Raw genomic sequence first — 112,030 nt, 5'->3', positions numbered from 1 at the left:
ATAAAGAATCAGATAACATAACACTGAAGAACTACACAACTCTTGATCGTTTCAATAAGAATATAACTCTTTTTAATGTTGGCTAGTTTTAAGCACATAACCACAAAATGGTCTATCTGGGTTCTGTCTACCACGGGAGATCGACTCCTGAATTTTCGGATTGTAAGTCACGAACTTTATCACTGACAAAGGAGAAGAGGCGAATTTATCTCCTATTAGTTATTATTCCGTTGACCACATACAAATAACTTTAACATAATAATTAAGGAAGATTTGCGACTGTTAATGAGCATAATTCTTAAAATCCGAGAATGACATAAAGTAATTACAAAGACATTTAAAACAACTAACTATATTACTTAATAATGTGCAACATAAATAGATTAAATAAGCATAACTTAAAATTAATCCTACTTAGAAAATGACTAAATGGGATTAAACGAATGATACCTACACGCATGATTTGCTTGAATATATTCATTAGTAACATCAGTAAACAAGTTATTACCAAGAAAGAGGTGCAAACTGTTTAGGCTATGTACAGTTCATCGCACCCACTGAAAAAGTAGCTAACAACATTGTCTGGGTGTCGATCAGTAATTAATGTGCCCGCCTGAGGTCCGCATGTTCTGTTGTCGCCTAAGAAAATTGAAAATGGGAAAAAAATCAGACTATTTACTTTGGAACTGTTTCTGTGTTATAACAGTTATGAATTACAGTAGCCCACGAGTTGGCGGTAGATATTGTTGACTGATTGTTATCCCTCTAGTTTATTTCTTCAAAACTGCAGACGGCTAGTGCAGGTAGCCTTTGCTTGTTTGTATTTTGAAATTAGGCATAAAGCTACACAATAGACTATCTGTGCTCTGCCCATCACGGATATCGAAATCCGGATTCTAGCGGCGTAAGTTCCCAGACATACCTCTGTGCCACTAGAGGACCAAATAGCTTTTGAACAGCTTTGTACAAAATCACGTCACATCAAACACGCTCGCCCTTTCAGCCGTGGGGGCGTTATAATGTACGGTCAACCCACTATTCGTTGGTAAAAGAGTAGCCCAAGAGTTGGCGGTGGATGATGATGACTAGTTGCCTTCCCTCTACTCTTAACACTGCTAAATTAGGGACGACTGGCGCAGATAGCCCTCGAGTAGCTTTGCGCGAGATTCAAAACAAACCAAACCAATAAAACAATAAATACAAAGTATCTTCTGTCACGTTTTAAACGTAAAATTCATTCACATTATCGGAAACCCAACGATATTCTTGATAATAATTAGGAATTTATAAGTTTTTCGTAATATCACAACCTTTTTAAAACTTTAATGTCTACTAAAAATTGTTTAAGATAATATTGAAAGGTTTTAATGAATGAATCGATATTAGTTATGACTCCACTCAAACTCTTACTGTATTTAGTTAATACTAGCTATTTACCAGATTAATATCGTCTAACATTACGTCATTAAATAAATTACATTAGTTTTCTCACTCAGTTCAATCGTCATATTTATGATTGTTCTCACCACTTTTCTTGAATGTGCTCAAGGACCCAACGGATTGTTTGTATATTTACATTAAAAGCCACGTTTTGATGCCCGTGGGGGGCAGAGCATAGATAACCTAATGTGCTTAACTACAAGCAGACATTTTTATGAATATTATAACTAAGTTTTCTTGAATCTTGTCGACTCTATTTTTCGTCTGTTACAGATTTAACATTATTTATTATTTTATTATTTCATTAAGTCACAAAGGTTTATTAAAGTCCTATTAGTCGTGTCAGGTAACTTTATTGTATGTTTATATTCTTACAAGCTATATATATTTCAATATATTAATGCTTTTTATTATAGGGTTTTTTTACACGACGTAAAAATATACAAAGTCTAGAAGTTTCATGAAACAGAACACAATATACCGTGATAACAAGAAACTCACTTGAAGCAAAAATATATTCTCAAGACGGCTTGTATGAGTATTTAAAGTTTAATTGAAAACAATAAAAACGTTGTTCTGTACTTTATGTTAATTACAGTTTTAATACCCATACCATCCGGCTTAAGTACACAAGAGTACAATATCAAAATTCCAAATTGAGTGAGTTATCAGGTCATCTCATAAGTAATGTCTGAAAATTTATTGCAGAAAGTGCATTCATTTCTGTCTTTGTAGGATGCTTTAATGACTAAAATATGTAGTAGGACTTGTATAAAAATGTTCAGACAAATAAAAGAAACTAACCCAACTCCACTTTTTCAGATCATTAATCAAATAAACCCTTATGAAGATGGATGTGTCTGAGGAACACATCAGGCATATAATGCTTTATGAGTTTACAAAAGGCAATACTGCAGCAGAAACTACACGAAACATTCAAGGTGTTTATGGTGTGGAATCTCTCAATGAAAGTAAACGTTGAAAATGGTTTCAGAAGTTCAGATCAGGTGACTACAGCTTAAGTGATGCGCCGCGTTCAGGTCATCCTGCTGAGTTTAATGATGACTTGCTGCTGGCTGCACTTGATGAAAATTGTGCTGTAACAATTGAAGAACTAGAACCGAAGCTTAATTCAACCCATTCAACAGTTCACCGTCATCTGCAACAGCTTAGAAAATTGGTTTCCCATGATTTGACAGAAGCCAACCTTAGATCAAGAGTGGACATTTGCACTTCTCTGTACTATCGTGAACGTAACTCACCTTTTTTGGATAAAGTAGTGACTGGAGATAAAAAAATGGATATATAATAATAATGTTAAGCACTACAAAAAATGACCCAGTGCGGGTAAACTGGCTAAAGAACAGCCCAAAATGTACCTCTACCCTTGGAAAATCTTGTTAAGCAATTGGTTGGATATTGTTGGTATGATCCATTTTGAGTTGCTGTCACTCAATGTAACGATTACATCTGACTTCTACTGTCAACAGTTAGAGTGCTTGAATGTTGCACTGAAACAAAAGAGGCCTACTTTGATCAATCGTAAAGGTGTTGTATTACACCAGGATGATGCACGGTCCCATACAGCAATGATCACATCTGTAAAGATTGAAGAACTAGACTGGGAAAACTTCCACATCCTCCTTATTCTCCAGACCTTGTCCCATCTGATTATCATCTATTCCAAAGTTAGCAGAACTATCTTGATGGAAAAAAACCCATGAAAGTGTCAAAACTACCCTTTCTACATTCTTTTCCTCCAAACCCCAAGAATTTTATAGAAGTGACATTCAGAAGCTTGTGAATCACTGGCAAGAAGTAATTAATAATAATGGAACATACATTTTTGATTAAATATTAAAAGTGTTTGAGATCCTTTCTTTTTTTCTGAACCTAAAATCGGACATTACTTAATGGATGACCAGTTGGAATAAATCCACCAGACCAGTATAAGTTATAGAGTTTCAGTTAGACAGATTGAGTTAGTTTGTTACTCAACAAGGTTGTTCATTACTCATCAAGCAAGTAAGTTAATCAACTTGTTTGTCATCGATACATTAAAGATAAAATTTTGGAAATGTGTAGCACGTGTTTGATTGTGGCTTAAGTGTAGCTTATTTTCAAAATTTTTATTGAAATATTGTTTAATGAGGGTAAGCCTAACATGAAACGTAGCGTATAACCTGTATAGAACATTACATTGGCATCTGCCTTATTCACTCAATGACAGATCATGTAATAGAACTTATATCAGAAAGGTTTGTTTCTTGAATTTTGCGCAAAACTACATGAGGGTTATCTGCGCTAGCCGTCCCTCATTTTGCAGTGTAAGACTGGAGGAAAGACAGTTAGTCATCACCACCCACCGGCAACTCTTAGGCTACTCTTTCACCAACGAATAGTGAAATTGACCGTCACATTATAACGCCCCCACGGCTGAAAGGGCTAGCATGTTTGGTGCGACGGAGATTCGAACCCACGATCCTCAGATTACGAGTCGCCTGCCTTAACCATTTGGCCATGCTGGGCTATATCATAAAGGAGAGGTTGGTGAAAATAAAATAGTACTTTGTTTAAATTTTAATATGGTAACAAGATCATCAAGAGAGATCTGAAATTTGCTGAAGAGGACAAAATGGTGGAAAAAAGAAAAAGTACAAAAGATCAGAGCTTTAAAATAAAATTAGCTGTATTGATGGGATGAAGGTCAGCTGAGAATAAGCCATCTGCCTTTTATGATATAAGGAGTTTAAAACAACAAAAATGCGGAATTACTGATGGTAGGCTTTGCAGTATACTGATCAACACTGGTTATATAGCAACAATTATTTGACCTGATTAGGTGAAGGGTATTGGGAAGCTACCTCCAAAAATAAAGAAAAACGGATTTGAACAATAAGTAAAGAAAAGTTCCAACAATAAGAAAATTGGAAGTTAATCTCTCTCTCAGAAGATTTTAGAGACCTCATTTTTAGTGGGTATCAGAGAAACATGCGTATTGAGAATCGATTATGCGCTGAGGCATAAATATAAGATTAGAACAGATGCAAATAGCTTCACAGAATGTCACTAGAATATCTCTGTACACTATATAATAATCACAACACCGGAGGTCGAACTTCTGATGAAAACATGGAAGACACTTATTGGACTACTATGAATGAAATTTTATTACCAGGACTTACTATAAATAAATTGAAATCCAGTAACTTGAACATATTTAACATCTCTTGCGAGCTCGTTGGTTAGATGAATTATCATGGAACTTAAGAATGAAAATATTATTAAGGAAATGAGCACAACAAATTATGTGATTTGAATAGTTTCACGATGAGACTTTGCAAGATGTGAAGTTTTGAAGGTGTACTTGTACATTAAAGAACATCAGAAGTAATAACGTTTGTTATGAGTTGTGTTACTATTGGAATTATATCATGAACTTTCTACATTTCAAAGAGTAACAAGGTATTTTTTCTCTCTGAATATCCTGAAACGTTGTGTTAACGTACATGGATGGCATAAGTAAACATGAAAAAACTTGGTTATTGTTTTTTAAATGCTAAGAAAAGTTCTGAATCGGTTGAAGAAAGAGAATCATTAGCATAATCGTCAGAAGTGTTAATTATTTTGTGAATATCAGAAAGAGAGCTTCTACAGACACACCTAAGATTGAATTTGTTTAGAATTTGCCAACATTAGAGAATTTTGGTTTTTAAAGACTGTACTCTTTCTGTGAAGCTCTCCGGTGACACAACAGTATGTTTGTGGACTTACACTTACTACATCTTTCGAAATGAAACAGACCAGAACAACAGTCCTTTATCCATCTTTCAGCGGAATGGTGGAGAGTTGCAACTATACACACATTTAAATCACTTAGGGATTTACATGTGTCTGTATTTTCTTATAGTCTTTGTTTTCTTCTGAGTCCATCAAGGGATTTATGAGGATAAACATAAGAAAACGTTGGATCTTCCACTGTTACTTATAGATACTTATAGATAAACATAATAAAACGTTGGGTCTTCCACTGTTGCTTATAGATACTTATAGATAAACATAATAAAGCGTTGGATCTTCCACTGTTACTTATAGATACTTATAGATAAACATAAGAAAACGTTGGATCTTCCACTGTTACTTATAGATACTTATAGATAAACATAAGAAAACGTTGGATCTTCCACTGTTACTTATAGACACTTATAGATAAACATAATAAAACGTTGGATCTTCCACTGTTGCTTATAGATACTAATAGATAAACATAATAAAACGTTGGGTCTTCCACTCTTACTTATAGATAAACATAACAAAACGTTGGATCTTCCACTGTTGCTTATAGATAAACATAAGAAAACATTGGATCTTCCACTGTTGCTTATAGATACTTATAGATAAACATAATAAAGCGTAAAACGTAAAAAGACTCCAAAATATAATTCTGATCTAATGTTACATGTTTAATCCTTTCAACAAATTATTAACTGTGATTAAAATTCATATTTTGAAATTAAGAATACAGTCTAAACAGAATGAAGATTTAGCTATGGATTCTTCTTTATCTGTGTTATTATTTGTTATGTCAATGTTGAAATAGAAACGTTAGTAAAAAAGGCGAAACATAAACATAACCTTCTTGAAATGCTCTTAGAAGCAATGGAAAAGTCAGTAGATAACCCTAACATTTACAAACCCAGAGTCTAATTAGTAGTTTACTTGAGAAGATGGTCCCAAAACACCTGTTCAAAATTATAAATAATTTTTCAGAAATCTAAAGCGCATTTAAAAGATATAAAAGAAACACCTGGTGAGACTAGCTGAAAATATAAAAGCTATGTTTAATAAAGAACTCTCCACAGCTGCATGTTTTCATGCTATTCATTAAGCAGTTGATTATGTTTTGCACAGTAGGCTTCAGTTGTATTGTCTAAGAATGGACTTTTATAATAAAGTATCCTTTGATTTTCGTACTTCCTGGTTGAAAGGAAAGTTAGAGAAAATGTTGAAAGCATCTACTCTGAGTAGTTTGTACTCAGGTGTAATGCAAGAGGGATTGTCAGTCCTCTTGTCTCAATCGTCAGTACCATTTCATTGATTGACAAAATTTGTTACATCGTACTTTAATATGCTGATAATGTTTCTATCTGGGCGAATTCACATCATAGGTACAATCTCATTTATACCCAAAATAAAAATTGATATAATAAGCGGAACATTCAAATAAAGACTAAAAGAACAACAAGAAGTCTGCTTTTGATGTATACGGAACTACATTCTAGATAGCCAGCCAAATAACATTTCTTGGTGTCACTTACGACTTCATATTTGCACGAATAAACAATACTGATTCTATTAGAAAGAGAATTTGGAAGAAAAAAAAGCTATTTATATTGGAAGTCTAGCTGATTTGATAACTCCTGGTTAAGTAGATTTTAATGCGGTAAGTCAGCACAATAACAGGAGATTTGATAAGGATATTTATTGTAAAATGAAACTGAATCCCCAATAACTGAGTTGCTACATAATTGTGTAAACCCCTCTGTGAAGCCAGATAGACACCACATTTGTCCATTCTCCTACTTCAACAAAGTATTAATAAAAATGATCCCATATGCATTCTTAGCAAATCGATTAAACAAAAAACTACCAGAAAATATATTTCTCCAATTAAAATTTTAACTGCATTTAAAAGGCCACTTACTGCTAGTTTGTCTTTTTTACACTCGATATTTTATTATTAATTTTATAACTAGATTGTTCAGGTTTATATCTGTAAAATACTGTATGTCAGACGTAAGTGAAGTTTTAATCAGATAGGCTCGTTTTGTTAATGTTTATGGTCTGAGAAGGGCTGTGTGGAAGAAATCGAATTATCTACAGTGAGAAAAGCCTAGGAAACATAATTAATCAGCTGCAAAGTAACATTTACAATCAGCCCCGCTCAGGGGCGTAGATTTTTACACCCGATGAGGAGGGATGATTTTTACAATCACTTATGTGGACTGTTTAATTTGCAAATTGGTAATCTCTGATTACGCGAACCTGAAAGCTGTAAACATGCAGTCACAGAGTAATCTTGTTGCCACGATACTTGCCTGTATACTTAGGCCTACTGACTGATACTTACGAACTATCGCTTAGATCGAAAAGCTTAGAAGCACGCTTATATTAAAAAGGTACATTTCGGCTACTGAAAAAGCCTACATCTAGGCCTAATTATGTAATTCGATTGGTAAGAACACGAGAATCACAAGAACAAACACAATTTGTAGGCCTGTGATGCAATAAAACGATTCAACAGACCAAACTGAAGGGGAGATGATTGTATGCACCATACCCCACCTAAAATGAAGGGGGATGTATACCCCACCCCTCAGGATATATGCCCCTGTCCCCGGTCGTTATTTACAGAAGTATAGTCCCTTGCTGTGCTTGAGATTTTCAGATCATCCACCATTTTGGGCTGAACCAAAGCTCAGACACAGGCTTTAACGTGTGTAAACAGAAAACAACAACAACATTATTTTGCAAATGATGTTGTTCAGGAAAATATTATAAAAATGATTAAAATAATAATTATTTTTATGAAGTTGCCTTATAAATCCCAATTGGTCTAGAAGTGTAGGTAACTTGCTTACACCATCTTAAAAGTTAATTTACTTTGTGTCATATTTGGGTCAGATACACATGACGTTGAAAAGAGAGGGTGATGTTGATTCGTCATTTTCTTTTCTCGACGTATTTGTAGTCTTATTATTTCTACTTCTTGTTTCAAGAAAGAAAACGTATTAAAAAATTCATCACTCACATAGGCCCCTGACTAATGTTTTAACAGTATATGCAGGAACTGGTGTAGGGATATTTCTGCCATTTCTGTTCCCTGTGTCACTGTTTCGAAGCAAATCGTGTAAACTTTGTTTGTTTATTTGTTCTTCATTGAGCAAAGATACATTGAGTTATCTGCTGTGTTTACCGCGGGGAATCGAATCCAGGATTTTAGCAATGCTGTTCCATCAAGAAATCAGTTTCTTAGGTATATGCTCTCTTATCCCTCTTCCTGGCTACTCTCCTGCTTTACATGATTTGTCCCTTTGCAGGATAACGGTACGTTTACGGAATTAAAATGCTAAAATCTTAGATTTGATTTCTTAGAAGAGGGACAAATTATGTAAAACAGTACTAGTAGTAGAGCAGCTAAGATGAGGAATAAATGAACCTATGCCTTTGTACGAAGCTGGTCCCCTGGTAGGACATAATTTAGTCTATGAACCTACAATACTAAAATCTGGGATTATATTCCCAGTGGTGAGCACAGCAGATAACTAAATGTGGCTGCCACTACTCACACACTCCAATACTTATGAACCTCATCATTCATCCAGATTGTTTCTGAGCAAACACAATTTAGTCATCAGGTTCTTAAAATTTCTATGCCGAAGTAGAAGCAATATCCAAATTATATTTCCTATCCACCACTTTCTTAAATTTAGTACTGGCAAATTCAATTACAATAAACTTCCAATCCATGTTGAATACAGGTACCACATCCTCAAGGACCGACACAACAGAACTATTTTATTAGGTTTATAATTACAATAAACTTCCAATCCATGTTGAATACAGGTACCACATCCTCAAGGACCGACACAACAGAACTATTTTATTAGGTTTATAATTACAATAAACTTCCAATCCATGTTGAATACAGGTACCACATCCTCAAGGACCGACACAACAGAACTATTTTATTAGGTTTATAATTACAATAAACTTCCAATCCATGTTGAATACAGGTACCACATCCTCAAGGACCGACACAACAGAACTATTTTATTAGGTTTATAATTACAATAAACTTCCAATCCATGTTGAATACAGGTACCACATCCTCAAGGACCGACACAACAGAACTATTTTATTAGGTTTATAATTACAATAAACTTCCAATCCATGTTGAATACAGGTACCACATCCTCAAGGACCGACACAACAGAACTATTTTATTAGGTTTATAATTACAATAAACTTCCAATCCATGTTGAATACAGGTACCACATCCTCAAGGACCGACACAACAGAACTATTTTATTAGGTTTATAATTACAATAAACTTCCAATCCATGTTGAATACAGGTACCACATCCTCAAGGACCGACACAACAGAACTATTTTATTAGGTTTATAATTACAATAAACTTCCAATCCATGTTGAATACAGGTACCACATCCTCAAGGACCGACACAACAGAACTATTTTATTAGGTTTATAATTATTCATTTTATTTTCTTTATTGAATTATTGCTATGGTAAATTTCAAATATGCCATTAATTTAATTAATCTTTACATACTCATTAGATGATCTTATTGATAATTTTGGATAATTACTGACATTATTTTTTAGTTTATTCAATTCATAACCATACTTGGCCAAATGGCCTTTTGTTGAAGAATGTAAGTGTTCATTACTTCGAACCATACGTTTACCATGTTTTAATTAAATGAAGTAGTTATGAATCGAGTTTATAATGCTATAGTACTGTGACATAAGTGTGTGAAAGAAGTTCATCCAATCTGTTTTTCGCAGATGTTATGTGTGATATTTAATTTGTAACTAAAGCTGATTTTAGAAGGTCTCTTAACCTGTAGGAGTCAAACGAAGTTTCTTTTATTTGCTATAGATCTGCATAAAAATATGAAACCAGTATCGATTACCCTCAGCTGGTTTGATGTGCTAGTGAAACAGTATATATTTCTTCTAATGCTCTGTACATTATATAACCATGCAATATCTACAAGTAATCTGAGCTCTCGCCAGAGACTAATATAATCTCTTTCACAATCGTTTACAAAAACATACAATATTAATTTCGTAAAGTTTACATTCACTCTATTCAAAATTTCGTTAGTCTGAAATATGCAAGCAGATGAGATCGAATTTAGGAAATTGGATGCGATGCAAAGAAGTGTTGCAGTTACCAATATTCGAGTTAGAAACAAAAGTACTTCAATAAAATGTTCGTCCTATTAACCTCATAAATCACACTTTACTGCCAAAGTACTCACCTCTCAATGGTGTTCTTTCATGAAGATGCAGAGCTTTCAGAACGAAGATTTTCTGGACTGTGTTTTTTTTCACAAAATGATATATGAGTTTATGTTGAGGTGGGTACCACATTCAACGACATAAAGCATCAAGCAAACGTTGTAGAGCTTCCTCGGTGATTTTTATTGGTTTAACCCGTGAAAACTGCAGAGAAAAGGCTTTACAAAGCTCAGAAAAGATATCTTGTTTTGCAAAATATTTAGAACCACTATATTGTGTGTTGCGTAGAATTTGGGACAGGGTCTGGGTTTTATAGTCAATCCCACTTTTAATTGATAAAGAATAGATCAAGGTTTAGCAATTATTTACATGGACTAGGTAACATCTCTTTAGTCTTATCACTTCTAAATTAGGGACTAACATAGATGACTTTCGAGTACCCTTGCATGAAACTCAAATAAATAGATTTGAATATCTTTGTCAATTTAATCCAATTGCAATAAAATAATTTGTATACAAATTTGCTCCAGCTATCTTCTTCACGTTCGATATATTAAACAGTATTTGTTGTTTCACATTACTATGGATATGACTGGCACTATGGTATCAAAATACCCGGCAAAGACTCTTTCAGGTTTTGTTTTGTGAATACTTTATGTTTTTTTTATGGGACAGTGGAGAGTGAAATGGGTAGCTTGTTTTCATTGATATAGTTAACAAACTTGCTCTCGTTCAATAAAATAAATATGTTTTTTTAGTGAAAATTAACTTGGAACATTTTGGAATGCTACCATCGACAGCATATTAATTAACATTATTATATATCATCTGCAGTATTACTGTACGAAAATTTACCACTTAAAAGGTTTTCTCTTGGATTAGGCTTTCGTAGTAGCAAGCTCTGTTTATTGGTTAATTTTTAGAACTTCAGAATTTCTTTCAAATATTCTTAGATTATTCATTGTATGTTTTATGTGTATTTTCTGAAATACTATCGAGTAATGGTTCCCCCTGATTCAGGAATCTCCAAACCCAAATTCTTTAAATCATTTGTGGATGTCTTCATTTTTTTCTGAGAATGATAAATAATGTTGTATTTTCAGTTTATCCAATAGTCATTGTATTCAAAGGGTTTCCAATAAGCAAAAATGAAATGAGGATCCACTTTCCACACACATAACCTAGTGTCTAACATGCTGTACTGTAAATCTGATGTTGCACAGTTCGCATCAGTTGCCACAAAAATATAAACCACATTGTGGGGCCTTAGTTGAATAATAATAATGTTCATGTTCCTCTAACTGATTACAGTAGCTCCAAGGACAGCTAGCACAGACAATCCTTTTGTATTAGGTTGAGGAATAATTCGTGAGCGTTTTTAAATAATTTCATTCAAGCATTACATGCAAGACTATACAATACTTCAATGCATGAACACATTACACCCAAAATATTTATTATGATACTTTATTTCATGTAATACCTAGGTATATAGTATGCATTGTTGTAAACGAAATTGCAAGAAATTAAATGCGAAAAGCAATGGTGTCGAAAATGCTCGATTTTGTCCACTTGACATTCCATTTATTGAGCTGAAAATGAAAGCAAAAATTAAAGACATATGAAAATCAAACACACCATCTATTAGAGCAAAAAATTATCTACCAAATGACATGAAATAATTTGCGAAAGCGTTTCATTTATGAATATATTTTTTAACTTAAAAAACGCTCACGAATTATTCCTCAACCCAAAAGTTGTGCGTGAATTTCTGAGATACGTAATAAACTTTTGACCTTTAAACTCAGTACGTTTTGGAAATTATGATATATATACGTTATTTTAGAGGATCGTTCTTCTTGCGTTTGGATAGAAAGTACAGCAAATAGAAACACATTATTTTATTGGAATCATGCTGAGATACCTTATCTTTAAATTAAGGATCAATATGCAAACCTTGGTCATTATTAAGTTAAAATGCTAATGTACAAAACATGGGAAGTTATTCTCATTACAGATCACATCATCACACAGGAATTGAAAGGAACATTAACTAAATATGATAGAACAATAAAAATTGTAAACATTAACACTTGCTAAGTAACCTACCTGCAATAATATCCATTAAAACTAAACGAAGTGCAATGAATTGTCTTTAAAGCCAACATTTGTCCCTCAATCAGTTGTGAAATATTTTACAGTTTTTAAACGTCCATTTCTCCACCACGTAAGTGATAACAAACCATTTTGTTATAAAAATATTTTTCAGTGGAATAGCAGAAAGTTTAAGAACTTACAATGCTAAATCCGGGGTTCGATTCCCTATAGTGGACACAGCAGACAGCTCGGTGTAGTTATGTTCTAAAATAAACAAATAATTTCAGAATATTTTTGTTTCTGAACCGAAACATCCACATCGCCCACACATCTCATCCAAAGAACTGTTCCGGAAGAATGCACAAAGTATAATCACTGCCTACTTATTCAGATAAACAGGGCTTATGTGAGTGGATAACGATTAATGTACAAAGCTTTACTTTATCTGAGTGGGAACTATTAAAGAGTATTATAAAATTGTTAGTTGATAAAGGAGGATATAAACTTACATTTTAAAAGCAAGCATGAGTAGTTAATGAATATGATAATTCTATATTCAGACTCTGGTGGTATGACTAAAACCGTGAAATAGTTCAATTTTTTTACATTTGAACCAATTTTGAAATTTGAAGTTTCCCAAGCCACTGACAGCAATAACAAGTAAACACGAAATTATTGGACCAACGTAAATTTTCTGACAGCAGTAACAAGTAAACATGACATTATTAGACCAATGTAAACTTGCTGACATCAGTAACAAGTAACCTTAAAGTTACTGGACCAACGTAAGCTTGCTGATAGAAAGAACAAGTACACTTGAAGTCCTTGAATTATTGAAAACATGCTTATGCAATAAACAAATAAATTACAGGAAATGTTGTTCCAGGAAAGTCCAATGGGAGACGCCAACAAATTACTGTCCGAGATAACAGTTTTTATGAGGTTAACACGTCAAGGTCGAAATGAAGTCGTTTAATATATTACAACAGGAATGGCATGGACACATTCATTCCAGAGTATCTAGAAGAACAGTGAAAAGGAGACTGACCAAGCAAGGTTACATTGCAAGAAGGGCTATCTATCTGCAAACTAATATTAACTGAAATTCATTACTGTCACTATGTTACTTGGGAAAAACAGCATGCCAACCTACAGTTGGGATACTGGTGGCATGTCATCTTATCAGAAGAATCCTGTTTGTAGCTTGTTAAGTCTGGTGGTATGATTCGTGTTTGTCTCATGCCTGGAGAACAGATGAGGGAAAATGTTCTTCCCACATGGAAAACACATGAGGTGGTATAGTACATGTTGGGCATGGTGAAAACTGCTCTCTGTATACCTCCATTGAAAAGATCAATGATGTTTCCTAATGACATCACATGGATACGGTATTTATGCTATATGCTAAAGCCCACAGATTAACTCGACCAGAAAAACGTTACAAGATTGACATGACGAACAAAGTCACCAGATTGTGATCTCATTGAGAACTGTTGGGCTGAGCTGAGTCAGAAAATTGCTAACCACGACACTAAATCACCTACTGTAGTTGAGTTGCTGTCTTTTAGTCACCAGTTGGATAAAATTATGGTGAATTACATCAATAACCTCATCTACAGCATGCCATATCGTCTTGTTGATGTTATTAGAGTACAATGAAGATGAACCAAGCACTAAGTTTGATATGATCTAAGTTTACAGATCCTATTTATAGTAACTTAATGTTATATTTTATTACTATATATATATATGTTTTGGTAAGATTTTTCTTGATAGGGAAATGCTGAATTGCACATCTTTCTACAAATGTCTAATAAATTTGTTTGTTCTAATAATCACTCATGATGTTCATTGTACCTGTCTCATTATAAAACTTACTTAAGTAGATGTTTAATGGAGCATCCGTTTCTCAGCTTGACTGCACTAAGTGCATTTGTATTCCATTTTAATAATAATGATCTTATTTGTTACAAAATATTCAAAAATCTGGCCAAAATTTAGATTGTAGTGTTTGAATTAGTATATTCAAGACTTTAGGTGCAACATAGCATCTGTTACAGCTTTAAACAGCAGTTGAATGCCTTTCTAGGTTAGTAATGGCCAACATGTCTATTGAACAACAGTTACAGGGGATTTAGCAACACTGGGTGATGATAACGACGAATTAGTAATCATTACATCTGTGGCACCAGGTCATCATATTTCGCTGGTGATCGTGGATTATATTTGAAGATTATATTATTCCTCTTAAATTGCATCTCCATTCAGCGCAGACTGTAACAACCAACCATCCTTGCTGAGAACTTTTATCAGTGCAGCTACAGGATATTCTACAACGAAGAGAATATGGAGCAAGAATCAAAAACTGAGAGTTAACTGATGGTATTTCATAACCTTAGTCCTTATTTCCAATGTCACAGGTCATTACATCCAACAGTTACTCTACCTCACCAAATTTCTAGAATACCAAACCCTGAGTGTCACTGTGGAACTTATGTATAACTTACTAATACCCTGCAATAGTTTATCTTAAATACCATCCTTCACTACAAAGTGCAGATTATCAACTTTGAACAGCAGCAGATCTGGGAAAGCCTTTGTCTCACTTCTTCCCTCAGCTCCAGATTAAAAAAAAAACAGACTCCATTCTATGACTTGTGTATGTGCTTTTTCAGGAAGTAGATTGCGGGCCTTGTGCAAACTACGAAATTATGTTAATTAAAAGCCAGTTGGGCCCGACATGGCCAAGCGTGTTAAGGCGTGCGACTCGTAATCTGAGGGTCGCGGGTTCGCATCCCCGTCGCGCCAAACATTCTCGCCCTTTCAGCCGTGGCGTTATAATGTGACGTTCAATCCCACTATTCGTTGGTAAAAGAGTAGCCCAAGAGTTGGCGGTGGGTGGTGATGACTAGCTGCCTTCCATCTAATCTTACACTGCTAAATTAGGGACGGCTAGCACAGATAGCCCTCGAGTAGCTTTGTGCGAAATTAAAAAAAAAAAACCAGTTGACATGTCCTAATAATGATGCACCTTGAACTCCAATTCCCTTCTGATGTTTAGTCTATGCAACAATGTAACTTAAGAATCAGTTTCCAGCAGGTATCATAATGTCCTATCCATGCCATGCAGGTATATATCCAAGTCTTACATGGTGTTCTTTGGAAAACAACTCACAAGAGACAGATTACATACTAAGTGTATAAATCCATGCCCAGGCTGCATTTTTGAAGATGCTGCATCCTACCATCAGCTTCAATCTTTTCAGATAGTAGATATAAAAAATGAAATATAGAATGGAAAGAGAACCATTCTGAGAACAACAAGCAGAACGTTAAACTCCTGAAGGAAGGATAAGTCAACAGTTCGGTATACTATTTATACTTAAAATACAACAAACAAGATAAAAAGTCAAGTTGGATTAATATATTTGACTAAATGCTTAAGAATATCCATATGGGAGTCAGAAGTCTATACTATGCCCTATCCCATCTGAGATAGTGAAACCGATAAATATTGAATGAAGTGGTGAAGAAAATACAAAAATAGTCAAGTCCTAACAAAGATTTCGGAAACGGAAAAGTATTACAAATATTGAACTAGGTAATCAGATTGAGAAAAAAATAACAAGCCCTAGACAACTCTTAAAACAACAAAAATAAGAGAGGGTTATTTATTAAACACATTGACAAACCTTTAGCATAGTAAATGGTCTAATTAAACATATTGACAAACCTTTAGCATAGTAAATGGTCTTATTAAACATATTGACAAACCTTTAGCATAGTAAATGGTCTTATTAAACATATTGACAAACCTTTAGCATAGTAAATGGTCTTTTGTTAGCTGTGAAATAGAAGTTTCTTCGACAATGGAATCTGCTAACAGCCGTCTGGACATAAGTGTGGTGGAAGCACCAATATTATAGAGTTTGGTTTATTTTGAATTTCGCGCAAAGCTACTCGAGGGCTATCTGTACTAGCCGTCCCTAATTTAGCAGTGTAAGACTAGAGGGAAGGCAACTAGTCATCACCTCCCACCACCAACTCTTGGGCTACTCTTTTACCAACGAATAGTGGGATTGACCGTACCATTATAACACCCCCACGGCTGAAAGGGCGAGCGTGTTTGGTGTTATAAGGATTCGAACCCGCAACCCTCCGGTTACGAGTCGAACACCTTGACCCACTTGGTCATGTTGGACCAATCTTTTACGCGTATAATCTTCTGATTCTTAAAATTGTTAAGCAACTAGAAAAATAAAGTGGTTTTAAAAAATAGTATGTCTAATGTTAACGACAAGTGCAATGTTTCAAAATGTCTGTAAGTACCGTCAGTAGAACACCACGATGTAACCTTCATTGTTTTATTATCTCCGCAGAAGGACATACAATGTTTTACTTCTTCCTGACACTTTTCAATGGATTTACTTGAAACTTTGTACAGTTAAACATGGTCCAATATGTTCAGATGTTTTCTTTTAGTTAGACATTTTTAAAGATTTTAGGAAGTGATAGGTCAAACAACCCAAAAATGTATATTTTAACTCCTGGGCAGTCATATATACAGCAAACAAAATTAAAATTGGCCAAAATATAAATGTTCTTTTGTCTGATACATCGACATGAGAAAAGTTGGATTTGTCCATTTTCAGTTTCTCTAGAGAAAGAAATCAGATCTCACAAAAAACAACAACATAATTCGTTATTTTGGGCCAATTAATCAACCATACTTGGTGACTATTAGTCAGGACTATAACTAGATTGGTAACTGTGTGTCAGGAAGAGAGTTAAGTTGTTGACTATTTGTCAGGACAAGAACTAGGTTGGTGACGGTTTCTCAGGACGAGAACTAGGTTGCTGACGGTTTGTCATGACGATAACTCGGTGAGTGACGGTTTCTCAGGACGAGAACTAGGTTGCTGACGGTTTGTCATGACGATAACTCGGTGAGTGACTGTTTCTCAGGACGAGAACTAGGTGAGTGACTGTTTCTCAGGACGAGAACTAGGTTGGTGACGGTTTGTCATGACGATAACTCGGTGAGTGACTGTTTCTCAGGAGGAGAACTAGGTTGCTGACTTCGTCAAAACTAGAACTAGATTGGTGACTGTCAGGACAATAACTAGCTTAGTGACTTTGTCAGAACGAAAACCAGGTTGATTATTGTCTGGACGAGACTTTAGTTGGTGATTATTTGTTATGATAGGTAATAATAAAGCCAAACGTGATACGACATTTTTCCATGGACTATTCTGCAGATACTACGAGCTAAACTTATATCCAAATTATTAAGTAAATGATCAGTACATTAACGTTTCCTTCATGGAGCAGAAAGTTTTCTCTTGTTCTTTAGTATGTGGTTTTTAATAATTTTCTCACTGTCATAACTTTCACGATTTGTGAATAAATAGGTCATGCTTGTAAGAAGGCACTTTATTGGCTAACAGTTAGAAGCAACAGAACAACTAAAACCAGTAACTAAATTTAAACTAAAACCAGTAACTAAATTTAAACTAAAACCAGTAACTAAATTTAAACTAAAACCAGTAACTAAATTTAAACTAAAACTTGTCTATACTTTGGCTCCTAGAGTGTCACACCTCACACCAACGTCGTCCATGATGGTGATGCAGTTTCACCGGTCGTATATTCCATACAGATATGTATTTAAACTACATATATACACCAAAATCTTACACTGAAAACACAGAATTAATGAACACACACATAGAACAATTAAATATTTATCAAAATCTGGCTTTCCTTCGAAATCTCATTCGTTTTGCGCACATTAACTGAAGTACGTATTACCTGAGAACTTTACAGTGGTTAACCTTACATATCTCACAAACTGCCATTTTTAATTTTTTTTTAATTAACAACAAGTGGAAACATTAATGATTGAAGAACTCGCCTTTCAAGCTACGTTTGTAAATACTGGTAGATTTTGTTTGAAGATTTATAAGGTTAATTATAACCTGAAATATTTTTTTCTTTGAAGCTTCCAAGTGAGTGTCTTTAGTGTTTTTTCTGCCTAGTTTTCCGTGTAGTACATCTCAAAGTATGACGTCCAAAAGTGCTTATGGATTTTCTTAGTCGTCCATACCAGGTACCAGATACTTTTTTTTTTTTTTCTAAACCAGAAAATTAATTTACAATAAATAAATAAATATATAATTTCATTTACTTTTGATAATTTTACTTCACGTAATTTATACAAGGAGGGTTATGTCTTTGTGCATTAAAAATATATGTATTTAGTCTAGATTTACACAAGGAGTGTGTTATATCTTTGTACATTAAAATTAAATGTATTTAGTCTAGATTTACACAAAGAGTGTGTTATATCTTTGTACTTTAAAATATATATATTTAGTTCAGATTTACACAAGGAGTGTGCTATATCTTTGCACATTAAAAATATATATTTAGTTCAGATTTACACAAGGAGTGTGTAATATCTTTGTACTTTAAAAATATACGTATTTAGTGTAGATTTACACAAGGAGTGTGTTATATCTTTGTACTTTAAAAATATACGTATTTAGTGTAGATTTACACAAGGAGTGTGTTATATCTTTGTACATTAAAATATATATATTTAGTCTAGATTTATACAAAGAGTGTGTTATATCTTTGTACTTTAAAAATATATGTATTTAGTCTAGATTTATACAAAGAGTGTGTTATATCTTTGTACTTTAAAATATATATATTTAGTTCAGATTTACACAAGGAGTGTGTTATATCTTTGTACTTTAAAAATATATGTATTTAGTCTAGATTTACACAAGGAGTGTGTGGTATCTTTGTACATCAAAATATATGTATTTAGTTCAGATTTACACAAGGAGTGTGTTATATCTTTGTACTTTAAAATATATATATTTAGTTCAGATTTACACAAGGAGTGTGTTATATCTTTGTACTTTAAAATATATATATTTAGTTCAGATTTACACAAGGAGTGTGTTATATCTTTGTACTTTAAAAATATATGTATTTAGTTCAGATTTACACAAAGAGTGTGTTATATCTTTGTACATTAAAATATATGTATTTAGTCTAGATTTACACAAGGAGTGTGTTATATCTTTGCATATTAAAATATATGTATTTAGTCTAGATTTACACAAGGAGTGTGTTATATCTTTGTACATTAAAATATATGTATTTAGTCTAGATTTACACAAGGAGTGTGTTATATCTTTGCATATTAAAATATATGTATTTAGTCTAGATTTACACAAGGAGTGTGTTATATCTTTGTACATTAAAATATATGTATTTAGTTCAGATTTACACAAGGAGTGTGTTGTATCTTTGTACATTAAAAATATATATATTTAGTTCAGATTATCTATATTTAGATGAAAACTACAGTTGAATTTTTGTTATATACTCTCAAGCCTCCAGTGGCACAGCGGTATGTCCGCAAACATAAAATGCTAGAAACCGGTTTCGATACCCGTGGTGGGCAGAGCACAGATAGACCTTCGTGTAGCTGTTGACTTGACTTCAGACATACAATATATTGTCAATAAAGTTATATCCTAAAAAGTGACCTTTGAAGTCACGCAACCGGTTGAAGAAATTAACAAGAAAAAGAAAATAGAGAATAGTCTGATACTTCAGTGTTTGCACTCCCCTCTGTAGTATAGTGGTATGTGTATGGATTCACACCACTAGAAACCGGGTTTCGACATCTGTGGTGGACATAACACAGATGACCCATTGAGTAGCTTTGTGTTTAATTCCAAACAGACAAACTTCAGTGTTTTGTAATTCGTAACCACTAGTGGATGTTGTTGTTTGTTGTTTTGAATTAAGCACAAAGCTAAACAATGGGCTATCTGTGCTCTGCTCATTACGGGTATCGAAACCCGATTTTTAGCGTTGTAAATCCGCAGACATACCGCTGAGCCACTGGGGGACCCAGTGGATGTTACCAGTATTTTGGTTACTTAGACACACACACACACACACATATACAATAAATAAAAACCCGAAACAATTTAAAATTTGATACTGTTTATCAAATATAACACGTGATAAGAAAGCACTGATTGTGAATATTTTCAGACATTTTTCATTAACCATTGCTAACGATCGTGAATTTGTAAACTGTTGTCAAAAGTACTGAAATACGTGATGGATAAGACTTGTTTGTTCTAGTGGGTCACACTTATTTATTATGAAATTATTTTTGGTTTCTCACTATTAAAATTCTCTAGTGATCTAAACAGATATAATCATTACCATAAAGACATAAATATTTCTTTGTTAAACAATTTTCTTTACAAATTAAGCTAATCTTATATATCCTAAAGTTAAAACAAATCTGACAACACAAAGCGTCGTGCTATTTTAATACGTGTGTTTGTCTTTTTAAAATCTCTGAATTTTTCCATGTATACTATTATTTTTATTTTAACATATTTTTTTTTATGATTCATAGATGTAAAACTTGAATAATAACAACTTCACTTTCACGAAATATTTACGTATTTACTTTAAATATTAAGTATGATTCCATGCGACATAACTAGCTAAACTTACCGAACTTTGTAGAGCCACCTTTCGGTGAAATCCGCTTGAACAAAATAAAAAAAAATTATTTATATATAATTTGTGTGATGTTGTTTTATAGCATACAACACTACGAAAATCGTAAATATTTGAAATCGTCGAATTCACACACAGAATATTTGTTTTTTTAACGAGAACAAAGTTATAAAAATGTCTGTAACCAACATATTTCAGTTCAAAACAGGTTTTGGTTTTTTTTTATCACTGAGATTCTTTTAGTTGATTTTAAACCGACATCCTGTTTGTTATTGGAGCTGCAATACTGAAATAAAATTATATTTATGAACTATATCATCAGAATATGAATTTAGGTTTTTACAGTGTTTGAAGAACTAACAGCATTAGTGTGAGCCCGCGGTAATTTTTCGTACTTCCAACGTTCCAATCTGTGGTTCAATTTCCCTTGGTAAACAAATTGAGTGCAGATAGCCTACAGGTTGTGACTTCAATGTCGAGTTCTAAACCTTATTAATTCTCCATTTATACAATGGTGTTATATAAAGAAGGACGTCAGCTAAAATACACTTTGTTAAATTTCTCACAGACAGTGACATAACACACGTTTTTGTGGACAAACGAACTGTTTCTGATTTTGAAACCAACCAGTGGCGGCGCCAAGAAGATGCCTTGTGGTGTGAGGGGCTTGAGCCCCCCAAATGAGCCAAGCCTCCCTCAGCCCCCAGTATTGTTACCTACATATATTCATAAAATATGGAAAACACAATCCTCCTTATTCCTTAACAATTAACATCAAAGACACAGATCTGTAGAACTCAACGTCTTCATTAAGTCAGAAGTATGTGTCATGCGTCCCATAACAACGTACTGAATGTACTGAAACTCATGTGTTGTATTGTCGCTCCCTGTGTAATGCCATTCTATCTTGAGCTTTGACGAAGATTAGACAGCCACGTTGATTTCAAGTTACAACAGATCATCAGGGATTTTACTTGATAAACCAAAGGTTTCACAGGTATTTACCCATTAATTTCATTTATCTTTTATTGAAAAGTAAAACATAGCATGCATGCGTAAGTGTATTGTGTGTAAGTCAAAACTATGAAGCATTTATCCAGTATTGTGTCCTCTGTGAGATCATTTTGCATTGTGTATCAGCCATCCAAAATTGTACTGATGATTGTGGCATACACTTAAAATTGTGACTTACAATCCAATTAATGTTATACTTATGATTAGATAATAACCTTACATGTTAACTGACCAAATAATATTTCTAAACAATTCTAGAATGAATTCACTACACTATTCAAAGTTATATAAACAAACCAGTTTACCTACAATGTAAATTTTATAAGGTAATTTGATACAAATGTTTTATATTAATTCCCTCCAAACATGTCACTTTAACCACTGAGCACACATTGGTCAGTTTTATTAAATCTTTATTTTGAGTATAAACATTCTCTTTTCTGACTGTCCTTTTCCCTTTAAACACACTGACGTAAGACAGGCACTTCCAATTCACCATACAACATCACAGTTGTAATAACATTTCAAGTGCTATAAGTTATTAGAGATTTATCTAATGTCGTATTTTCCTATCCATATACCTTACGAGGAATTCACGTTGACTCAGACCAAAACAAATTGACAGTTTTTGAAGTTGCTTTAAGGACATCACTTTATTCAGTTAATTTTCTCTCTAAATAAAATGTGACACTACAACAACGAGAAGAAAGTTCACGAGCAGTTTTATCTTTACGGTTACAATAATTAAACGCCAAGCCATTTAAGTCAGTTATCTAAAATAATTTCGCAGCAAAACCTTGTCAAGTGATCTTACATCCAATAAATTTTATCCAGTGACCTTAAACCCAATAAACCTTGTCAAGTGACCTTACACCCAATAAACCTTATCCAGTGACCTTACAGACAAAAAATATCACCAACTGACCTTACACATAACAAAACCTCATCAAATGACCTTACATAAAACAAAATATTACCAAATGACTTTACACATGAAACCTCATTGAATGGTTTTGCACGCAACACAAAAAAAACCTCATCAAGTGACTTTACAGATAACAAAACATCATCAAATGACCTTAAACACAACGAAATCTTATCAAGTGACCTCACACGAAACAAAACCTCATCAAGTGACTTTACAGATAACAAAACTTCATCAAGTGACCTTACAGACAACAAAACATCATCAAATGACCTTAAACACAACGAAATCTCATCAAGTGACCTTACAGACAACAAAACTTCATCAAGTGACCTTACAGATAACAAAACTTCATTAAGCGACCTTACTAAAACTAATTCAATTCATATAAGATGGTAAGTACAGTTGGTTTCCAAACCAGAGAAAGTATTAATGTTTACATTTAGTGAAATAAGTATGTTACGGAACGATACTGTATTTTCGGTAGCACTTGTACGGGATATAACGCATTTCATAAATTAAATAAGAAAGAAAGTACGTTCTAATACATGAAATTATCACTTACCTCTTCTGCAGTGACCACACTCTCTGCTAATACATCCTTAACGTACGACCTGGCATATTCTCTTACTTTGGTTGGACTACGGTCAATACAGTCTTCACCCTACATGTGATAATATTTCTATTATACTACAGACAACAAAGTACGTACTCTTACAAATTGAGCCAGAACGTAATACCGAGTACATTAAAATACGGATTCATGTTACTTACAGATAGATTTTCAAGTGCAATGTTTTGTGATTCCTGAAGATATGTCATGTCTGATGCAGCTTTCCTTTCACTCTAACGTATTTGGTTCAAGTGGGTCACAAGTACTATCTAATAAACAATATAGGTTATATTAGTGTAAGCATTGTTATTTATTTTATTTTATGAATTAATACTTAATGGTTATTTAATTTTTATAACAATAGTTCAAAGATATTATTTTAAATGTGACGATTATGACAGGTTTGATTGTGGTAACTTGTTGTATGAAATCAAAATGTTGTAGTATGGTTGATGTTACGTTACTCGAATATTCCGCTGTTCACGTAATTTGGTGAACGTTTAAGGCCTCAGTGAAGATATTATAAATATAGACGACAAAATGAGCCTAAGTCAGAAAATTAGTTAGCGAAAAAAATGTGAAGTTAGCTGTTGTGTGAGTGATTAGCCTGAATGAATGATATTTTAAAGTGAGTTTCACAGTTTAACAGAAAGGAGAGTAATTTGTCTTGTAAAAGGCTGTTCTAAAGTGATTGAACATGTCTGTGCGACATTGACGAAAAGGAAACAATTATTTAAAGTCCGATATACAACTGTGGCAACCCAGGTTGTAATGTATGTAAATTATTTACTGATAATATCTGTAAAAGTAGAGAAAAATAGTTTGTCTAGTCGGTTGGATTCTAAAGTAACTGAATCAGCCTAAGTGGACTTTTGAGAAAAAAAAAAAATTATTTAGAATTTGAGATATAACTGTGATTTCCGTGGTGTAAATAATTTTTGTAAATACATTTGAGTCGTTTTAAATATCTTATTTTAAAACGAGTGGAGTGTTTGCTGTTCGTTTGTTGTGGAATTTATCGCCAACAAATCACAGGCACCTATTGTACATTAATCCTTAGCGCACACATATACATACGTAAAACCTTGAAAAACTGCAATATAAACTTCATTATTATTATTTTATTGAGGTCATATTTAACTTCTTTCACTGTAGGTGGCGTGTTTGTAGTTAAGCACAAACTACACAATGGGCTATCTGTTCTCTGCCCTCCTCAAATATCAAAGCCCAGTTTCTAGCAGTATATGTCTGTGGACTTACCACTGCGTCACTTGGGAGACCAGTTAATAAGTATATTTTTTCTTACTACACGTTTCAAAGTTAGCTTTTTGTACTCTATATATCTGATATTCACATTAATGTTTTTTAAACGAAAATCAAAATTATACTGAGTTAACATACAAAGATTGATGAAGGTCTGAAAAGTGGTAAAAACGTAGTATTGTATTTGGGAAATAATCAAATTTATATACGGCACTATGTGAAGTTGGGACCACCAGGATCTATGTTCTATATTCAAACCCACACGCCTCAGCATGACCAGGTGGTCAAGGCGCTTGACTCGTAATCCGAGGGTCGCGGATTCGAATCCCCGTCACACTACGTTTAGAATTCGTAGAGGTACAGATCACACAGGTAACATTATATAACCGTTTTGTTAAAAATATAGCAGGAATTCTAAAATCAAGCGAACACAGACACATTGAAAGAACTGGATATATATGTGGATCTGTATAAATTCTTTACCTTTCTACCTTGTTTACATTACGTAAATAAACGTAATTGTTTACTTTCGTGATTTGCTATTATTATATAGTAGGCTTTTGTTGAATGTCATTCGCCTTGCACAAAGTAAAGTATTAGACAACTTATGACTAGGTGGTTAGAGTGCTCGACCTGCAATCTGAAGGTCACACGTTCGAATCCCCTTCCTATCAAACATGCTCGCCCTTTCAGTAGTGGGGCGTTATAAGGTGACGGTCAATCTCACTATTCCTTGGTAAAAGAGTAGCTCAAAAGATGGCTGTGGTTGGCAATGACTAGCTGCCTTCCCTGCTAAATAAGGGAAGGCTAGCGTAGATAGTCCTCGCGTAGTTTTACACGAAATTCAAACCAGACCAGATAATTTATCATGGTTTAACTTAGATAGCGCTACCTGCAGTAACGATGACATAATACACATTAGAAAAACAACCATAAGCTTTCTGGACAAAATACTCTATTCTTCAATGTTTCGTTTTACAGCTGCTTAGGGCCCAGCATGGCCACGTAACCAGTTAAGGTGCTCGACTCGTAATCCGAGGGTCGCGGGTTCGAATTCCTGTCACATCAATCATGCTCGACTTTTTAGCCGTGGGAGTGCTACAACGTTATGGTCAATTCCACTATTGCTTGGAAAAAGAGCAGCCCAAGAGTTTGTGGTGGGTCGTGACGAAAACACTGTAGTCTTACACTGATGAATTGGGGACGGCTAGCGCAGATAGCCCTCGTGTAGCTTTGCGCGAAATTCAAAAGAAAGAAACAAGCAAACGATAAAACTGCTTTCAGAGAGTTCTACACAATGTATTAAGCTTTAGTAACAGACTAATAGCATTATGATCTTAGGCTGGTTTATGTAATAAAATTATGTTTCAAAGTGCTTGCGTGTATATGATACATTGTTGTAATACCGTAGCTTTTAAATACTACTGGTATCATATTCTTGACGCACTATTAGAGAGGTAGGATTGAGTAAGTCATGTAATTATTAATATTCGAAACCTCAGGACTTTAGATTAAAATGTCCCTGCCAAATATTATTTTAAAAAATACTATTTATCAGAAATAGAAACATTTAAAAACTGCATAACTATACTATTTGTATATACAATTGTTATAGCATAAACAAATAGGTTCAAATATGTCGACTTTAATAATTCGAGGTCAACGTTGTTCTGTAAGGAAAGTTTCTTGAAATTTCTTTAATGCGGTTCAGGACTCTGGCGAGAAGTTTACAAGAGAAAAATGATAGAACCATATCCAGAGTTGGTAGGTTCAATTTTTAAGTGAAAAGAAATAAAGATATGTTTGTTTACTTTCTTTAGGGTGATGTTAAAACAAGGCTGCGAAGTGATAAGTATACTGTTCACATGATAGAAATGTATGTATATATATATATATTCTGCAGTCATTGGGCATTTAATACCGTAGAATTCAGTGTAGTTAATACATTGTTTAACTTTCTTTTTCATTTTCGCTTGCAAGTTCTTAGAATTAAAGATGTTTGAAATGTTCCCCTATCTTATTGTGTAGGGGGTGAGTTAGCGACCAGAGTCTCTGTATTTGACTGTTCATTTATTAAATTTGTCAGATGATAGTGGATATTTACCGAGTTCAGTGCATGTGGTGATTTAGTTGTTTAACTGCTGCAGTCCAAATCAGATTTGTTTAGTTCTTCAACAGCCCTCTAGTGGCACAGCGGCATGTCTGTGTACTTGTAACTCTTGAAACCGGATTTCGATACCCGTGGTGAACAGAGAATAGATAATCTATTGTTAATGTGTAGATTTGCGCTTAACTTCAAACAAATAAACTCTCTAATAATTATTGTTTCTTAAACAGATTTTGAGATGTAACTTAAAATGAAGGAAAACAGAATTTTCTTACTGGTTTCCAAAATATAGCAGACTGCCATAATGAATCTTCGGGTTCAGATAGAGAAAATTTATGTTTCTATTTGCTTCGAACCAGCAGTGCGTGTGTGGAGAGAGGTGGACATTAAACCTTACTGCAATAGAATGTTCTTTTCTAGAACCCCAGTTCAGTGACCAAGGAGGGCAACAATCATCCATTATTTAATGGTGTTTTATTTATACAACATAATTACACCGTAAAACATTCATCTGAACTATGGTATAGCTTTTAATTAAGATACTTTTTATTTTTTTATGTGATGCCTTTGAATTTCCTGGGTTTCTTATTTGACGTGCATGTGAAATATTGAACTTTCTAGAGACATTGTAGACATTTTATGTAAACATAAACATGTTGTCTTTTGTATGTCCATGTAACTTCTTCGCAGGATATGGAATTGGTATGGAAGTTCATTTGGTCCATACGGGAGTTTGTTTGTTTTGTTTTGGAATTTCGCACAAAGCTACTCGAGGGCTATCTGTGCTAGCCGTCCCTAATTTAGCAGTGTAAGACTAGAGGGAAGGCAGCTAGTCATCACCACCCACCGCTAACTCTTGGGCTACTCTTTTACCAACGAATAGTGGGATTGACCGTAACATTATACGCCCCCACGGCTTGGAGGGCGAGCATGTTTAGCGCGACGCGGGCACGAACCCGCGACCCTCAGTTTACGAGTCGCACGCCTTACGCGCTAGGCCATGCCAGGCCCACCATACGGGAGTACATACAAATTTTTGGTTTTTCATGTTTATGGACGTTGTTTTGGATTTTTCTTTTACCACTATTTAGCTCCCTTTAGATGGATATTCATCAAATTTGGTACGAAGGTTTCTTGGGTCCATGCGGAGATACATTAGTGATTTCACATATGGGTTTTGCAGTTTTTATGGTCGTTTTTTTTTTTTTTTGCAATTATATATAACGGAATCAACTTTTCATGTCCTAACATAACCTTTTATTAATCACGAATTTACATAACTTTCAGGAGTTATGGCCCGGCATGGCCAGGTGGTTAGGGCGCTCGACTGGAATTAAACACAAAACTATGCAATGGGCCATCCGTGATCTGCCCACCACGGGTATAGAAACCCAGTTTCTAGCATTGTATATCTGCAAAAATACCACTCTATAATAGTGACATTGACACAAAGAACAGGTTAGTAATTTGACAAAGCTGATAAACATTAATAGCTTTTTCTTCAAAATTTGTAGACATTTTACGCCGCGTGCGACAAGACAGCCGTGAAAAACTGCAAAATTTGATAAAGAAATCGAGATAATGGTTCTCCAGTCCACATATTATCTATGATTCATAATATGAAATGGATTTAGTATTGTTTTTGTTGCCGTTACTCATAGGAGTTTGTTTTAAATACTTGGATAGATAAAATACAAAAACTGCGATTACTCAACTGACCATACGAACACCCTTAAGTTGGAGTTGGACGTAGAGTTTACCGCTTAAAGTCAAGTATTATTTGATGGTATACTTAATTTTAAAATAATCTCCGTAGTTTGACGTAAAAACGCTGTCAAGCAAACCATCGAATATATACATATAATATTTTTCTTAAAAACTTATGATCATAATCTTTTTAAGACATCAAATAATCCAAGTACGCTATTGATAGCAATATTTAACAATAAGCCTATGAAATACTATTCGCGCCATGATGATAAACATTTATCGCATATCTTTACTTAACACTAAGATCGTTTAAGGCCTAAGACCAGACTACGTCAAATCTAACTTAGGCTTAATAATACTTGTAGTCAAAACTAAATGCAAAACCTTGTGTTAATAATATTATATATATATATAAATGTATATATATGTATATGTAAAAGTGAAAATGCTGACAGATGTAAATACCAGTGTAAGCACTAATTTTCTTTAAAACGTTAAAACTCACGCGTTACGCCACTACACCTACGCTAAGTAGAAAAAATCAAAGTCACCGCTAGGCGGAGACTGTTCATCTGTATCAGTTTGTTTGAGCGACATTCATTAAATTACGTAATCTGTGTAGCTATGTTCTTAACTTCAAAACAATAACAACAAATAATGTGTAAAATATTATCTTACTTTTGCTAAATCAAGAAATGTTTTACATTTGCGTCTTGATTGCACATCTTGAGGAAGTATTTGTACAGCGAAATTTAAAAAGCCTATTTTTTTAAAATTCTGTTAAAGTTTACAATCATTGTAATGTTATAGTACAATAATCCTCCTGCTATTATTCTAAAAATGTTAGAATGATTTACTTCAAAGATATCTAAATATCTGTTTAAGCGCATCCCTAATTTTGAACTGATAAAGCGCAAGAAAAGTAGCTGCCTAATAAGCACTGTCAACTCTTGGCCCGACATGGCCAGGTGATTTGGGCTTTCGACTCGTAATGTAAGTGTCGTGGGTTTGAATCCCCGTCACACCAAACATGTTCGCCCTTTCAGCTGTAGGGGCGTTATAATGTAACGGTCAATCCCACTATTCGTTGGTAAAACAGTAACCCAAGATTTGACGTGGGGTGGTGATGATTATCTGCCTTCCCTCTAGTCTTACACTGCTAAATTAGGGATAGCTTTCGTGTAGCTTTGGGTGAAATTCATAACAAACAAAAATCTTAAGTACAATGGAGGTATATTTATTATGTACCTTAAATTATGTAAATTAAAAAAAAATGAAAATCTTATTTATCTTACAAACAGTTGAATAAAATAATACGTGTTATGAATAAAGTATACGTACGACACTCAATATTTTTACCTCACTAAAAGGTATCGGATGTCTTAAATAATTAAATGTTGAAAATTTCAAACATTATCGCTATATATACTGAAAATGAAAAGAAGTTACATCCGAAAATTTTCGAAAATATTAATATTTCCAACAACTAGATGGTGCTTAAACCGTCAGGCCGAGATTTTTTGCCGAGAAAAAGTAAAGCTGTACAAGGTTATTCGTGACTTTCTGACAACAGAACGCGAACCGTGAACCCTTAAATTCACAATCTGATTGCTGATCATTAGGCTTAGTCCTATTTTCCCCCACTTCATGAGGTATGGAGGAAATGATTTTTTTTTTTGACATGTAGCTTTGTGTGATACGTTTATCAATTGTATTTAATTAAAACTAAATGTAAGTTTTGCATATTTTAAAATAAAAATAGATATGGAAACTAGAGCAAAGATACTGCTAATAATATTCTGTTATTTATATTTTTCACTTGTAATAAAAACTTTATAAGTTTCCATAAAATTTCACATTTCAGCAAAGAAAACTATAATATATTTCTAAAAAAATTGTTTTTAATATAAAGTATGTTTGAACGTAAGAGATCATAATATAAGTTGATATATTAAACTAGCAAAATCTATTAGAATATATAAAACGATTTGATGTATCAGACCAACAAACTCCATTGAGATGTCAAAGATCACGAGATAAGTTGATCTATTGGACTAACAAACTCTGTTGAGGCGTCAAAGATCACGACATAAGTTGATGTATTGGACTAACAAACCATGTTGAGACGTCAAAGATCACGAGATAAGTTGATGTATTGGACTAAAAAAACTCTGTTGAGACGTCAAAGATCACGATATAAGATAATGTATTGGACTAACAAACTCTGTTGAGACGTCAATGATCACGAGATAAGTTGATGTATTAGACTAACAAAACTTGTTCAGACGTCAGAGATCAACAAATCAGTTAGTTTACTAGACTAACAAACTCTGTTGGGACGTCAGCAGTAATAAATTACTTGTGTCAACAAGATGGAAATAAATAGTCCTCTATTTATTTATTGGTTTTGAAGTAATACATAAACCAGGCATAAAGTGTAATTTAAAAAAAAACAAAAGTTTTGTTTTCCTTCATAGCCAAACATCTGAAAATTCAACCACTTTCATTTTTGTCTTTTAACTTTACTAGGTTGCTTGTAATTATACCGTGCTAATTCAGATTTGATAAATGTGTACAAAATTTGTGATATTGTTTAATAAATAACCCATATTTTTATCAATATACCAAATTCAACTTTGTTAAATAATGTTGAACTTTACAGATGTGTTTTTGGATTTAAATTTTCCAACGATTGCAACTTGTTCAGCCTCTAAAGTTTTTAGCATTACGTAGAAATATTAGGAATTTTTTTAAGTAGAAACTTCTCCATGTTTATTTTAACTCTTTATAATCTGTGATTGGTATAACTAACCGAGATATTTCATATTACGCAGCGTTGTCAACGTAATATATTATAACATTTTTGTGATAAATAAATGTGAAAAAAATCTCAAACGTGATATTATAATATACATTTAATTAAGTTTCTGCTTATTAGTGTAATTTCTTTTAAAATTGTTTGTTAAAGTAGATTTTGATTTTGTTGTATAATTACAAGACAGTTAGTTAGAATAAAAATCACTAGATCGCGCCACAAATACAATTTAAAATGTCTCACTATCAGATACTTTGATTCGGTTTGAATTTCGCGCAAAGCTACACGAGAACTATCTGCGCTAGCCGTCCCTGATTTAACAGTGTGAGAGTAGAGGGAAGGCAGTAGTCATCGCCACCCACTTACAACCCTTGGGTTACTCTTTTACCAACAACTGCAACGTTATAACGACCTCACGGCTTAAAGGACGAACATGTTTGGTGTGACGAAGATTCGAACCCTCGACTCTCAGATTAGGAATCGAGCGCCTTAACCACCTAGCCATGCCGAGACTACAGCCCTTGTGTACATCTACGCAAGCATACGAAACGAACACAATCTTAAAGAAAACGTAGGAATCTGATATATCTCGTTGTATAAACATTATCGCTAAAGGAAAAGACAATTTGAGATCCTATAAATAAGTACTTTCAGAAAAGATATCAATATTTTTATTTATTAATATCTGAGGGTAGTTTAGTCACATAAATTTCTTTTTTTTCCTTTTTAAAACTATTGCTCGTGCCTACATTAGTAGTTTTTATAGTTTGATCTGTGCTTTGATTTATAATACATATTGTTCTTGGGCTAAAATTTAGTAAAAACTTAAGTGGCTTGATACTTTAACAAATGAATAAAAGGTTAAAACGATACATAAAAACAGATTTATAATACACGTATTTGTATTATTAAAATATAAGTGTATTTGTATTATTAAAATATAAGTATTTGTATACCATTAAAATATAAGTGTATTTGTATTATTAAAATATAAGTGGGCACTCGCTAGTACAGCGGTATGTCTCCGGATTTACAACGCTAAAATGAGGGGTTCGATTCTCCTCGGTGGGCTGAACAGATAGCCCTTTGTGGCTTTGCTATATATGAAAAACACACAAAATATAAGTGTATTTGTATACTATGTTTTTCGTTTGATTTTTAATTGTCGATATCTTGTCACAAGAAATGTTATTGATGTCACATTGTAGATTTAGGTTAGAATATATTGTTGAGTTATACTTTCCTTTAACCAGCTTTACCTACGTAAAACCCCTCAAATATCTTAGAGTTATATTTCTACATAAGTCCACGATTCTAGAGGTCAATATAAACTTTATTTAATAATTTTTTATCTTTTACCTGTTCGTATGCAGACAGAAATTTCCACATAATTTTGTTTTATTCTATTTTTGAAACCTGTTTCCAAATTGTAAACATATGTTACGTTACATATCCTTACATATGTATATATACCGATGAAACTATTAAGTTCTTTAGTATCAGGTCTGGCATGGCCAGCTGGTTAAGGACGCTCGACTCCCAGTCTGAGAGTCACTAAAACCAAGCCAAACTTTCATACTGACGGAACAAGCAATATCGTGCATAAAATGGGATCATTTGTATTTCCCGTTTAACATATCTACAATAGGTCTTCATACGGTTTATCCTTTCATATAACTTACCTTTTCTTGTATTCCATCTGGATATGGTTGACCTCTTTCTAACTTATGAAACATTTTGATCGGATAAATAAGTCAATGAATCATTTTTATTTAGATCATTATAAGTGATTTTTATTACTTCTATATAATTGCTTTACAATATTTTTCTATGCATTATTAATCTGATTTTTCACGGTTTTTTAAAAGTAGGTTTAAAGTCTATTTTCCTCATCGTGATTTTTACACATTCATTTTGCGCATATTTATAAATCTCTCTTAGCGATGAAGCCTTTGTTAAACATTGTTAGTGTAAAATAAAATACAAAATAAATAAAATTATTATTAAGAGAATTATAATGTGTAATTTGTGACGTAACCTCACACGAACTGCACAAATAGCTCTAACATTCAAGACTATATTCATACAAACAAAATCAATTTCTTTAAAATATTCATACTCGCCTTTTTTTATTAATTAACTTATTTGGTCCTAATTAACAGAAACCGTTTGTTGTTGTTATTTCAATACCTCAAATATAGTTTTGACAGTCTGTTTTTTGGTACATTATTTGAAAACCAATGTTTTGTAAAATGGGAAGGCGTCATAAATTATCTAATATAATCCGATAAAAACGCTAGGCAATTATCTTGTAGCCTGCAGGTTTATCTTTGGCACCATCTAAGGACCTGTTAGTTCCAGTAAAAAAAAAACTCCTCCAAGAAAAGGGTGACTTTTTTATACCACCATGGGAACTCGTGTTTTTTTTAAAGCAGGACGTGCACAAGACTGCAGCACGTCTTGGAATGTGAGTAAGGGTAACCTGCAACTTGTCCATCAATACGGCTGACTGTAAACTGATCGCTGTGGTATTTCACAAGGCAACCTTTTGACCCCAAAGAATCATGTATCAAGACTTGGTTTGCTATTACCACAAGACATGAGAGGTCGATGTTCTGTTTCCTTCGAGCAGTGGGAGGTTATAGGTTTCACGGACCACAGTGTTTACTTTGGATTTGCATTATAAAAAATAAAAAATTGATGTTGTTCAGTGCTTTGCGTTTAAGAACAAAAAAGGTTATATCTTACCTACATGAGGATCTAAATTGTATTGACTCGCTAACTAAGAAAAACTCATTATGAATGTTTGTGGTTAAAATAAACTTAAATACATGTATTTGTATTACCTATTTCTTTTCCTAACCCCTTTTTTTGTCAAACACATATGAGCAAAACTATGCTGTTTCATTTATTGTTTGTGTCCCTTCTGAATGAATTAGGCGTTTAACTTGTAATTTGAGGGTCGTGGGTTTGAATCCCCGTCGCACTAAACATACTCACCCTTTCAGATGTGGGGATGTTATAATACGACGGTCAATCCCAATATTCATTGGTTAAAGAGTAGCCCAAGAATTGGCGGTGGGTGGTGATGACTAGCTGCCTTTCATCTATTCTTGCACTGCTAAATTAGGGACGGCTAGCGTAGATAGCCCTTGTGTAGCTTTGCGCGAAATTAAAAACAACAAATATCTGAATGAATTTTTGATTAGGCTTCGTAAGTATATACGTCTTTAATAACATTCTGTAACACAGATTTTATTCCTGGATAGTATGTGTTATATCTTATGTTGTAAAAGTACAGAAAATGACCATTATTCCCTTCAAATTTTTCTTTTGTGACCTGGTAATGAAATTTAGAAATTAACCTATTTTATATGTAAAAACGGACAAATTTGCACATTTTCATTTACATAAGGTCTGAATAAAACAACATATGAATCAAGATTTACATGTATTTATACTAAAGTTATACAAAAATGTTTAGAAGTGAGTAGTTTTTCGAGATTTCCAGACTGTAATGTAAATCACTTTCACGTATCAGCCCTCAAAGATAGTCTTCCATCATGTTTTCGTTATACGCTTCTTGGTCACGAAAAGCAAAGTTTAAAGAGAAAAATATGTCTTTTCCATTTACTTCAGGCATAAGCAATTGGGAAATAACACTTTCTGCCCAGGAACAAGAAAAAGTAAAAATTTTATTACATAGTGCAATACATCTGAAAAAATTGAAAGGTTTTGTTTGTTTGTTTTGTTTTTTGAATTTCGAGTAAAGCTATACGAGGGTTATCTGTGCTAGCCGTCCCTAATTTAGCAGTGTAAGACGAAAGGGAAGGCTGCTAGCCATCATCAACTCTTTGACTACTCTTTTACCAACGAATAGTGGGATTGACCGTCACATTATAACGCCTCCACGGCTTAAAGAGCGAACATCTTTGATGTGACGAGGATTTGAACCCACGACCCTCGGATTATCCTAGGAATTTACTGAGATTTCATAACTTTCTACTAAAACTTGACTAATACAGATATAAGTGCCTTTTTTTTTTATATCAGACCTTTATCTGTTAGAATAATTATAAAAACTTAAGGTATTTTTGTTAACTGGACAGGATGGCGTTTTAGGACCTTAATTTTTACTTCCACATTTGTCAGTTCCACATTCAACTTTCTTCAAGACCAAAATCTTTGGTCTGACTATGCGCAAATTTGGGCTTAATTTTTTTTTTAGGTTCAACCATCCTGATCTGAATCAGAGCACGTTCACACCTGATGATGTTCTGGTTTTGCTTTGTCCAATTCACTTTTGCTTTCAAACAATCACCATATAGAGATGTTATTTATAATCGCTAGGTGATCGGGAAGAGTACATGGGTTAATGCCTGCTTTGGGAACTACTGTGTGAAGGCTGGGCAGCATGCATCGTATTGTAGGTGACAAGTCCAGCACAAATTCCAAATACCTCAGTTTTTTTATTTTATCTTTCTTTACATTTACCGTTTAACTAAAGCTTATTGTAGTATATCAAGTTATTGGTAAACCTATGTAAAAATAAACAAAAACTCATGACGTAATTTTAATTTTTTGATCAATTAAAAATAATTGTCACCGAATGCTTGTCCTTCCAGTTGGACAAAGATGGGGAAAATGGATTATATGTGGCAGCTAATTTCACTATTCCTCGGTAAAAAGAGTAGCCCAAGAGTTATCGGTAGATGGTGTTGACTGACTGCCTTCTCTCTAGTCTTTTACTGCTAACAATATATCTCAGGACGGCTGATGTGGGTATTAACACTTTCACCAAAATATAGCAGAGAACAACATTTCGACCTTCTTAGGTCATTATCAGGTTAAGAAGGAGAGAGTTTGCAACTGACGTTGCCGGGCACGTGTCCCTAAGTTGCAAACTGTACTAATAAGTACTAATACCTATACCAGCCGTCCTGAGATACATTTTTTACTTCAAGTGGGTTTCTTGTCATCTCGAACTACTTTCACTGCTAAATTAGGAACAGATAGCATAGATTTCAAACTGAACAATAAGTTGTTTAATATGTGCCACATGTGGTTTTGTCTTTATTAAGGCTATAGCTGTTAATTAATATATTGTATACATATGTATAGAACTGACATTAAGTGGAAGTTAATTAGACCAGTCATTAAACCTCCTGGTTGATGACCTCACATTCAACGTTTTAGTTTCCTTAACCGTGTGACAAACGCAATTTTATTTACGAAGTAGCAGCAAAACACGGATTGTGTTACAGTAAAACAAGGGGTGTTTGTGGTTCGTCTATTTGTTTCAACACTTTAAATTGGACTTAACCACTGTTCAGTTTCCAGTTATCTGTTTATATCCCCAAGGAACTACAAACAAGGATTTATACCAATCTTTTGAAATTATATTTAAACGTTGTTTGTTTTTGAATTTCGCGCAAAGCTACACGAGGGCTATCTTCGTTAGCCGTTCCTAATTTTGCAGTGTAAGATTAGAGCGAAGGCAGCTAGTCATCACCACCCACCGCCAACTTTTGGGCTACTCTTTTACCAACGAATAGTGGAATTGATCGTAATATTATAACGCCCCCGTGACTGAAAGAGCGAGCATGTTTGATGCGACGGGGATTCGAACCCGCCACCATCAGAATACGAGTCGAATGCCTTAACCACCTGGCCATGCCGGGCCGTTTTTAAACGAATTATATATTATATATAATTTCGGTTCATTTAATTTCATGTTCATGTGGGTCTATGCTCACTAAAACAGGCAATAACTGTAATAAACGTTGAATTGCAAACATAAAAACGTTACAGAATGTAGTTTTGTTTAACGTGTACAATATGTATGAATACATATGTATCATAGGTTAGGCAACAACAGGCAAAGTAGTTTGTTCAGTTTATTCAGGAATCCGTTTATCCTCAACTCTTTGAAGAACCAGGATGAAAATAATTTCCCGGGCCGTTCTAAACAACCGTTTCATTCCTGCCCAGGACATACCCTAATTAACTCAGTTATACAATATTAAATTTAAACGTTTCGTTCTTAAAGGGCGGGAATCGTTCAGGTCATTCGGCGTCCCCTCTTGACTCAATTGTGAGATCGTGAACTAAAATTTATAAAATTCTGGGTTTTAGAACCCACTATTGGCACAGTGCAGGTAGAAACAAAGAGATAGATTACGCACGTATTTCTAAAAGAGTTACCGATATCTCATCTTACAGAAGCGTGGCGTGGTATTGTTTGGTTGTTTGTTTTTGAATTTCGCACAAAGCTACTCGAGGGCTATCTGTGCTAGCCGTCCCTAATTTAGCATTGTAAGACTAGAGGGAAGGCAGCTAGTCAACACCACCCACCGCCAACTCTAGGGCTACTCTTTTACTAACGAATAGTGGGATTGACTGTCACATTATAACGCTCCCACGGCTGAAAGGGCGAGCATGTTTGGCACGAACGGGATGCGAACCCGCAACCCAAGATTACGAGTCGCACGCCTTAATACGCTTGGCCATGCCGGGCCCATGTGGTATTGTCAAGACGTCTTAATGTGTGAGCAATAATTAGATGAAACAATTACTTCCATACAACGCTTATTCGAGTACTTACTTGAAAATTATACGTGTACAAAAGTTAGTTGAAAGCTTGGGATATCTACACTTCTCTACAGTCCCGACATGGCCTGTTGGGTCGCGGCTTCGAATCGCGGTCGCACCAAACAAGCTCGCCCTTTCAGTGCTGGGTGCATATAGTGTGACGGTCAATCCCACTATTTGTTGGTTAAAGAGTAGCCCAAGAGTTGGCTGTCGGTGGTGATGACAAGCTGCCTTCCCTCTAGTCTTACGCTGCAAAATTAGAGACGGATAGCGCAGATAGCCCTCGTGTAGCTTTGTGAGAAATTCAAAAAAACAAAGCTTCGCGATAAGAGATGATAAAGAACGAGTGTATCGATATATATCTGTTTATCAGCTTGCAACACATGAATATACAACGCTTAGTGACGTGATTACTTGTGACGTTAATGACGTAATTACTTGTTCAGTTCTTTATATAAAAGTATAGTGGGCTCGTCCTTGCAGAGATTGGGAAGTTTTACAAGTGATCGTGAACTACAACAGAATACATATAATTATTATTTAATTAGAAATTTGGTAACCACCCCTCTACTTGGTTTGAACGGGCTAAAGAGACTGAGCCTCAACAAACGACATGATTTTTAGCGCAGACTCGACCAGGTTCTCGTATTTTCCGCGGTTTAGTAAGCAAGCCAAAGCCGCGTGAGCTGTGCGTGGAAGCCGTCGTAAATCACCAACCCCGCGGAAAGAGGCGAGCGTTCGTCTACTGATCGCCGGGAAACCACTCCAATTGTTTGTAAATTTATGTTACCGTCTCCCAGGAAGTCGTCGCTTCCCCACTCGAATAGATAGATCTCTGTTGTCCGTCTTAGCGATCAGTACAGACATTGTAAACATACTACAATCTAGGGCTAAACAAACCACAACAGCAGGAATTTCTGTAAAAGAGGTAAATGAATAATAATTATGAAATGTATCAAAACATGTAAATGTAGGGACCGATATATCACATTGAAGGATTGTTTGTTTGTTTGTGAATTTCACGCAAAGCTACACGAGGACTGTCTGTATTAGTCGTCCCTAATTTAGTAGTGTAAGACTAGAAGGAAGGAAGCTAGTCATTAACCCCCACCGCCAACTCTTGGGCTACACTTTAACCAACGAATAGTGCGATTGACCGTCACATTATAATGCCCCCAAGTCTGAAAGGGCGAGCATGTTTGGTGCGACGGGGATTCGAACCCGCGACCTTCGGATTGCGAGTCGAGTGTCTTAATCGCCTGGCCATCCCGGGCCCTGAAAGAGTGTTACTTTAGGAAATATTTGTAAACACTTATGGATTAGGCCCGGTATGGCCAGGTGAGTTAGAGTGTTCGACTCGTAATATGAGTGTCGCGGGTTTGAATCCCCGTCGCACCAAACATACTCGCCCTTTTAGCCGTGGGGGCACTATAATGTGACGGCCAATCCCACTATTCGTTGGTAAAAGAGTAACCCAAGAGTTGGCGGTGGGTGGTGAAGACTAGCTTCCTTCCCTCTAGTCTTACACTGCTAAATTAGGGACGAATAGCGCAGACAGATCTCGTGTAGCTTTGTGCGAAACTCATAAAAAAACAAAGAAAATTTATGGGTAAACGCAAAGAATAACATGTGATAATATGCGAACCACATTATACTTGCCATATTTAATGCCAAAGAGGCATTTTGCCAAACGGTACCATTCATCATGCCGATTTGGTTTTGGTTTCCCTAGACGTTCTAACGTTCGAGGCCCTATTCATATTGTCAGTTTCACGAACAACAGCTGTCATGGTGTGAAATAGATTAAGTAAGATTAGTGCATTTATTATCAACCCTATTTAAGTCATTTATCAATTAGAGTTTGTTTTTTGTTTGTTATTTGGAATTTCGCACAAAGCTACTCGAGGGCTATCTGTGCTAGCCGTCCCTAATTTAGCAGTGTAAGACTAGAGGGAAGGCAGCTAGTCATCACCACCCACCGCCAACTCTTCGGCTACTCTTTTACTAACGAATAGTGGGACTGACCGTCGCATTATAACGCCCCCACGGGTGAAAGGGCGGGCATGTTTGGCGCGACGGGGATGCGAACCCGCGACCCACAGATTACGAGTCGCATGCCTTAACACGCTTGTCCATGCCGAGCCACGACCTTAGCTACTAATACATTTATGATTTGGTCTCATGTCAATTAAACCATCATTTCAACTTTAACGTCTGGATAAAATAATAGGAAAAACATTTCCATATTTATTCAAGTTCTCGTCTTCGTCTGCCACTGAGGTTCGATTTTAAAATTACCGTCTGATGCAACGTTCAACTGTGTTTCGTAAGACAGTCAACAATACGTCTCTCTGATGGAAGGTTGCTTATGTTCTTACGTTTTTCTGTTGAAAGGTATCTTAATGTTGTTACGTCTCTCTGTTGGAAGGTTGCTTACGTTCATACATATTTCTATTGAAAGACATATTGATGTTGTTACGTTTGTCTGTTGGACGACTGCGTGATGCTATTAAAGTCGGTGCTTTAAAGTAAGCAGTAATACGCGTAGCTTGCTTTAGGTATTCTATCCATTCAGTGTGAACATGTTTCATGATGAAAAGGTATTTTCATCATAATCTGTTGGTTTCTTGGTTGAATAATGTTGTAGAAATGACCAGCTGTCAAATACTATAACTTGGTGAGAAAATGTTGTAACTGTAATAGTCCAGATAAGTTGCACGTGGTCAGCTGGTAATCAGGTGTGTGTGTACCATGTTAATCTATATTGCATAGTGGATGACTATTTGAGGTTAACGTTCTTTGTGATATGGAAACATTGATGAGTGTGATTTCACCTTATATATACAGTAAAGTAACCAAAAACTGTTTCAGAAATTAACTGGTTAAACTCTGCTGATGTATTTAGTAATATATATCATTTTTTGGGCTATATCCTACATCAGAACTAGGGTTTGACTATTTGCAACAAATAGTAGATAGAACAGCATGATATTTAGATTGTAACATATTATGTGATAGTAAGCTCGTGACCCGTATATGCACAGACTAACAATACTGCATTACTTTGTAAGAATTAATTGATAATAATTTAAACTCTGAACACCGAATTAACAACTGACCAACAGGTTGACAGTAACAGATAAACAGGCCGCATCACGCACGTACTGCTCGCTTCTATCACTCAAGTCTAACTTGCATTATAAATGTGTGTGTATGCAGCCTGACTTTAACTGAAGTAACTTCAAGCATTGCTTATTGAAATCTCGTTTATAATGTTTTGTTTTCTGTCAGATCGTGATCTGCTCTGGTACACATTCCCGTTAAGGAAACTTTATAGCTAAAAATCTGTCAGCGCAACATCCGGGGATCTCTTCACATATTTCACTCTGTATAAAAATGGCTTATAATGCTGTTTTCTGTGGAAGTTTCCACCAGAAACGTTTTAACGCGATAATGTAAGAAAGGTCGTCTCGTCTGACTGGAAGCGAGAATCTCGATTAAAGTACCGTTTTCAAACTCTAAGTGCCATGTCAAATATCGCATGAACAAAACGTATGATCTTCAAAACGCCTATGGTGACACTGAATTCTCAAAATCATGTAGTTTTCAGCAGCAAATTTTGTTCCCTTGTCGCTATATTAGCGATTAGGTAAAGCGTTGTAGTATTGAGAGTTATATTACAAATGTCCCCTAGGTCCGGCATGACCAGGTGGTTAAGGAACTACACTCGTAATCTGAGGGTCGCGGGTTCGAATCCCCGTCAAGCCAAACGTGCTCGCCCTTTCAGCCGTGGGGGGTTATAATGTGACGGTCAATCCCACTATTCGTTGGTAAAAGAGTAGCCCAAGAGTTGGCGGCGGGTGATGATGAATAGCTGCCTTCCCTCTAGTCTTACACTGCTAAATTAGGGACGGCTAGCGCACATAGTCCTCGTGTAACCTTGCGCCAAATTCAGAAACAAGCAAACAAACAATTTGGTAACGATCGGGACTAATGTGATTGTTAAGTTTGACACGATATAGTAAATGTTGACCGGTGAGAATGTTTAATTACCAATCGAAACGGAAGCGTAAAACTGTGAGCGAAACGTTGTAAACTGCCTAAAAGTATCAGAAAATTTAACATAGATGATCCCCTACAGGCTCTCGATTAGACGGCGGTAAGTTTACGGATTTACAGAACTAAAATCCGGGGTTCGATTCTCCGCGAGGACATAGCATATATTTCTACGTGGCTTTGTTCTAACAGTAACTAACTCAACAAACCCTGTATGAACTATGATGACTGTGTTTTGAATAAATCGAAATAAATGTCGTCTCTTATATTTCTAAGCAGTTCTTTCATATACCCAATGTTTTTTGTTTTGTTTTATTATACAAAATATCCATAAATATATGATGTATTTCTAAAGAAGTAATGAAACGTGTCTTACAACTGGAAACCAGTGTAAGATATTACATGGAGTAAAGTTTGTGTTTCTAAGTCGTTAAAGGAATCGGTTAATTTCTTCTCACCGATTTTCAGAAATCTAATACATTTACGTAGGAAAATAATATAAACTTTCTCATTATGGTTTGATAATGTCTATGTATACTGATGCTTTACAGATTGTAAGTATGACAGCAATACCACGTGTCTGTCCTACCTCTCAGGTTTAATAACTCGGCTACTATTAAAGAGTGTTTCTCTATATTGAATTATTATCAAACATTTCTTAAGAAATTGGACGTTCTCTACTTTAAGTGCAAGAATTTATTTAAATAATACAAACATTTGAATACAAAAATACATGCATTAAAATACGCATAGCTTTAAAATGGTTTCCATGTTTGTTATAATATATTTCTGAATGGCACGTTCCTTGGTGGATAAGGAATACGAGATGCAGGTCGCGAGTTCATATTACTTCACCAAACTTGCAGCTTTTTCAGCTGTTGGACGTTATAACGTAATGGACGATCCTTCTCTTCATTGGTAAAGGAATAACTCAAGAATTGGCAGCAGATAATATTGATTCGCTGCTCACCCTCTAGGCTATCATTGATAAATTATGGGCGGTTAGCACAGACTGCCCTCGCGTAGCTTTGCGTGAAATTCAATAAACAACAAGCAAACAGACAACCAAAATTTACATCTGAAAGTACACCTGAATGACATTTTCAAGTTTGTCATAAATTACTTCTCAAAGGCCCGGCATGGCCAGGTGGATAAGGCACTCGACTTATAATCCGAGGATCGAGGGTTCCCGTTATACCAAACATGCTCGCCCTCTCAGCCGTGGAAGCGTTATAATATGACGGTCAATCTCACTATTCGTTGGTAAAAGAGTAGCCCAAAAGTTGGCGGTGGGTGGTGATAACTAGCTGCCTTACCTCTAATCTTACACTGCTAAATTAGGGACGGCTAGTGCAGATAACCCTCGTGTAGCTTTGCATGAAATTCAAAACAAAATAAACCAGACCAATTTCTAAAAGGATGAAGTTTTCCCAAGTTCCTCAAACGTTTCATTAACAGGTTTATCTTTTCTCAGAACCAACATTTAGTGTTAGCTTATATGGTGGAAGAAAAATTAACAACTTAACATCTATTAAGTGAGAAAATTGTGTTGGAAAATGATTGTATCTCTCATAAGAAATTCACTTATGTGTATGAAAGTAATTAGCCAATAATTTCAGGTTATAATTCACTGGACGTTTTGATATTTCTGAATATCGAAACCGACACATTGTATAAACATTCACACCATAATAAGATCCACAAAAATAAATAAACTAGAACGTGAGAAAAGTGTTTGTTTGTCTACTTTTTTTAATTTTGCGCAAAGCTACACGAGGACTATCTGCGCTAGTCGTCCCTAATTTAGCAGTGTAAAACTAAAAGAAAGGCAGCTAGTCATCACCACCCACCGCCAACTCTTAGACTACTCTTTTACCAACGAATAGCGGGATTGACCGTAACATTATAATACCCCTGCGGCTGAAAGGACGAACATGTTTAATGTGACTGGGATTCGAACCCGCGATATTCAGATTACGACTTAAGCGTCCTAATCACTATTTTTATATTTAACATGTTAATGTGGTTAACGTGTTAGAGGAAATTAACGCCGGCCAAAACCAGTTATGTATTCTCGTTGCAGTACGTTTGTTTCTGTACAGTTTAAGAGGCGTTGTAATGTCCCTAATTTCAAACCAACGTCTTCAGGGTTGCAACCAGTTCTCAGCAACTACGTTTACTCTTCACGTTATTATTGTTTAGGAATATACTTCTCCTTTTTGTTATTGTATTAAATTGTAGGTCATTAAATTAGTTGTTTCTTATAACAAAGCTGCAAAATGGGCTATCTTCTTTCCGTCTACCGTAGGGAAACGAACTTCAAATTTTAGCGTTGTGGGTCCATAAATTTACCGCCAACCCACAGTTAAATATTATATGTCAATATTTTTAGGTCCCTTTTCAAGGCGACTATCGTTCAGCAGAGCTAAAAATTCAAAATAAGGAAGTATGTGTCTGTGTATGCCAGGTTTAATGTGTCATTTTAGGCTTATCTGCGTTTACAGTAATACCCAGTCTGGAAACCTGGAGGTATAAAATCGAAACTAATTTTAATAAAAATATAGTGAATTATCTACTTCAGATTTTAATTACAAATTACTTGTATCAAACTCCATGTATTATTGTAAATTGTTTACTTCATGTTTTAGTATTAATAAAGTAAATATTTCATTTACAAGGGATGTGAGTTAATAAAATACAATAACGTCTAATGTACAAATATTTATCAAACGTTAATGTTATATGAAATTCTCATATGTAATTTGGTGTTGTATAAAAAGAATTGTTTTCATCCCATTTGTAAATAAATCTTTCGTTAAAGAAGTTCATATTATAATTTGTTTAAAGGCATCGGCGAGAATCGAACTCGCGATCTCCTGTTTACGAGACAGGCGCTTTAACCAACTAAGCCACGACGCCTGTTATAGAAATGCATTGCCACCTATTCGTATGTAAAATCCCCGTTCTGATTTTCCAAGATACCTAGTAATGATAGCAACATTTGTTTTTTAATAACATAGTGAGTGACTAGGCGGCGCCATCTGGTGGTGTTCCTATTCAGAAAATTAGGTACGAGTTTGTTAAGTGTGAGCTAACATTGACACGTGCCACAGGAATTAGCTTGTAAGGTGACATAATTGTTAGCTGTGTAAGGCTGAGAATGATTCAGACGAAAACGGAAAGCAATTTCAGAAAATGTTTTTGAATTTTAATTTTTGGTACGGGAGTGTGACGGATTTAATATTATATATTTATTTTAATATACATATTTATATTATATAAGTATATATTTATATATATATGTGACTCATACTGTTGATTGTGTATCACGAAATTCTCGCATTTTCACGAAATTTCTTTCAGATTCTCGCAAGTATGAATCAACAATATATTTTTAGCAAAAGCTCCAGAGTATCGTCCGTATTATTGAGTTAACTGAAATTCCTAGAAATTCGCTTAACGCTTATAAAAGATAATCCACGCAACGCATGGAGAGACAGAAATATATTGTTGGTTTGCTACATTTGGTTTACTATAAACCTCGGAAGTTATAACTGTAATTAATGCTTATTAATCGGGAAACTACACACATTTGACCAAGAATATTTACAAATTTCGAACATTCCAAAAACATTTAATTTTAATGGAATAATATCAGACGTTAGTATTTTTACAAAGACATTTTATATAACTTCAGTGGAGAAACACTCACGTGTGATCAGCGAAGAGCCAGCTAGCTTCCTGTTAAGTGAGCTGTACCTGTATTAGCGCAGAATTAATTCACTCGTCGTGAACTCTCGCTATACAGTTCTGAATCAGATAGAAGACTCAATATTGTTTGTCAGTTTGTGAGAGTTTTGTATATAAATCACTATTTATAATAATTATTTGTAATAACTGTTACTATAAATTGTATTATTGTTTATATATAAAAATATATTTCTGTTAAGAAAGAAAGCTGTGTATCGATCTTGTTGACAAATATAATAAATTTAACGCATATTAACATTTAATTAACTTCTGATTTCTATTATTACTGAACTCAGTTTCACGCTATTTCAAATTGTAATACATAACATAATAAATTATAGTCTCGTGTTATATAAATTACAATATGTAACAGAGAATTTAAGAAAGTTAAAGACCCCCAGCCACGAAAAACTGACCCCTTTAGGCATCGCACCAAATTTAAAGTATTACGTTTCAGAAGGTGTTAATTGGTAGAAATAAACTACTTAACTCTACTATTTAGAATATTTTATCATATTTGAAATAAAGTATGAAAAACGATACAGCTGTACATAACAGTAATGGTTTTAGCGATACAGCTGTACATAACAATAATGGTTTTAGCGATACAGCTGTACATAACAATAATGGTTTTAGCGATACAGCTATATATAACAGTAATGGTTTTAAGAGGTTTCATCGTTCCCATCTTCTCCAGAATCAATATCATATTCTTGCTCTCTTCTAATATAATTCTATTTTGACCTCTAAGGTCACTTGTCCTTCTTATTACTTATTTTGTCTTCACTTCCAGTTAATATTATTTGATTTATCTTATCATGGATACAATGGTAAGCAGCATCTACAAACACCACAGTTTCCTTTCTTTCTATGTTTATGTTCCTGGCAAGACAGTTTACAGATTCCACTTATGAGTATATTTTTCAATCAGAAAAAGTTTTTTTTTAGTTTGTATTATTGGATTACGGTTACTCAGTCTGGCGCCTCCAATCCGTTTTTCGACTCTGATGTGTTTTTTTTTCCAACATTTAGGTTGTTTTTTAGCGATAGGGGGTCTCAAGTTTTAAGTTACTCAACATTCACTCGTTTGTTTGTCCAAAGTATTGGATGATTATCTGTGTAACCATTAATACTGAAGCATATAAACTTATAAATAATCAGTCCTGTTTATGTCACTTTCGTTTTATAAGTAATGTTTAGCTTATATCTAAATAACTCAATTACTTAGTTGCTGGTTCAAACCACCTGCACTTCTAGTCGTGTAAATTTACTAAAAAAATAAAAGTAGTGGTTATTCGATGATTCAAATGTGATTTTTTTAGTTTTTCTTTTCCTGAATGTTTCTTTCTCTGTTAGTCCTAGAGATACCAAATCAATTCCAATTTTCACCATTAGAAGCTGACGGAAGAGCCAATGGTTGAAAATCAACTCGTTTGTGCTAGCCAATAAGTTCAGGTTATAATATTCTAGGAATTTTGAGACCTCTGAATATTGAAACTGACAGTTTCTCATCAGTAGACTAGAACAAGAAACCCATACGATGTATAAGTAATCGAATAAAAAATAGTGCTACAAAAATAAAGAGACTAGATTGTGAAAAAGATCGCCATAGAAAATGAACCCATTGCTATTTTAGATCATTGTTTACTTTTTCTATTTATAGTAAGGAAGACCGAGCACTGGCTGCAAGGCAGTCATACCAAGGATAATCATTCATACAACATCTCGAGAACTATTACTATCCGCGAGAACAATGAAACTTCCCAAACATAAAATAGTTTATCTCAGTTGATCTCAAATACAAAACGATTACCGACCAGAACCGTTTACTGTAAAATCCTAGAATAAACAAACAAATTTATAGTTTAATCTTTGTCGGTGTTGACACTTTAGTTCATAACTGGATTTATATGAAAAATACAAAACAATGTAAATGAAGAAAATAAAAAAGAAAACTTTAACTTTGGCCTCTGAAACTTGCTTAACTTCTGATAAGGGGTTATGTAGTTAAGGATGGAGATTGTTGATCTGTTGTTCACTTAAACTGTTAAATAAAGAAATCTGATAATACAACAGATACCATGTATTCTTGCAATGTTATTGGTTGACATGAGTTAAAACCAAATCAATTTCAACAATCATGCAAGCAAAGAAGAAAATGCTATAATATTTCAATCACGCTGCATCTGCTATATACACTGACGACGAAGCCTTTCGCTCGGTAACCGGAGCTCATCATGTTGGTCGGGATACGAAAAGACAGGTAGTGTATATGCATAATATAAAGAAATAAAATCTATACGACTTATATAATACTGTACTAACTGTCAGAAATTAATAAAATGTAAATTATTTGGCTGCATATGTATTAACCATTTCTCATCAAATAAATCTAAAGAGATATTTTTGTTGATGGGGTGCTGTCAACGTTGTAGGTTACGTTCTGACAAACAACCATTATTAACATATTCTGGAACTCGAACGCGAACGAAATCATAACTAGTAGAATAGTCTGATATGTTGTCGTCAAAACTTCTCGTGTAATGTTTTTCGTCTGTTGGTTAAAGACCGAAAACAAATTCCGTGTATATATATTTAATTAGATATAACATATGTTTCACGTTAAAACACCAACTAGGCAGATGTTTTTAAACAAGGAATGTTTTAAAAATTAAAATAGTAGTGTGATAGACGAGTTAAATGAATTTCCTTATAAGAGTACACTCTGATTCTGGGTGTATTTCAATACGATAATTAAAACCATTGTATTAAAAAGGAACTGAGACGGTCAAACTAAAAAAAAATCTCCTTCAGTGAATGTATGCCTCATGAAGCACGTTCACATATTCTGAAGTTTAAATATAGCAGTTTTTAAATGGTGTCTGGATAGATCACAACTAGCCAGCAGTCGTCACAAGAGTTTTGTCTGGCTTTTAGAAATTAATAACGGGTTTAACGTTTCATTACCAAAATAAACATCTGATAACTTGATTAACCTTTCATAACTAGATTAACTTTTTATAACGTCATTAATTTCTCATAACGCGCTTACAGCGGATCGTGCAGTGCATTTTCAACGGCATTGAACCTCGAATCCCACGCCTTTAAGCCTGCAAGTTGATAAAATATCCATTAGACCACTCTTGTCTGAAGTATTAACATGGGTAGGGGGTTATACGTATCTAATGAAACCACGATTATTATAAAAGCGGTTTGTGTTAATGTGTTATATATATATTTCATAATGAAAAGTGTTTAGTGGTAATAAGATAGTGTATTATACGTGTATGTATCACGGTAACGAAAATAGTCAGTACTCATAAGGTAGTGTATTATAATATGCGTGTACAGGTTGCTTTCTTTGTTTCCCATATACATCCTAAGCAGAATAAGGGCTTTTTTCTGCGCTAGACGTTTTTAATTTTGAAAGGGTAGACCATAGAAAACCAGCAACACGATAGCTCTAAAAGCAAAATCTTGGGCTATTGTAATTGACTCTTTGCCTGTCACTCTTATAACGCACCCACGGTCTCAAAGCGTAACACGCGTTTTAGCGACAACTGGTCTCCAACCAGGGAATTTCACATTCATAATGCGGAAGGTAAACCATGAACTCAAGTGCAGCCATCCTCAATAAAGAAATTTCGTTGCTGTTTGAAAGACAGTGTACTGTACATGTACATAATACATGATGATAAGGATGTCAGTAAGAAGGTAATTTGTTTCATGTATATGTTCCATGACGATTACATGAAAGTAAAGCATTGTATGTATACATTCCGTAATGATGATTATGAAACTACAGTTAACAAACTATTCTGTTACGGTGTGTACGCCTTAAGGTAACAAATAATGATCAGGATTAATACTTACACGAGTGAATACATTAAGTTTAAACTTTCTAAACGTCACAATATTAACACGAGTGAAAACATTAAGTTTAAACTTTCTAAACGTCACAATATTAACACGAGTGAATACATTAAGTTTAAACATTCTAAACGTCACAATATCAACACGAGTGAATACATTAAGTTTAAACATTCTAAACGTCACAATATCAACACGAGTGAATACATTAAGTTTAAACTTTCTAAACGTCACAATATCAACACGAGTGAATACATTAAGTTTAAACATTCTAAACGTCACAATATCAACACGAGTGAATACATTAAGTTTAAACATTCTAAACGTCACAATATCAACACGAGTGAATACATTAAGTTTAAACATTCTAAACGTCACAATATCAACACGAGTGAATACATTAAGTTTAAACTTTCTAAACGTCACAATATTAACACGAGTGAATACATTGAGTTTAAACATTCTAAACGTCACAATATTAACACGAGTGAATACATTAAGTTTAAACATTCTAAACGTCACAATATTAACACGAGTGAATACATTAAGTTTAAACATTCTAAACGTCACAATATTAACACGAGTGAATACATTAAGTTTAAACATTCTAAACGTCACAATATCAACACGAGTGAATACATTAAGTTTAAACATTCTAAACGTCACAATATCAACACGAGTGAATACATTAAGTTTAAACATTCTAAACGTCACAATATCAACACGAGTGAAAACATTAAGTTTAAACATTCTAAACGTCACAATATCAACACGAGTGAAAACATTAAGTTTAAACATTCTAAACGTCACAATATTAACACGAGTGAATACATTAAGTTTAAACATTCTAAACGTCACAATATTAACACGAGTGAATACATTAAGTTTAAACATTCTAAACGTCACAATATCAACACGAGTGAATACATTAAGTTTAAACTTTCTAAACGTCACAATATCAACAGTTTAAACTTTCTAAACGAAAACATTAAGTTTAAACTTTCTAAACGTCACAATATTAACACGAGTGAAAACATTAAGTTTAAACTTTCTAAACGTCACAATATTAACACGAGTGAATACATTAAGTTTAAACTTTCTAAACGTCACAATATCAACACGAGTGAAAACATTAACATTAAGTTTAAACTTTCTAAACGTCACAATATCAACACGAGTGAAAACATTAAGTTTAAACTTTCTAAACGTCACAATATCAACACACATTAAGTTTAAACTTTCTAAACGTCACAATTCAACACGAGTGAATACATTAAGTTTAAACTTTCTAAACGTCACAATATTAACACGAGTGAATACATTAAGTTTAAACTTTCTAAACGTCACAATATTAACACGAGTGAATACATTAAGTTTAAACTTTCTAAACGTCACAATATTAACACGAGTGAAAACATTAAGTTTAAACTTTCTAAACGTCACAATATCAACACGAGTGAATACATTAAGTTTAAACTTTCTAAACGTCACAATATCAACACGAGTGAATACATTAAGTTTAAACTTTCTAAACGTCACAATATCAACACGAGTGAAAACATTAAGTTTAAACTTTCTAAACGTCACAATATTAACACGAGTGAATACATTAAGTTTAAACATTCTAAACGTCACAATATTAACACGAGTGAATACATTAAGTTTAAACATTCTAAACGTCACAATATTAACACGAGTGAATACATTAAGTTTAAACTTTCTAAACGTCACAATATCAACACGAGTGAATACATTAAGTTTAAACTTTCTAAACGTCACAATATCAACACGAGTGAATACATTAAGTTTAAACTTTCTAAACGTCACAATATTAACACGAGTGAAAACATTAAGTTTAAACTTTCTAAACGTCACAATATTAACACGAGTGAATACATTAAGTTTAAACTTTCTAAACGTCACAATATTAACACGAGTGAAAACATTAAGTTTAAACTTTCTAAACGTCACAATATTAACACGAGTGAATACATTAAGTTTAAACTTTCTAAACGTCACAATATTAACACGAGTGAATACATTAAGTTTAAACTTTCTAAACGTCACAATATCAACACGAGTGAATACATTAAGTTTAAACATTCTAAACGTCACAATATCAACACGAGTGAAAACATTAAGTTTAAACTTTCTAAACGTCACAATATCAACACGAGTGAAAACATTAAGTTTAAACTTTCTAAACGTCACAATATCAACACGAGTGAATACATTAAGTTTAAACACAATATTCTAAACGTCACAATATCAACACGAGTGAATACATTAAGTTTAAACTTTCTAAACGTCACAATATTAACACGAGTGAATACATTAAGTTTAAACATTCTAAACGTCACAATATCAACACGAGTGAAAACATTAAGTTTAAACTTTCTAAACGTCACAATATCAACACGAGTGAAAACATTAAGTTTAAACATTCTAAACGTCACAATATCAACACGAGTGAAAACATTAAGTTTAAACTTTCTAAACGTCACAATATTAACACGAGTGAATACATTAAGTTTAAACATTCTAAACGTCACAATATTAACACGAGTGAATACATTAAGTTTAAACTTTCTAAACGTCACAATATCAACACGAGTGAATACATTAAGTTTAAACATTCTAAACGTCACAATATCAACACGAGTGAAAACATTAAGTTTAAACTTTCTAAACGTCACAATATCAACACGAGTGAATACATTAAGTTTAAACTTTCTAAACGTCACAATATTAACACGAGTGAATACATTAAGTTTAAACTTTCTAAACGTCACAATATTAACACGAGTGAATACATTAAGTTTAAACTTTCTAAACGTCACAATATCAACACGAGTGAAAACATTAAGTTTAAACTTTCTAAACGTCACAATATTAACACGAGTGAATACATTAAGTTTAAACTTTCTAAACGTCACAATATTAACACGAGTGAATACATTAAGTTTAAACTTTCTAAACGTCACAATATTAACACGAGTGAAAACATTAAGTTTAAACTTTCTAAACGTCACAATATCAACACGAGTGAAAACATTAAGTTTAAACTTTCTAAACGTCACAATATCAACACGAGTGAATACATTAAGTTTAAACTTTCTAAACGTCACAATATTAACACGAGTGAATACATTAAGTTTAAACATTCTAAACGTCACAATATTAACACGAGTGAATACATTAAGTTTAAACTTTCTAAACGTCACAATATTAACACGAGTGAATACATTAAGTTTAAACTTTCTAAACGTCACAATATTAACACGAGTGAATACATTAAGTTTAAACATTCTAAACGTCACAATATCAACACGAGTGAATACATTAAGTTTAAACATTCTAAACGTCACAATATCAACACGAGTGAAAACATTAAGTTTAAACTTTCTAAACGTCACAATATCAACACGAGTGAAAACATTAAGTTTAAACTTTCTAAACGTCACAATATTAACACGAGTGAATACATTAAGTTTAAACATTCTAAACGTCACAATATTAACACGAGTGAATACATTAAGTTTAAACATTCTAAACGTCACAATATTAACACGAGTGAATACATTAAGTTTAAACTTTCTAAACGTCACAATATCAACACGAGTGAAAACATTAAGTTTAAACTTTCTAAACGTCACAATATTAACACGAGTGAATACATTAAGTTTAAACTTTCTAAACGTCACAATATTAACACGAGTGAATACATTAAGTTTAAACTTTCTAAACGTCACAATATTAACACGAGTGAATACATTAAGTTTAAACTTTCTAAACGTCACAATATTAACACGAGTGAATACATTAAGTTTAAACTTTCTAAACGTCACAATATCAACACGAGTGAATACATTAAGTTTAAACTTTCTAAACGTCACAATATTAACACGAGTGAATACATTAAGTTTAAACTTCTAAACGTCACTAAACGTACATTAACAATAAACGTCACAACATCAACACGAGTGAATACATTAAGTTTAAACTTTCTAAACGTCACAATATCAACACGAGTGAAAACATTAAGTTTAAACTTTCTAAACGTCACAATATCAACACGAGTGAATACATTAAGTTTAAACTTTCTAAACGTCACAATATCAACACGAGTGAATACATTAAGTTTAAACATTCTAAACGTCACAATATCAACACACGAGTCACAATATTAACAATACATTAAGTTTAAACTTTCTAAACGTCACAATATTAACACGAGTGAATACATTAAGTTTAAACATTAAGTTTAAATTCTAAACGTCACAATATCAACACGAGTGAAAACATTAAGTTTAAACTTTCTAAACGTCACAATATCAACACGAGTGAAAACATTAAGTTTAAACATTCTAAACGTCACAATATCAACACGAGTGAAAACATTAAGTTTAAACTTTCTAAACGTCACAATATTAACACGAGTGAATACATTAAGTTTAAACATTCTAAACGTCACAATATTAACACGAGTGAATACATTAAGTTTAAACTTTCTAAACGTCACAATATCAACACGAGTGAATACATTAAGTTTAAACATTCTAAACGTCACAATATCAACACGAGTGAAAACATTAAGTTTAAACTTTCTAAACGTCACAATATCAACACGAGTGAAAACATTAAGTTTAAACTTTCTAAACGTCACAATATTAACACGAGTGAATACATTAAGTTTAAACATTCTAAACGTCACAATATTAACACGAGTGAATACATTAAGTTTAAACATTCTAAACGTCACAATATTAACACGAGTGAATACATTAAGTTTAAACTTTCTAAACGTCACAATATCAACACGAGTGAAAACATTAAGTTTAAACTTTCTAAACGTCACAATATTAACACGAGTGAAAACATTAAGTTTAAACTTTCTAAACGTCACAATATTAACACGAGTGAAAACATTAAGTTTAAACTTTCTAAACGTCACAATATTAACACGAGTGAAAACATTAAGTTTAAACATTCTAAACGTCACAATATCAACACGAGTGAATACATTAAGTTTAAACTTTCTAAACGTCACAATATCAACACGAGTGAATACATTAAGTTTAAACTTTCTAAACGTCACAATATTAACACGAGTGAATACATTAAGTTTAAACTTTCTAAACGTCACAATATCAACACGAGTGAAAACATTAAGTTTAAACTTTCTAAACGTCACAATATCAACACGAGTGAATACATTAAGTTTAAACATTCTAAACGTCACAATATCAACACGAGTGAAAACATTAAGTTTAAACTTTCTAAACGTCACAATATTAACACGAGTGAATACATTAAGTTTAAACATTCTAAACGTCACAATATTAACACGAGTGAATACATTAAGTTTAAACATTCTAAACGTCACAATATTAACACGAGTGAATACATTAAGTTTAAACATTCTAAACGTCACAATATCAACACGAGTGAAAACATTAAGTTTAAACTTTCTAAACGTCACAATATCAACACGAGTGAAAACATTAAGTTTAAACATTCTAAACGTCACAATATCAACACGAGTGAAAACATTAAGTTTAAACTTTCTAAACGTCACAATATTAACACGAGTGAAAACATTAAGTTTAAACTTTCTAAACGTCACAATATTAACACGAGTGAATACATTAAGTTTAAACTTTCTAAACGTCACAATATCAACACGAGTGAATACATTAAGTTTAAACTTTCTAAACGTCACAATATCAACACGAGTGAAACATTAAGTTTAAACTTTCTAAACGTCACAATATTAACACGAGTGAATACATTAAGTTTAAACATTCTAAACGTCACAATATTAACACGAGTGAATACATTAAGTTTAAACATTCTAAACGTCACAATATTAACACGAAACATTCTAAACGTCACAATATTAACACGAGTGAATACATTAAGTTTAAACATTCTAAACGTCACAATATCAACACGAGTGAATACATTAAGTTTAAACTTTCTAAACGTCACAATATCAACACGAGTGAAAACATTAAGTTTAAACATTCTAAACGTCACAATATCAACACGAGTGAATACATTAAGTTTAAACATTCTAAACGTCACAATATCAACACGAGTGAAAACATTAAGTTTAAACATTCTAAACGTCACAATATCAACACGAGTGAAAACATTAAGTTTAAACTTTCTAAACGTCACAATATTAACACGAGTGAATACATTAAGTTTAAACATTCTAAACGTCACAATATTAACACGAGTGAATACATTAAGTTTAAACTTTCTAAACGTCACAATATTAACACGAGTGAATACATTAAGTTTAAACTTTCTAAACGTCACAATATCAACACGAGTGAAAACATTAAGTTTAAACTTTCTAAACGTCACAATATTAACACGAGTGAAGTTTAAACATTAAGTTTAAACTTTCTAAACGTCACAATATTAACACGAGTGAATACATTAAGTTTAAACTTTCTAAACGTCACAATATTAACACGAGTGAAAACATTAAGTTTAAACTTTCTAAACGTCACAATATCAACACGAGTGAAAACATTAAGTTTAAACTTTCTAAACGTCACAATATCAACACGAGTGAAAACATTAAGTTTAAACTTTCTAAACGTCACAATATCAACACGAGTGAATACATTAAGTTTAAACATTCTAAACGTCACAATATTAACACGAGTGAATACATTAAGTTTAAACTTTCTAAACGTCACAATATTAACACGAGTGAATACATTAAGTTTAAACATTCTAAACGTCACAATATTAACACGAGTGAAAACATTAAGTTTAAACATTCTAAACGTCACAATATCAACACGAGTGAACACATTAAGTTTAAACATTCTAAACGTCACAATATCAACACGAGTGAAAACATTAAGTTTAAACTTTCTAAACGTCACAATATCAACACGAGTGAAAACATTAAGTTTAAACTTTCTAAACGTCACAATATTAACACGAGTGAATACATTAAGTTTAAACATTCTAAACGTCACAATATTAACACGAGTGAATACATTAAGTTTAAACATTCTAAACGTCACAATATTAACACGAGTGAATACATTAAGTTTATAACTTTCTAAACGTCACAATATCAACACGAGTGAAAACATTAAGTTTAAACATTCTAAACGTCACAATATTAACACGAGTGAATACATTAAGTTTAAACTTTCTAAACGTCACAATATTAACACGAGTGAATACATTAAGTTTAAACTTTCTAAACGTCACAATATCAACACGAGTGAATACATTAAGTTTAAACTTTCTAAACGTCACAATATTAACACGAGTGAATACATTAAGTTTAAACTTTCTAAACGTCACAATATCAACACGAGTGAATACATTAAGTTTAAACATTCTAAACGTCACAATATCATCACGAGTGAAAACATTAAGTTTAAACTTTCTAAACGTCACAATATCAACACGAGTGAAAACATTAAGTTTAAACTTTCTAAACGTCACAATATCAACACGAGTGAATACATTAAGTTTAAACTTTCTAAACGTCACAATATCAACACGAGTGAAAACATTAAGTTTAAACTTTCTAAACGTCACAATATTAACACGAGTGAATACATTAAGTTTAAACATTCTAAACGTCACAATATCAACACGAGTGAAAACATTAAGTTTAAACTTTCTAAACGTCACAATATTAACACGAGTGAATACATTAAGTTTAAACTTTCTAAACGTCACAATATTAACACGAGTGAATACATTAAGTTTAAACTTTCTAAACGTCACACATTAAGTTTAAGCTTTCTAAACGTCACAATATTAACACGAGTGAATACATTAAGTTTAAACATTCTAAACGTCACAATATCAACACGAGTGAATACATTAAGTTTAAGCTTTCTAAACGTCACAATATTAACACGAGTGAATACATTAAGTTTAAACATTCTAAACGTCACAATATCAACACGAGTGAATACATTAAGTTTAAACTTTCTAAACGTCACAATATTAACACGAGTGAATACATTAAGTTTAAACTTTCTAAACGTCACAATATCAACACGAGTGAATACATTAAGTTTAAACATTCTAAACGTCACAATATCAACACGAGTGAATACATTAAGTTTAAACTTTCTAAACGTCACAATATTAACACGAGTGAATACATTAAGTTTAAACTTTCTAAACGTCACAATATCAACACGAGTGAAAACATTAAGTTTAAACTTTCTAAACGTCACAATATTAACACGAGTGAATACATTAAGTTTAAACATTCTAAACGTCACAATATTAACACGAGTGAATACATTAAGTTTAAACATTCTAAACGTCACAATATTAACACGAGTGAATACATTAAGTTTAAACTTTCTAAACGTCACAATATCAACACGAGTAAAAACATTAAGTTTAAACTTTCTAAACGTCACAATATTAACACGAGTGAAAACATTAAGTTTAAACTTTCTAAACGTCACAATATCAACACGAGTGAAAACATTAAGTTTAAACATTCTAAACGTCACAATATCAACACGAGTGAAAACATTAAGTTTAAACTTTCTAAACGTCACAATATTAACACGAGTGAATACATTAAGTTTAAACATTCTAAACGTCACAATATCAACACGAGTGAAAACATTAAGTTTAAACTTTCTAAACGTCACAATATCAACACGAGTGAATACATTAAGTTTAAACATTCTAAACGTCACAATATCAACACGAGTGAATACATTAAGTTTAAACATTCTAAACGTCACAATATTAACACGAGTGAATACATTAAGTTTAAACTTTCTAAACGTCACAATATTAACACGAGTGAAAACATTAAGTTTAAACTTTCTAAACGTCACAATATTAACACGAGTGAAAACATTAAGTTTAAACTTTCTAAACGTCACAATATTAACACGAGTGAATACATTAAGTTTAAACTTTCTAAACGTCACAATATTAACACGAGTGAATACATTAAGTTTAAACTTTCTAAACGTCACAATATTAACACGAGTGAATACATTAAGTTTAAACATTCTAAACGTCACAATATTAACACGAGTGAATACATTAAGTTTAAACATTCTAAACGTCACAATATCTAAACACGAGTGAATACATTAAGTTTAAGCTTTCTAAACGTCACAATATCAACACGAGTGAATACATTAAGTTTAAACTTTCTAAACGTCACAATATTAACACGAGTGAATACATTAAGTTTAAACATTCTAAACGTCACAATATTAACACGAGTGAATACATTAAGTTTAAACATTCTAAACGTCACAATATTAACACGAGTGAATACATTAAGTTTAAACTTTCTAAACGTCACAATATTAACACGAGTGAAAACATTAAGTTTAAACTTTCTAAACGTCACAATATCAACACGAGTGAAAACATTAAGTTTAAACTTTCTAAACGTCACAATATCAACACGAGTGAAAACATTAAGTTTAAACTTTCTAAACGTCACAATATTAACACGAGTGAATACATTAAGTTTAAACATTCTAAACGTCACAATATCAACACGAGTGAAAACATTAAGTTTAAACTTTCTAAACGTCACAATATCAACACGAGTGAATACATTAAGTTTAAACATTCTAAACGTCACAATATCAACACGAGTGAATACATTAAGTTTAAACATTCTAAACGTCACAATATCAACACGAGTGAAAACATTAAGTTTAAACTTTCTAAACGTCACAATATCAACACGAGTGAAAACATTAAGTTTAAACTTTCTAAACGTCACAATATCAACACGAGTGAAAACATTAAGTTTAAACTTTCTAAACGTCACAATACGTCACAACACGAGTGAAAACATTAAGTTTAAACATTCTAAACGTCACAATATCAACACGAGTGAATACATTAAGTTTAAACTATTCTAAACGTCACAATATTAACACGAGTGAATACATTAAGTTTAAACATTCTAAACGTCACAATATCAACACGAGTGAATACATTAAGTTTAAACATTCTAAACGTCACAATATTAACACGAGTGAATACATTAAGTTTAAACTTTCTAAACGTCACAATATCAACACGAGTGAATACATTAAGTTTAAACATTCTAAACGTCACAATATCAACACGAGTGAAACATTAAGTTTAAACTTTCTAAACGTCACAATATCAACACGAGTGAAAACATTAAGTTTAAACTTTCTAAACGTCACAATATTAACACGAGTGAATACATTAAGTTTAAACATTCTAAACGTCACAATATTAACACGAGTGAATACATTAAGTTTAAACATTCTAAACGTCACAATATTAACACGAGTGAATACATTAAGTTTAAACTTTCTAAACGTCACAATATCAACACGAGTGAAAACATTAAGTTTAAACTTTCTAAACGTCACAATATTAACACGAGTGAAAACATTAAGTTTAAACTTTCTAAACGTCACAATATCAACACGAGTGAAAACATTAAGTTTAAACATTCTAAACGTCACAATATCAACACGAGTGAAAACATTAAGTTTAAACTTTCTAAACGTCACAATATTAACACGAGTGAATACATTAAGTTTAAACATTCTAAACGTCACAATATCAACACGAGTGAAAACATTAAGTTTAAACTTTCTAAACGTCACAATATCAACACGAGTGAATACATTAAGTTTAAACATTCTAAACGTCACAATATCAATAACACGAGTGAATACATTAAGTTTAAACATTCTAAACGTCACAATATCAACACGAGTGAAAACATTAAGTTTAAACTTTCTAAACGTCACAATATCAACACGAGTGAAAACATTAAGTTTAAACTTTCTAAACGTCACAATATCAACACGAGTGAAAACATTAAGTTTAAACTTTCTAAACGTCACAATATCAACACGAGTGAAAACATTAAGTTTAAACATTCTAAACGTCACAATATCAACACGAGTGAAAACATTAAGTTTAAACTTTCTAAACGTCACAATATTAACACGAGTGAATACATTAAGTTTAAACATTCTAAACGTCACAATATTAACACGAGTGAATACATTAAGTTTAAACATTCTAAACGTCACAATATTAACACGAGTGAATACATTAAGTTTAAACTTTCTAAACGTCACAATATTAACACGAGTGAATACATTAAGTTTAAACTTTCTAAACGTCACAATATCAACACGAGTGAATACATTAAGTTTAAACATTCTAAACGTCACAATATCAACACGAGTGAAAACATTAAGTTTAAACATTCTAAACGTCACAATATCAACACGAGTGAAAACATTAAGTTTAAACTTTCTAAACGTCACAATATTAACACGAGTGAATACATTAAGTTTAAACATTCTAAACGTCACAATATTAACACGAGTGAATACATTAAGTTTAAACATTCTAAACGTCACAATATTAACACGAGTGAATACATTAAGTTTAAACTTTCTAAACGTCACAATATCAACACGAGTAAAAACATTAAGTTTAAACTTTCTAAACGTCACAATATTAACACGAGTGAAAACATTAAGTTTAAACTTTCTAAACGTCACAATATCAACACGAGTGAAAACATTAAGTTTAAACATTCTAAACGTCACAATATCAACACGAGTGAAAACATTAAGTTTAAACTTTCTAAACGTCACAATATTAACACGAGTGAATACATTAAGTTTAAACATTCTAAACGTCACAATATCAACACGAGTGAAAACATTAAGTTTAAACTTTCTAAACGTCACAATATCAACACGAGTGAATACATTAAGTTTAAACATTCTAAACGTCACAATATCAACACGAGTGAATACATTAAGTTTAAGCTTTCTAAACGTCACAATATTAACACGAGTGAAAACATTAGTTTAAACTTTCTAAACGTCACAATATTAACACGAGTGAAAACATTAAGTTTAAACTTTCTAAACGTCACAATATTAACACGAGTGAATACATTAAGTTTAAACTTTCTAAACGTCACAATATTAACACGAGTGAATACATTAAGTTTAAACATTCTAAACGTCACAATATTAACACGAGTGAATACATTAAGTTTAAACTTTCTAAACGTCACAATATCAACACGAGTGAATACATTAAGTTTAAACATTCTAAACGTCACAATATCAACACGAGTGAAAACATTAAGTTTAAACATTCTAAACGTCACAATATCAACACGAGTGAAAACATTAAGTTTAAACTTTCTAAACGTCACAATATTAACACGAGTGAATACATTAAGTTTAAACATTCTAAACGTCACAATATTAACACGAGTGAATACATTAAGTTTAAACATTCTAAACGTCACAATATTAACACGAGTGAATACATTAAGTTTAAACTTTCTAAACGTCACAATATCAACACGAGTGAAAACATTAAGTTTAAACTTTCTAAACGTCACAATATTAACACGAGTGAAAACATTAAGTTTAAACTTTCTAAACGTCACAATATCAACACGAGTGAAAACATTAAGTTTAAACATTCTAAACGTCACAATATCAACACGAGTGAAAACATTAAGTTTAAACTTTCTAAACGTCACAATATTAACACGAGTGAATACATTAAGTTTAAACATTCTAAACGTCACAATATCAACACGAGTGAAAACATTAAGTTTAAACTTTCTAAACGTCACAATATCAACACGAGTGAATACATTAAGTTTAAACATTCTAAACGTCACAATATCAACACGAGTGAATACATTAAGTTTAAACATTCTAAACGTCACAATATCAACACGAGTGAAAACATTAAGTTTAAACTTTCTAAACGTCACAATATCAACACGAGTGAAAACATTAAGTTTAAACTTTCTAAACGTCACAATATCAACACGAGTGAAAACATTAAGTTTAAACTTTCTAAACGTCACAATATCAACACGAGTGAAAACATTAAGTTTAAACATTCTAAACGTCACAATATCAACACGAGTGAATACATTAAGTTTAAACTTTCTAAACGTCACAATATTAACACGAGTGAATACATTAAGTTTAAACATTCTAAACGTCACAATATTAACACGAGTGAATACATTAAGTTTAAACATTCTAAACGTCACAATATTAACACGAGTGAATACATTAAGTTTAAACTTTCTAAACGTCACAATATCAACACGAGTGAATACATTAAGTTTAAACTTTCTAAACGTCACAATATCAACACGAGTGAATACATTAAGTTTAAACATTCTAAACGTCACAATATCAACACGAGTGAAAACATTAAGTTTAAACTTTCTAAACGTCACAATATTAACACGAGTGAATACATTAAGTTTAAACATTCTAAACGTCACAATATCAACACGAGTGAAAACATTAAGTTTAAACTTTCTAAACGTCACAATATCAACACGAGTGAATACATTAAGTTTAAACATTCTAAACGTCACAATTTCAACACGAGTGAATACATTAAGTTTAAGCTTTCTAAACGTCACAATATTAACACGAGTGAAAACATTAGTTTAAACTTTCTAAACGTCACAATATTAACACGAGTGAAAACATTAAGTTTAAACTTTCTAAACGTCACAATATTAACACGAGTGAATACATTAAGTTTAAACTTTCTAAACGTCACAATATTAACACGAGTGAATACATTAAGTTTAAACATTCTAAACGTCACAATATTAACACGAGTGAATACATTAAGTTTAAACATTCTAAACGTCACAATATCAACACGAGTGAATACATTAAGTTTAAACTTTCTAAACGTCACAATATCAACACGAGTGAATACATTAAGTTTAAACATTCTAAACGTCACAATATCAACACGAGTGAATACATTAAGTTTAAACATTCTAAACGTCACAATATCAACACGAGTGAATACATTAAGTTTAAACTTTCTAAACGTCACAATATCAACACGAGTGAAAACATTAAGTTTAAACTTTCTAAACGTCACAATATCAACACGAGTGAAAACATTAAGTTTAAACTTTCTAAACGTCACAATATCAACACGAGTGAAAACATTAAGTTTAAACATTCTAAACGTCACAATATCAACACGAGTGAAAACATTAAGTTTAAACTTTCTAAACGTCACAATATTAACACGAGTGAATACATTAAGTTTAAACATTCTAAACGTCACAATATCAACACGAGTGAATACATTAAGTTTAAACATTCTAAACGTCACAATATTAACACGAGTGAATACATTAAGTTTAAACTTTCTAAACGTCACAATATCAACACGAGTGAATACATTAAGTTTAAACATTCTAAACGTCACAATATCAACACGAGTGAATACATTAAGTTTAAACATTCTAAACGTCACAATATCAACACGAGTGAAACATTAAGTTTAAACTTTCTAAACGTCACAATATTAACACGAGTGAATACATTAAGTTTAAACATTCTAAACGTCACAATATTAACACGAGTGAATACATTAAGTTTAAACATTCTAAACGTCACAATATTAACACGAGTGAATACATTAAGTTTAAACTTTCTAAACGTCACAATATCAACACGAGTGAAAACATTAAGTTTAAACTTTCTAAACGTCACAATATTAACACGAGTGAAAACATTAAGTTTAAACTTTCTAAACGTCACAATATCAACACGAGTGAAAACATTAAGTTTAAACATTCTAAACGTCACAATATCAACACGAGTGAAAACATTAAGTTTAAACTTTCTAAACGTCACAATATTAACACGAGTGAATACATTAAGTTTAAACATTCTAAACGTCACAATATCAACACGAGTGAAAACATTAAGTTTAAACTTTCTAAACGTCACAATATCAACACGAGTGAATACATTAAGTTTAAACATTCTAAACGTCACAATATCAACACGAGTGAATACATTAAGTTTAAACATTCTAAACGTCACAATATCAACACGAGTGAATACATTAAGTTTAAACTTTCTAAACGTCACAATATCAACACGAGTGAAAACATTAAGTTTAAACTTTCTAAACGTCACAATATCAACACGAGTGAAAACATTAAGTAAACGTCACAATATCAACACGAGTGAAAACATTAAGTTTAAACATTCTAAACGTCACAATATCAACACGAGTGAAAACATTAAGTTTAAACTTTCTAAACGTCACAATATTAACACGAGTGAATACATTAAGTTTAAACTTTCTAAACGTCACAATATTAACACGAGTGAATACATTAAAGTTTAAACATTAAGTTTCTAAACGTCACAATATTAACACGAGTGAATACATTAAGTTTAAACTTTCTAAACGTCACAATATCAACACGAGTGAATACATTAAGTTTAAACATTCTAAACGTCACAATATCAACACGAGTGAAAACATTAAGTTTAAACATTCTAAACGTCACAATATCAACACGAGTGAATACATTAAGTTTAAACTTTCTAAACGTCACAATATTAACACGAGTGAATACATTAAGTTTAAACATTCTAAACGTCACAATATTAACACGAGTGAATACATTAAGTTTAAACATTCTAAACGTCACAATATTAACACGAGTGAATACATTAAGTTTAAACTTTCTAAACGTCACAATATCAACACGAGTGAATACATTAAGTTTAAACTTTCTAAACGTCACAATATTAACACGAGTGAATACATTAAGTTTAAACTTTCTAAACGTCACAATATCAACACGAGTGAAAACATTAAGTTTAAACATTCTAAACGTCACAATATCAACACGAGTGAATACATTAAGTTTAAACTTTCTAAACGTCACAATATTAACACGAGTGAATACATTAAGTTTAAACATTCTAAACGTCACAATATCAACACGAGTGAAAACATTAAGTTTAAACTTTCTAAACGTCACAATATCAACACGAGTGAATACATTAAGTTTAAACATTCTAAACGTCACAATATTAACACGAGTGAATACATTAAGTTTAAACTTTCTAAACGTCACAATATTAACACGAGTGAATACATTAAGTTTAAACTTTCTAAACGTCACAATATTAACACGAGTGAATACATTAAGTTTAAACTTTCTAAACGTCACAATATTAACACGAGTGAATACATTAAGTTTAAACTTTCTAAACGTCACAATATTAACACGAGTGAATACATTAAGTTTAAACATTCTAAACGTCACAATATCAACACGAGTGAATACATTAAGTTTAAACATTCTAAACGTCACAATATTAACACGAGTGAATACATTAAGTTTAAACATTCTAAACGTCACAATATCAACACGAGTGAATACATTAAGTTTAAACTTTCTAAACGTCACAATATTAACACGAGTGAATACATTAAGTTTAAACATTCTAAACGTCACAATATCAACACGAGTGAATACATTTAGTTTAAATTTTCTAAACGTCACAATATCAACACGAGTGAATACATTAATATGACCAAGTGGTTCGGGCGCTCGATTCGCAATTTGAGTGTCGCGGGATTGAATACCCGTCACACCAAACATGCTCGCCATTTCAGCCCTGGGAGTGTTAAAATATGACAGTGAATCCCACTATTCGTTGTAAAAGCGTAGCCCAAAAGTTGGTAACGGGTGTTGGTAACTAGCTGCCTTTTTTTCTAGTGTTACATTGCTAAATTAGGGACGACTAATGCAGATAGTCGTCATGTAACTTTTCGCGAAATTCAAAATATACAAATGTGATTTATTGCAATTTTTAAACACCAGATTGTTTATCTAAGTTTTAAGAAGTTTTTAAAAATTATAACACTATATAATAATAGTATTACATTCACACTATATTTGTCGTATCTTTGCCCATAACACGTTTCCCTCTATCCAGGATATCTGGGATACAAAATACATAGTTGTGGTTGGATATTATTAACATGAACCATTTGATAGAACAACAGTATTGTTTGTATCCCTTTTACAGGCTTGCCTGGCATGGCTAGATGGGTTAAGGCGTTCCACTCGTAATTGGAGGGTTGCATGTTCGAAACCCCGTCGCACCAAATGCTCGCCCTTTTAACCCTGGGAGTGTTGAAATGTGAGAGGGAATCCCACTATTCGTTGTAAAAGCTGTAACCCAAGAGTTGGCGACGGGTGTTGATGACTAGCTGCCTTCCCCTAGTCTTACACTGCAAAATTGGGGACGACTAGCGCAGATAGCCCTCAAGTAGTTTTGCGCGAAATTCAAAAAACAAAACCAAATCTACAGGCTTACATGTTGTGTTTAAATTATGAAATGGCTTGACACTAATGTCTTTGATAAATATAATTCTGAATGTTTGACTTTTATACGTACATTGTATAATTATGAAAATGTTTTTATTTTTTATATTTTTATATCTTTTATTTATTTATATAAAGAATGAGTATGTATTCGCTTTGTGGCATCTAAACTTTCAGTGAAACAAAAGAAAAAAAAAACGTCTTAGCTTTAAAAGCAACCGTTTCAACTCCATATTTGCGTCTCTTCAAGTTATGTTACCATGGTCCCACTAATGTGATTATTGGTCAGGAACACTGGAATCAGTATCTGATTAGACATGTGCCTTTCACAGCTAACGTTTGAAGAGTTGTTGGTAAAGTTTCTGTTAAAACACTTGCATCCACAGAAGAGAGTCGTCTAACACGAGGGACTAGGAGTGATAAAAGACGTCACATCTGGGCGTCTTGTGGCTGTTCATTCAACTAATGAGATTGTCTACAGCTTTTCTCACAGTTCTGTTAATGGAGAGTTGTTAAGCCAAACCCTCTAAGCACTTTACACAACACAGAGAAATTAATGAAAGTAGGAACTGTGTAGGTTGTGTGAGCGCGTGCGTGTAAATAACGTATGGCTTGAATTAAAAGAGGTTCTTACAAATAGGAAAAAAATTAGAAAACGTCGCAAATAGAGTCAGATAAGGTGCTTTAGGGAAGCTCGGATTGTGAAACACAAATACACCAATTCTGCTACAATGATGCTAAACCTAAAACGTTTCACTGCCGAGACTGACAACAAATTGATATTTAACATACACAGCTATTCATGATCTTAGCAAACGTGTAGGTTGAATAAAAAACAATGAAAGTATCTATTGCTCCAACTCAACCGAAAGGAAGACATGAAGTGAAGTTCACTTTTATAAAGCACATGGTTTATAGTATTTTGTTATTTGGTTTCTAAACATTTTATTGTCAGGAGATCTGCTGACGTCAGTCAGGTTTCTTCTAACTGTTGGAAATTAAAATAATACTCCATGACGAAAAAAGCAAACGTAAGCTTTGAAAACTAGAAGTCATAAACTTCCGCTACTACACAAATCAAATTATGGTTATCAATTAATGGAAGATATTTAGTTTAGATTCAGTAACGAAAATTTTACTAACTTTGCTGTGTATTCAATAGGAACTTCAAGTTTGGTAAAGGCTTTAATATCTTCTTATTTATCACATACTTATAACATAATGTGGTAAATAATATACATCAAATATCTACACTTTAATGCAAATCATCAAACTTAATAACTGATTGATTTTTTATTGTGTAAATCCCCGTAAAAAAAAAGTCCAGTTTCGTCTCGAATAAGAGGCTCAAGTTCTTACTAATGCTAAAGAACGAATATTATTTTGAATACATGAGAGGCTGCGATATAAACGTTGAAAAACGGTTTTAAATGTCTTAATCCTCTTACTTCATAAAGGTACATTGGGTGGTTAAAGTCAGCTTTTGTTCAGTGAATATTTTTTTTTGTCTTTACTAGAAGGTTTGAAATCATGGCTATCCTGTGGTACGATCATTTATCTTCCATATTAAACCGATTTATTAAACAGTTTCACTCAATGTGGACGGGATGAGGGATCTCTTTTATCTAACTTTTTTTTGTTATTTGTACAAGGGACTGGAACTGAGATAATCGAACGAGACCCCCAAGCGGTGAGTGTGGAGTGGCTAATCCTGCGGTTTGCCACGATGTTTTCGAGACTAAATCATGCTTAACTGTAGACTTCTTTGCTTGGCTGCCCTGGCTGTTATCACTGAAGAGAACAGAGTGGATTTGTTCTCCAATTCGAGGTTGTAGTGTCTGCTCCATGAAGCGTACAGCTGTGATTTAAAGGGCGCTGTTAAATTCACGTAGGGGACCATCTTAACAGTTTATATAATGTTTCCAGCTATTCGGTTAATTGCTTTACATCACTGAAAGTGTACGTGTGGGTAAATTTTGAACATGTAAATATGTATCTTATTTGATTTATTGGATAAATACATTAATAAACATACCATATATAAATTGCGAGAACCCAAGACAATTTCTAGTATGTTCATCTACAACGTCGCATATATCCAGGCAGAACAAGAATGGTGATATATTAGATATCTCGGCACATTTCAAGTATTACACGAACAGAAACCAATTTATATGTTATTGGAGATATCACGTAAAAAGCAACCGTATCCCAGAGTGATTCTATTTTAGAGTTTACTGTATACTGTCTCAAATATTGAGAGATCGAAATTAAATCCTAAGATGTTTCAAATATTAAGAAACCAGGTGCTTAATCCCATGATGTCTTGGTTAGTATGGATATTATATAAAATAGATAAATCCCATGATGTCTTGGTTAGTATGATATTATATAAAATAGATAAATCCCATGATGTCTTGGTTAGTATGAATATTAGATAAAATAGATAAATCCCATGATGTCTTGGTCAGTATGGATATTAGATAAAATAGATAAATTCCACGATGTCTTGGTTAGTATGAATATTAGATAAAATAGATAAATCCCATGATGTCTTGGTTAGTATGGATATTAGATAAAATAGATAAATCCCATGATGTCTTGGTCAGTATGGATATTAGATAAAATAGATAAATCCCACGATGTCTTGGTTAGTATGAATATTAGATAAAATAGATAAATCCCATGATGTCTTGGTTAGTATGGATATTAGATAAAATAGATAAATCCCATGATGTCTTGGTCAGTATGGATATTAGATAAAATAGATAAATCCCATGATGTCTTGGTCAGTATGGATATTAGATAAAATAGATAAATCCCATGATGTCTTGGTTAGTATGGATATTAGATAAAATAGATAAATCCTATGATGTCTTGGTTAGTATGGATATTAGATAAAATAGATAAATCCCACGATGTCTTGGTTAGTATGAATATTAGATAAAATAGATAAATCCCATGATGTCTTGGTTAGTATGAATATTAGATAAAATAGATAAATCCTATGATGTCTTGGTTAGTATGAATATTAGATAAAATAGATAAATCCCATGATGTCTTGGTCAGTATGGATATTAGATAAAATAGATAAATCCCATGATGTCTTGGTTAGTATGGATATAGGATAAAGTAGATAAATCCCATGACACCAAAGGTATTATGGATATAGATATAGATAAATGCCATGAAATTTTAGTAAGGATCGATAAAGTAGATAAATCCCATGACACCAAAGGTATTAGAGACATAAATATTTGATGCCAGAAATTTTCAAGTATCGTAGAAATAAGACATATATTAAAACGTTTAAAAATTATGGAGGACAGGAAATAAATTATAGAACTGTCTCAGTATTATGGAGGACAGGAAATAAATTATAGAACTGTCTCTGGGAGGAAATTCTAAACATTTTTCAAGTATTTCAGGAAGTCAAGAAATAATGGAAGAATCAGCACATTTTCAGAATATACAGAATGTCGTGGAAGAAATTATCTTAATTTTAATAAATATTGGAAAAACATCAGTTCTGTAGGTCCTCAAATCAGAATGGAGGTTGGTAATGTTTAGATGGATAAACATCAGTTTGGAAAGTCCTCAAATCAGAATGGAGGTTGGTGATGTTTAGAAGAATAAACATCAGTTCTGAAAATCCTCAAATCAGAATGGAGGTTGGTGATACTTAGAAGGATTAAGTTTCTTTTATGTTTTCTTTTTAGAAACTAAAGGCCCACCAACATAACACAAGCACAAATAATGGCATGTTTTAAATTGGTGTCTTTAGAATGACTCATAGTCAATGTTTACGATCACCACTATATGTAAGTTTAACATACTACAAGCTTTTGTTTATATCTCTCTCTGTACTTCAGGGCCCGGCATGACCAGATGGATAGGGCACTCTAGTCGTAATCTGAGGGTCGTGGGTTGAAATCTCTGTCACGCCAAACCTACTTGCCTTTTCAGCCGTGGGGGCGTTATAATGTGAAGATAAAACTCACTATTTGTTGGTAAAAGAGTAGCCCAAGAGTTGACGATGGTTAGCTGCCTTCCTTATAGTTTTACACTGCTAAATTAAGGACGACTAGCGCAGATGTCCCTTTTGTAGCTTTGCGTGAAATTCAGAAACCAAGGAAACCAAACATGTACTTCAGAACGGGTTATTGTTTAAGTTTCTTATTCTATTATTAATGACTGCTTACAGTAGTCTACCATTGTATACTTGATAAACATTAGTGCCAAATAAACGAAAACTAGCAACTAACGGTTTCTAAATACAGCAAGACTTCATGTTTACATAATTTTACATAAAACTCGCTGTTACTTATTTGTTTAATTAAACGGAAATTATAGAATTTCGTCCTCATATACGTTAATAATACTTCGCACTTACGTTAAAATAAATACTGGGGAAAGTATAAACCAGGACAGACAGACGGACACAAATCACTTAAAGTTTTATTTTAGTTTTTGTTTTTGACTATTTATACTTAGTCCAGCATGGACAGGTGGGTCAAGCCATTCGACTCGTAATCTTAGGGTCGCGGGTTCGAATCCCGGTAGCACCAAACATGGTCGTCCTTTAAGCTGTGAGGGCGTTATAATGTTACGATCAATCCCACTATTCGTTGGTAAAAAGATTTGCCTTCCCTGTAGTCTTACACTGCTAAATTAGAAACGGCTAGCGTAGGTAGCCCTCGAGTAGCTCATCAGTCGGTTTCATGTGGGAGAACTTTTAGAGTTAAAGAAGAACGAAAATTCATCATTCAGCCGTGGCTAAAGAAAGGTGAACTGCTGTCCTCACATTGATGATAAAAGGAAGGAAAAATCTAATTGTTTAGGCTTTTATTGGACAAATGTGTCCAACCATCTATGGTTGGATTTCTGTATTATGTTGCTTTAGTATGTACTTATTACAGTTCATTCTAAGACAACACTAGACTACTACTTTTGGATAAAACTTGATAGGGAAGGAATTTCTTTTATTTTTAAATCACCAAAGCTATTGATTTCTGGATAAGGAGATAAATCTGTAAGTGTTTACGTACCAGGAAAATAACAAGTATGTTTTATGAAACTTGGTTAAATTATATTAACGTTAGATACGATGTGTTAGCTCATCGAGTGGCTATAGTGTGTCCGATTGTCCGAATATAACGATGGCAGTTATTTGGTTTTAAGGGAAGGTATTTCACTTTCCTAACTTCGTCCCGCTCGCAAATATTTTAAGAAGTCAAGAAATTAATTGTTTCGGTGGTGTCGGTCAAAAGGTCAGTGAATGCCTATTGCAAGATTTGGTAAATGTCAGGAGGGCGTCGAGACAGAGTGAAAGCCAAGGCCTTCATTGAAGGAGATGGTGACGTCACTGATATCGGAGTTGTAAAATCTGGACAAACCATTTACTCAACAAATTAACGGGCTTCACCAGAGCCACCTACTGACAGGGATCTATAAACCCAATGTCTTGTCCAGCTTTCAAACCTTTAGTTTTTGACAGATCTCAAACAAACATAACATGTACTTTTAAAACCCATCACCTCCATACTTTAGAGAGTTACATTGCGGGGTCGGGTAATATCTAACTTTTTATGAACCCGAGGGTAAGTTACGTTCCCTCTTCTATTGGCCTCTACCAAACTTCGAAGTCGCTTATACGTCATCCCGGGAGTGACATAGGTGGATTAGCCTACGACTCTTACTGCCTTATACCACTATTAATGTTCTCATGTGTTTCTCCTGCTATTCTACTGATCTCTACCTGACCTTGAAGGCACCACGTGAAACACAAAGACTCCCGTTCCTCGTGGTGCTTATGCTTTTCACCGTGTGTTCAACGGGCGTGCTACACAGCTATTTAACTTTAAAACCTTAAAATACATGGAAGCTACAACTCTGAACATTTTTCGTTTCTTCTTAACCTTCAAATAATCAAGTTGGCTCTATCCCGTGCAGTACATTTGTGCTCGTAACACTCGATATAAATAAATACCTGATCAAAAACAAAAGTAAAAATCATTCATACGTTTACATATCGGGATCCCAGCAGTGATTAATTACAATAATACTTAACATTTTATGTGTTACTAATATGTTATTAGAAAGATTTACCAACAGGCTGATGAATCGCAAAAAAAAAGAAGTGTACCTGATTATATCAAAAGAAACACCTGTTGGCAGCTCAGTTGATTGAGTTTCATCAGTAATATTACGAAACAATTAGGTTTCAAGAAGTTGGGAGAAAGATACACTAACGGAAAAACGTGGACGTTAATCGTGTATTTTCAAGTTAGTGACACCTTATCCACTACGTAAGTTAAACAGCCAGATCAGAAACTCCTTATTTTGTAGCTCCTGGTGGAAAGAAAGGTAACTATTCGGAAGAATCCACTGCTTTAGCGACTGCACTTATGAGTAAACATAAGTCATCTTTTTCTTAGTAAATGAAAATGTTGCCAATCGTCTAAAATTACATGTGTGTAAGAACAACGTGTTCGAATATTACACGTTGTTACTTTTACTGTCTCGTAACTTTGGTCAAAGAGACCCACGTTTTCTCAGACATTGAAATACTAGTTATATTAAAGATATAAAGTCAATATTTAATAGCACACAGTAAATATATATAAAAGGAGGCTGTTCTCCTTTCAAAATACAATAAAAATGTTTCACGTAATTTTATTGTGTGTTATTAAACAATGACTTTATTTATTTAATAAGTATGTGTGGAAGCTCATATGTCGTTGTAATCTCAATTTAAAAGCTAACTTAATTAACCTTATTAAAAGCTGTGTAGGTATTTTTAAACGAAAGGTCTGAAGATAAACCTAGCTAAAAGTAAGCTGGACCTTTTAGTCCACCAAGTTCTCAGTCTAAAGACTTATTACGTTAAAACTGGGTTTCGATACCCATGATGGACACAACCCAGCCCGTCGTGTAACGTTGCTCTTAACAACATACGAACGAACTGTTCTGAGTAAAATATTATTTACTGAGTTGTTTCTCTGGTTTCAAACGTATGTTGCTTGTTCTAAAATTACACAAAGAACTATAATTTATTCTTATATAAAATCGTACATGAATTTGTTTTACGATTAAAATCATTTTGTTTGAGTCTATCCGTCATTTTGGAATAAAGTTTGTTTCATTCTCTCAACTCAAAAAGACATTTTTAACTGTAATGTTTGCGCACGCGTAACGTTTTTTTTTAACAGACATTTCCTTGGGTGATGGACATCAAAAAAAAACATAATTCCATGTATAACTTATGTACAAAGGAAATATAGTTAAAAGTTATGCAACATATTCGAGTTAGAAGCTGGTTTGCTTGTAAGTAAGCACAAAGCTACACAGTAGGTTATATGTGCTCTACTCACCCCAGGTATCGAAACCTGGTTTCTAGTGTTGTAAATCCGCAGGCATACCGCTGTGCCGCTAGGGGAAAGAAATAGGGTGAAGTACAAAATTACTCCTGGGTTATGTTAATATATAAAGTAGGATTACATTAGTGATTTGTGTTTTGTTTGTTTTGAATTTTGCGCAAAACTACACGAAGGCTATCTGCGCTAGCCGTCCATAATTTAGCGCTGTAAGACTAGTGGGAAGGCAGCTAGTTATAACCACACACCGTCAACTTTTGGACTACTCGTTTACAAATGAATAGTAGGATTTACCGTCACATTATAACGCCCCTACGGCTGAAAGGGCTAGCAAGTTTGGTGTGACGGGGATTCGAACCAGCGACCCTCAAATTACTAGTCAAGTGCCTTAACCACCTGACAGTGCCGGGCCTACATTAGTGTGAAACATCTGATAACATGTTGAAATTTAATATTTAAAGTAGCGTTAAATTAACTATAGTAATGTCAGAAAATACTGTGGAATTTACTATTTAAAATAGCGTTGCTAGAAACACCAGGAAACATGTGGCTTGAATTTTAAAATGTGATGTTCATAGTAGCAAAACTAAAAATTATTATAAAATACAGTCAACTTAAAGACATTCGTACTTTATTTAGTTAATAGAAGCTTAAATATTCCTCACTTCGTTATATATTGTTGTCAACAATCACCCGTTTAAACTTAAATATTCCCCTTGATTATATTCTATTGTTGACTTTCACCTACTAAAACCTAAATATTCCTCACTTCGTTATATACTGTTGTCAACATTCACCTACTTAAACCTAAATATTCTCCACTCGTCAATTCTATTGTCGACTTTTACCTACTAAAACCTAAAGATTCCCCACTTCATTACGTTCTACTGATTTGTGAGAAATGAATTTTTTTTTTTTACTTCTTTGACTTGTGACAAGTTTTCTAAAACAATTGTTATTTTGTGAACGCTTTTAGAAGGTTGCAAGGCGTGATAAAATTAATTATATTTGTAATAAAACATTATGTTAGACCTATTTGTATGTTTTAACGTTATTTATCTGTTCCAGTATTCCGATCGGTACTGTATTTCTTGTGTTCCAGTGAGCATGGACGATACGCGTTTTCAGCAATAAATATGACAAATTTTGTGAAAATGAAATGGTGTTTTTATACACATTTCTAATTCTTAACTATCCGTAGAGACAAGATCAGGAATGTAGTGTTAGAAGATATAATAGGCCTAGGATAATGTCTGATGACCAGTATAATTAAACAGGTTTTTTGCCTCTTTTCTTCCTGATGCTGGTTTGAAACAAATGAATCATACAGGTTCTTTACTGTTTCTTTATGGTCTACTGTTGTCTTACACTTACTGAAACTTACAGGTTCTTTACTGTTTCTTTACAGTCTGCTGTTGACTTACACTTACTGAATCATACAGGTTCTTTACTGTTTCTTTGCGGTCTACTGTTGTCTTACACTTACTAAAACTTACAGGTTCTTTACTGTTTCTTTACAGTCTACTGTTGACTTACACTTAATGAAACATACAGGTTCTTTACTGTTTCTTTGCGGTCTACTGTTGACTTACACTTACTGAAACATACAGGTTCTTTACTGTTTCTTTGCGGTCTACTGTTGACTTACACTTACTGAATCATACAGGTTCTTTACTGTTTCTTTATGGTGTACTGTTTAGTTACACACAATGAAACATACAGGTTATTTACTGTTTCTTTATGGTGTACTGTTTAGTTACACACAATGAAACATATCTATTCTCTACTATTTTTATGGTCTACCGTTGTTTTGTACTTACTGAAACATAAAGGTTCTCTGCTTCATTTGGTTCTCAGCTATCGTCGTTCGCTTCCTGAAACGATTTACTTTCCAAGCCTTCCTTTCATTACAACTTCCATTTGTGTGGTTAAAAGTAAAGCATTTTGAGATACAGACCTTTTAGTGTAGACAATCGTGTTCATGTTGGGAGAATTAATCAGTTTTAAATATCTGTTTAAACAACTAGTCCTGTATAAGGTTGATCAACTGAGAACAATAACTCCGCCCTCTGTTGGTACGATAATTTCCTTTTATTATCTTAAAACTGACTGTTTCTAAAACTTTTGACAGTTATTGATCTAAACAAAAATAGCGAATGTTTATTTTAAATACAATTTTAATAAACAAAATCTAATTTGTATTTGTAATATATATTGTTCAATTAATACAGTGTTTATCCGTGTTTATGTGATATGTTTTTTAAACAAATGTGTTCAAATGTTTGCCATACGTTTCTCGATTTCTTCGTTTACATGCATACTCATGTTGTTAAATATAATCTGATGTGGTCCTGCTTTAAAACAAACATAATCTGATCGTTAACAGTATAAAATATATTAAACAACATTTAAACAAATATTATTACATCTTCATGTGACAATTTCATTTACGAAAATTATATTTCACATTAAACAAATTCTTGTAGGCCATGTACTTTTCACTCGACAATACAATTGACCAATTGAGTCAACAAATCTCCCAACAAGTACAAATAATTTCAACGAGGGGCAACCTCAGATAAGAAGTAACTGATCTGTATTTATGTCAACCCGAGTTTTGATAGATACGCAAATATTTTAATAATACAAACTATAATAAACATTTGTATGTCAGTTGCCTATTCTTGATTGTATTCTGAACTTAATTGTGAAGGTTTTTTGACGTAGCCGAATAAACGTATCCACTAGAATCAACTCTGTTAAAACATTCTTATGGTATAGCGTATTAACTAACTTTAGTTTTATATTCCATTAGTTTAAACTCTTATTGGACTAAATAAGCTTTTAAAAACTATAAATGATGTTCAGTGTATAATTAAGTATTTTGAAGAGACAGGTATGTAAAACACCTAGAAAGTTTGATATTTTCCCCCAGTTTAATTTGTGTGTTCTACTCTAAGTCTGAATTTAGTAACTTATTCCCAGATTGTCCCCGAAGAAGAGAGGTCCACCTTTCGAAAGCGCTCGGGTAATAAAGGTTTCTATTTCAGTTTTATCAAGACTTCTTGAACCCACGTGTTTTTAGCAAATCACGAATATCTCATTGTGGGGTGTTAGTTAATAATATATGGTATAAAAGTTATTAGTTGAGTACATTTGTTTTCCTTGTTACTGTAATTAAGATGTTTACCTTTTCTAAGTTTTATTATTATTAAATATGCTCTAACTTCTTCGCGTTTTATTTTTATCTATTAATATAGTATTTATCATTATTTTTCATTTCTCTCTCTCAGTTTTATTTTGTGTTTTAAGTGACAGCACTTAATTGAAGTGCAATTAGTTGTTTTAAACTCACATCATAGTGTGTTTGATATATCGTTTCCTTTGTATAACAGTATTTCAGCTATTTATTTCACGATTCTGATTAATTCCTCATTTATTATTTTCCAATGGGTTTCATTGGTCGGAAGATTTTGTTATGCTTTTTCTGGAGGTTTTGTTTAACTAGAGTAATCTCTTGATACAAAGTTTAACAAACATTGAAGCTAATATAGTACTTGAAGCTAGCAACTACTGTTTGTTGGTTTCCTAAGTAAGGTAGACTATATAATAGCTTTAATGTTTCTTTAATTAACGTCGTTAGCTAAAACGTTTACTGTCTTAAAATTTCTAATATTATAATTTTATTAAAGAAATTGTTTTGATTCTTAGTTCACTATACGCATTTAGGATTTACTCAGATCTATTAAGCTGACCGAACTTCATGAGATATTATTGGGTTTACGGCCGAAAATGTTGCTAACAGCGGGGATACCCAAATTATGAAACACTTTATTCGTATCTCTGTAAATAAGAATGTAATAATATATATTTAATTACATGTTCGCGTTAACGTATACTTTAACCTTAGTGTTATTGAAAGTTAATATTAATGAATATGGCTGTGTATATATATATATATATGTGTGTTATTTAATAAAGTTTCTATACATTTAAGTTTTGACGGAACCTTTTCTATAGTTACAAGTTTAAATTAGTTTCCTATATTATCAATATAGTTTTGTTTTGTATGCCGTTTAACATTATTTTATAATATACCATAACTCTCTTGTCATATTTTGTCTTTACGTCTTGTTTCTGTTTATATCATCTTTATTATCTTCAAGTGGTATTATCTTATACCAAATTTGGTGGTATACCTGACATTTCACTTATTTTGGTAAAGCTTATTATCTTCGGTCATTGAAAAAAAAACCTTCAAACCAATATCTTATCTTATATCCACCTTTCAGGTGCATCCTGGGTGAAATACACGACGTTTCTTTCATTCAGAACATCCTTATAAGTTTCGGATGTTAAAGAGACCTTTTCTAACATCTACCACTTTTCACACACTTCAGTTCTCTACAACATGGACGATATAAGTAATGTTCGAAACAATAGATCGTCTCCTTTAAACAAGCCAATCTTTACTGGTTATATAAAATGTGGATACAGTCTACCGTTTGAATGAAGAGGTACAAGAGCTTTTATCAAATATATATATATATATATCGTTAAATTAATAAGTATAGTTAATAATAGAGACTGTGAGGAAACAAAATGGCGCCCATAATGAACTATTGATGGGCGTTTTTCAATATCTAAGACATACTTAAACCATTCACTTACTTTATTTTACATTATTGATAACACTAATATTAAAACTCCATTGTTTTATGTCTTTACAATGGCTATATAATTTTTTTTTTTTACCCTTGTAAAACATATAAATGAATTGTCGTGAATTAATACCATCATCAGACGAAGCCATTATTAATCACGTGTGATCTGGCCAGCGTAAAATTCAAGTTTAGGCTTAATTGATATCACGAATATCAAATCGCGTGAAATCATTTATTAAAAATTACTAATCATTTACTGGGTATAATGTACCTTCCAAGAACAGTGACAAAAACTGGATGAAAAATTACCCAAGGAGAGAGAAATCCTTTACAAGTTGCCTTAATGAATTCCTTATCTCTCCTTTACCCTTCTCGTATTTAATCGTTTCGTATTTTATATCGATCAAGAAATAACTGGCGGAACACTTTTTACTGTAAGTACTTTTTAGAGCTATTTATTAACTTATCTTTCCTCCTCCAGGCTTATAAAAAAAACAATGACACTCTCTTATCTTTTTTTTTCAATATTTCTTAATTGTGTGTACGCGTCTTCGTATTCTGTCTTTCTTGTGGGATGAGAAAATTATTGATAAATAATTACCAGCATTTATAGTAAACGTTTTTTATCAGTTTTTTATTTTCCCAAGTCCTACATCTTTATCAATTCAGGTTTTACTGCCCTATAACAACTCAGCTGTCTGAGTGAATGCCACATAGTTCATGAAATCGTGTGACATTGATTAAATTATTAAGTAATATTCCGGTTGATAATGCTTACGTACGGACTGCAGTTACATACAGACTTAGGCCCGGCATGGCCAAGCGTGTTAAGGCGTGCGACTCGTAATCCGAGGGTCGCGGGTTTGCATCCCCATCGCGCCAAACATGCTCGCCCTTTCAGCCGTGGGTGCGTTATAATGTGACGGTCAATCCCACTATTCGTTGGTAAAAGAGTAGCCCCAGAGTTGGCGGTGGGTGGTGATGACTAGCTGCCTTCCCTCTAGTCTTACACTGCTAAATTAGGGACGGCTAGCACAGATAGCTCTCGAGTAGCTTTGTGCGAAATTTAAAACAAAACAAAACAAACAAACTTACAGACTTCAGAAGTACGACAACTCTCGGGATTCTTGAACTTAAAACAATAAATATAACTAAATTGGGTTTATCTTTATTAAGAAATTTGTTTTTATTATTTCTAATGCTCCGCACATTTGTTTCCTTCTTCCTTTGGTTTGGATCATAAAACCCTGTACTTACCATCACCCAACTTGTTTTGTTTATTATAAATTAATGTCCTTACTATTAAACAGGCGCTACGAACTGATTTGAATTGTCACTGTCAGCACCTCCTAGTGTTTGCATGAAAAGTCTCTTTTTATTGAACTTGGTCCGTTTTTTTCTTCATGTATAAAAGCTTCATTTGTTGTTATTTTGCCCTGTTCTTGCACTCAGGTGAAGGAAAAAAAATAGATTGAAAATTAACAGTCACAGTAATAAGGGTAAGACGAAAAATATTTGCGACGTTGGATGTTTTGTGTTTTTTTCTTGTAGGAAAGCTACATCGGGCTATCTGCTGAGTCCACCGAGGGGAATCGAACCTTGGATTTTAACATAGTAAAACCGTAAACTTACTGCTGTACTAGCGAGGGACAAGTTAAGTATTCGACATAAGTTTATTTTTTCTAAGTTAAGAGTTAGTTGACTTATGTTAAATAATATCGACATCTCTCATTGTTAAGTAATATCATTTCACTAGTTTTAGTGGTAAATGTTAGTAATTCACAGTTTTAGGGTGATATATTAGAATTAAACAATTTTAGAGCTAATTACTAGCAATTCTGTCAATTTGTAGCTAAACATTAACAACTCAATATTCTTAAACTTAGATTTTAGTAATTCAACAATTTTCGGGCTATATATTAGTAGGTATACAGTTTTAGAGCTATATATTATTAGGTATACAGTTTTAGAGCTAAGTAATATTAGATATACAGTTTTAGAGCTATATATTATTAGATATACAGTTTTAGAGCTAGATATTATTAGGTATACAGTTTTAGAGCTATGTATTATTAGATAAACAGTTTTAAAGCTAAATATTAGGAGCTATACTGTTTTACAGATATCTACTAGCAGATATACAGTTTTAGAGCTATATATTATAAGATATACAATTTTAGAGCTATATATTATCAGATATACAATTTAAAGCTAGATATTATTATGTATACAGTTTTAGAGCTATATATTATTAGATAAACAGTTTTAAAGCTAGATATTAGGAGCTATACTGTTTTACAGATATCTACTAGCAGATATACAATGTTAGAGCTATATATCATAAGATATACAATTTTAGAGCTATATATTATCAGATATACAGTTTTAAAGCTAGATATTTTTAGGTATACAGTTTTAGAGCTATATATTATTAGATATACAGTTTTAAAGCTAGATATTAGGAGCTATACTGTTTTACAGATATCTACTAGCAGATATACAGTTTTAGAGCTATATATTATAAGATATACAATTTTAGAGCTATATATTATCAGATATACAATTTTAAAGCTAGATACTAGAAGCTACATTGTGTTACAAATACCTACTAACACATGTATTAACTATTGTGCACAGAACATTTGATGTTTTTATATTCATTTTCACCCACTAGCTTACTTTTAAAACATTCTATTTACAATATTTTATTTTTACTTGAAACTTTTGCTATAAAGTGCTATGCGCATTTTTTCGCACAGTTGCGTATGAACGTGTTAGATTTCATCAACCGACAAACACCCTGAATAGCATTTTGTCGATTAAAACATATACAAGATTGATTTGTTAACCATAAAGAAAACCTAAACCTTTAGTAACACTTGCTGTTTATATTATATTAAATTTTATAAGTAATTGAGACAAAGAAACGACAACACAGAGTATGTTTTACTTGGCTTAAAGAAATGGTTAACGTTTAAATATTTTGATAATTTACTAAACGCTGTTAAGGAAGACAGAAAAACCGAGCACGTGAAATGGGTTGATGCTACCAATGCTGAGGGCTACATCCGTCCCACCTCGTCAACATTTCTACCGGTTAATGCATCATAAATATAATGAACACAGACCTATACAAAACACACCTCGAGCTCTCTTGGGAAGACCTTCTTTGTTTCTTTGTTCTTCTGTTTCCAAGGGATTTTCCAGTATAATTTTGTAGAAGAGTTAGAAAGCACATCCTTTAGATTGGAAAAGGCGTGTGTAGTAAGTCCGTCCATCAGGTACAGTGATTGCCTTTAATTCGTGTTGCTTCGTATAAAGTTGCGACGAATCCTATTATCTTCTTATCTCTCCAGTAGAAACCGACGGTTTGAGTAATGTTAGCTTATATTTTGAAAGATGAACGTACACTGCTCAGAATGTTAATTTTGACTTTTCGTGGTCTGCACGGTTTTACGCGTGTTCTTAGTGAGTTAAAGGTTAGGTCCGCACGCGATTAACTCATCAGTTCTTCTGATAGTACACAACTTCGTGGGTCTCCTAGCAACACGTAACCGGTCGAAATGGGCCTGCATTCTTTGGCTGGTTTCTACTTTTGTTGAAGAAACAAAAGAAAGCAAACATCGCACTAATACTGCATTCATAACAATGTTTTATCATACACCTAAACCATGGAACTGTCTGCAATGCATTCAAGCGAATATACATTAAGAACGATAAGTTAAGTGGTTACATTTAAAAAGTTACAGTCTAGTATACGTACACAGAGGGGACACGCTTGTAAGAGTGAAGCATACGTACACAGAGCAGATACACAAGTAAGAGTGGAGCATACGTAGACAGAGCAAAAACACTTGTAAGAGTGGGGCATACGCACACAGAGCATGCACACTTGTAAGAGTGGGGCATACGTAGACAGAGCAGACACACTTGTAAGAGTGGAACACACGTACACAGAGCAAAAACACTTGTAAGAGCGGGGCATACGTACACAGAGCAGACGTACTCAGAGCATACACACTTGTAAGAGTGGAACATACGTACACAGAGCAGATACACTAGTAAGAGTGAGACATGCATGCAGACAGAGCAAAACACTTGTAAGAGTGGGACATGCACGTGAGACAGAGCAGACACACTTGTAAGAGTGGAACATACGTACGCAGAGCATACACACTTGTAAGAGTGGGGCATACGTAGACAGAGCAGACACACTTGTAAGAGTGGAACATACGTACACAGAGCAGACACACTTGTAAGAGTGGAACATACGTACACAGAGCAAAAACACTTGTAAGAGCGGGGCATACGTACACAGAGCAGACGTACTCAGAGCATACACACTTGTAAGAGTGGAACATACGTACGCAGAGCATACACACTTGTAAGAGTGGGGCATACGTACACAGAGCAGATACACTAGTAAGAGTGGAGCATACGTAGACAGAGCAGACACACTTGTAAGAGTGGAACATACGTACACAGAGCAGACACACTTGTAAGAGTGAAGCATACGTTCACGGAGCAGGCACACTTGTAAGAGCGGGGCATACGTACACAGAGCAGACGTACTCAGAGCATACACACTTGTAAGAGTGGAACATACGTACACAGAGCAGACACACTTCTAAGAGTGGAGCATACGTACGCAGAGCATACACACTTGTAAGAGTGGAACATACGCACACAGAGCAGACACATTTACAAGAGTGGAGCATACGTACACGTAGCAGACACACTATTCGTATGTTCCCCCAGTGATTCAACAGTAAGTCTGAAGACTCGTAACTCTAAAACCAGAATTTCGATACCAGTAGTAGACACGACGCATTGTGCAATTTTGCGCCTGACAACAAACAAAATCCATCTCGTACTTGTGGTCTCTGGAAACTAATTTTGTCATGTAGTATTAATTTTACCATAAAAATAAATGCCATTATTTTTTTTCCTTTTAATATTTGAAAGAAAATTCAAAATGTCAAGTAGCATGAACTAAGTTACTTACAAGATTGATGTAGATATGCTAAGGTAGTAACACGTTAGCGCAGACGCGAATTATTGCGCTACAGACGTCATGTTTACTGCTTAGATATTTATTAAGCGGTAAATCCGCGATTATACAACAATGATTAACTTTATGACTAGGAGGTTATTTGTAGAAGGCTATTAGAAAAGTGAGAGTGTTAAACATTGAATCTGAAGAGGACACATTCCAAAAGAAGAATTACTCAATATCCTCTACGGAAGAAAACAACGACAAAAACTCTGTACAACAAAACACGTAAGGCAGCAACAAGTTTTGAACGACAGCTAATTCATGACAACAACCACGCCCACAAAATGGATGCTGCGGCTATGAAAGATAACTTTTCGAGTCATAAAGCAGTTGTAAAAAACTGTGTTTATCTTTTGGTACTAAAGATATTAGACATTGGTTTGAAAATAACGATGTCTTATAGATCAAAACTTCATAAGCGTCTAAACACTTTTCGCAACCATCAACAGCTGTTTCCGCTGGAAACAGGGCTGAAGAAACTGGAATCCTAGACGCTCATTCAAGTAGATTTCTGTTAACTTTTATTACTATTAGTTTCCTCTTATGTTCCTCGTTTGTTTTCCCTAAAAGAATTTAGTTACTTTGGTCTACTTAAACATGGTTTCAGAAGCTGACATCCATATATGAGGGTACTGATAGAGTTTAGTGACTTTGGTCTAGTTAAACATGGTTTCAGAAGTTGACATCCATATATGATGGTACTGATAGAGTTTAGTGACTTTGGTCTAGTTAAACATGATTTCAGAAGCTGACATCCATATATGATGGTACTGATAGAGTTTAGTGACGTTGGTCTAGTTAAACATGGTTTCAGAAGCTGACATCCATATATGATGGTACTGATAGAGTTTAGTTACTTTGGTCTAGTTAAACATGGTTTCAGAAGTTCACATCCATATATGATGGTACTGATAGAGTTTAGTGACTTTGGTCTAGTTAAACATGATTTCAGAAGTTCACATCCATATATGAGTATACTGATAGAGTTTAGTGACTTTGGTCTAGTTAAACATGATTTCAGAAGTTCACATCCATATATGAGTATACTGATAGAGTTTAGTGACTTTGGTCTAGTTAAACATGATTTCAGAAGTTCACATCCATATATGAGTATACTGATAGAGTTTAGTAACTTTTGTGTACTTAAACATGGTTTTAGAAGCTGGCATCCATATATAAGTGTACTGGCCATACCTCGTTGTGCCTCGTAAAACTGATTATAATATAAATTATATTTCTGGGCGATGTGGTGTAACCTTGGGGAGATGGTGAACCTGTGTCCTATTTGTTGGCCAGATCATCTTTCCTGGTTTTCTGTGAAGGAGAACCATTATCATACGTAGCACTGCCGTAAAATACGGCTTACTTCAATAATTCGTCGATACATTATTGAATATTCATGTATCATGGGTCTCTAGTTCACTGAATGTCATTACATCAAAGTCCTTCAATAGTTTCTGGATGAGAGCACCCATCTAACAAATTGTTATTTTTTAAAAATAATTTTATATGTTTTTATCATTTCAGGGGTCATCTTGTTGATAGTTGAAATAATTAGTTCATTGTTTAAAATGTCCACACCCGCCAGGAGAATATTTATAATACTACAATAGTGTTAAAAATATCAAATTTCGAAAGCAGTCCGATGTGTAAAGTATCACCATTCCAGAAACTATTTGTCTTTTTGTGTTTTAAATACAGTCGAAATTCAATCCTTAAAATAGAAGTCGTAAAGATATAAATGTGAAAAAAATTCATTTTGTGGCGTTGATGTAATCTTACCTGTTTCTTCTTTGAAACTAGTAACATAAACACACATTATGTATCTGAATAGTTGAGCTCATAAAAACACTTCTTAAAAGAAAATCTTACGGTATTTTAGTGAAGGTCTAAATGATCTTAGTTTTCCTTATAGAACTTTGCATTTTGCAAATAAAATAAATAATTACTTTATTATGAATCAGTAATCATAGCAATGAGATTAAGTGTCAGTGAAACTGTATCGGTGAGATACATAAATATATAAATATGAATAAATATGAACAGCGAATGTCAAGTAACGATGTATTTACCTTTTATAGTTATTTTCATTAGTTGTTTATGCTTTTAAACTTTTGCATGTTTTGAGTATATATGTGAGTATTATAATAATATTTTGCATCTCGTGAAGCATTAGTGGGATTATGGCCGAAAATGTCGCTTATAGCATGTGTACTCAACTAATGTATTCTAGGATTTAGTTAGCTGATGTATTAATTTATAAAATTAAGTGCCTCAACTTAGTTTACTATACAGGATTCTCTTCATTAACGTATATATTGCATTAGATTTTAGCCCTGACAGACCTTCTACTAGTGTTTTAAAGCAACTGATTACGAGACATCAGCTATCCAATAATTCACAACCAACCAATACATAAGCAGTCAGTGTTTGGAATCTGAAAAGGTATCCGTCCACGTCAAAACTAAACAAAGTTTCTTATTTTTCCATTCCTTAACAAAATCCCGATTTCGATTCTTATAAATTGAACTAATTTATGATAGAGAAGTAGTTTAAAATATCCTGCAGATGAGAAGGTAGGTTAAAATATCAGACATAAGAGTAAAATCAATAACATTATTGTAGAGTCAGCGTACCTATTCGTTGTCATATATTATTCAAGCCCACCTCACGATGTACTTTAAAAATTGCTACAACGTAACCCTTCTTGTATAAATAAGTAGTTATGAGATGGTTCGTTTGAGGGCGTTGAAGAAAGAAGTACTGTTTGGGTGGTTCGTTTAAAGTAAACATGGTAACGTGTAATTACTTATTTAAAGAAGGGCATACTGTCAACACCTAATTAAAAGCACGTCTAGCATACGGCCATAGGTAAATTATACTTTAAGATACTCTGTTATTTATGAGACTAGTTTGGGGATGAACTCTTCTATTGTGAAAATGATGAGCTGCCAGCGTTGCTGAGAGTTGTACAATAGCTCGAGCTATCAGTTTGACCACTGTACTGTTAATAATATTCTGTGCGAGTCTCTAATCTTCCTTGTTACTGCGCTCTTCGAAATGATTTAGAGCAACTTTTGAGAGAGATTAATTCTTAAGTAAACTTAATGGAACGAAACAAACTTACAGTCGCGCGTGCAGACCCCTGAGACTTGAAATGCCAACTGAATAATTGCAATATTAGTATGTGTTATTACTGTTTGATTTAGCTAAAAGAGTACTTCTAATACGTAATAAATTGATCAGTCAGGGCAAGAAACAATTAACCCCAGAGTTCAGTTTCTTATCAGTTATTCAAGTTTAGAAGCGACAAGTATCACGGAATCATTATCACATTTATTTATAATAATTATAACTTGTTTAATAAACACATTTTGTAGAGTGCATTTCATAACAAAGTTAAGAAAAACTTATTTACTTTCATATTAGATTGATTTTTTAAAGCTATCGCTCATGACATAACTTATCTAAATGTCCTAAATTCATAATCTCAGGATTTTATTACATCTTTCGAGTTTGGGCTTTTTTTTTTTTAAATTTCGAGCAAAGATACACGAGGGCTATCTGTGCTAGCCGTCCATAATTTTGCAGTGTAAGACTAGAGAGAAAACAGCTAGTCGTCACCACTCACCGCCAACTCTTCGGTTGCTCTTTTACCAATGAACAGTGGGATTGACCGTGACTTTGTAACGCCCCCAAGGATGAAAGGAAAAGCATGTTTGGTGCGACGGGGATTCGAACCATCGATCCTCAGATAAAGAGTCGAGCATCTTAGCCGCCTGGCCATGGCGGGCCCCGAGCTTGGGCGTTTGAGCAGAAAGCGGTTTTAACACTGACCAGATTCAAAGGTGTTACCATTAAATTGAACTGTGGTTGGTAGCTTTGAATATATAATCGCTTTGTGTGTAACTAGAAACATGAATCTATATTCTTACATTTACGAATACAACCACACTTTTACTATCATAATTATAAAAGGCAACTGTCAGTCGGTCAGGGTTGATTCTCCAAATTTCGTGGGTTCATTTCATTTTAATACTTGGCGTTGTCATTGCCCATTCCAAATTACAGTCGAATTAAATCACTAACAATGGATTCAAAACTGAAATATTTATCCACGGGCAACTTTCTGTTCATGTTATATTTCTTGACCATTCTATCCGTACATCAATATAATAACTTTAAAGATAACTAGAACAACAAACACACAAGCTGTAAGAACATGACGTGGTCATGTACCTCCTACAAAACTATTTAATTGTTGTTGTTTTGAATTAAGCACAAAGCTACACAAAGGGCTATCTGTGCTCTGGCCACCACGGGTATCGAAACTCGGTTTTTAGCGTTGTAAGTCCGCAGACATACCGCTGAGCCACTGGGGGGCAAACTATTTAATATCAGCAGATATTCTAACGTTATTAAACCCCACTAAAACGGCTCAGCATGGCCAGATGGTGAAGGGACTCGACTCGTAATCCGAGGATTCCAGGTTCGACTCCTCGTAAAACCAAACGTGCTCGCCCTTTTAGCCGTGAAAGCATTATAATGTGATGGTCAATCCCACTATTCGTTGGTCAAAAAGTAGCCCAAGAGTTGGCGGTGGGTGATGATGACTAGCTGCCTTCCCTCTAGTCTTGCACTGCTAAATTAGGGACGGCTAGCGCAGAAGATAGCTCTCGCGTAGCTTTGTGCGAAATTCAAACCAAATCCATATAATTCTTCTGTTTTTGTTTGTTTGTCAAAATAATCGTGAAGAGTGAATTTAGTCAACGCCTCACGTGAAAAATTGAAGGTCATACTAGAGGTGAACGAGCTTTAGCCAAGCTACAAAGACATTGTTAACCGGTAATTTACCTGTCAAGACATCCTGTCACGTATTTTACCGAATTAGTCCAGAAGAAGCTTACTTCATATGTCCAATTATTCCATTCAGAACTCTTTTTAACTGACGAATTGTGTACTTACAATACTGAATGACTAGTGGTTCCTCCGGTCTGGCTTCATACCCTCCGGTCACTCTTGAAAACCTCTGGTAAATACCCTGCTATCGAACAGGTATTCACAATTATTCTGGGAGAAGATAAAATTTACTATACTATTAACTTGGTTACATGTCATAAGTTCGCCAACCCCAACCAAAAAATTTTCTAATCGAAGTGATAATTCTTACCTTAAAACGTAGAATATGTGAATCAAAAGCCACGTTTATTAAAGTTTAAATACAGTTTCATAGTTTCTCCAAAGAGGGCGCCAAAACTGGTATGTAATTTTCAAATACCACAGAGAGTAGAGAAAGAGAGCGCATGCGTGAAAATATTTTATGTTATAAATAGCTTAAGACAATGTGGTTTTTAAAGGCATAATTAACGTGAAACAATTAATAAAGCTTCTTCTTGTATGAGTATTTGTTTAAAGGAGTTAAAATTTTACTCTAATTTAGGTTGTTTTAACATTTCATTCAGGCCCAGAATAGCCAGGTGGGTTAAAGCGTTTGCACCAAACATGCTCTTCCTTTCAGCCGTGGGATCGTTAAATTTAATGTGACTATTCGTTGGTCAAAGAGTAGTCTAAGAGTTGGCGGTTGGTGGTGAAGACTAGCTGCCTTCCCTCTAGTCTTACACTGCTAATTAGGGACGACTGGCTCTGTTAGGCCTCGTGTATCTTTGCGCGAAATTAAGAAAAAAAACTTCATTTATTGTGTAATTTAAAATACGCAGATTGGCCCTGTGACTCAGCTTTGAATTTCAGAGCTGTAGAACTGAGTTTTACTCTGTGCTGTGTCACAAAATGTTCCCCACTGTGGGTGCATTATAAAAGGCAATCCCTTAGCGTGGATGGAGGGCAGGTGGCAAGGTGTTGTCAATTGATTAATTAGTAGCTCAAAACTAGGGACGGCAGCAGATCGGCTTAGTAGAGATGTTATAAATACTGTACTTAAGAAAAATAAAGTGTCAGAGATTTAGGTTCTTTTAGTAACTCTTCTTTCACTTTGTATGTTAAAGGTTTCGTTTCAAGTTGAGAGACTAAGTAGGATAATAAAGAGTGCGTTAGAGAACCAGTATCAGGGGCATTTACGTTAAAAAATAGTGTTTTATAAAATTTCTGTGATTTGGTATTAATAATACGATCATGTAAAACCTGCGTGTTTGGATATATAGGTTTTTATTTTGTGTATTACGCATAAAGCTATATGAAGACTATCTTCACTGGTTGGAGACAAGAAAGTCAGTTAATATAATCCACCACGAACTTTGTTATGGCACTAGTTGTGTGTTAAGCGTCACTTTTATAACGTGCTCATAACCACCCTCACCACACTCTAACAGTATGGAAGAAGTGTTTATATTATTTTTTGTTGTTGTTGTCGTTTTGTTGTTGCAAAGCGATGTGAATCGCAGGAACAGAAACGATTAGGCCTCGCTCGAACACAGATAAATGTTTGTACTGGTTATTTTTTTAATTATATATAAGTTATCGTTTATTGTGCAAGTTAAGACAAAATCGAGGTTTTCTGTGACTTCTGTGTCATGGTATTTCTTGTACTACATAACTTAAAGCGATACGAAAGTTCCACTTTATCACTGTCAGAAAACTTGAAACGTTTGGGTGATTCAATTTCGTTCAGAAATATTTTAATCCAAAACGTGTTCAATGAAAGCAAATTTTACACACAGAAAATAACAAGATCGTGATCAGAGCAACATTGGTGAAGTTAAAGCTAACAACAAAAATAATTGGAAAAGAAAATTTTATGTGTTATCATAGATAGTTTTGCTGATACAAAATTGAAACGTCCAACAGGGAGAAAATGTCTAATGTGTTGTATAAATTTATTTTAATAAATGTATTAGCTGTTTAAGCTGTTTCTTTTTATTGTATAACATATTTGTTTAAAAAAATCAAATAGGCTCGTAGAAATGTTCCTACGCGTTCCTTTCAGTGAGAAAAAAAAATTAAACTTTTGAAATCAAGGTTTTTCTGGCTATAACCCAAAAAAGAAGTGTGGAAAAAAAACTGACGTATTTACACACGTGATACATTACAGAACCGTCTTTCTCTTTGGTTAATTACCATCAGTGAAAGTCCATCATACCGCGTTCCAAACGAGCTGTGACCAGCGTCCGATTTAGATAGTAAACAATGACCTGAATCTGACCTTCTAAATGCTTCATTCCACGGACTTCAAAATTTCAAGAACTGATCTTGGTTTCCACAAATTCTCGAGACATCAAGATGAAACAACAAGCTTTCTATTGAATTCTTTTCTTGGATGTTATGTGTGCGAAATAGTTACAAATAACAGTCATCTTTCTTCGTGAGATGCGAAGAATGGAAAGAAGATGTTTCGTTACACGTGTCAACACCTTGGTCACGTTGAAAGGCTTTCTTTGTTTCTTATAGCGTTACAGTTGTTCTTTGTGAGAGGAATGTTACTCATCAGCTATACCTAACACTTTGAAAACCTTCCGTCTTGTAACACTTTATCAGAAACTCGACTTTCACAATTCTCTCTCTCATAAAAAAAAATTGAAATGACATTCCTAATCAGTGGACGTTTGAAACCTAACTTTAGAATCGGGCACGTAAAACTGGCAGAATCACCAAGCTGAACGAAACGACAAAATTAATGTTTGTTAGCGAGAAAAATACAATGTTCGAGTTTTGTTATTTATAAATACGACGCTACTAGTATTTGAATACTGTATAGAACCAACACGTTAACTGACTGTGAGTATTCATCATATATAACACTATATAACACAAATTTTGTTCCTGGATAGTATGTGTGTCATTTCTAAATTGCTTGTGTTGTAAAAGTACAGAAAATGGCCATTATTCCCTTCAAACTTTTCTTTTGTGATCTGGATAATGAAATTTAGAAATTAACCTATTTTCTATGTAAGAACTGGAAAATTTTCACATTTTCATTTACATAAGGTCTGAATAAAACAACATATGAATCAAGATTTACTTGTATTTATTCTAAAGTTATACAAAAATGTTTAGAAGTGAGTAGTTTTTCGAGACTTACGACTGTAATGTAAATCACTTTCACGCGTCAGCCCCCAAATATAGTCTCCCATCATGTTTTCGTTATACGCTCCCAGGTCACAAAAGCAAAGTTTGAAGAGAAAAATAGGTCTTTTCTATTTACTTTAGGCATAAGCGATTGGAAAATAACACTTTCTGTCCAGGAACAAGAAAAAGTAAACATTTTGTTACATAGTGTAATACATGATTTCATAAGAGCCCCCTGCTATTCATATCCTCAAATGAGGATGTTGCATTCATCGTTTAAATGAGGTGGCACATGTTTATACTATAACCATATTTTAAGGTTCCACATGTATACATTTAATAAGAAACTAATGATTCTCCTATCAACTCCGTAAAGTCAAGGTCATGAAAAGTCCGAACTACATTATAAAATAGGATCATCACATTTCCTTACGTAAAGTTAACAAATCAAGGTATTTAATATATGGTCTTTTAAAGTTTTTACTACAAGCTCTACACCATAGTCAATATTCCCATAGAAATATTTAGTTACTTGAAAACCTGCAGGATAAATTAGGAAAACTCGCACTGAAATGACACATAATACGCTTTCAAAGATATACCCGTGCTATAATGGAAAAAAACAAAACAAAAAAAACACAAGTAGCGTGATAGAAAGATAAGCAGGCGTCTTAAAGGAAACGTACACTAGTATTGTGATGGAGAGATAAGTCAGTACCATGACGTAAACATTCATTAACACCATACTGGAAATGTGTGTCAGTCGCTTTGAAAAAAATCTAATAAGCCACTTTAATTTTAATGTAAAGGTGAGCCAGTACATTGGTGCAAACGTAGGCCAGCTGCTGGAGCCATATCTGTATTCATGTTTTATCTGTTGTCTCTGTGTGTTAGATAATTCTGTTAGTTGTTGTTGCTTGTGCACTTAGGGAGAGATCATTTATAAAAGTAACTCTATTTCTCGATTTTATTATTTAGACGAATTCCTCACTTTGTATATTTTACCATAGCTCCCAGCAAATTCAGTGCAATTTATATTCTAAAACACCTTCAACGAAATTATCTTCAGTAGTTTACCATACAAAAATTGAAGAGTATATGAAACTAGTCTCTTTATCTGTGTCCTAACAGTTCATGTTCAAAGAAATAAAACCGAATAGTCTGTCCGTCTGTAGCTACACGCCTTTTCTCACCAGAGAAGGTGTTTACTTTTCTCAACTGTCTCATTTTGATGTCACACCTAATTGGTTACAATCACCTCAGCAGAGTTTTCCTATTGGTACACCAGACGAACCGCCTACTTGTCAGGCATCAACATTTTGTCAAAGATCAAGGAGGTTCTATTTTAATTAGCCGAAAATAATATTGGGATTTTGGTTGATTCAGTTGACCACGTGCTGCCAGGGTTGCACACGTATACACAAACAAGCGGGTTCCACCACTCTGGTTTATTTGACGAATCTGACAAGTGGAAACTGCTTAAATAAATGTTATTGTTATGAAAATCAAAATGCTGACATATTTTACACATGCGGTCCTGGTACAAATATGTCTAAAGTTTTCATGAATTCGCTTTATTTTAAGGAAAGGTTTGGAAAGTGTATAACCCCTTGTTAATAATAACTGCTAACTACACGAACCTTGAACTAACTTGAAATCGCTGATTCTTTGTTTTAGTGTGAAAATAAAAGTCGTTACACACTGGTGGATCTAAGGGAGAGGGCTATGGGGACCGTGGTTTCTGAAAGAAATTAAAAAAATTGTCACAATGACTTCAGCCCATATTAGTTTATTAGAACGATTGCTTTCAGCGTCAACCATCTTTCTAACCACCACTCTTGAAAGCTTAGCAGCGATAGTATACGAGATTTTATCAAGTTATTTTAGGCACATTTCTCTATTCTATATGAAACAAAGCGCAGAGCTTTCGGAAGCTTCGCCCTTGGACCCCAAGTCGGCGATGATTGCGCTCGACGCCATCTCTCCAAAATTTTGACCCCAATATAAAAAAACTCGAATTCTGGATCTGCCAGTGTCGCTATGTCCGTGTATCTGTTTAGCCTGAACTATGGTAAATACCTGTAAAACGACACACAAGAAGCGTGTATATATGTATATTAAACACACGTTGAAGAAGAAAGATTGGTATTTTATTTCACAGTGGTGCTTTGAGCAAGTCTTTGTCAGGTTTAATGTGATTATTAGTTTATTTTAAGGTGTATTTTATACCATCTGTGTCTCTGTAAAAAAAAAAAAAATCATTTAAAGTTAAATATTTTCACATTTACTGCTTAACAAATATCCCACAACGTCCAATTGTTTCATTGAATGTAAGTAGTTCGCCATATGCTTGTACGTCTGTGAATAAATACAGACAACAGAGAAGGATTTATGACAAATACCAACTTTCTTACTTCGCAGAGCGAGTGTTTGGAACGGGAAGCTCTTCTGGTTAGACAAGGGAGGCTTGTGACGATTTCGCCCGTCCACAACCTACAGGATTTTTAAATGTACTATTTAGTTTCGCTGCATACTATATTTGAAAGAAGATAACTGAATACCAGATATGAAGCTTGCGTCTCCTAATGACGGGTTCATGCGCTTACTGAACTGTAATCACGCTGGTTCTTGGAATCCTGGGATCTGTGTGTTCGTACATTTTGACTTTTCACAATTCATTAAAATCACGGCATGGTATGCGGCTGAACCGATTAAGGCCCATTGTTCGCGGCACATCCGGGGGCTAGATACGTTGGATGCAACTATCAAGCCGTCGTTGCGAGCCTTATTAAAATGCAAGCATGGGTGCGGTACCGATCTATCACGGCAGACAGCGGCACCCAAGCCGATTATTCGCCAGTGCTGCAGACCTGGGCCGGAACTAACATCTCGTGGTAACGACAAAAGACGTTTAACAATTTTTATCGAACTTGTTCGTAACTTGACAGATACTGTACCGGTTATTTCCATGAGATTTCTCTGAGTTTGAAGGGTCATTACAAAAATGTGGTATTTGATCTACTTTGAGTTTGTGACTAAACTCTCACGTGAATCTAACTGGTCAGCATAATTAACGCGATCAGTCACACTCGTGAATAAGCAAGACAAACAAAGAAATAGACACGTAATTTTGAAAAGTGTTTTCACAAATATAAACGTGAAATGAAATCTGATGGAAAACACGTTTAATTATTTTGATTTCGTATCACATAATGCAAACCTACCGTAATACTTAACTTATAATTCCTGTTTTTTGTTTCATTTCGATTTCTTAGCGTGTTTGGATAACGGTTGTTTATCATATAATATATTTGCTTAAAAATACTCAGTTTCCATAGTTACCTTGCTGCTTCTTTCAAATATTGCATCTCGTGAATGTGCTATCATTACCAGAGACATGTGTGAGAAAGGTACACACATTACATACAATGGACATTCATCATTCTTTTTGTAATTTGTGTAAATTAGTTTAGCCGTACATCCTTCTCGATGGGAAATTGGTCAAAACCCTAACTTACATATCACCGTCTTTCACTTGCTATATAGAGTTTAGGTTAACTATCAATAATGTTCTATTCTTCAAATTTCTACCAAAAATCTTGTGAATGATGTTTAATACTGAAGATTAAAAGAATAAAAATTAAGATATTTACCAAACAAGATTAAAAAATCATATACTTAGTTTAATAATCCATTGGTCGCCCTCTGAAATAGTAAAATTATTTAACGGTTGAATCACCCGTTGCAGTTCCTTAATCTGCTAGATTTCGTTTTGTTTTTAATGTTGAATTACCCGTTACAGTTCCTTAATCTGTTAGATTTTGTTTTGTTTTTAATGTTGAATTACCCGTTACAGTTCCTTAATCTGCTAGATTTCGTTTTGTTTTTAATGTTGAATTACCCGTTACAGTTCCTTAATCTGTTAGATTTTGTTTTGTTTTTAATGTTGAATTACCCGTTACAGTTCCTTAATCTGTTACATTTCGTTTTGTTTTTAATGTTGAATTACCCGTTACAGTTCCTTAATCTGTTAGATTTTGTTTTGTTTTTAATGTTGAATTACCCGTTACAGTTCCTTAATCTGCTAGATTTTGTTTTGTTTTTAATGTTGAATCACCCGTTACAGTTCCTTAATCTGTTAGATTTTGTTTTGTTTTTAATGTTGAATCACCCGTTGCAGTTCCTTAATCTGTTAGATTTTGTTTTGTTTTTAATGTTGAATCACCCGTTGCAGTTCCTTAACCTGTTAGATTTTGTTTTGTTTTTAATGTTGAATCACCCGTTGCAGTTCCTTAATCTGTTAGATTTTGTTTTGTTTTTAATGTTGAATTACCCGTTACAGTTCCTTAATCTGTTAGATTTCGTTTTGTTTTTAATGTTGAATTACCCGTTACAGTTCCTTAATCTGTTAGATTTTGTTTTGTTTTTAATGTTAAATTACCCGTTACAGTTCCTTAATCTGTTAGATTTTGTTTTGTTTTTAATGTTGAATCACCCGTTACAGTTCCTTAATCTGTTAGATTTTGTTTTGTTTTTAATGTTGAATCACCCGTTGCAGTTCCTTAATATGTTAGATTTTGTTTTGTTTTTAATGTTGAATCACCCGTTCCAGTTCTTTAATATGTTAGATTTTGTTTTGTTTTTAATGTTGAATCACCCGTTGCAGTTCCTTAACATGTTAGATTTTGTTTTGTTTTTAATGTTGAATCACCCGTTACAGTTCCTTAATCTGTCAGATTTTGTTTTGTTTTTATATGTTGAATCATCCTTTGCAGTTCCTTAATCTGTTAGATTTTGTTTTGTTTTTAATGTTGAATCACCCGTTGCAGTTCCTTAATCTGTTAGATTTTGTTTTGTTTTAATGTTGAATCACCCGTTACAGTTCCTTAATCTGTCAGATTTTGTTTTGTTTTTAATGTTGAATCACCCGTTACAGTTCCTTAATCTGTTAGATTTTGTTTTGTTTTTAATGTTGAATCACCCGTTGCAGTTCCTTAATATGTTAGATTTTGTTTTGTTTTTAATGTTGAATCACCCGTTGCAGTTCTTTAATCTGTTAGATTTTGTTTTGTTTTTAATGTTGAATCACCCGTTACAGTTCCTTCATATGTTAGATTTTGTTTTGTTTTTAATGTTGAAATACCCGTTGCAGTTCCTTAATCTGTTAGATTTCGTTTTGTTTTTAATGTTGAATTACCGTTACAGTTCCTTAATCTGTTAGATTTTGTTTTGTTTTAATGTTGAATTACCGTTGCAGTTCCTTAATCTGTTAGATTTTGTTTTGTTTTTAATGTTGAATCACCCGTTGCAGTTCCTTAATATGTTAGATTTTGTTTTGTTTTTAATGTTGAATCACCCGTTGCAGTTCCTTCATCTGTTAGATTTTGTTTTGTTTTTAATGTTGAATTACCCGTTACAGTTCCTTAATCTGTTAGATTTTGTTTTGTTTTTAATGTTGAATCACCCGTTGCAGTTCCTTAATATGTTAGATTTTGTTTTGTTTTTAATGTTGAATCACCCGTTGCAGTTCTTTAATCTGTTAGATTTTGTTTTGTTTTTAATGTTGAATCACCCGTTACAGTTCCTTCATATGTTAGATTTTGTTTTGTTTTTAATGTTGAATCACCCGTTGCAGTTCCTTAATCTGTTAGATTTCGTTTTGTTTTTAATGTTGAATTACCCGTTACAGTTCCTTAATCTGTTAGATTTTGTTTTCTTTTTAATGTTGAATTACCCGTTACAGTTCCTTAATCTGTTAGATTTTGTTTTGTTTTTAATGTTGAATTACCCGTTGCAGTTCCTTAATCTGTTAGATTTTGTTTTGTTTTTAATGTTGAATCACCCGTTACAGTTCCTTAATCTGTCAGATTTTGTTTTGTTTTTAATGTTGAATCACCCGTTACAGTTCCTTAATCTGTTAGATTTTGTTTTGTTTTTAATGTTGAATCACCCGTTGCAGTTCCTTAATATGTTAGATTTTGTTTTGTTTTTAATGTTGAATCACCCGTTGCAGTTCTTTAATCTGTTAGATTTTGTTTTGTTTTTAATGTTGAATCACCCGTTACAGTTCCTTCATATGTTAGATTTTGTTTTGTTTTTAATGTTGAAATACCCGTTGCAGTTCCTTAATCTGTTAGATTTCGTTTTGTTTTTAATGTTGAATTACCCGTTACAGTTCCTTAATCTGTTAGATTTTGTTTTGTTTTTAATGTTGAATTACCCGTTACAGTTCCTTAATCTGTTAGATTTTGTTTTGTTTTTAATGTTGAATTACCCGTTGCAGTTCCTTAATCTGTTAGATTTTGTTTTGTTTTTAATGTTGAATCACCCGTTGCAGTTCCTTAATATGTTAGATTTTGTTTTGTTTTTAATGTTGAATCACCCGTTGCAGTTCCTTCATCTGTTAGATTTTGTTTTGTTTTTAATGTTGAATTACCCGTTACAGTTCCTTAATCTGTTAGATTTTGTTTTGTTTTTAATGTTGAATCACCCGTTGCAGTTCCTTAATATGTTAGATTTTGTTTTGTTTTTAATGTTGAATCACCCGTTGCAGTTCTTTAATCTGTTAGATTTTGTTTTGTTTTTAATGTTGAATCACCCGTTACAGTTCCTTCATATGTTAGATTTTGTTTTGTTTTTAATGTTGAATCACCCGTTGCAGTTCCTTAATCTGTTAGATTTCGTTTTGTTTTTAATGTTGAATTACCCGTTACAGTTCCTTAATCTGTTAGATTTTGTTTTCTTTTTAATGTTGAATTACCCGTTACAGTTCCTTAATCTGTTAGATTTTGTTTTGTTTTTAATGTTGAATTACCCGTTGCAGTTCCTTAATCTGTTAGATTTTGTTTTGTTTTTAATGTTGAATCACCCGTTGCAGTTCCTTAATCTGTTAGATTTTGTTTTGTTTTTAATGTTGAATCACCCGTTGCAGTTCCTTAATCTGTTAGATTTTGTTTTGTTTTTAATGTTGAATCACCCGTTACAGTTCCTTAATCTGTCAGATTTTGTTTTGTTTTTAATGTTGAATCACCCGTTGCAGTTCCTTAATATGTTAGATTTTGTTTTGTTTTTAATGTTGAATCACCCGTTGCAGTTCTTTAATCTGTTAGATTTTGTTTTGTTTTTAATGTTGAATCACCCGTTGCAGTTCCTTAATCTGTTAGATTTTGTTTTGTTTTTAATGTTGAATTACCCGTTACAGTTCCTTAATCTGTTAGATTTTGTTTTGTTTTTAATGTTGAATTACCCGTTACAGTTCCTTAATCTGTTAGATTTTGTTTTGTTTTTAATGTTGAATTACCCGTTGCAGTTCCTTAATCTGTTAGATTTTGTTTTGTTTTTAATGTTGAATCACCCGTTGCAGTTCCTTAATATGTTAGATTTTGTTTTGTTTTTAATGTTGAATCACCCGTTGCAGTTCCTTCATCTGTTAGATTTTGTTTTGTTTTTAATGTTGAATTACCCGTTACAGTTCCTTAATCTGTTAGATTTTGTTTTGTTTTTAATGTTGAATCACCCGTTGCAGTTCCTTAATATGTTAGATTTTGTTTTGTTTTTAATGTTGAATCACCCGTTGCAGTTCTTTAATCTGTTAGATTTTGTTTTGTTTTTAATGTTGAATCACCCGTTACAGTTCCTTCATATGTTAGATTTTGTTTTGTTTTTAATGTTGAATCACCCGTTGCAGTTCCTTAATCTGTTAGATTTCGTTTTGTTTTTAATGTTGAATTACCCGTTACAGTTCCTTAATCTGTTAGATTTTGTTTTCTTTTTAATGTTGAATTACCCGTTACAGTTCCTTAATCTGTTAGATTTTGTTTTGTTTTTAATGTTGAATTACCCGTTGCAGTTTCTTAATCTGTTAGATTTTGTTTTGTTTTTAATGTTGAATCACCCGTTGCAGTTCCTTAATATGTTAGATTTTGTTTTGTTTTTAATGTTGAATCACCCGTTGCAGTTCCTTAATCTGTTAGATTTTGTTTTGTTTTTAATGTTGAATTACCCGTTACAGTTCCTTAATCTGTTAGATTTTGTTTTGTTTTTAATGTTGAATTACCCGTTGCAGTTCCTTAATCTGTTAGATTTTGTTTTGTTTTTAATGTTGAATCACCCGTTGCAGTTCCTTAATCTGTTAGATTTTGTTTTGTTTTTAATGTTGAATCACCCGTTGCAGTTCCTTGATCTGTTAGATTTTGTTTTGTTTTTAATGTTGAATCACCCGTTGCAGTTCCTTAATCTGTTAGATTTTGTTTTGTTTTAAATGTTGAATCACCCGTTGCAGTTCCTTAATCTGTTAGATTTTGTTTTGTTTTTAATGTTGAATTACCCGTTACAGTTCCTTAATCTGTTAGATCTTGTTTTGTTTTTAATGTTGAATCACCCGTTGCAGTTCCTTAATATGTTAGATTTTGTTTTGTTTTTAATGTTGAATCACTCGTTACAGTTCCTTAATCTGTTAGATTTTGTTTTGTTTTTAATGTTGAATCACCCGTTGCAGTTCCTTAATCTGTTAGATTTTGTTTTGTTTTTAATGTTGAATTACCCGTTACAGTTCCTTAATCTGTTAGATCTTGTTTTGTTTTTAATGTTGAATCACCCGTTGCAGTTCCTTAATATGTTAGATTTTGTTTTGTTTTTAATGTTGAATCACTCGTTACAGTTCCTTAATCTGTTAGATTTTGTTTTGTTTTTAATGTTGAATTACCCGTTACAGTTCTTTAATATGTTAGATTTTGTTTTGTTTTTAATGTTGAATCGCCCGTTACAGTTCCTTAATCTGTTAGATTTTGTTTTGTTTTTAATGTTAAATCACCCGTTGCAGTTCCTTAATATGTTAGATTTTGTTTTGTTTTTAATGTTGAATCACCCGTTGCAGTTCTTTAATCTGTTAGATTTTGTTTTGTTTTTAATGTTGAATCACCCGTTACAGTTCCTTCATATGTTAGATTTTGTTTTGTTTTAATGTTGAATCACCCGTTGCAGTTCCTTCATCTGTTAGATTTCGTTTTGTTTTTAATGTTGAATTACCCGTTACAGTTCCTTAATCTGTTAGATTTTGTTTTGTTTTTAATGTTGAATTACCCGTTACAGTTCCTTAATCTGTTAGATTTTGTTTTGTTTTAATGTTGAATTACCCGTTGCAGTTCCTTAATCTGTTAGATTTTGTTTTGTTTTTAATGTTGAATCACCCGTTGCAGTTCCTTAATCTGTTAGATTTTGTTTTGTTTTTAATGTTGAATCACCCGTTGCAGTTCCTTAATCTGTTAGATTTTGTTTTGTTTTTAATGTTGAATTACCCGTTACAGTTCCTTAATCTGTTAGATTTTGTTTTGTTTTAATGTTGAATTACCCGTTGCAGTTCCTTAATCTGTTAGATTTTGTTTTGTTTTTTAATGTTGAATCACCCGTTGCAGTTCCTTAATATGTTAGATTTTGTTTTGTTTTTAATGTTGAATCACCCGTTGCAGTTCCTTAATCTGTTAGATTTTGTTTTGTTTTTAATGTTGAATCACCCGTTGCAGTTCCTTAATCTGTTAGATTTTGTTTTGTTTTTAATGTTGAATCACCCGTTGCAGTTCCTTAATCTGTTAGATTTTGTTTTGTTTTTAATGTTGAATCACCCGTTACAGTTCCTTAATCTGTTAGATTTTGTTTTGTTTTTAATGTTGAATCACCCGTTGCAGTTCCTTAATCTGTTAGATTTTGTTTTGTTTTTAATGTTGAATCACCCGTTACAGTTCCTTAATCTGTTAGATTTTGTTTTGTTTTTAATGTTGAATCACCCGTTGCAGTTCCTTAATCTGTTAGATTTTGTTTTGTTTTTAATGTTGAATTACCCGTTACAGTTCCTTAATCTGTTAGATTTTGTTTTGTTTTTAATGTTGAATCACCCGTTGCAGTTCCTTAATATGTTAGATTTTGTTTTGTTTTTAATGTTGAATCACTCGTTACAGTTCCTTAATCTGTTAGATTTTGTTTTGTTTTTAATGTTGAATTACCCGTTACAGTTCTTTAATATGTTAGATTTTGTTTTGTTTTTAATGTTGAATCGCCCGTTACAGTTCCTTAATCTGTTAGATTTTGTTTTGTTTTTAATGTTAAATCACCCGTTGCAGTTCCTTCATCTGTTAGATTTTGTTTTGTCCAGGTGGCTAATGTGCTCGACTCGCAATTTGATGGTCGTGGGTTAGATTCCTCGTCACACCAAACATTCTCGCCCTTTCAGCCGTTGGAACGTTATAATGTGATAGTCAATCCCGCTATTCGTTGTAAAAGAGTAGCCCAAGAGTTGACGGTCGGTGGTGATGACTAGACGACCCTTATACTACGAAAGAGGGACGGCTAGCGTAAATAACCTTCGTGTAGCTTTGCACGAAATTCAAAACAGAAACGAACAAAACACTCCGATGATTATCTATTACATCTCGTAATATTTTGATTACCACCGTTTCTTTGAGTCTGTTATTGTAGCAACATATAAGACATTTTCATATGTAATTATTAATCAGATCAGTTTGTTTCATGATCGATCGATAGATTTTATTATTAACGACACACAATTGATTTCACGTTTCCTTCTTTCCATGTCAGTTTCAACAACTGTCGTACGCTGTTGCTATTGTGTATAAAATAGTTGTATATTTCAGTCCAAACTTTTACGTGGTTTATCTTTACAAAACATCTAAACAGTGTCATTGGTCTCAGTTATTTTTTATAAATTTTATCTCAATTTTCAAACCCAGAACGTTTAAAACTCTGTATTAAAGGAAATGTTAGACACTACCAATTATGTTTGAAAGCCTCCTTGTCTCTATACCCCCTGTAGCGTGACGGAACATGTCAGTAGAAACGTACCTGGATGTGTCTTTATCATACAAGTTTAATGAACGTTTTGGGTGTTGTTTTTTTTATAATTTTAGTCATCCAAGCTTTTAAAAGCATCACCACTCAAGCCTATTAAGTATACGAACCTTTTGTATTATTATAATTATGAAATATAACACCTCATACCGGGAAACATAACTTATTGGTTAGTAGTTTGTGACATTACAACACAATTATCATTATGAAATATAACACCTCATACCGAGGAAATATGACTTATTTATTAGTAGTATGTGACATTACAACACAATTATCATCATGAAATATAACACCTCATACCGGGAAACATGATGAATCAGTTAGTAATATGTGATGGTACAATACAACGGTAATATTGTACAAATGTTTCCTTAGTAGCCGTATACGGGTTTGATACAGGTGGTGGGCACAGCACAGATGACCAATTGTATAGCCTTGTGCTTAACTGGAAACGGTCTATTCAAATATATCTCTCGGTACAGAACCACTTAAGACACATAACAATATAATGACTTGGCAATCTTATGAGAGTATGCGCTGCTTATGTTGCTTAAGAAACCAATATTTTATACTTTTTACCATATTAGTGATCTAAATGCAACATACGTTGTTTTAACAACAGGATTAGATACCAACTAGTGTTGCCCTCTATTGATACTTGGGTTTGTTTGAAACTTTGGAAAAAGTAGATTTCGCTAATGTAGTTTGTTTAATTAACTATTATTTTTTTTTATTTTACAAGCTACATAATGATTGAGAGTTGCTTTTATACAAATAAACCAATAGGAATCTTTAATTGTATACACCTGTAATTAAAAGGCGTAATTTGCGCATCCTTTTAATTTATTCAAACTATGTGCTCGGCATGACCACGTAGGTTAAGGCGTTCGACTCGTGATCTGAGGGTTGCGGGTTCGAGTCCCTGTCACATCAAACATACTATCCTTTTCAGCCATGGGTGTGTTATGATATGACTGTTAATCCCACCATTTCTTGGTAAAAGAGTAGTCTAAGAGGTGGCGGTGGGTGGTGATGACTATCTGTCTTCCCTCTAATCTTACACTGCTAAATTAGGGAAGGCTAGCGCAGATAGCCTTCGTAAAGCCTTGCACAAAATTCAAAAACCAATAAACAAATGCTATTTTTGAAGCTTGCTTGTTCGCTATGGTTCATTTCTACACCAATATTTACATTACCGAACGGAAAATATCTTTTATGATCTGCAATGCTATTTTTGGAACAACAATTATATTTTTCAAGAAATATTATCGTTCTCAAAATAAATGCAAAAACTCGTTTCTTGTTTTTAATTATAATTAGAGGGCCGATCGTGGCCTTGTAAGTTATCACATAGGATTTTGTATTTGAGGTTCAGTGGTTCGCGTCCAATTACTAGTAAAAACAAAAGACGCTGTCACCTTGAAATTATTTAATTCGTTATAAGAATGACTGCCTAGTTCCATTATTTAACCTAACAAGAGTAGTGCAAGAGTTGGCGGTGGGTGTTGTTGATTAGCAGCCTTAGCTGCAGTCTATCTCTTCAAAATTAGTGACAGCTAGCGTAGATAGGCCTCTTGTAGGTTTGTATAGAATTGAACAAACGAATAACGAAATGTGTTACTTTACAGCTTTTTTGGTTTGACGAGTTATTCATTTACTCTAAAAGCGTTTAAGGTACTCGACTCGTAATCCGATGGTCGCGGATTCGAATCCCCGTCATACAAAACTTGCTCGCCCTTTCAGCTTTGGGGGGTGTTATAATGTGAGGGCCAATCTCACTCTTCGTCGGTAAAAGAGTAGCCTAAGTGTGGGCGGTGGGTAGTGATAACTAGCTGCCTTCCCTCTAGTCTTACACTGCTAAATTAGGGACGGCTAGCGCAGATAGCCTTCGTGTATATTTGCACGAAATTCAAAACAAGTCAAACAAATAAGTCAAGTCTAAAGAAAATTGAACGAAGAAAGGGAGCGCAGATAGCCGTCGTGCAGCTTTGGACGAAAATTGAAAACAAACAAAGAAATGAAACAGACAAACAAAGGCATTATTTCCAAAAAAGATGTCATGATATATTTAATGACTTCCCAACATGTTTTGTTATAAGTGTTCTTTTTATTCTAAAGAAAATTGAACGAATAATGATACTTTATCACCTATTGTCTCTAGATGTCCAAGAATAATGATTTACTACTGACTGGTATTCTGTAGTTTAAGGAGAAAAGTCATTTTATTACGTACACATGTGAAGTGCGAATACTTATGAAGTTTCACTGTTGAAGGCTGGGCGTTTTGAGATCGGACGATAAAAGTGGTTCTACAAGTAAAGGCGAAACGTTTGGTGTATCTCAAGACAAGAAAGTAGTAAAATACAAGATGAAGTTCAAGGTTTGTCCCAATTCCATTAATTGAACACATATTACATTTTGTTTGTTTTAGGACAAAGCCATCTAGGACTGTTTGCTGTGTCCGTAGTGGGGAATCGAAACCTCGATTTTCGTGTTGTGATTCTGCAAAGTTACAAGTCTCCCACAGTGGATAGAAAATATAGAATGATGAGAAAAGTTAATTTGGTTATTTGTTTCATTCACCGCTTGGTCAGTGGTTCGTTTGTTTTTGAATTTCGCGCAAAGCTCCTCGAGAGCTATCTGCGCTAGCCGTCCCTAATTCAGCAGTGTAAGACTAGAAGAAAGGCAGCTAGTCATCATCACCCACCGCCAACTCTTGGGCTACTCTTTTTACCAACGGCTGAAAGAGCGAACATGTTTGGTGCGACTGGGATGCGAATCCGCGCCCCACAGATTAGGAGTCGCACGCCTTAACCTACCTGGCCATGCAGGGCCACAGAACAGTTGTAAGTCTACAGCGCTAAAATTAGTTCTATGTGGCTTTGCTATAAGAAAACACGCACACACTTTCACTTTAAGAAATTTATAATAATAAAAGAGAAAACCTTTCAATGTTATACAAGACGGAATTTCAGTTTTTAAGTCTACCAGGTGCTCTTGTTTGTATGCCTTTTGATCCAATATGTTTTGTGCGTAAAACGCTGAAAGTGAAAATAAATACTAATTATAATAGTAGTGATAGATTAAAGTTAGTTATAAAAAATAAGGAAAAATAATAACTAAGTATTTCTATCTCTTGTACTTTAGTTCACATCTGGATAGTTAAAATACGTTATATTAAAACAGTTTTTTAAATATGCAAAACAGTGTGTCACTGATGTCGAGAAAACCCACTTGTAGAGAAATATATATGTAAAAATATGTATGTAAAAAACGGCTCGTTTGGGTTGAGAAAGTATTTTACGTAGAGGAGCGAACAATGTTTCGATCTTCTTCTGTCATCGTCAGGTTCACAAAGAAAGAAAGAGGTAACTGACCGATGGCTGACCACATGTTTGAGGGGGGTTGTGTAATTGAGTGTGGGAATGTAGAGGGCGTGCTTAGATGTTTGATTATATTTATTAATATAGTTATATAGGTGTCTCATGTACCAGTCACATCCGATTGGTATTTACCGGAGTTGACTTTGACATAGCTTGGCATTATCTAAGAAGTGTGATAATACAATAAAGTGATCACTTTTAGGTAACTGACCACTTGTAAGTAACAGCCTTTTCCGATTCAAAATATTTATACACTCAAATCAAAATATGTATTAGGACAGGAAATTTAGAATTTCCAAGACGTGGATACCCTTTATACTTAATGGTTTTGGAAATCAACGGAATGTGTATCAGCTGGAGCACTAGGACCATTCAGAAAAAAGACTTGTAACAAAATATCCCGAACTGTGGTAATCAAAGCGCATCATTTCTTAACTGTTAAGATCTCACCTAGCCAACGGCCAATAGCAAAAACCAACCAATGTTTCAGGCAATAGAATACAACACTATAAAAGAAAAAGAGACCTCTATTTGGAAATGCGACACACATCAGGTGAACAGAAACTGTTTTCATTACATATCTCTTTAACTGTCGCATATATTCATTCTAGAGTATCCATAAAAATAGTGAATAATAGACTTTCCAAACAAGGCTATATTGCGAGAAGGACTATCCGTAAACCTGTACCAATCATACTCAGTAACCTCATCACTAACATGTCACGTTGTCTTGAAGAAGTTATTAGAACAAAAAAACCAAGTATTTAATGTTTAATATGAACTGGTATAAGGTTACAAACGTTATTTATAATAATTTTTGTCATCAAGCATGTTTTAAATCAGTTTTGGCGTGATAGGTGAAATACTGAATTATCCATCTTTCTGCAGGTATCTGATAAAATGTTTTGCATTTCTAACAAACTGTTTATGATAAATCCATCCTTCACAATCAACATTTCAGGATTATTCCACTTTCTAACCTACCCGAGAAACTTTAGATATTAATTAAAATGAAGACGGTCTGGTTTACATGTTGTCACGTCAGATGGACCAAGTCTGCTTCAGAAAAAATAAAACAAAATGAAGTAATCGAGTGTAAGACCAATGATTAGAGTCTCACGATTAGTTGGAGGAATTAGCCAGGATAAACGAAAACCTGTCAGGATCTAATGGTTTGGTTACAGACAACCAAATGAACAAATGTTACTTTGTAAAAAGTCCTATACTGAAAATATGAAAAAGAGGTCCAGAGACTAAATAAACTTGTAAGTAAATATACTTTTTATTTTCTTATATTTATGCGTTCAGAGTTTTAATGCATTGATTTGAAAGCTATAATAAACTTGTATTACTTTTCATATAGTGTAAAATAACAGCCTGCTACCATATAGTTTAGGATGATAATCTATCACATTGCTTAAAACGATAGCCTGTTACTTATAACATAATTTAGAATTGTGACTTATTACTTGTTATATAGCTTAAAATAATAACCTGTTGGTTATTATATAGTTTCGAATGATAGTATGTTACTTATCGTATAATTCCGAATGATAACTTATTACTTATAGTATAGTTTCGAATGATAACTTATTACTTATAGTATAGATCAGAATGATAGCCTATAATGTATACATTTTTATTTCCCTTCTAAGTTAAGATTTAACTGTGATGAAGATTTAATCTCAAGATAAAAGACGTATTTAGATGAAATAGATATTTTTAACCTCATGTTTCTCCAGTGGTGTCATCATAGATTCATTTGAAGTTTTTATTCATATTGTTTTTTATATTATTCGTCTGATTGTACTTCATATTAAAGTTTGGGGTTTAATGAGAATAAGGTAGCTATGAGCTACACAGTTCTTTTAATAATACACATAATTAATTTTAAAATATCTGTATATTACCATCATTTCTCAATTACCCTCTCTCTCGGAAAGATAATGTTACAATCAGATCTGTGTGTCTGTTTTTCCGCGTGTGTATTTCGAAAACTAATACCTTATGTACATAAATATTTCACACAAGATTGGAAGTTAGTATGGGACAGTTCTCCTCGGATTAGGCCTGATTCAAATCTAGCTCCGCATCACGGATCACTTGAAAGAAGCTATTGTAATGGAGAGATAGGTCATTTTCATGGTTTGGAGCTAATCAGTCTGTAATGTGTTATCACATTTGTGCCAGATTTCATGGCACATTAAAGTTAAGACTTCTTATCACACTATAAAAATGATCCAGATTGTTGATCTTTATGAATCTGAAAGCGAATTTCTGAGTTTTCAAATGTGGAATCTGACGTCATCCAATATAATTTCATGCAATCTCATAAAGACGCGACTGGGCGAGAATATGCAATCTACGTGATCGCTCTTCTTTATTTTAATTTTTAAAGAAATACCATAGATGACTTTTCAAAATTTAAATATTATGTCAAGTTCAACATAGAAGCATACATGCGTTACAATCTGAAATATGAATGACAGTTTGAAGTTAAAACAACTCTGTTTTAGGAATGAAACAAACACATAAAAATGTGATGGCTTAAACTAAAAAAGGAGGTGGTGCAGTATCTAGTTGGGCAGCTATTCAACATTGTGGAAAAACTGATCTTTATATGCTCCAGGGAAATATCAATGGGCACCACATCAGATTCAATAAAGTTGTTTGTTTCGATTGATGTATTTAATAAATCATTTTATGGAACTCTCGTGATGATCAATATCAAACCACTGATTTTGTTTAGTATATTAACGTGAACGGATTGAAACTATTTAAAATCCATAACAAAGCATTTACTTCAAATTAACTGGCCCGTTTCACGCTTTGTGACTTGTCATTGGTTTGTATCCCTTATTTCTAATTTAAGAAGACACAAACATACAATTCAAAATGAATATTATTTAATATGCAGTATGGTTTATCATTGATAGTTCAATAAATTAAAACACGGTAATTCGTCATTAAGGAAAAGCCTTGTCTTTATGTTGCTCGTTCTGATAAAATATTTTATCCTTGAATAAAATCTTATCTTTCTGTAAATGTTTTTACTGTAATTTCATTAGAATATTAACGAATAATTAAAAGTGCTACGGGCCCGGCATGGCCAAGTGGTTAAGATACTCGACTCGTAATCCAAGGGTCGCTGGTTCGAATACCCCGTCACATCAAATATGCTCGCCTTTTCAGTCGTGGGGATGTTATAATGTGACAGTCAATCCCACTACTCGTTGGTAAAAGAGTAGCCCAAGAGTTGGTGGTGGGTGGTGATGACTAGCTGCCTTCCCTCTAGTCTTACACTGCTAAATGAGGGACGGCTGACGCAGATAGCCCTCGTGTAGCTTTGCGCAAAATTCAAAACAAACAGGTGCTTCGTAAAGATCACGCAAGAGTAGAAAAGTAGAAACTAACACCTACAAACTTCATCAAAACTTCCGTTCTGGTCAACTGGTCTGGCTCCACGGCTTTCCGTTCGGAAACTCCAAACCAATCTGTGAGAATAAGAGTTTTGATGGATCTAGGCTTGACCCGATAGAAACGCTAATTATTTATGCGTTTTTATGCCTTCAAAGTGTTCAACATTACGCATCATTAGGCAGTAAACAGACGTTCGTTTTAATGCTTTTCATAAAAATCGTACATAATTTATAATTTATTACGTATCAATAGATGAATCACAATAAAAAATGACGCTGTCTTAAACGATCCGTGAATGGTAAATGTGACGTCACGGGTTCTTTTATTTCGCTTTCATACTGCTCAGCGCTAATGAGCATGTAAACAATAAGAATTTTGAAAGTCATGACAACTGAAGGTTTTTATTCAACAAAGAGTCTTAATATATGATTTTGTTATGTGTAACGAATTCTGGTTTACAAAAAATCTTAAGTTGAAAAATATTTTTATAAATGTAGCTGAACATAAAATTCAGTACGTGTGTTTTCTTAGAGCAAAGTTACATGGGGCTATCTGTCGAGTCCACCGAGGAGAATCGAACCGTTCATTTTAGTGTTGTAAATCCGTAGACTTACCGCTGTATCAGAAGGGGAACTGAAAGCTCTTCCTCTTTTCCTTTGTATATTTTATAAATTTAAAAAAATATGTACATAAATGAAACGAAAATGAAACTGTTATATTAAAAGAGGTTTAGATTGAAGACGTTTGACAAAAAACAATCGAACCTTAGTATAATATAATAAACTCAGTGTTTTATACAATGTCACAAATCTTCCAAAGGCGTTTTATCATTAAGGTTTACAAAAACATATTTAGAAAGTATGCGTTGTTAGGAAATTTGTTTGTTTTAATTTCGCGCAAAACCACATGAGAACTGCTATGCTAGCCGTCCCTAATAGCAGTGTAAGACTAGTGGGAAGGCAGCTAGTCATCACCACCCACTGGCAACTCTTGGGCTACCTTTTTACCAACGAATAATGGGATTGACCGTCACATTATAACACTACCACGGCTGAAAGGGCAAGCATGTTTGGTGAGACGGTGATTCGAACCCGCGATCCTCAGATTACGAGTCGAGTGCCCTAACCATCTGGCCATGCAGGCTTATCAGTGATTTTAGAAAGATGGTTATAAAATGCATAAATAATAGAATAAGATAAGTCCGTGGACAAAATCTAGTGTACTTTATAAGAGACTACACTGAGTGTGAAATGTAACTGGTCAATTTACAGCAAAAAAATCACCAAAAGAAGGGCATAATTAATAATTTATAATTAATAATTTATAAGCTGCAACTTCGTAAGTTTATTAATTGATTTAGCCTTCAGGCTAACACACCACCATTTATAAAGTCTAAACTTGTTTAACTGTAAGCTACAGAAACCCTGATCATCTCAATACGGATAACAGGATATTATAACGATGAAGTTACTTGTGGTTCATGTCACGTTTGATAACCAACTGACCTCCAGAGTCTGGCTGTGCTATTCAAGGCTTGTCATACGGTCAGTTTGGGCGAAAGAAAAAGGAAAGATGTGATTGAGTTCCTTTAGAAGCGTTCATCTGCTTAGCTTTGAGGTCAACAAGTCATGTGCATCAACTCCAGACTTGTTCGGTTGAAAGTTGCCACTAGAGCCCGTGAAAAGAGGTATACTGTAAGAATGCACCAAGTCAGTGATGGGATTGTCAAAAATCTGGCGTGAAATCTTAACAGACTGACGGCTCGACGTTGAAAAATGCTTTTCAGAGAGATGCTCTGAGGGTTTCTTAGCAGTTAACAAATTCTTAATATTCTGAGGGGCAAGTGACAGCATGGGTGGTTTCTGTGTGTTCCTTATTAGGAACCACCTTTGAAGCGCAAACCAATATTCTGTAAAACTTGCAGTGATTAAAAATGTTCCATTAACCTCCATAAGACGAGTCTTCAGAAGTCCAAGCCATGAATTTAAAATAAAATGATACCCACTTTTTCAGAAATTTTTTTCTAAGCCTAAATTAATATTCAATTGTGCTGTGAATATATTCAGTATACCAGATATTCTTGGCCACGTAGTTAGGGCGCTCGACTGAGACGATGAGGGTTCGAATCCCACCAAACATGCTCGTCCTTTTTACCGCGGGG

At 33.4% G+C, this 112,030-nt stretch overlaps 1 long non-coding RNA gene and 1 other non-coding gene across 2 annotated transcripts; both read right to left on the bottom strand.

Moving 5' to 3' along the window:
* Positions 1–18,102: 18,102 nt before the first annotated feature.
* LOC143248402 (uncharacterized) lies at positions 18,103–82,986 on the bottom strand. Its single transcript, XR_013026970.1, has 5 exons — positions 82,272–82,986; positions 23,864–23,971; positions 23,655–23,753; positions 21,145–21,178; positions 18,103–18,719 (listed from the first exon to the last, which is right to left on the bottom strand). It is a non-coding gene; the product is annotated as an uncharacterized LOC143248402 (long non-coding RNA).
* On the bottom strand, positions 45,090–45,163 carry TRNAT-CGU (transfer RNA threonine (anticodon CGU)). Its single transcript has one exon. It is a non-coding gene; the product is annotated as a tRNA-Thr (tRNA).
* Positions 82,987–112,030: the final 29,044 nt, after the last annotated feature.

Source organism: Tachypleus tridentatus, chromosome 4, assembly GCF_004210375.1.
Source record: "Tachypleus tridentatus isolate NWPU-2018 chromosome 4, ASM421037v1, whole genome shotgun sequence".
NCBI lineage: Eukaryota > Metazoa > Arthropoda > Merostomata > Xiphosura > Limulidae > Tachypleus > Tachypleus tridentatus.
This window is presented reverse-complemented; position numbering and strand designations above follow the sequence as displayed.